This window comes from Mya arenaria, chromosome 10 (assembly GCF_026914265.1).
Source record: "Mya arenaria isolate MELC-2E11 chromosome 10, ASM2691426v1".
NCBI classification, from domain to species: Eukaryota; Metazoa; Mollusca; class Bivalvia; order Myida; family Myidae; genus Mya; species Mya arenaria.
In genome coordinates, this window is record NC_069131.1 from 66404074 (window position 1) to 66505359 (window position 101286).

Sequence of the window (101286 nt, forward strand, 5' to 3'; positions counted from 1 at the left end):
GTCTTAGAAAATATTCCAGCCAGAGATAGGGCCGCTGAAATCAACCTTGAAACTGGTTATTTGCCTAAAACTAAAGCTTTAGGTGTGTCCTGGATGGAGATACATACATGTTTTCATTCAGTGCAAAGAAAGAGGATACACTGTACAAGGTTACCAAGCGAAATTTGCTGAAAGCTGTTGCTAATCTCTTTGAACCTTTAGGTTTCATATCACCATATGTTGTAATAGGGAAAATTCTCAAGCAAAAATTATGGTTGTGCAACTGTAATTGGGATGATAAAGTAGTTCAAGTTTTAGAAAAAGAAATCATTGACTGGGTATCAAACACACACTATTTGAACAATATAGAAGTGCCAAGATGTCTATGTTTTACAGAGACTGAACAGTTCTTCACACATTTGTAGATGCATCTAAAGAAGCATATATTGCCGTGACTTATGTTCGTCATAAAATCGAAACGATGAAAGGATCACAGTAAGATTTGTGTGTAGTAAAACAAGTTGTGTGTATTAAAACAAGAGTCGCACCACTTGTTGCATTGTCCATTCCTAGACTTGAGTTAATGGCAGCTGTTCTTGGTGTAAGATTAGCTAAAACTGTTGGTTTGACGCTGCAAGTGACTTCCAGTAACATGATGTTTTGGTCTGACAGTGAAAATGTTCTCCACTTGATCACAGGACAAAGTAGACATTACAAACCATTTGTTGCAAACCGTATTGGCGAGATCCATGAAAACAGCATACCATGTAATTGGTATCATGTCCCAGGAGATAAGAACCCAGCAGATATTGGATCTCGAGGCTTATCAGCTGATAAGTTAGTTAACTGCAGCTTTTGGTGGCAAGGACCTGAACTTCTTCATGAACAGCCAGACCTGTGGCCTAAAGGATTTAAAGAAAACAACAGTGTGATGATACTGAGAAAAAGAAATATCAGGCTAAATCCACAGACTCATACCTGATACAAGATAAAAATCAAATAAATGATAGACTAGAGCCCAAACATTTCTCAAGTTGGACAAGAATGCTCAGAGTGTTTGCATGGGTGAATAGATTCATCACAAACTGTAGAACTAAGAAAATCTGAAAGTGATATACTGACATATGATAAACTGAACAGAGCTGAAAATAGATACAATTCTTTATGCACAGAAAGAAGCTTTCCCAAATGAGTACTCAGCATTACTTAGTGAAAAACCTGTACCAAGCAGAAGCAAAGTTGTGTCTCTAAATGCAGTGCTAGATGAAAATGGTTTGATAAGAAGTAACACTAGACTTCAATTTTCAAAGGAATTACCATTCAATACAATGTGTCCAGTTGTATTGCCAAGGAGGCACCCTGTGACAAAGTTAATTGTGAAGCACTTTCATGAACGAAATGGACATTGTGGTACAAATTAAACATTAGCTGCATTGTCAACGAAATACTGGTTGATCTCAGGGTGTGAGGAAATACGTGAAGTTGAAAAAGATTGCCGAAAATGCAGATTACTGAAATCAAGAACAAGTCAGCAAATTATGGCCCCATTGCCAAAACAAAGGACAGAAAAGACATTAAGAGCATTTGCATACACCTCCGTGGACTATGGTGGGCCATTCCTCACAAAAGAAGGTAGAGGGAAATCTATACCGAAGAGATATTTGTGTTTGTTCACGTTTATCAAGCCGAACAGTACACCTAGAAATGGCAACAAATTTGGACACTGATTCATTTCTGAATGCCTTTTGCCGATTCAAAAGTAGACGTGGAAAGATTTCTGATAATGGAACAAACTTTGTTGGTGCACGTCGTGAACTAAAAGAACTATATGGTCAAATAGACAAAGATAAAGTTAAAGCCAAGACAGCAGACCAAAGCATGCAGTTGCATTTCAACCCTCCGTCTGCATCCCACTTTGGAGGTATTCATGAAATTATGATTAAAAGTGCAAAAAGAGCAGTGTATAGAATCTTGAGTGGTGCAGATGTTACTGATGAAGAGTTGCAAACTGCATTTATCGTAGCTGAAGGATTGATTAACAGCTGTCCACTGTCTTATCAGAGTTCCAATCCACAGTCCTGACACCCAATCACTTCCTACATGGACAGTTAGGTGAGTTTGCACCTGAAGAAGCAGAGGACATCGTATATGATCACAAGAAAAGATGGCACCGAGTACAAGAAATAGTCAACCATTTCTGGAAACGATGGTTTAAAGAGATTCTTCCAGCCATTGGCAGCCGGAAGAAGTGGTTCCAAGAGAAAGACAACTTGTCAGTAGGAGACGATGTGTTAATCGTGGATCCTGATCAACCTCGTGGTTGTTGGCGTCTTGGTCGAGTCGGTGATACCTACCCCGAGGTCAATGGACGAGTTCGTGTGGCAAGTGTTCGAGTTGGAGAATCGATCAACGAGAGACCCATCACACCTTTGTGTCCCATAGAAAAATGTGCATAATACTTACAATGTTAGCACATATCTGTAATACATTTTGAGTGATGATTCTGAGAAAATTTTAGTGTAAATTAAGGGATAATTAAATGTATTCATATATGGTTGTTGTGTTAAGGGGCATAATAATCCCCAGAGCAACCATAATTCATCATTGTAATGTATATAAACTTTGCGGTTTAAAGGAAGAGATCCACCGATATTACATAAACATTTTAAGGTTTTAAGTCATTCATGTGGCTAACAGTGTTAAGGGGCATAATAAACCCTATGTTACCACCAAAGGCTCAGATAGAACTTTATTCATTAATTCACTCACTCAATTATCGACTAAGCAGGAAAAGATGGAACTCACAACATGGAAGCAACAAAACTACGTACTTTTAACTGCATTTGTAAACATTGTAAAATAGTTATGTGGGATAATATTGTTTGAATATTATTTTTGGTGCTGTAAGAAAATCTTGTTTTTAAAGTTCATCTTTAATGAATGAATCATTTTGAACCATATTTAGAAACATAATATTTTATAAAAGTAGTCTGAAATATTTTTTAAAATAATTGTTCATGATGTTTCCTATGGCAGATATTGATGTGTGATAATTGTTTTTCAAAAGGTTTGTAACTCTATTTGGAATGTTCATAAATTTGGTATTATCTAGTACCGGTATGTAAATTGCATTTCTTTCCATACATTATATTTTGGCATTAATGTCTGTGTTATTTTGAAAGAATTATATGTATAAAACATCAAGTGAGTTAAAAAACAATTGCATTCAATGATTGTTGTTTGTGTAGTCATTTAAACTGTATGATAAGGAAATCAGTGAACACCATTTATCATATTTTTTGTAACTCATATCATTGATTTACTTTGAATATATTGTGTAATATTGAAACAACATGTGTATGTTGTCTGATTTAAAAGTATTCTCAAGAATATATCAATGTAAATGTATCATAGTTTAGTGGTATAATTCATTGTCATTGATCACTAATATTGTCTTATTTTGTTAAACTGAAATTAATTTCATGTTGGCGAGAAGAGAATATATAGTCTATTTACTATGTGTTACAGTTAATTGAAGTATTCTATGTTCATAATGTGGGACAATTCAGTGGATAGAAAATTAGAATTTGTCTTTGTATGTCATATAATTAATTATATAACCATTTGAAAAATTGGGTTGTAAAAGGTTAAGTTACACATACATTGTAAAAAAGGAGGGATTTTTAAACTAAGGTTACTGCCTTTTTATAGTTTGTTTTGTTCACTCAACAACTAGAAATAAAATCATAAGTTTAATTGTTTTTACAATAATGAATGTTCAAACTGATTTATTCTTTAAACAAGCATTTTCAGTGAAAAGATATCCCCCGCCAACGATGGCTTGTTTGTGCTTGATGGCTTGTTTGTGCTTGAAGGTTAAAAAAAATCTCAGAAAGAATAAGATAAGCACATCGGTTTTACTAAGAAACGGCTGCAAACAATGATTTTTTAATAAATCAAGGGCAATAACTCTAGGGAAAATTGACCAATCCAAAAGAAAAAATAGACAGGCATCATCACAGTATGTTGGTTCTAATTTATTCTAAGTGTCATGACCAGCTACCAGCTAGTTGCATAGAAAAGGCTGCAAACATGGATCTTTTAATAAATCAAGGGCAAATAACTCATATAGAAATTACACATTCCAAAATATAAATAAACAGGCATCATCGCAGTATGTTGGTTCATATTTATTTCAAGTTTCAAGAATTTCTACCAACTAGTTACTGAGATATGCCTGTAAATGAGAGTTTTTCAAAAAATAAAGAGCAATAACTCCAAGTACAATTGACCAATCCAAAAAAAAAATATGAACAGGCATCATCCCAGTATAGTAATTCATATTTATTTTAAGTTTCATGAAATTCTGCCAGCTAGTGACTGAGAAATGGCTGTGAATGTGCATTTTTCAAAAAATCAAGGGCAATACATGTAACTCCAAGGACAATTGACCAATCAATTTTTTTTTGGACGGGCATCATTCTTGTATAGTGGTACATATTTATTTTTTAGTTTCATGAAATTATACCGCCTAGTTACTGAGAAAACGCAGGTGACGGAAGGAAGGACGGACGGAAGGAAAGACGGACGGACGGACGGACAACGCCATTTCAATATCCCCCTCCCTATTTCATAGGGGGGGGGGGATAATAATAGATTTTGTTGATTATAAAAGTATCCTTTATGACTTAATGATTCTTTAATTCAGAGAACTGATATGAAAATGTAATAATTATAGAATGTTATAATTATTTCAGAAGTTATAGATTTTACAAGTACTTGTCTTGTTTAAAATTATGGATTGTGTAGGGATTTGACTTGTCACTTGTTAAGAAATGATTACGAATATAGATTGTTGCGAGTTAACACTGTTTAAGATAGTTTGACAATTATTATGATAGGGGGTAATGTTCTGAAGAGTCATTGGTTCTATCAGAGGAAGAAACTTTTGTAATAATCGATTCACTTTTCTGAACTTTACCGTATAAGATCGAACTGTTGACTGCTATGCTTAAAAATGTGACTGAAATAAACAAAAAAAAAATAACAAAAAGTAGTCGTTTATAAGTTTAGTGAACGCTCCTTAAGCGTGCTTTAGTAGTTGAAACTCTCCACCATTGCTAGGTCCTACAATGCAATTTAAAACCAGTGTCATTTATATAAATCACATTTTCATACGCAACTCTAATGGAGAATGTACTCATTATTTATTTATTGTTATACAATACTAGATATTCAATTAAAATTAGCATAGCGTTTCTTGTATAACATAAAGACAATAACTGACTTGCACCGTAGAATCCGTTTCGAGTTGAACGACACTCTCCATGTCGAGTTATGTATCCAAATGAGATTTATAAACAGACAACGTTTTTATGTGTACCGTCACAACGGAAAATTGTTTATAAAACAATACAAATTTTCAAATACCGTTTACAGCATTTTATTCGTATATTATTTCGTACCAACACCAACTAAATGAGAGAGAAAAGACATGTATACAAGGTATATAAAAAATAATATGAAATCTGAATATGATAAAAACAAAACAACATGCAATTCAAAAATACACAACTATAGCAAACAACATAGAACACATTTTCAAGTCAGCAAAAGTCTATTTTCCAACAACATCAACTGAGTTATCATTTTTTTTTTCATTTCTGTTTTCCACTCTATCGTTTATGTCCGTGTCACGCCAATGTCGACAGTAAATGTTTAGTTAATATATATCAAGTTCTTTAGGAGTTATATCGACGACAGGCACCACATCGTTCCATTTGATCAAAATGTTAAGTTCATCCACTTCTTTGAGAACCGCCTCTAAGTATAAGTCCAGCTGTTGTTTTAAGTCTTGTTTACGAAGGTATGATACGTTTGTGATAAACTATCACCTTGACAACCGGGACACATTTTTGGAAAACTAATTTTTTTTAAAGAATTTTTTAAAAATTCAAAATAAGATCGCAATAATAGCATGCACTTCGGATCCATATCTTGAGTGTTCTACATGTATCATATCATTCTACCAGTCCTTGTACTGCATGTATAAAGCCGGATTACAATTACTACATTTCAAAAAAGACATTTGATTCAGGTGATCATCATTACATTGCGAGTCAATAAACATACCGCTGAGAAGGTCAAGCGGAAAGTCGCTCTGAGTATTGAATCCATCGAGGGTTCTTCGTTAATATATATAGGTTGATATGCCGGCGGTTGGACTGTTGCAGGAGGCTCTTCTTCCATTAAAACGCTTACAAAGTCCCAATCGCCGTCATTATTGGATGACCTGGCTGGTTTTGCGGAACATCGGGCCAATTGTCCTGACCTTGGGGAGTGCTGTGTAGCTGTAAACTGTTCGTAGGATGCGGCTTGGTTCGGTTCATAGGATTCAGTTTTGTCCCGATTATAATCATCCATTTTCTCATGCTCATTTCGTTGGCTGCAGTATATCAACGTTTCTCCCGTAAGTACAAAGGTGTCTTCATCTACTGTCTTTTTCTGAGTTTTAGGTTTCCTTTCAGAACAGTTCTTCAACCGTCCGAAACAATCGTAGGGTTGTATACGTCTTTGATTTAAAATGGCCTGTGGTATGCTTTTCCGATAACCATCTTTTACAAAAAGAGCAATAGATTCGTTTTTTTAGGGTTGTAACGTCTTCATGATGCAGTTTGTTATTCAACCGTTTTTATAATCCAGTTTATCATCCAAATGAAATGATCACGTATAGCCGACAAGTTCTAACAGTCTCGGAGCCAATCGTCGTCGGCTATGTTTCCATTTAGCGAAAAGCGATGGTAATTCCCTTTCTACTCTTTCACTATATACTACAATATATATATGAGAGTCCAACACATATGGTAATGGATGTGCATTACTTAACTATCTGTCCATGCATGTGTCCGATATTCATCTATCCAAAATGAATTAAACATACGACCATCACGGTCGTAATATTCGTTATGATATCCACGGAGATCACACATCGATGTAACAATGGAAAATAGATTAAAATCCGCCCCCGCGCAAGGGGTAAGACGGTTGAAACCGCCTGTCTTGCCGAGGTTTAGCCGCCTGGTCGGATAGGGGTGGATTTTGCACACCCAAGGATAACGTCATCAGACCCCCAGGAAAACACCTCTCGAACGGTTGATCTAATGCTGCCTGTTATTCCTTTAAAAATAAATAAAACAAGCAAATTCGTTGAATTGATAATAGAAAGGAGGTGGAAATATTAGGAGAAAAAAGCGGCGATGAAAGAAGAAATTAGCAAACTGAAAGCATTTACTGAACAAGAGTATATGCCATAATTGACGATCAAAGTTATAGGACATTAGCTACTCGAGAACTGTTTGATCAGTTGAATATTAATGGTCATGTTTCTTCATACACATTGTCTTCGTGTTCTGGGCGCACCACAAAGTATGGGCGACGATCAGATAATTTTTGTGTTCGATCTGTAGACGGTTCAACCGACATTCAGTTGCCCCTTGTTACTGAATGCAATGATATTCCAAACGAAATATCTGAAATTCCTACCCCAGAAGTTGCAAAGGCTTATGAGCATCTGAGTCAACTAGCCGACAAGATACCAGAAATTTGTGATAGCAAGATAGAGCTTTTAATCTGTAGAGACCTACCAGAAATTCATCACATCATCCAGGAACTAATGACTGGCAGTAAAGGCATGCCCTTCGCACAAAAGCTACCCCTTGGTTGGGTGATAGTTGGAGAAATCTGTTCAGGTCAAATGCATGTGCCAGACTTAGTATCTGTAAATAAGACATACGTGAAAGCTGAGGGACACACAACATGCATACAGCCTTGTCAATACAATTTGAATCTCAAGGAGTGTTTTAAAGGAGACTCGGTGTTAATGCGAACCGTGAATGATAATCAGGTTGGATCTTACATTGAAGACAAGCAATTTTTACAACTAATGGAAGAAGAGATGAGATTAGAATCTGATGGAATATGGTCAGCGCCACTTCCATTCAAAGCTGATAGGCAGCAACTGCTGAATAACAAAGCACAGGCATGGCGACGAGCTCAAATTTTAGATTCTAGTCTGAAAAAAGAAGCTTTAAAATGAGAACATTTTGTAAACATCATGAGCAGAGTAATAGACAGTGGTGCAGCTGAAGTTGCCCCCCTGTTGTAGGGAGTGAGTGTTGGTACTTACCTCTTTTCGGAGTTTACCACCGGAATAAGCCTGGCCAACTCAGAGGCGTCTTTGACTCTTCTGCTGTGTACCAAGGGATTTCCTTAAACAATGTTTTAATGTCTGGTCCAGACATGATAAACAGCTTACTAGAGATTCTAATGTGATTCCGCAAGGACGAAGTTGCTGTTTCTGCAGATGTAGAACAGATGTTCTACAGATTTAGGGTATTGCCAGAACATCGAGATTTTCTTAGGTTCTTTTGGTACAGGAACAATAATAAGAAGAAAATCTGATAGAGTACAAAATGTGTGTGCATGTTTTCGGCAATTGTGCGTCTCTGGCGGTCGCAACATATGGGTTACGGAAGTCTGTTCAGAATGCAGACAAAGAGGTACAAGACTTAAACAGAAATTTTTACGTGGATGATGCCCTGACATCCAAACCAAAAGCTGATCAAGCTATAGAGCTTATGAAAACAACCAAAACTGCATTGAGAGAAGGGGGAAACATTCGACTTCACAAAGTTGCTTCAAATAACTTAGAAGTATTGAAAGTCTTTCCTACTGAAGACTTAGGAGGTGATCTGAAGTCTCTCGATTTTAGAACAGACATCTTACCAACTCAAAGAAGCCTTGGAGTTGCTTGGGACCTAAAAAATGTTGAAGTTGAAAACAAACCATTCACTAGGAGAGGGGTACTTTCAATGTTGAATAGCATCTACGACCCCCTTGGATTCATCGCCCCGATTACCATTACTGGGAAGATACTGTTACGTGAAGCAACACCGCAAGGATGACCATTAAATGAAATGGCAAGAATGGAGAGAAAGTCTTCAGAATTTGGAGACCATAGTTATACCTCGAGCATTTACTTTGTTCTCATTCAGTCTGGCAAAAAAAGTATCTGTTTGGATCTTCTCAGATGCTTCAGAGAAAGCTATTGCGGCTGTATCGTATCTGAACTTATCACACTTCGATGGGCATTCATCATCAGGTTTCTTGCATGGAAAAGCAAAACTGGCTCCTTCGAAGGGACACAGCATTCCAAGGCTAGAATTATGTGCTGCTGTGTTAGCTACAGAAATTGCAGAAACTATCTCAATTCAATTAGACATTCCTTTGGATGCAATGACCTTCTTCACTGACAGCAAAGTTGCCTTAGGTTACGTATGCAACAAGACATGAAGATTCTACACGTATGTCAGCAATCGAGTGGAACGAATTCTGAACATATCTACACCCAAACAATGGAGATATATTCATACCGACGAAAACCCTGCTGACATATCCACCAGGTGTGCATTCATTTTGCCAGACATTAGCAACAGTATTTGGATTAAAGGAGGTCTATCTTCAGAGCATGGTTAGACAATACCAGATATTCAGAGTTCCAGTGAGACCTTTAACCTAGCTGTTAAACCCAGGTGAAGACTGCGAGATCCGACCAGACATCAAGGTGAAGAAAACTGTTGAAACGGAAAACATATCATCTAGGTTTGAGAAATTCTCTATATGGCAGTCATTGATTAGAGCCCTTACTGTCTTGAAAAGGGCATGCATCTCGCTCAAAAGTGACGACAACACTCCAATGAACGATGTTGCCTTTATCAGACTCATAGAAATTTTTGTGATCAGCACCATACAGAACGATGTGTATGGCACAGAAATGAAACTGCTTTCTAGAAATGAACCCATACCAGCAGGCAGTAGTATTTCTTCCCTGAGCCCGTTCATAGATGAGCATGCTATTCTTCGAGTTGGAGGGCGCATAGGTAAAGCAGAAATTTCAAGCAACATCAAACATCCAGCAATTATACCAAAAAAGTCACATGTAGCCTCATTGATAGTGAGATATTTTCACGAAAAAAAAACAACATCAAGGAAGGCTCATTACAGAAGCTACATTAAGAAACAACAGTTTCTGGGTCATCGGAACAAAGAGACTTGTCTCAAGTATAATTCATAAATGTGTTGTCTGCAGAAAACTTAGAGGAAAATTCCAAGGGCAAAGAATGGCTGAACTACCTTCGGACAGAGTAACCAGGGGCTCCTTTCACTGTAGTTGGCGTAGACGTGTTTGGGCCATGGAACATTGTGGCACGTAAGACGAGAGGCAGACTTGCAGAGAGCAAAAGATGGGCTATTCATCCGTTCAATCCAAACGCTATACACAAATAACTTCTTCTCCGCTCATGCAATGTAATTGATGAGGAAGACATTGACCTCTCGATCAGCTCGCAGAATCTCAATGCTAGAGAGTCGGTAGAATGCAACAACAGTACGACCTCTAACCCATTTCCAACTGAACCATTGGCATCATCAAGTCCGAAGCAGATAGGATTTCAGAATCATGATGACTATGAACCATGTCTAAGCGCTGAATCTAGCGGTATGCAATTTGATGACAATACTTTCATTGTAAAAAACCCACAAAAAACTGCCTTTAAACTTGATAGATTTTAGGATCGACATTAAATGTTTCTGAAAGTGACCACTCAGGGTCCATTTACGTTATAATCTTCCGAGAGTCGCTGAACTATGATTATTTTTGGGCAAATATCTATTATCGCTGAATGTTTTGTTTTGTATAACTAGAGCTATCACTGAAGGTAATTAATACCCCCGAACGCCGCCTTTCATTATGATGTATCATTGTTTGAAGTTTTATGAAATTCCATCTAGTAGTTTTCAAGTTACTATCAAAGTTTGACAAAAAAACAACAGAAAAAGGCAATAACTCTGTAATTTGCTAAAATAGTGTAATGATTCATGTACACTGAACTCCCTCTCATTATGATCTATCACTGTATGAAGTTTTATTCAATTCCATCCAATAGTTTTCATGTTATGCTCCGGACAAAAAAAAGTAACAAAGGACAGTTACTCAGTAATTAGCTGAAATAGAATTGCGGTTCCTGTACACTGCACTCCCTTTCATTATGATCTATCACTGTATGAAGTTTTATTAAATTCCATCCAATAGTTTTCGAGTTATGCTCCGGACAGGAAAAAAGTAACAAAGGACAATAACTCGGTAATTAGCTGAAATAATGTTATGGTTATTGTACATTGCACTTCCTCTCATTATGCTCTACCATTGTTTGAAGTTTAATCCATTTCCATCCAGTAGTTTTTAAGTTATGCTCCGGACAAGTTAAATTGCAACGGACCGACCGACCGACCATAATATAGTCGGGAGTCCATAAGGGGAAAAGTCGCTTATTTTTGACGGTACATGGCATCGGAGAGTAGAATTTGGCATGCATGCTATATCTTAACTATATGATATGTTAGCAATCTGAAACTGCCCCATGCCATCCGAGATTTGGCCCTATATGCTCAGAATTAGGTCAAAGGTCAACTGAGTGCACTTTATGTACATGGTAATTGAAAAAACATCATATCTTTGTCAGTTTTAGGTTTACAATAACCCAACTGGTATCAAAATGAAGCTTAGGCTTACTAAATTTTATATACCTAATTTGTATACTCATGAATATTAATGAGAATGTCCAAAAAAGGGTGATTTTTTAAAAAATATAATAATTTATGGCCAATAGTTTTGCAATATCTTCGTTATTTATGTTATTTATACAGCCAGACTTTACCAAAATAAGGATGAGATATTCCTCTATCAGTAAATATATACTTTTTAATATTTTGATGCATCATTTACATGCACAATTACTGCTTAAAGTGGGTGGGGTAACTTGACACCAAAATCTTGAAAAATCCAAATGTTGTAAAATTAAAAAATCCGATGTTGTTTTCTTTTACATATAGTTTATGTATATAATGTGTATTAATTACCAGTATTTGTACATGGATCAATAACAATTATATAGGTCAAAGGTCATTCAAGTGCAATAATAAGTCAATTCAAGTCAATGTGTTACGTCGGGAGACCATAAGCGGAAAAGTCGCTCATTTTTGACGGCCCATGGCATCATAGAGTATAACTGATTCAATTTCATAATCGTATTGCCCAATATCAGCTGTGTGTGACTCCACACAATGCCACTGACAAAATCGAATGTGAAGGTGAGAAACTAGGTCAAGGGTCAAGTAAGTGCAAAATTTATTGAAACTCTACCTGTCTTACTCGATGTCGTTTAACTTTAAAACGCTTATATTTATCAACTTATATTTTGTTCTATATTATCATTGTATATATAGCTTTCTAGTAAATTCTCCAACAATGTTTCCAAAAGGTAGGGTTAAGGTCATTTAAAGGTCAACAAGCGAAACATACTCGAAAATTTTAGTATACATAATATGTTTTCTTTTTATTTAGCTTTATGCATCTTTATATTGGTGTTTAAAGGTAATACAAAACAGCCCATTGTATAATCTTTGGTTTCAGCAAAATTGGGCACTAGAATGATGTCGGTTACTATGGTTACCAACAAAGCACAAAACATTGCCCAGGTTTGCTGATTCAATGACTTATGTTTTGCATATCTTATATCTGTTTTATTTAATAAATATGTTTTTTTATTAAAAATATATATCAGTTCTATGAACATATAGCTTTTGTGAGGCCAACTTTTAAAGTCAAATAAGGTCAAGGTCAATGTACTTTCGAGGTCAAACACGGAAATTAGCAAATAAAACAACATCTATGTGTTATCAAGAATTATTTGCCTTTGTTATGCTGTTTGGTACACACAAGTGTATTAGTGAGGATGGAAAAATCTGCAACTGTGAACGTTGCCATGGCAATAAAATAAACCAGAATAGAGATTACGCACATGCATAACTCATTGACGTCTCCTGGTATTATAAATGTTCACTATTTTATGTTGACAACAGCCTTATATTTTAAGTATATGTGTTTTTGCGAAAGGTTCATTCAAACAAGTATGAACATTTTTTTTTGGAGTTATCCCACCTTGTTATAATTCGCCTAGTTAAAACCAAGTTACTTCCCTTGTATAGAAGTTTGCCATTTAGCCTACATAAACATTGCAGTGACCTGATAGTCCCTTTCACTGTAAGTTACAGTCCTGGTTGATTATATACTTTATCCCTGGGTGTATTGCCTAATACACTATGTATCTGTTAAGTTCTCTATATAATTGAGCAACAGAAAAACTAATTTCAAGGGGGAATCGCTGTAGCTCAATTTTTTCGCAATTTGTGCGATTCGCACCATTAGTATTTCGCTCTTAATTACGATTACTATTTATTGTGATTCGCACCATTAGTATTTCGTTCTTTAATACGATTTATAAACACAATCTCAATGGAGTTGTTTTGGTATCAGTTTCTCATTGGACAGGTGTTTGTTGTGATAAGTAGTCAACTATAGTCTTTACATCTTGGTAATTACCTTTTTGTATATTTTCAGCTGTGAAGAGATCAGAAAACATGTCCAGTTACAGAACGCAAGTACGTTTATACAACTATTGAGGACTGCAGGTAAATAGTATACACAATAGCACTAGTTAAATGTTTATGATAATTAAAATATTAAAGTGTCAATCAAAAGCAAATAATTTATAAAAGGGAGAATTTGATATTGTATAGCTTTTAAAGGGTTTAAGAATGAATTTAATTTAAGGACGAAAATTGCATGCTATATTTACTGGCGAAATCTTTAATTGTTTGTGTCATAGTTTGTCTGTATGTGAACTTTAATATCCTGTATTTTATCATTTCAGAAAAATGGAGGTCAATCCAGTTGTGTCTATCAAGCGACGTTCATCGGGAACATCATTTGACCGTTGCATAATTTGCCAAGAGAAAGGGGGAGTGTTGCGTATCGGAACAGTGGATGGCAAAAAGCGGATCAGAGAAGTGTCCGAAATCAGAAAAAGCTTGCAGGACACTGACAACATAGAGGTAATAGACAGAACCACTGAACTTGACACAGACACATGGGCAGACCAAAATAAAATTAAGTGGCATAATAGTTGTTATAGCTCATATACCTCAAAGCAAAGGCTTAGTCGTTTGCAAAATAAGTTCAAACAGCCTGAAAGTAAGCAACCGGATGAACAATGTCATAGTACCCCTGAAACATGTACCCCTTCTACTTCTACAACCAGAGCCAAAGTACATGCTGTTGACTTTAATCGCTGTATGTTTTGTCAATCTGACAATGTTAAACAGTTGAACAGTGTTACTACATTCAAATTATCTGAAAATGTCCTTAAACTTTCGAAGAATGACAATGTTATGAGAGTTCGTCTTGCAGGTGTTAACGATTTAATAGCGTCTGAGGGCAAATATCACTTGAAATGTTTATCAAAATTCAGACGCAAATCTATAACGATAGACACTCTAGATGAACCTGAAGATGAAGTGATGAAAGAGCTCAAACATGTCCTGGAAGAAGGGTTTTCTCGTGGTCATGTTTATGATATGAATACAGTGTGGAGTAGTTATTGCCGAAGAAAACAGGAATCAGGCAAGAGTGTACCAAGTAAATATCAGACACGAAAGCAGTCATTCTATGAGGACGTGAAACGGACGATTGGTGAGAAGGGACAGTTGGTAAGACCGTTAGATAAACAATCTTCGCTGCTATTGTACCCTGCATGTGAAACGAACAAAGTCATTTCTCAGACACTGACAAAAGAATCAAGAAAACAGTTTGAAACATTTTTGTCTGATTCAGGCTCAGAGACAGACACCTCAGGTGATGATTCAGTCGTGCTTGAACTACCTTGCGAAAATACGATTCTGCAAGAAATAGTCCATGCGGCCCTGAAGATAAGAACCGACTTAAATGAAATGCCTGGACACGACTCAATTTGTTCAGGCTTTGATGATGAACACATTGAAAAGATCATTCCAGATAGTCTGTACATATTTCTTAGGTTGCTTTTTGGTGGTATGGCCCTGTTAGATGGAGATGATGATGCCATTAATGCATCTGCAAATCGAAAAGTTTGCAGTATTGCACAGGATATTATTTTTGGTGTTTCTAATGGAACCAAGCTTACACCAAAACATGTAGGCTTAGGTCTTGCCCTGCATCAAGCAACACGCTCAAAGGCGTTAGTTGAACTATTTCATGCTGCTAATCATACAGTTGGTATCACTACAATCAGACGGATTGATAATGCCATAGCTAACAATATTCTGGAAAAGTATATTCAAAATGGAGGAGTTTATATTCCAAGTAATATCGAGCGTGGGGTTTTTGTACATTGTTCATGTGACAATATAGATGTGTTGGAGTCTACATTGGATGGGCGAAACACGTTCCATAGTACGCAGATGGTTGTGTGGCAGCGACAAACCGCAGCAGAATTAGATCCATTACAAATCGCGGATGATGACAGCACACCTAGCTTAGAGAGAAGTTGTAACACAGACGCTTTGAAGAGTCTCCACGAGTTACACAGAGCAAAGATGCCGCATGGCAGTAGACCTCAACCAGTGCAAACCGCTGACGAAATAAATACGGACAGATGGTTCACTGAGATAGATGTCAAATGTGAACAGGCCCGTATAGAGGACACTGTGTGGCTTCTAAGAAGACAGACTGACACAGAAGAGCAGAAAGTTCCAGCATGGCGAGCATTTAATGAATCGACCAGTCAAGCAAGTCCACCGATGACTACCATTGGAATGCTTCCAATCCTGCAGGCCCCTGCAGATGACTTTGATACGCTGACTACGGTTATCGATAGATTTATAGCAATATCAAATCATGTAGGACAAACACATACTGTTATCACTGGTGACCAGCCTCTCTATGCCAAAGGAATAGAGCTAACATGGGCGAACCAAGAGAAGTATAAAAACGTCATATTCCGACTTGGTGGCCTCCATGTCTGCTTCAACTTTTTGAAAGCAATTGGACAACACATGGAATCAGCTGGTCTTGATGATGTGTGGGTTGATGCTGGGGTGTATCCTCCAAACGTAACTTCAAACATGATGGAAGGAAAGGCGTACTACAGAGCAGTACGTGCACATATCCTAACGTATGAGGCTTTGTGGCGGTTAAGGTGGACGATGTTTCGATCCTGGCTACATCAAAAGGCCGGTGGCACAAGTACAGATGTTGGAGAAATGGAAGCATCATCTACGGATCTGGTTAATATCTTCAAAACTTCAAAGATAACTGGATATGACCAAAACGTAATGGACCAGGCTGCGAAGTTACATGAAGTTATTCTGGATGTCAACTTGATCGGCCAGATGCAGGAGTTTGACTCTTTGTTCTTTGGCAACAAGCAGTATGTGTTCTGGAAGACCTATATGGATATGATTGAGATTTTGCTTCTGTTTATTCGTGCGGAAAGAGAAGGAAACTGGAAGTTGCACCTTGAAGCATTCGCCGCAATGTTACCGTGGCTGACAGCGTATGACCACCTAAACTATGCTCGATGGGGACCTGTGTATTTGGCCGAGATGAAAGACCTGGAGAACAGAGCACCAGAAGTTTACACTGAGTTCATGAATGGGAATTTCGTCGTCAAGAGAAGTAACAACCACTTCAGCCAGATTCCAACAGACCAAGCAACCGAGTGGATAAATAAACTCTGCAAGCTTAACAATGGAATCATAGGAATAACACGCAATGACTCAGCACGGGACAAGTTCTGTATAACTTGGGCATTTCGCTCAAACATCTCACAAAAGATGAGAGCTCTCTACACAGACACTAGTGGAGATGATGAAGATGAGTTCACATCTACAAGGGCCGACTTCCAGCGATCACGGGTAGATCTTGATGAAAGCCATGTTCAAGCGCTGCTTCAATACCTCGACATACGGGACGTGTTTTGTTGCAAAGGACTAGACTTACTGACAGAAGTAGACATTGAAACCGATAATGCTGATAATAACCTGGTGTTACCAGTAAGGGAGTGCTCAAAGTTAGTCTCAATTGCAACAAAAGATGTAGCCACTACCGAAATAACCAAGGACCTAGTTGAAGCAAGGGATCAAGGTGCAGCACGTGTACTACAAAATGCTCACGAGAGACTAGTTTCAAAGAAAAAACAATTCTTTGACCCAATGAAAAAAATGAAATTGAAAACCTTTGCCACGCTTTACCAAGTGCCAGTGAAAGCAAAGCAAACCACACAGATAATAAAAGCTGACAGAAGATTGATGCAACGACTCTTCAACGCGGCTAATGCTGGCAGAACTGTCGAAATAGCATCTGTATTAAAACATGAGTTGTCTCCAGTACCACTGTCACTTGCAAAAGTTGGCGGAATTATGAACCCAACAGCCAAATCTGATCTGCTTGCGGTCCTTACTACAGATAGTGCAGTCTTTGTCCAGGAAGAGCTTCCAGTGGCTACTTTGAAAACAGATATAGTGATTGATGGACATGCAATGATTCAGGCATTAGGTAAACCAGATGGCTGTGTTACATTTGGAGAGTATGCAGACGTGTTTGTGCAGTGTGTACTGAGGTATTTTAACACAACTACACACAGAATAGACGTGGCATTCGACAGATATATCGGAAAATCATCAATAAAGGCAAGTGCTAGGAGCAAGCGATCCGGCAACCGACGCCCAATTCGTAGAATGATTACTGGTCCAGATGTACCACTGCCGCAGTCATGGGATACCTTCCTAGCAATGGATGAGAACAAAGCAGATATTGCGAGGTTTCTTTCCGAGAATTTGGCAACAAGGGCAGACTCGTTACCGAGAGATCAAGAGCTTGTAACAGGAGGAGGTTACCAAAATGGAACAGGCACTTTATGTTAAAATGCATTTGAACAATAGAAAAAAACTACCACTCAAACAAGAAGGTACAATGTGTTTTTGGTTAAGTTGTAGGTTAAACCAATGTATTTCCTAAAGCTCGATTTTGAAGACAGCTGATATTGTGGATCATTCTTGAGCCCTTTTCCTGGGTAGAAACTGGGAATGCGAACGAATATTCGAATACTCGATCGAACGTTTGGTATTCAAATGTTTACTTTAATCTTTAATCGTATCATAATTGTACACTTTTTGACAATGCCTGCAAAAGAAAACAGACAAAACATAAATCTAAGTAACATGAAAAGCATGACATATTTCAAATATATATTACACATATTCAAATGTCAAATCGGTATTCGAATATTCGCTATTTTCTGCTGAATAAATACAATACACGTTTGTGCCTTGAAATGTATAGAATGAGGTTGTTGGATATATTTCATGCATTGCTGTTGACTTAATAGATATTTTTATTAAAGTCAAATTCTACTTTCATTTTCGTTTTGTTAATTTCTAGAAATCAATACTGTTGTCAATTTTGAGAGGCCATGAGAAAGTCAATCTTGGGGTCGGGAATCGAGCCCACTACATATGCATCTAAACCCGCATCCATATGACAGTCAAGTCTAGTTTTCAGTATTTTACTTATTCTGATATGATAATACATGCATGGATAAATGAGGAAATTTCAAATGAGAAATACAACACAGAGTAAATTATTAATAAGATAAGGTTATATTGCATCTTATTCTCTTACTATGAAAGTCAAGTCAAATTTTATATGAAATGAAAGGCCTCCGGTCCATAATACAACACTACAAAACATAAAGACTATAATGTTGTGTTTCCTTATTGACAGTAATTATTCATTATATTTTTGTTTCATGATTACATTTTACAAAGAATGCAATAGTTTTTATTTTGCCATCGTTTAGACTTTGCATAGATTAATGAAGTTTTGGAAGTCTTACCTAGCTGTGTACCACAGATAGATATACCATTGCCTTTCTTGTTTGAATTTGTTACATTGAAATAATACATGATATTCATCTTCTACACATCTTATATAAAAATTATTTAAGCAATATCTACACACTCAGGCTAGAAATCAGAATAGCGATGGATGGACTACCTTAAAGTGATATTTGTCTTGAACTGTCAGGCGAGAGGGGTCCCGGGATAGTTTGAACAGCAAATGAATTAATTGGTTAGTTTAATTTTACACATGCTTGTCACGCACGTGTAGCGTGTAGTCCGTGCATCTGTACGATTTGAAGAGTTTTAACGGGGTTATATCAGTTAATACGTTATTATTGCGACCACCAATCATGCTTCAAAATGGTTTCCTTTAAAGTTCTGTACATAAGACAAGAATACATTTATATTAGAGTTCACCCATCGCTGAGTGGCCACCCGCCCCGATCCCGACCCCCACTCTCCAGGCACCAACGTTTATCATTTGGCAAAACTAAAAAAAACACACACATATCAATAAACCAGGAATGGTCGACACCCGAGGCGAACGAACTTTTAATATTAATTCAAGTTTACAAAATGTTTTTCACGTAAATATAAGTCCTGTACATCCGCCTCATCTTTCTTTAAAATGCCCTCTGATAATATTTTATATGAATCGATTTCAAAAATATCAACGCTGCCGTAACCATTTTGTACACGGTCAATGGTTATAATGTTATTTTGTACATTTTGCAGTAGAGTACATTAATATATCCACACGATTTCAAACGAAATATTTGACCTCCAGACAGTTAGTTGATTGAACAGTAATATTTACTGACAATAATGGAAAATTAGCTTTAATTATATCGTTGGCTGAGTGGAGCATCTAAATTGATGACGTAATGGATGACGCGCGTGCAACTCACGTGCGAGTCACGTGGCACATCTGCGGAAGGAAAAGCAGACGACACAAAGACGAAAAATGAACAAAGGACGATTTAGATACATGCAACGTAGAAGGGAACACTGATAAAATAAACTATATATACAAGAGATAATTCAAAAACAAATACTTTGAATGTTTTATTTTTGATTGCATATTTTAAGTAATACAATTGTAAATTTAATTTATTTTTTGACATATCAATAGCTTCAGCTTTCAAAATTTGAAATACATTCATTGAATGTGTTATTTACGGTCGCAAAGAAGTGACACGCGCGTTTTTTTTTATCTCGTTAAAACGACCTACGTATCTTTCGCTTGCATATAATGATATTTGAATACCTCTAATAACAAAGCACACTTTTTGTTTAAGTTGCTTATATTAATATAACGTGACACCTATGTTGTTTAAACGAGATATTTACTGGTTTTAATGAGAACCGTTAGTCGTTTTAACAAGATACTTCAGTCGTTTTAAGGAGATACTAAGTCGATTTAACGAGATACTTAGTCGTTTTAACGAGAACGTAAGTCGTTTTGACGAGATTCTTAGTCGTTCCAATGGGAAACGTAAGTAGATTTAACGAGATACTTAGTCGTTTTAATGAGATATTTTAGTCATTTAACGAGATATTTAGTCGTTTAACGAGATTCTTAGTCGATTTAACAAGATACTAAGTCGTTTTAATGAGAAACGTGAGTAGATTTAACGAGATACTTAGTCGTTTTAATGAGGTACATAGTCGTTTTAATGAGGTACTTAATCGTTTTAACGAGATACTACGTCGATTTAACGAGATACTTAGTTGTTTTAATGGGAAACGTAAGTCGTTTTAACGAGATACTTAGTGTGTTAATGAGAAACGTTAGTCGATTGAACGATATACTTAGTCGTTTTAAGTTAGAAACGTAAGTCGTTTTAACGATATCTTTAGTCGTTTCAACAAGAAAAGAAAGTCGTTTTAATAAGAAACGTTAGTCGATTTTATGAGATACTTAGTCGTTTTAATGAGAAACGTTAATAGTTTTAATGAGATACTTAGTCGATTTAACAAGATACTTAGTTGTTTAAATGGAAAAGGTAAGTCGTTTTAACGAGATTCTTAGTCGTTTTAATGAGAAACTTAATCGTTTTAACGAGATACTTAGTCGATTTAACGAGATGCTTAGTTGTTTTAATAGAAAACGTAAGTAGTTTTAACGAGATGCTAAGTCGTTTTAATGAGAAACATTAGTCGATTAAATGAGAAACTTAATCGTTTTAACGAGATACTTAGTCGATTAAACGAGATACTTAGTTGTTTTAATGGGAAACGTAAGTCGTTTTAATGAGATACTTAGTCGTTTTAACGATATCGTTTGTCGAATTAACGAGAAACTTAGTTGTTTTAACGAGATACTTAGTCGTTTCAACAAGATACTTAGTTGTTTGAATGGAAACCGTAAGTCGTTTTATCGAGATACTTAGTCGTTTTAATGAGAAACGTAAGTCGATTTAATGAGATACTTAGTCGTTTAAATGAGAAACGTAAGTCGATTTAACAAGATACTTAGTCGTTTTAATGGGAAACGTAAGTCGTTTTAATGAGATTCTTAGTCGTTTGAATGACAACCGTAAGTCGTTTTAACGAGATACTTAGTCGTTTAAATGAGAAACGTAAGTCGATTTAACGAGATACTTAGTCGTTTGAATGAGAACCGTAAGTCGATTTAATGAGATTCTTAGTCGTTTTAACGATATCGTTTGTCGAATTAACGAGAAACTTAGTTGTTTTAACGAGATACTTAGTCGTTTCAACAAGATACTTAGTTGTTTTAATGGGAAACGTAAGTCGTTTTAACGAGATACTTAGTCGTTTAAATGAGAAACGTAAGTCGTTTTAACGAGATACTTAGTCGTTTAAATGAGAAACGTAAGTCGATTTAACAAGATACTTAGTCGTTTTAATGGGAAACGTAAGTCGTTTTAATGAGATACTTAGTCGTTTGAATGACAACCGTAAGTCGTTTTAACGAGATACTTAGTCGTTTAAATGAGAAACGTAAGTCGATTTAACGAGATACTTAGTCGTTTGAATGAGAACCGTAAGTCGATTTAATGAGATTCTTAGTCGTTTTAACGAGATACTTAGTTGTTTTAATGGGAAACGTAAGTCGTTTTAACGAGTTACTTAGTCGTTTGAATGAGAAACGTAAGTCGATTTAACGTTATACTTAGTCGTTTTTATGAGAAGCGTAAGTCGTTTTAACGTTATCCTCAGTCATTTTAACGAGAAAAGTAAGTCGTTTTAATGAGTAATGTAAGCCGTTTTGATGAGATACTTAGTCGTTTTAATGAGAAAGGTTAGACGTTTTAATGATAAACGTTAGTCGTTTTAACGAGATACTTAGTCGTTTTAATGAGAAACGTTAGTCGATTTAATGAGAAACTTAATCGTTTTAACCAGATACTTAGTCGATTTAACGAGATGCTTAGTTGTTTTAATGGGAAACGTAAGTATTTTTAACGAGATACTTAGTCGTTTTAATGAGAAACATTAGTCGATTTAATGAGAAACTTAATCGTTTTAACGAGATACTTAGTCGATTAAACGAGATACTTTGTTGTTTTAATGGGAAACCTAAGTCGTTTTAAAGAGATACTTAGTCGTTTTAACGATATCGTTTGTCGAATTAACGAGAAACTTAGTTGTTTTAACGAGATACTTAGTCGTTTCAACAAGATACTTAGTTGTTTAAATGGAAACCGTAAGTCGTTTTAACGAGATACTTAGTCGTTTTAATGAGAAACGTAAGTCGATTTAATGAGATACTTAGTCGTTTTAACGAGATACTTAGTCGATTTAACGAGATACTTAGTTGTTTTAATGGGAAACGTTAGTCGTTTTAACGAGATACTTAGTCGTTTAAATGAGAAACGTAAGTCGTTTTAACGAGGTACTTAGTCGTTTAAATGAGAAACGTAAGTCATTTTAACGAGATACTTAGTCGTTTAAATGAGAAACGTAAGTAGATTTAATGAATACTTAGTCGTTTGAATGAGAACCGTAAGTCGTTTTAATGAGATTCTTAGTCGTTTTAACGAGATATTTAGTTGTTTTAATGGGAAACGTAAGTCGTTTTAACGAGTTACTTAGTCGTTTGAATGAGAAACGTAAGTCGATTTAACGTTATACTTAGTCGTTTTTATGAGAAGCGTAAGTCGTTTTAACGTTATCCTCAGTCGTTTTAACGAGAACCGTAAGTCGTTTTAATGAGATTCTTAGTCGTTTTAACGAGATACTTAGTTGTTTTAATGGGAAACGTAAGTCGTTTTAACGAGTTACTTATTCTTTTGAATGAGAAACGTAAGTCGATTTAACGTTATACTTAGTCGTTTTTATGAGAAGCGTATGTCGTTTTGATGAGATACTTAGTCGTTTTAATGAGAAACGTAAGTCGTTTTAACGATATACTTAGTCGTTTTAACGAGAAAAGTAAGTCATTTTAATGAGAAACGTTAGTCGTTTTAATGAGATACTTAGTCGTTTTAACGAGACACGTAAGTCATTTTAATTAGATACGTTATTCATTTTAAAAACAAAACAAATATAAGTATGTCATCTCTATGCCATCGTAGTTTTTGTAAAGCAACATGCTTCCCCTATTTGACAACCTACGATAAATGTAAGAAATAGAAGTTGGTAGAGAAATATAGATCTCATATCAGAATTTGTCCTTAACAATAACTGATACACCGTTTTTCTCTATACAGTTTGCAACCGTACGGAGGATCGTAACCAGGCGTCTATCAAGCGCGCGCAGGTGCCCAGGAAGAAGCACGGGAGCCACAGGGTCGTCCGCAAGGGCTTGCTCCATGATGGAGCTGAGTGTTTCCGGTCCCAAGTAGAGTTTTAGGTATTTGAGAAACGTTGAATGCCGGATATGGCAGCACTGGCGGAGTGGCGCGAGGATGGACAGGGCGTCGTAGTCTTGCCGCCCGAACCTATGGACAGCATAGTGTACATGATTAGGTTATTAGTAGACACGCGTTTTTGTCCAGAGTAAGCAGTTCGTCTATGTACCAAGGATGCACGGGTATCAGAGTTCGCCTATGCACCAAGGATGCACGGGTATCAAAATTCGCCTATGCACCAAGGATGCATGGGTATCAGAGTTCGCATATATACCAAGGATGCGTGGGTATCAGAGTTCGCCTATGTACCAAGGATGCATGGGTATCAGAGTTCGCCTATGTTACAAGGATGCATGGGTATCAGAGTTCGCATATCCACCAAGGATGCACGGGTATCAGAGTTCGCCTTTGTACCAAGGATGCATGGGTATCAACGTTCGCCTATATACCAAGGATGCGTGGGTATCAGTGTTCGCCTATGTACCAAGGATACATGGGTATCAGAGTTCGCCAAAGTACCAAGGATACATGGATATCAGAGTTCGCCAATGTACCAAGGATACATGTGTATCAGAGTTCGCCAATGCACCAAGGATGCATGGTATCAGAGTTCGCCTATGTACCAAGGATGCACGGGTTTCAGAGTTCGCCTATGTTACAAGGATGCGCTTCCGTACCAAGGATGCGTGGGTATCAGTGTTCGCCTATATACCAAGGATGCGTGAGTATTAGAGTTCGCCTGTGCACCAAGGATGCATGGGTATCAGAGTTCGCCTATGTATCAAGGATGCGTGGGTATCAGAGTTCGCAACAAAGTTCGCCTATGTACCAAAGATGCATGGGTATCAAAGTTCGCCAATGCACCAAGGGTGCATGGATATCAGAGTTCGCCTATGTACCAAGGATACATGGGTATCAGAGTTTGCCTATGTACCAAGGATGCATGGGTATCAGAGTTCGCCTATGTTACAAGGATGCGTGAGTTCGCTTCAGTATCAAGGATGCAAGGTATCAGAGTTCGCCTATGTATCAAGGATGCGTGGGTATCAGAGTTCGCCAATGTACCAAGGATGCGTGGGTATCAGAGTTCGCCTATGTACCAAGGATGCATGGGTATCAGAGTTCGCCCATGTACCAAGGATGCGTGGGTATCAGAGTTCGCCTATGTACCAAGGATGCGTGGGTATCAGAGTTCCCCCTAGTACCAAGGATGCATGGTATCAGAGTTCGCCCATGTACCAAGGATGCATGGATATCAGAGTTCGCCTATATACCAAGGATGCATGGATATCAGAGTTCGCCTATATACCAAGGATGCGTGGGTATCAGAGTTCGCCAATGCACCAAGGATGCATGGACATCAGAGTTCGCCCATGAACCAAGGATGCATGGGTATCAGAGTTAGCCCATGTTCCAAGGATGCATAGGTTTAAGAGCTCGCCCATGTACCAAGGATGCTTGGATATCTGAGCTCGCCTATGTACCAAGGATGCACGGCAAACAGAGTTTGATACCCGTCCATCATTGGTATATATTCAGAGTTTGCGTATATACCAAGGATGCATGGGTATCAAAGTTCGCCTATGAACCAAGGATGCATGGGTATCAAAGTTCGCCTATGAACCAAGGATGCACGGGTATCAGAGTTCACCTATATACTAAAGGATGCACGCTTATCAGAGTTCGCTTAAGTACCAAGGATGCGTGGGTATCAGAGTTCGCCAATGATCCAAGGATGCGTGGTATCAGAGTTGGCCTTTGCACCAAGGATGCATGGGTACTAGTGTTCGCTTATGCACCAATAATGCTTGGTTATCAGAGTTCGCCTATGTACCAAGGATGCATGGGTATCAGAGTTCGCCTATGTACCAAGGATGCACAGGTATCAGAGTTCGCCTATGTACCAAGGATGCATGGGTATCAGAGTTCGCCTATGTACCAAGGATGCACAGGTATCAGAGTTCGCCTATGTACCAAGGATGCATGGGTATCAGAGTTCGCTTATGTACCAAGGATGCATGGGTATCAGAGTTCGTCTATGTACCAAGGATGCATGGGTATCAGAGTTAGTCTATGTACCAATGATGCATGGGTATCAGAGTTCGCCTATGTACCAAGGATGCATGGGTATCATAGTTCGCCTATGTACCAAGGATGCATGGGTATCAGAGTTAGTCTATGTACCAATGATGCATGGGTATCAGAGTTCGCCTATGTACCAAGGATGCATGGGTATCAGAGTTCGCTTATGTACCAAGGATGCACGGGTATCAGAGTTCGCTTATGTACCAAGGATGCATGGGTATCAGAGTTCGTCTATGTACCAAGGATGCGTGGGTATCAGAGTTAGTCTATGTACCAATGATGCATGGGTATCAGAGTTCGCCTATGTACCAAGGATGCATGGGTATCAGAGTTCGCTTATGTACCAAGGATGCACGGGTATCAGAGTTCGCTTATGTACCAAGGATACACGGGTATCAGAGTTAGTCTTTGTACCAAGGATGCATGGGTATCAGAGTTCGCCTATGTACCAATGATGCATGGGTATCAGAGTTCGCTTATGTACCAATGATGCATGGGTATCAGAGTTCGCTTATGTACCAATGATGCATGGGTATCAGAGTTCGCTTATGTACCAATGATGCATGGGTATCAGAGTTCGCTTATGTACCAATGATGCATGGGTATCAGAGTTCGCCTATGTACCAAGGATGCATGGGTATCAGAGTTCGCCTATGTACCAAGGATGCACGGGTATCAGAGTTCGCTTATGTACCAAGGATACACGGGTATCAGAGTTAGTCTTTGTACCAAGGATACACGGGTATCAGAGTTTGCTTATGTACCAAGGATACACGGGTATCAGAGTTCGCTTATGTACCAAGGATACACGGGTATCAGAGTTCGCTTATGTACCAAGGATACACGGGTATCAGAGTTCGCTTATGTACCAAGGATACACGGGTATCAGAGTTCGCTTATGTACCAAGGATACACGGGTTTCAGAGTTCGCTTATGTACCAATGATGCATGGGTATCAGAGTTAGTCTATGTACCAAGGATGCATGGGTATCAGAGTTAGTCTATGTACCAAGGATGCATGGGTATCAGAGTTCGCCTATGTACCAAGGATGCACGGGTATCAGAGTTAGTCTATGTACCAAGGATGCATGGGTATCAATTTCGCCTATGCACCTAGGATTCATTGGTACCAGAGTTCGCCTATGCACCAAGGATGCATGTGTATTAAGTATGCACCAAGGGTTTGTTGTTTTGGACACCTGAGCTCATTTTTATACCTTGCTAAATTAGTCTTAGTTTGAAATTGCATTTACGACCGAGCTGTGATGAACAATTAATTATACACGAATACAGATTGGGTTTATACAATTATCACTAGTTGTGGTACCTACCCTCGTCCGTTGTCATAAGAGAGCGGGAAGGTGTAGTTGCCCCATTCCCGGAACATAGCGATGTTGTGTCGGTCCTTGTTCCCTGAAAAGACGCATGTATAATAAGCAGAAGAATATTAATCGATTGAATGATTGGATGATTAATTGAGTGACTGAGTGAATAAAGCTTCCAGTAAACATTTCGTTTGAATATATATATATGCATTTATAGGTCGAAAATATGAACATAATTATCGATTACTAAGTAGAACTGTTAACATATTTACCGGTATGAAATTAAAAAGTATGAACATATTTACCGGTAGGAAAGTCGAAAGTGTGTACATATTTAGCGGTAAGAGATTCGAGAGTGTGAACATATTTACCAGTAAGAAAGTCGAACTGGGTGTGAACATATTTACCGGTAAGAAAGTCGAACCGAGTGTGAACACATTTACCTCAAAAGTGTGTACATATTTAGCGGTAAAAAAGTCGAGAGTGTGAACATATTAACCAGTAAGAAAGTCGAAAGTGTGAACATATTTACCGGTAAGAAAGTCGAACTGAGTGTGAACATATTTACCGGTAAGAAAGTCGAACTGAGTGTGAAAATATTTACCGGTTAGAAAGTCGAAAGTGTGAACATCTATGAGATCGAGGAGAAGTTTTCCGTTGTTATAGGGCGGCGTCTTTTTGACAGAGATGCATTTGAAGTCATTTAGCTCCCAGTCCGCCTTCCTGTTCCGCCTATAGAAAATAACGAACAAATAGGGCTGATAAAAACCATACTGACAATGTCTTGACTTTAAGGTATCCGACACAAATACAGGTACATGTATGTGGAATTTTGGAAGTCTGTTGACCCCCATATAGCTCTTGCATTATTTTATGTGAAGAAAAAGTTAATATATATATTAGATAGAAACTAATATGACAATTGCACTGTTTTTGGCCTGAAATTTAAGTCATTTCACGACCGATTCCAATAATAATTATTCAATAATGATAAATTTAAATTCAAAAAATGAGTAAAAATATACATGTTAAAAAACAAATGCACATTCTTTCATCAGCAAGCAATAAACCTTTCAAATGATATAAAAAACCGTAGAGTTACCAGGTCAACATTTAACAGTATGGTTAAAGGAGCTATCAGAAATCTGCGATTATATCGGACTTCAATCATGCCAATCTGTAGTAATACTTATGTGAAAACTGCAGAAACAAGCTCAGATGCAAACAGTTTAAACACAAACCTGGTTAAATGGGTAAACGCCAAAGACAAACAAGAAACATGGAAGAATAGCACAAAACTCTACCAACAGCACAGTGCATACATACTAAATATATATAGGTATGTTTATCAACGATTATTAGGTACCGGCTTGGAACGGTAAGTAAAATGTAAATTTACTGGGGGTTTAAACCAGTTTGTGTGCACAACCTCACACTCATCCCGATACTCCCGAATAAAGTAAAAACGTAAATGGTAAATCTTATCAAAGTATACATTAACTTTGGGAAACCTAAACCCCGTTTAATGGCGCAGGGTAAACGCCAAAGACATAGAACACAAAAACAAACAATCACAAACCAGACACATTGAACAACAGCACACCACTCCACAACTCAGTACACATATACTAAAATTTAATATAAAAAACTAAGTACCATCAATCGGACTCGCAGGGTTCAACGATGGCATCACGGTACCTCCCCTTCTCGGACATAATGCACCATTTAATTGTAACCACGGCCCCCTAGGTACGGGGAATAGCGGGGACTTTGACTTATGGTCCAGCCAAGCCCGGGCAGAATCCCCGTCATGTGGGGACGAACTGCTGGTAAACCCCCCGCCAAATGCCCCCGCACCCCAGGGACCCTAGGTAAGGTCCATTCCCCGCTATACTTGGCGCATAGACAAAACCACCGCATTCACCCGGCACTGCGGGGCCACCTGGAAGGTTAAAACACGGCCCATTTCCCCGGCTATCCTCGGTATACACCCAGTCCTGGCAGGGAGGGGGAGGGGGCGTGGTAACAATTGACTGGTGCATAATTACAGGTTTTACACAGCAGTTGAAAGTTGTTTATATTTCAATGTTAGTAGCTGATCCTAAAACTATATATACGTGCTATTATTTTATGTTCGTCGCTAAAAGAGCTGTAACCACCCAGCCAACCACCGTTTAATCTGCGAAAAAGTGGAGTCAGAAGAATAAAACCGCCTACTGGTAGGAGCGTTTCCAAGGCTGCTTCAGGGAGATGCGGTCCGCGTATTTCCGATCGGGGAAGAATGCCATCACGGACGCTTCGATGACGTCAGGGCTGCCACAGAACGGGTGCGCCGTGTTGCAGTAGTGACGTGGCTCACACGTCCCGAAAAAACACAGGTTACCCGCTGTGTAGAGAACATAAAATACAGCAGCTTTCTTGACGTAGCCAGGATGACGAGAACAGGAGATAAACACAATTGTACTAAAGAGACAAATTGTTAAAATAAACCCATCTTTGTTTTTAAATAATTGTTATAATATCATTGCTGTTGCAAGATATCAATTACCTTTCTCCATACCCTTTTAACAGATTTTTACTTTGGTGCAAGTGTAACAAAAATAACATTTCCCCATTCTCACTGCCTTTCCCTGCATTATCCTTTTCGCCCTTCCCCTAATTTCTTCCTTTCATTTTCGTATATTCTTTTCATCCTCCTTCCGCCCCAATCTTTCCCTGCATTTTCCTTTCGTCCCTCCCCATTCATCCTTTATTTCCTTCTCTTCTATTCTGTTCACCCCCCTTCCGCCCCAACCTTTCCCTGCATTCTCCCTTTCGTCCTTCCCCTAAATTTTTCATTTCCTTCTCTTCTATTCTGTTCATCCCCCTTCCGCCCCAACCTTTCCCTGCATTCTCCCTTTCGTCCTTCCCCTAAATTTTTCATTTCCTTCTCTTCTATTCTGTTCATCCCCTTTCCGCCCAAACCTTTCCCTGCATTCTCCCTTTCGTCCTTCCCCTAAATTGTTCATTTCCTTCTCTTCTATTCTGTTCACCCCTCTTCCGCCCAAACCTTTCCCTGCATCCTTACTCTCCCCTCAATTCTTCATCTTTTCTCCGCTGTTCGTCCCCTAACCATTCGCACACATCCTTCCATGAATTCTCCCTATCGCCCTTCCCCTCAATTCTTTATTTCCTTCAGTACTATTATCCCCCCCCCCCCGTCCACACCCCAACTTATCTCGCATTCTACCTCTCGCCGGTTCCCTTCCTTCTGCATTTCCTTATATACTCTTTTCTAATCACCCCCTCCCCCTTCCGCCCTCTTTCGCCCCAGCCTTTCCCTGCTTTCTTCCTCAAGCATTTCCCATATTCATCTCGTTATCTCTCATTCTCCACTGTCTCTCTAATCAAGTCAAAGTTTATACTTTATATATTTTTCTATAACAAGAACATCCACCAAACCGTAGCGCTTGTAACTCGCATAATGACGTCACGTTCAACGTACCTGGTGACCTATAGAACGTCTTGCGGAAATCCTTTTCGACATGAGGTAACAACTCTGACGTTATATTGAACTTTCGTCCTATCGTTGGTGGCATTCGATAAAATCCCAAAACTCTGGAAAAATTGATGAGCGGCTTGATAATTATGTTTACCTACTAGAGCTTAACTGATCCTTGTGAAATAAATGTTTGCTATAAGAATAATTGAAAAATAGCTGTTCCTCCTCGGAGAGCGAGGTATTACGCATGTTTCATTTATATACATGATATGAGGTAATTATCCATACTAGATTGGAATTACTCATTGAACATATATTAAAATCCATATTTATGAATATATTTAAACACTTCTACACAGTATACGAATACATATTACATGGTCATGCCACTCATTATTTTATTTTATATTACAGTTTAACCCCGTTAGCTCCAACTCGCTTAACTCGAATTCCTTGTTGACTCGAACAAGATGTAAAAATCGATTTAAACAATCCCGCTTGGCTCGATTTTTTCGAGGCTCGATGTACTTTTGCCGGTCCCTGAGAGTTCGGGCCATCGGAGTTCGACTGTGTTTGCTTCAATGTCACTAACATGCATACATAGAACACACACACTTATATAAGGACCTTCTAGATGTTTAAATATTTCACATAATGCCCATGGCTTACTTGTCCAGTTGGAAAGACGCTATCTCCGCCACGTGCCGCTCGATGACGTCAAACACGTACCGGTTTTCGTCCTCGTCGATCTCCCGTGGAAGTCTGTACGTGAACAAATTTTGTATCGAGTACGGTTTTATTTTAATTCCTATTCCTTAATATCAAGGGAGGCTAGTAGAATATTCGGTGGTAAATCATCTCTGACAAATTTCCCCCCTTTTGAAAGAAGAAAACGTTCAATTGAACTGAAAGGTTCGTTCAAAGCGCATCTGGAGATACAATAAATATTTTGTTATTTTAACGATAAATGTAATACTTTCATATATTTAACGGAAATTCATTGTGTATAGGTATCCGGACATGTAAGCACTTATTGACTTTTGTGTTCCATACGCATGGACATTGTGGAACGAATATGAATTCCAAGTAAAAACAACAACATAGCTAAATATAACTATGTGTGTAGAACGCAGCCCCTCTCCACCCCTGCCCTAATCCCCGCACACTTGCAGAGCTAATGCTTAATCATTTTATACTCGAATACTGCGTATAGTACTAGACTTAATTATTCAGACTTTTACATTTCGTGAATACGTCCGCATTCTGTCACTCATACGATACACATTCCCTGCGTCAGATTTTGCATTATCCATGTATCAGCCAATAACGTTGTATTCTAAATCCGTTAGAGGACCTGAAGTAATTTCTAAATGTTCAAGAAGGGCTCGTTCGCTACCCTCACTCCGCCCATTCTTATTCAATTTACTTCATGCCATCTGACTTTTACATGAAACACCCTAATGTCGCGTACCAAAGGTTGGTGATCAGCTAAACACCCAACCAGAAAAACAACAACAACAACAACAACAACAACAACAACAACAGCAACAGCAACAACAACAACAAATGCCATAAGGAACAGAAACATTTTTATAGAAGAAAAGAACGTTCAGTTGAAATGTTCGTTTTAAGCACATCTGGAGATTTATAAAATATTTCGTTAATTTAACGATAAATGTATTTATTTCACATCGTCAGAGTTTCTAACCACTGAACATCAGCTTAAATAAACTAACGAAGAAATTTAGCTAAAATTTAACAATTTTTGTTATTTAATGAACGGGTATTTCTTTCGTTATTTGTTTTACGACTGTACTTTAATATACGGGACTATATCTACCTCATGAATTTGACGATGGCCTGACCGCCGTCCTCGAACTCGAGGGCCATCTTGAACTGTGTGCCGCCGTTCTTTTCCTCTGGAATGGCACGAGAAAAAGGACATGGGTGCAAACATAGTTTGCCGTATCAGTCAGAAATAGTGGAACAATATTTTAGGGATGTTATTATATACATATCATATTCATCTTGTATATAATTACTTTATAAGAAATAAATTTAAGGTTACATAATCATAGCTTAGCATAAAAAATACGCGTACACATTGAAGCATATGATTTGCCGTAGTACAACTATACTGTGTCATGTAAAAGGGAAGATTTTACCTTCATCTTAAGTCAAGCCAGTCATGACGTGTGTTTGAGAAAAACACAAGGGTATCTGTGATGTATTTTCCGAAGCATGAGATATTCTAGTGTAAAAGTCTATACTAGTTTTGGAAATAAACTCTCGTTATTAGGAGATACTAAATCCTATTTAAGAGATACAATGTTCTAATTTGGAGATATTTGGTTCGGGTCTCATTATTTCGTTTTTGCGACAAAGAAAATCACATTATTTTTCACTTACAACTTATAATTAATTAAGTACATATACGCCCTCAATAAGAAATATCTCCTAACAAGAAAGTAGCGTATCATCATTATGAATTAGTAAATCATAATCAAGACTTATTATCTCATAATAAGGTCTTAGTATCTCCATTTTAGATCTAAGTATCTCCAAAATAGAATAAAAGTATCTCCTAATTACATGATTGTATCTCCTTATTATGAAATGTTTTAAATGACAGATATTGACACTTGAACATTTCCATACTACAGGAAAGCGGTTACGATAAGAGATAGGAAAATGGTAGCGAAATAATTAAATACATATTTAAACATTGAGAGATAATAATTATCAATTTCAGTTGTATTCGTCAGGTTTTGTGAAACAACGATCTCCATCAACTGTGTTCGCTTGACTCATACCTGCTTTTACCACCGGAAGTGTAGCAAGGTTGTGCATGAGACGGGCGACGGCCGGGTCGTCGGGGTCGTAGTATGAGAATTGTCGAATGTTCCAATGTACGCGCTTCCACGCCGGAAAGTCCGTCCCATTCTTCGGCTCCCTGATATACACTTCCGATATCATACAGTATTTAAAGCATTCGGAACTCCTCGGCCATTTTAATCAAAAACAACCTCAGATGTATATGGACGATTTACAATGTCAGAAATCGGTACACTTTAACTATGCTGAAAGTAGATCGCATAATAACTTCAATTAAGAATTTAAACTTAACTCATTGGAGTCAAATTATGTTAGCAATACTACACATCTCTTGCAATCAATTTAAACTAACATCTACAAAATCGAGCTAAAACACTACATTAAATTAATAATATAATTTAAAATTTTACGAACTCCGGCATACATCCGAGGTTGTTTTCGATTAAAATGGCCGAGAGTTCCAAATGCATTTAAAGTACTGTGAACAGTTATCCGGACCCCCCGAACTCAAATCACAATCTCCGACACTGTTTGAATTATATTTCTATGTGTATATGTATTTGAAATTCATCTACATAGACTGCTATCCTTAATCTCTTTCAACCTAGACTGCTACCCTCCTCTCGCAACTTAGACTGTTACCCTTATTCCTTTCTACATAGACTGTTACCCTTATTCTCTTTCAACATAGACTGCCACCCTTATTCTCTTTCCACATAGACTGTTACCCTTATTCCTTTTCTACATGGACTGCTACCCTAATTCTCTTTTTACATGGACTGTTACCCTTATTCCCATTCTACATGGACTGCTTCCCTTATTCTCTTTCTACATGGACTGCTATCCTAATCCCCTTATATATGGACTGCTACCCTAATTCTCTTTCTACATGGACTGCTATCCTAATTCCCTTTCTACATGGACTGCTATCCTAATTCCCTTTCTACATGGACTGCTACCCTAATTCTCTTTCTACATGGACTGCTACCCTAATTCTCTTTCCACATGGACTGCTACCCTAATTCTCTTTCTTCATGGACTGCTATCCTAATTCTCTTTCTACACGGACTGCTACCCTTATTCTCTTACTACATAGACTGCTACCCTAATTCTCTTTCTACATGGACTGCTACCCTAATTCTCTTTCTACGTAGACTGCTACCCTTATTCTCTTTCTACATAGACTGTTACCCTTATTTCCTTTCTACATGGACTGCTACCCTAATTCTCTTTCTACATGGACTGCTACCCTTATTCCATTTCTACATGGACTGCTACCCTTATTCTCTTTCTACATGGACTGCTATCCTAATTCTATTTCTACATGGACTGCTACCCTTATTCTCTTTCTACATGGACTGCTATCCTAATTCCCTTTCTACATGGACTGTTATCCTAATTCCATTTCTACATGGACTGCTACCCTAACTCTCTTTCTACATGGACTGCTACCCTAATTCTCTTTCTACATGGACTGCTATCCTAATTCTCTTTCTACATGGACTGCTACCCTTATTCTCTTTCTACATGGACTGCTACCCTAATTCTCTTTCTACATGGACTGCTACCCTAATTCTCTTTCTACATGAACTGCTACCCTTATTCTCTTCCTACATGGACTGCTATCCTAATTCCCTTTCTACATGGACTGCTACCCTAATTTTCTTTCTACATGGACTGCTACCATTATTCTCTTTCTAAATGAACTGCTACCCTTATTCTCGTTTTACATTGACTGTTACCCTTATTCTCTTTCTACATGGACTGCTACCCTAATTCTCTTTCTACATGAACTGCTACCCTTATTCTCTTCCTACATGGACTGCTATCCTAATTCCCTTTCTACATGGACTGCTACCCTAATTTTCTTTCTACATGGACTGCTATCATAATTCTCTTTCTACATGGACTGCTACCCTAATTCTCTTTCTACATAGACTGTTACCCTTATTCCCTTTCAACATATACTGCTACCCCTATTCCCCTTCTACATAGACTGTTACCCTTATTATCTTTCTACATAGACTGCTTCCCTTATTCCCTTTCAACATAGACTGTTACCCGTATTCCCTTTCTACAAAGACTGCTACCCTTATTCTCTTTCTACATGGACTGCTACCCTTAATCTCTTTATACATAGACTGCTACCCTTATTCTCTTTCTACATGGACTGCTACCCTTATTCTCTTTCTTCTACATAGATAGCTATCCTCATTCCCTTTATATAAAGACTTCTACCCTTATTCCCGTTATATATAGACTTATACCCTTATTTTCTTTCTACATGGACTGCCATCGTTATTCTCCTTCTACATGGACTGCTACTTGTATTCTCTTTCTACATTGACTGCTACCCTTATTCTCTTTCTGCATAGACTGCTACCCTAATTCTCTTTCTTCATAAACTTCTACCCTTATTCTTTTTCTACATAGAATGCTATCCTCATTCCCTTTTTATATAGACTTCTACCCTTATTCCCCTTATATATATATACTTATACCCTTATTTCCTTTATATATAGACTTCAACTGCTACCCTTATTCGCTTTCTACATAGACTGCTACCCTTATTCCCTTTCTACATGGACTGCCACCCTTATTCTCTTTCTACATTGACTGCCACCCTTATTCCCTTTCTACATAGACTGTTACCCTTATTCTCTTTCTACATAGACTGCTACCCTTATTCTCTTTCTACATGGACTGCTACCCTTATTCTCTTTCTACATGGACTGCTACCCTTATTCTCTTTCTACATGGACTGCTACCCTTATTCTCTTTCTACATAGACTGCTACCCTAATTCTCTTTCTACATGGACTGCTACCCTTATTCTCTTTCTACATAGACTGCTACCCTTATTCTCTTTCTACATGGACTGCTACCCTTATTCTCTTTCTACATGGACTGTTACCCTTATTCTCTTTCTACATAGACTGCTACCCTAATTCTCTTTCTACATGAACTGCTACCCTTATTCTCTTTCTACATGGACTGTTACCCTTATTCCCTTTCTACATGGACTGCTACCTTTATTCTCATTCAACATAGACTGCTACCCTTATTCTCTTTCTTCATAGACTGCTACCCTTATTCTTTTTCTACATAGAATGCTATCCTCATTCCCTTTATATATAGACGTCTACCCTTATTCCCATTATATATAGATTTCTACCCTTATTCCCATTATATATAGACTTCTACCCTTATTCCCTTTATATATAGACTTCAACTGCTACCCTTATTCTCTTTCTACATATACTGCTACCCTTATTCCCTTTCTACATGGACTGCCACCCTTATTCTCTCTCTAAATTGACTGCTACCCTTATTCCCTATCTACATAGACTGCTACCCTTATTCTCTTTCTACATAGACTGTAATTCTATTCTCTTTCTACATGGACTGCTACTCTAATTCTCTTTCTACATGGACTGCAACCCTTATTCCCTTTCTACATTGACTGCTACCCTAATTCTCTTTCTACATAGACTGCTACCCTTATTCTCTTTCTACACAGACTGCTACCCTTATTCTCTTTCTACATGGACTGCTACCCTTATTCTCTTTCTACATGGACTGCTACCATTATTCTCTTTCTACATGGACTGCTACCCTTATTCTCTTTTTACATGGACTGTTACCCTAATTCTCTTTCTACATGGACTTCTACCCTTATTCTCTTTCTACATGGACTGCTACCCTTATTCTCTTTCTACATGGACTGCTACAATTATTCTCTTTCTACATGGACTGCTACCCTTATTCTCTTTCTACAAAGACTGCTACCCTTATTCTCTTTCTACATGGACTGCTACCTTTATTCTCTTTCTACATGGACTGCTACCATTATTCTCTTTCTACATGGACTGCAACCCTTATTCTCTTTCTACATGGACTGCAACCCTTATTCTCTTTCTACATGAACTGCTACCCTGATTCTCTTTCTACATGGACTGCAACCCTTATTCTCTTTCTACATGGACTGCAACCCTTATTCTCTTTCTACATGAACTGCTACCCTGATTCTCTTTCTACATGGACTGCAACCCTTATTCTCTTTCTACATGGACTGCAACCCTTATTCTCTTTCTACATGGACTGCTACCATTATTCTCTTTCTACATGAACTGCTACCATTATTCTCTTTCTACATGAACTGCTACCCTGATTCTCTTTCTACATGGACTGCAACCCTTATTCTCTTTCTACATGGACTGTTACCCTTATTCTCTTTCTACATAGACTGCTACCTTTATTCTCATTAAATATGGACTGCTACCCTTATTCTCTTTCTACATTGACTGCTACCCTTATTCTCTTTCTACATGGACTGTTACCCTTATTCTCTTTCTACATGGACTGTTACCCTTATTCTCTTTCTACATAGACTGCTACCTTTATTCTCATTCAACATGGACTGCTACCCTTATTCTCTTTCTACATTGACTGCTACCCTTATTCTCTTTCTACATGGACTGCTACTCTTATTCTCTTTCTACATTGACTGCTACCCTAATTATCTTTCTTCATAGGCTGCTACCCTTATTCTCTTTCTACATGGACGGCTACCCTTATTCTTTTTCTACATAGAATGGTATCCTCATTCCCTTTGTATTATAGACTTCTACCCTTATTCCTTTTTTATATAGATTTCTATCCTTATTCCCTTTATGTATAGACTTCTACCCTTATTCCCTTTATATATAGACTTCAACTGCTACCCTTATTCTCTTTCTACATAGACTGCTACCCTTATTCCCTTTCTACATGGACTGCTACCCTTATTCTCTTTCTACATAGACTGCTACCCTTATTTCCTTTCTACATGGACTGCTACCCTTATTCTCTTTCTACATGGACTGCTACCCTAATTCTCTTTCTACATGGACTGCTACCATTATTCTCCTTCTACATGGACTGCTATCCTTTTTCTCTTTCTACATGGACTGCTACCCTTATTCTCTTTCAACATGGACTGCTACCATTATTCTCTTTCTACATGGACTGCTACCATTATTCTCTTTCTACATGGACTGCTACCATTATTCTCTTTCTACATGGACTGCTACCCTTATTCTCTTTCTACATGGACTGCTACCCTTATTCTCTTTCTACATGGACTGCTATCCTTATTCTCTTTCTACATGGACTGCTACCCTTATTCTCTTTCTACATGGACTGCTACCCTTATTCTCTTTCTACACAGACTGCTACCATTATTCTCTTTCTACATGGACTGCTACCCTTATTCTCTTTCTACATGGACTGCTACCCTTATTCTCTTTCTACATGGACTGCTATCCTTATTCTCTTTCTACATGGACTGCTACCATTATTCTCTTTCTACATGAACTGCTACCCTAATTCTCTTTCTACATGGACTGCTACCATTATTCTGTTTCTACATAGACTGCTACCCTTATTCCCTTTCTACATGGACTTCTACCCTTATTCTCTTTCTACATAGACTGCTACCCATATTCCCTTTCTACATGAGCTGCTACTCTTATTATCTTTCTACATGGACTTCCACCCTTATTCTCTTTCTACATAGACTGCTACCATTATTCTCTTTCTACATACACTGCTACCCTTATTCTCTTTCAACATGGACTGCTACCCTTATTCTCTTTCAACATGGGCTTCTATCATTATTCTCTTTCTACATGGACTGCTACCCTTATTCTCTTTCTACATAGACTGCTACCCTTATTCTCTTTCTACATGGACTGCTACCCTTATTCTCTTTCTACATGGACTGCTACCCTTATTCTCTTTCTACATGGACTGCTACCCTTATTCTCTTTCTACATGGACTGCTACCCTTATTCTCTTTTTACATGGACTGCCACCCTTATTCTCTTTCTACATGGACTGCTACCCTTATTCTCTTTCTACACAGACTGCTACCCTTATTCTCTTTCTACATGGACTGCTACCCTTATTCTCTTTCTACATGGACTGCTACCCTTATTCTCTTTCTACATAGACTGCTACCCTTATTCTCTTTCTACATAGACTGCTACCATTATTCTCTTTCTACATGGACTGCTACCCTTATTCTCTTTCAACATGGACTGCTACCCTTATTCTCTTTCATCATGGGCTTCTATCATTATTCTCTTTCTACATGGACTGCTACCCTTATTCTGTTTCTACATAGACTACTACCCTTATTCTCTTTCTACATGGACATTTACCCTTATTCTCTTTCTACATGGACTGCTACCATTATTCTCTTTCTACATGGACTGCTACCCTTATTCTCTTTCTACATGGACTGCTACCCTTATTCTCTTTCTACATGGACTGCTACCCTTATTCTCTTTCTACATGGACTGCTACCCTTATTCTCTTTCTACATGGACTGCTACCCTTATTCTCTTTCTACATAGACTGCTACCATTATTCTCTTTCTACATAGACTGCTACCCTTATTCTCTTTCAACATGGACTGCTACCCTTATTCTCTTTCTACATGGGCTGCTACCATTATTCTCTTTCTACATAGACTGCTACCCTTATTCTCTTTCAACATGGGCTTCTATCATTATTCTCTTTCTACATGGACTGCTACCCTTATTCTCTTTCTACATAGACTGCTACCCTTATTCTCTTTCTACATGGACTGCCACCCTTATTCTCTTTCTACATGGACTGCTACCCTTATTCTCTTTCTACATGGACTGCTACCCTTATTCTCTTTCTACATGGACTGCCACCCTTATTCTCTTTCTACATGGACTGCTACCCTTATTCTCTTTCTACATGGACTTCTATCCTTATTCTCTTTCTACATAGACTGCTACCCTTATTCTCTTTCTACATGGACTGCCACCCTTATTCTCTTTCTACATGGACTGCTACCCTTATTCTCTTTCTACATAGACTGCTACCCTTATTCTCTTTCTACATGGACTGCCACCCTTATTCTCTTTCTACATGGACTGCTACCCGTATTCCCTTTGGTCAAAGACTGCCACCACTATCCTCTGTCTGGTACATCTTCTTTTATAAATACTGACTTTAATTGTTCTTCCTTTCTTCATAAATTCACATATTCTCTGACTGCGTAAAGAGTTTAACTTCTTTGCTACAACCAGGTAACATATAAAGAAAAATAGTGTGTATACAAGTCTATGTGGAACTAACTGAATTGTTTATGGACACTTAAAGACTGTCCAGCAAACCGTTTTGATACTTAAAATTAGCATATATAATTTTGTAGAAGGATGATCTGATCATTATGCCTGCTCCCAACAGCTGCGGGCATGAACAATGAGTAAACAACTGTTATAACTAGTACAATATCATGACATTTAATAGCTTAACTTCTACAGTATATGAGAGTGTTGTTAATAGAACATGATTTTATTTACGTTTTCTCCCAACGGAACCACTCGAGTCTTGTGGCCTCATGGCGTGCCAAGGCGCCCAGCATCCGGGTTAGCTTTGCCATCGAAACAGGCCAAAAGTAGCCAGGTATAGCGTATTCAATCATTCCGTCATCGACGATCTTCTTTAGCATTTTGTTAACGATAGGGTCCGACAAGTTCCGGTTAGCCTCGCTTTCAAACCGTATGTAACGTGGTAAACCGACGTCTTTGACCAACACGGAATATGCTCTACTGGGTTCAGGTGTCTTGGAAAAAAGTCTTTGGTGATCATTGTATAAATAAAAGTTTATGAAAGCAATCCCAGCTAAACCTACAAAAAGTAATGTCTTCGTTTTTTTCCGCATTATTTATAAAACTATTTACCGCTCGATTAAAACAAAACACCGGTAATAATTATTTCTCTAAAATAACCGTAAGTCCATGCGGAAAACACACGAGTTTAACGTTTTTTTAAACATAACGTCGTAGGAATGGTTAAGGCAATGATGAAAGCCATAAGTTACTAGATCGATGAAATCCCAATTACCATCATGCAACACATGTGTTACTGTCGTGCAAGTCATGAATATTTAAAAAATAATGTCTCTTTAAACTATTGACGGTATTGTAGGTTTTAATCATGAAATCATTATTTAAAGTATAATCATTTTCAAATGTTTTTCAACGCAACTTTAAAATTCGATGCATAGTAAGTACATTGCAGTATGTTAGTAACCAAATATCGAATTTTGGTCTCTTTGGAATTGTTCGCTGGTAAAAAATATCATGAATCAAAATTCCAAAATGCATTTATAAAGCTGGATAGATTTTAAGATATTAACATAAAGGATCTGTAATTGAACGTGAAAAGTCATATCCACTTTTAAATATTTTTCTTATTTAATGTATATTTCCTCATAGACTGAGAAACAAGTTTTTACGATATTATTTTAATCTCTCTCGTTGGCACTCTGTGATGCATGGGGAAACCGGATTTCCCGGTGAAAATCCACGTTTCCGGCTTGGTGACAACAAACCAACAACACATACACGCCCAGGCCGGGAGTCGAACCTGTACTGCCTTGGTTAGAAGTGAGTGATCTAACCACTGCGCTAACCGCTTAACCCAACTATATTTTGATGCTACAATACGTTCGTTTAAAAGACTATGCCATCGTGTGTAGTAAGGGTCGTAACTTAAAATTTGACTGAATAGTTACTATCTACTTACGTCCCTTGGTCGAATGAGATTAAACTGAGGAGCGATGACATCCCCTTTTGCCTTCAGAACACCTCGGCATTTTCCCACCGAAAACAACCTCGAATAAATGCCGTTATATCAGTAGCAAAAGATAGTACAATTTTAAATAATAGTATTATTAAATAAGTGACTTCACTTTTATTATTTTATGTACTAAGTTTAAATTGATTGCCATTGAAGCGTAAATCTGCATAATCAAGATTCCCAAGGGTAAAGGCATTATGTTAAACAAATAAATTGAAATTACTAGGGGATCTACTTGCAGCGTAGTTAAAATGTAAAGATTAATGACATTATAAACCATCCATAAACAACCTGGGTTCTTTTCGATGGAAAATGGCCGAGGTGTTCCGATTGCCCCTTGATCCTGTACTCCGCTTCAAAGAGTGTGTCGAAGTTAGTCCGGAATGTAACATTCAAAATGTAAATGTTTTTTCGTCGTGATATTACCTCTCACAAAATCCTATATTTGTCAAATCCAGATATAAAAATACTTGATGAAACAGAATGAGATAGATCCGGATGCCATACCCTAGCTCTTTTCGAAAATACCTCTTGGTTAACGTATCTTTCATGGCCGCTCGTTTACGATAGGTTCACCCCAACCTATACGGTGTTCTGCGGAATGGGTTTCCGCAAAAAAAACCTGCACGAGGGTTGGATGAACTTATCTTACACGAGCGGCAATGAAAGATGCCTTGTCTCCTAACACAGTTAGACATAATATAGCAAAACTGTATTATGTTTCACTTTTTACATACGGGTACTTTTTAATCTTTGCCCGTGGGCAAGATATGGATTTCTAGCATGACCAAATATTTGATCTACTTTTCTCCCACCTCAGATAAGTAGATCTCTTCCGTTGATCTATCGCGGCTGTGCCTCGATCGCCAAAACCACGTTAGTGCACTTATATATTGCTTCTGTGTAGAGCACGTTCAGTTGAAGAAACCACACACATAAGCATGTTCTGGCAGCTCCATTAGACGAAATGTTAATGTCCCCATGTAATTTAAGTATCATTTGAAATACATGTTGTATATCGATTTCCTAATATTTAAAATCCGTTATCGATAAGGTTTTTTTGCTCTGTAACTCAACTGAAATCGGCCTTGGAGTGTCCTGTTTTTGCCATATTAAACGGCATAACAAACTGGTTTATTATTTCATTTTCGGTTCTTTTTGTACACATCGTTTTTCTACATGTAAAACCCTTTCAAATGAAAATGATATCAAATGCGTCATAAATTCACACATTCGTGTAACGAATACCGGTCTATCGGTAGCGATGGCCGAGTGGAGTGGTAAAGCTAATCGGACTCTGGGTCAGAGTGTCACGGGATCGATCCCCACTCGGAGCTTCTTCTATAATACTACTGGTTATAAAACAGGTCACTGGTGCTCTACCACACGTACATAGCAGATTTCAAAAACCGTCCAAGTGTTCGTCGCCAAAAAGATCTACAAAACTTATGTGACATGTTTATCTATGACCATTCCGACAGAAACTGAGCAAATGTTCGGCACACAAAAGCTCACAAGAGTTTATGTAACATATTTATCTTTCACCATGCCGACATAAAATGAAAATGTTAGTCGCTAAAAAAGTTTAAAGAGCCTATATATCATTATATTATCTTTGGTCATACCAACAGAAACTGAACAATGTTTGTCGCTAAACTGTTTTAAAGAGCTTACGTTTCGAATTTATCTATGATCACGACAAGTAAAATATCATACCTTTACATTAAATGATTTACAGTACATATATTTTTCATCGATTGTTATGTTAGAAACAAGTTATTATCACTTGTTAGCATGATGTTACGGGAAAGGGTGGTTTTGTATTGTGGGGAAACGCGGGAGCCCGGACCGGTTTCGTGACCAACAACCAAACTCGGAGGAGCTCAGGCCGGGAATCGACCCCGTCTGCCATGACACGCCTGGATGAGAGATCGAATGGGCTACCACTGTTCTAACCGGACAACCTTTTCTACATATACTTGGTTTCGATGACGACTCAAATAAATCATAAAATAATTTATTTCATTTTGCATGGTAGATGAAAATAGATGATTACTTTAGCACATACATGTTTATATATTACACGCACTTCAATGGCAGCTTTTAATATATGATAATGAAACAATGAAATATATGAAATGAGACAAATTATCTTTCACTCTCTCTTGCATTCGTACGCTATTTCGTCTCTCAAACTAATAACAAACGAGTATCGTACATGTACACGTGGACTACTTTTTGAGTACTTAGCCTTCGAGATATCTGTAAAATAGACACGCTGAAATACCTAGCCAAGGGTCATGGCATTCAATAAAATAACGGTTCCTAAAGCAAGTGCGCGTAGGCACGTATAAATTGACCACTTCGTGGCAATATCCAAATGTACTGAGGGGTAAGTCAGGGGTAAGGATCTCTGAGAGTAATTTGCGTCACCCTTCAAGTACACTCACAAATAAATATTTCGCATTTTAGACTATCTGTCACATATATGTAGTGTTCTCAACCCCGTAAACATTTCAAAGAAAGTATATATATGCCATTGTATTGCCTCTAATTTAACATGCATTTGGTGTCTATTGTTCAACATCTTACTATTTCATTATAATGTTTATATAACAAAATGCATTTAGATTGATAATGTTTTACGTTTTAACGCGTAAATGTGGGTTGATTTAAGTGCAATACGCCATCAAGGTACGTGTGCTTGTGGGCTGATTTTAATGCAATACGTCATCAAGATACGTGTGCGTCTGGGCTGATTCTAGTGCACTACGTCATCAAGATACGTGTGCGTCTGGGCTGATTCTAGTGCACTACGTCATCAATGTACGTGTGTGTCTGGGCTGATTCTAGTGCACTACGTCATCAAGGTACGTGTGTGTCTGGGCTGATTCTAGTGCACTACGTCATCAAGGTACGTGTGCGTCTGGGCTGATTCTAGTGCAGTACGTCATCAAGATACGTGTGTGTCTGGGCTGATTCTAGAGCACTAGATCATTAAGGTATGTGTGGGTTGATTTAGTACAATACGTCATCAAGGTTAACGTGCGTCTGGGCTGATTTTAGTGCAATGCGTTATCAAGGTACGTGTACATGTGGGTTGATTTTAGTGTAATACGTCAACACGGTACGTGTACGTTTTCTTCGTAAAAGTAGAAATATTCCTACGCTGGGAGTGATTTCCCTTGGACATGCAGAAATGTATTTACAACAAAGCGAAGTAATCGTAGCGTACAAGGTCTAGCTTTAATACTGTAAATGGTCATTTGATTTTTCGCAAAATTTGAATCATATCTGAAAGTGTTTTAGATAAAACGTGTTCGGAAGTAACCGATCATAACTATAGTTGTAGTGTACTAACACAATACACTAACAGCACACTGAAATGTAACAATGAAAAAGCATTATACATCACTGATAACTGAAAATTTCTAGATATGGATTAGAATATATGTTTACATTTTCTTCGTGTTATAACCGATTTAGAATTTGTTCAAGATGCAAATACTACACGACATCATTTAATTTTATTTCTTAAACTTGGCAATCTACGTGAAATAGGCGCTTTAATTTATTAGATATCTCGTCACCTGATTGGACAATAGTATAGAGCGACATTCAAATAACAATCAAAATGACTAGTTGGTATTAAATTGTAGCTTTTAGGATTTTTAGCCCAGATGGATTTCAGAGTACGAGTATCATTCGAATGCATCGATAGGCATGAAAGTATAGTTTTCGAGCAAATCGTTGTTTTAAACGCCGATAATTGCATATATTTTGGCATTCCATAAAACCCCAATGACAGTTAAACATTAAGCGCTGAACATTACCGCTGTAATATCACAAATAAGTTGTCCATTGCTGGTCACAAGGGCCAATCAGCAAATGAATTACCAACAATAAATATAAAATCGCCAATTTCATGCTGATTGCCAACTTTGCTGATGAAATTGGCAATCAGAATATGAAATTGAAAAACTGCCAATCTCAACCAGCATAGGAATTAGCATTCAGGATTAAACTGACAGCGGGCAAAAGAAATTGGGCATCACAATATGAAACAGGCAATATGAACAACAACATATGCAATTGGCAAATTGTCAACCTCAATCGGCATATGCAATTGAAAATCAGATCAGAAAATTGCCCATTTACAATTACCATTCAGCAAATGAAATTTGCAATAGGCATATAAAATTGCAAAGCAACATTTGAAATAATGAAATTGCCAATATCAATTGAAATATGGATTTCAAATAAGCATAAAAAAATTGGAACCGGCAAAAAAAATCAGCAAATGAAACAACCCCTCATCATTGCCAATTGCCAATAGACATAAGAAATAGGCAACTTGCCAATCTCAATCAGCGATCTAAATTCTGAATTGCAAATCAGTATATGGAATCGGCAATCAGCAAATGAAATTGCCAACTAGCAGAAGAAAATTTAATACTGATAAGCCAATTTGGCAACCAATTAACATAAGTACTAAAGAGAAAATCATAAAATACTGCATAACTTCATCAAAATTTGTCCGCAATAACAACTTCTTTAACACCCTTTTCCTCGACACATTTAGCAACAATTTGGAGGATCTTGATCAAGCGTCTGTCTAAAGCGTTTAGATGACCCTGAATGAGCACGGGGGCGACAGGATCCGGCCGGAGTGCCTCCTCCATTACTTCACTCAGACGCTCTGGTCCCTCGTACAACCGGATGTACTTAAGGAGAGTGGACTTCCGGATGAGACAGCACTGACGAAGCGGCGCCAGGATAGACATGGCATCGTACGTTTGCCGACCGAACCTGTAAACAGTCAGATGGGTACTGTGTAGATGTTTATTGTCGCAGTATGTGGTACAACCCATCTTTAAATGAACGTCTTTTGACATATATTAAATTTAATGGTACACATACGTTGCTGTCAGACAAACAGTATCTTTCAGTATAGCTTCCAGATGAGACAGAGCCTTAAGAGATTTGGATAGCCATACTACCTGAATATGCTGTCTTTAAACGTAACAAGTAGGCAGACGACACATAGTCAATTCTAGTGATTTATTCTCGTTAACTTAATTCGTATGTAAAGCATTCGATTTGATTGTAAATATCCAACATATTTTATATTTGACTTAATAAATGCTACAATTTGTTATACGTATTTTGGGCTGGTGGCCTTAAATTACAATACACATTATGTTATGTCATGTTAAAACTTAAAGTCAGAAATTTATTTCTTTAATTTCGTGTGAAATGTGAACAAAATGTTTGTAACAATGATACAATATCTACAAATTTGTCTTTGTTAATTATTCATGAAAATAGTGACATACGATGTTCTATTTTGCGGACAAGCGTAAGTAACGCTATTGAACATTTTAATCAATCAAGGCTTGGATTAAATCAATTATGTTAAAATGATTATCTTCCAGTTACTATTTGGTCTTTGATAGTAAAAGCAAGTAAAATAACCCAAATTCAACCACATGAAAATAATGTTGTCAACATGAATTCAATGAACAAGTTCCATTTCTTATTAGTCTGTATACGTACCCGCGGCCGTTATCATACATGATGGGGAAGGAGTAGTTTCCCCATTCCTTGAACGTCGAGAAGCTATGGCGGTCCTTGTTTCCTGAAACGCGCACATATACTATTTAACAAAATATTTTTGTAGGGGCGGGTCCAGGAATTGACATTTGAGGGGGCGAAACTTTGGGTCGCAACCATTAGACATGCGCCCTTTCCACAACCGAAAGTATATGGCATAAACTGTGCATGTGGATTTTGGGTTATGCTATCAATACAATTTTAACAAGTTATAGTCGGAAATGATGATTATGATCGTATTTTATTATTTTTTCTGCGATATTGACATTAAGAGTAAACTTGGACGACTTTAGAGGGGGCGCGCGCCAGGTCCGCCCCCCCTCCAAATCCGCTTGTGTATTGTGTGTGAATGTTGTCAAGTGACGTCCCCTAGTAACGCTTTAACCAAGAACATCTTTGTCACTTGTCCACCCGCAATGTTAAACATACTAATTATGGGCGAGGACGTTCAATTGTTCTACAGGTCGTTGGTTTGAGCAACTATTTGGGACGTTTTATTGGCATTTTACTGGCTGGAGTGCTCAAAACCTTTGATTTCCCGTTGTTACGCAGACATCGGACTCAAGAATACCACATTAATCAGTCAGATTTTATATTTTCTCTAGTCTGTTATCAGGTTTGTGGAACCGTTTTAGAACATTTCAAATTTAAACAATTCAGCCAATAAGTAAAATCTGTAAAAAAACGTTGGTATATACAGGTATGTCAGATCCGTGGTCACGTGTTAACACATTTGACCTTCAATTCAGGGATCGTAATTCGATATCCCGCCGCACTACTAACATACTAATTGCCATCCGGGTGGGGTGTGGGGGGGGGGGGGTCGGGGGCGTGTGAAAGTGCCATATACTGGTGCATGTTAAAGAACTGGTAGCTCTAACCAGTGTTACATTCTGTTTGTGCATTATGCCCCAAAAACCAAATACATGTATGACTAAAACTCTTATCGGAGCACTCGCCAAATGGACACTTGCCCAAGTGCGAGTATTAATGAACTCAAAACAACAATAGGTATGTCATTGTTCAAAGACTACTGCTAGGTCAGGTACGTATACTGGACGTCGGGTTTGCATTTTGGGGTGGGGGTACCTTGAAGGAAGTCGAAGGTGTGGGAGTCAATAACGTAAATGAGACTCCTGTCATTGTTGAAGGGTACCTCGTAGCTTAGACATAGAGGGGCGTACATGGGGAGAAGGGGTTGAGTGGGAATGGGGATGGTGTGTGTGTGTGTGTGGGGGGGGTACCTTGGAGGAAGTCGAAGGTGTGGGAGTCAATCATGTCCAGGAGAATCTTCCCATTGTTAAATGGTTCCTCGTAGCGCACAGTCTCACACAGATCGTCATGAAGCTCCCAATAGGCCTTCCGGAACTTGCTGCAGCAAAACATACACGTTATATTACACAGTAAATACCCTTGGTGATGTAAGGGCTTCATCTTCGGATTTGTTGTTTAACTACGGTGCCTTAAATTATTCATGTACATGACAATTTTTCTCTGTCAAATTTGGAAAAAGTGTTGGATTTCGAGCCGCTATGATGTTTTATGACTGTATCTACATTTTGACATTTGAACAGGGACATTTCCTGACGAATTGGAATATATGTGAAAAAAAAACGCCTAGTCTGCCTAGACAGATTTTTTTTTGTATAAGACCAAAATTAATTTTAGCATTTGAACAATTCCTGTGCGCGACCTCCAACTGCAACAAGAACATTACATGAGAAAAAAACAGCACTGTGCCTGGCTGAAACCAATATTTTTTTATGAATAACAACATGATACAGTCGGATAGTACAAAGCTTTGTATCAAGACTGAAAGTGAAATAAACAAGACATGCGAGAAAGGGGGAAATGTGAAATGGCAACAATTGAGCACAAAATCCCACATACCCTCGATCAAATATGACAAAAATGCAGATTTTTTTCTCCAAAATTGAATATTCAGTTATTGAGACACTTGGAAATATTTCTTGTCCTTTGGAAAACGTGTTAAAAAAAGTAAAAAAACCCATACCCCACATGCAGTGCGTTTGATAATAAAAACACGAGATTATTACAACTGTCTTATTATTTGTTATTATTTTTACTATCATCATAATTTGGAATTACAATCTCAGCGTTTGACCACTGATAAATTTAAGACAATTTCAAGTTGATTGTTGTTATTTGTTCAAAATGTCGTGTTTTTACATTTATATCAATTTTGAAAGCAGTTGCTAAGTTAAAGCCTGAAAATGTTAAAAAAAAAAAAAAAATAAGATGAAAACTTTACAAAACTTTTGTTACCGCGATAAACTCCAGGGTGAGGCGCTAGAATATACATTCAAATTGCTATGAACAATTGGTTTCTTTTCTGAGATATGAACTTTACTTGATTTCTTATTTTGAAATAATTTCAAAAACAACCTAACGAGCAAGACTAGTTCGTGTTTTTCCATGTAGCTTTGGAAACAGCCAAAACCATAGCAACCTTCTCGGCAATTTCCGTGTTGGTTTGGTAGGTAAAACCGATTGCGGCCGAAATCGATTTTCGACAAAGTCCGGATGCTGTCGGATATCATGAAGGTAACCGAAAGCATCCGATCCTGGCCGAAAACAAACCATGAATATTTTGAGTTAATGCTAAATGGAACAAGATATATGCAAATGTCTAAACAGGAGCGTATAATAGTTTCGCAAAGGACAAGAATAACAACCAAATAACTTATCAATTTTGATAAACTTCTTATTTTTAACATATCCTGCCGGAAGATGAAATGAAATGCCTAAAGATAATGACGCAACAACCGTGAAGCACTATGTGATATTTCAGAGACTTCAAAGATATCTCTATGAGTCTAAAACATATACTAAAAATGAAATATACGTTGACACTTTGGTCCAACTTAGAATGTCAGTGGGCGCTGTTATATCTGCCCATACGCAGTAAGTAAACAAAACTCAAAACTAAGCAATTTTTGCGCATGCGTGGTAACTAACCTGTAGGAGCGTCGCCACGGCTGATACCATGACTTGCGCAGTGCGATATTCCGAGAGGGAAGGTAACTCATTACTGACGCTTCGATCATTTCTGGGTTACCACAGAACGCATGCGCACTGTTGCAGTAATAGTCACATTTCCCGAAGAAACATTTGTTTCCGGCTGAAAAAAACAAAACAATGGTGGTGACAGTTACGATGGACAAATAAGCATACGTAAGTGACATGCCTTCTCGTATTGTGGTGATTGAAGTAACTTCGTGAGTTTGTGTTAACAAGGGCGGTTACTTCGACGTTTACCTATGCGTATACTTAAATAGTTGTCTTGGAAGGTTGTGTCTCTTCTTAAGCGTTTGTGTTGCCTTGTTCCTATAAGTTAAGTTTGTTTGGCCTAGTCCCTATAGGTTTAGTGTTTGTGTGGTATAATTCCTGTAGGTTTAGTGTTTGTTTGGCCTAGTTCCTGTTGGTTTAGTGTTTGTTTGGCTCAGTCCCTGTAGGTTTAGTGTTTGTTTTGCCCAGTTCCTGTAGGTTTAGTGTTTGTTTGGCCTTGTCCCTGTAGGTTTAGTGTTTGTTTGGCCTAGTCCCTGTAGGTTTAGTGTTTGTTTGGCCTTGTCCCTGTAGGTTTAGTGTTTGTTTGATCTAGTCCCTGTAGGTTTAGTGTTTGTTTGGCCTAGTCCCTGTAGGTTTAGTGTTTGTTTGGCTTAGTCCCTGTAGGTTTAGTGTTTGTTTGGCCTTGTCCCTGTAGGTTTAGTGTTTGTTTGGCCTAGTCCCTGTAGGTTTAGTGTTTGTTTGGCTCAGTCCCTGTAGGTTTAGTGTTTGTTTGATCTAGTCCCTGTAGGTTTAGTGTTTGTTTGGCTCAGTCCCTGTAGGTTTAGTGTTTGTTTGGCTCAGTCCCTGTAGGTTTAGTGTTTGTTTGGCCTTGTCCCTGTAGGTTTAGTGTTTGTTTGGCCTAGTCCCTGTAGGTTAAGTGTTTGTTTGGCTCAGTCCCTGTAGATTTAGTGTTTGTTTGGCTTAGTCCCTGTAGGTTATGTGTTTGTTTGGCGCAGTCCCTGTAGGTTTAGTGTTTGTTTGGCTCAGTCCCTGTAGGTTTAGTGTTTGTTTGATCTAGTCCCTGTAGGTAAAGTGTTTGTTTGGCTTAGTCCCTGTAGGTTTAGTGTTTGTTTGGCTCAGTCCCTGTAGGTTTAGTGTTTGTTTGGCTCAGTCCCTGTAGGTTTAGTGTTTGTTTGGCTTAGTCCCTGTAGGTTTAGTGTTTGTTTGGCTCAGTCCCTGTAGGTTAAGTGTTTGTTTGGCCTTGTCCCTGTAGGTTTAGTGTTTGTTTGGCTCAGTCCCTGTAGGTTTAGTGTTTGTTTGGCTTAGTCCCTGTAGGTTTAGTGTTTGTTTGGCTTAGTCCCTGTAGGTTTAGTGTTTGTTTGGCCTTGTCCCTGTAGGTTTAGTGTTTGTTTGGCTCAGTCCCTGTAGGTTTAGTGTTTGTTTGGCTTAGTCCCTGTAGTTTAAGTGTTTGTTTGGCTCAGTCCCTGTAGGTTTAGTGTTTGTTTGGCTCAGTCCCTGTAGGTTTAGTGTTTGTTTGGCTTAGTCTCTGGAGGTTTCGTGTTTGTTTGGCCTAGTCCCTGTAGGTTTAGTGTTTGTTTGGCCTAGTCCCTGTAGGTTTAGTGTTTGTTTGGCTCAGTCCCTGTAGGTTTAGTGTTTGTTTGGCTTAGTCCCTGTAGTTTAAGTGTTTGTTTGGCCTTGTCCCTGTAGGTTTAGTGTTTGTTTGACTCAGTCCCTGTAGGTTTAGTGTTTGTTTGGCTTAGTCCCTGGAGGTTTCGTGTTTGTTTGGCCTAGTCCCTGTAGGTTTAGTGTTTGCTTGGCCTAGTCCCTGTAGGTTAAGTGTTTGTTTGGCTTAGTCCCTGTAGGTTTAGTGTTTTTTTTTGGCCTTGTCCCTGTAGGTTAAGTGTTTGTTTGGCTCAGTCCCTGTAGGTTAAGTGTTTGTTTGGCTCAGTCCCTGTAGGTTTAGTGTTTGTTTGGCTTAGTCCCTGTAGGTTTAGTGTTTGTTTGGCCTAGTCCCTGTAGGTTTAGTGTTTGTTTGGCCTTGTCCCTGTAGGTTAAGTGTTTGTTTGGCTCAGTCCCTGTAGATTTAGTGTTTGTTTGGCTTAGTCCCTGTAGGTTTAGTGTTTGTTTGGCTTAGTCCCTGTAGGTTTAGTGTTTGTTTGGCTTAGTCCCTGTAGGTTAAGTGTTTGTTTGGCTCAGTCCCTGTAGGTTTAGTGTTTGTTTGGCTCAGTCCCTGTAGGTTAAGTGTTTGTTTGGCCTAGTCCCTGTAGGTTTAGTGTTTGTTTGGCCTAGTTCCTGTAGGTTTTGTGTTTGTTTGGCCTTGTCCCTGTAGGTTTAGTGTTTGTTTGACTTAGTCCCTGTAGGTTAAGTGTTTGTTTGGCTCAGTCCCTGTAGGTTTAGTGTTTGTTTGGCTTAGTCCCTGTAGGTTTAGTGTTTGTTTGGCTCAGTCCCTGTAGGTTAAGTGTTTGTTTTGCTTAGTCCCTGTAGGTTTAGTGTTTGTTTGGCTCAGTCCCTGTAGGTTTAGTGTTTGTTTGGCCTAGTCCCTGTAGGTTAAGTGTTTGTTTGGCCTAGTCCCTAAAGGTTTAGTGTTTGTTTGGCTTAGTCCCTAAAGGTTAAGTGTTTGTTTGGCTCAGTCCCTGTAGGTTTATTGTTTGTTTGGCTTAATCCCTGTAGGTTTAGTGTTTGTTTGGCCTAGTCCCTGTAGGTTTAGTGTTTGTTTGGCCTAGTCCCTAAAGGTTTAGTGTTTGTTTGGCTTAGTCCCTGTAGGTTTAGTGTTTGTTTGGCCTAGTCCCTGTAGGTTTTGTGTTTGTTTGGCTTAGTCCCTGTAGGTTTAGTGTTTGTTTGGCTTAATCCCTGTAGGTTTAGTGTTTGTTTGGCCTAGTCCCTGTAGGTTTAGTGTTTGTTTGGCCTAGTCCCTAAAGGTTTAGTGTTTGTTTGGCTTAGTCCCTGTAGGTTTAGTGTTTGTTTGGCCTAGTTCCTGTAGGTTTTGTGTTTGTTTGGCTTAGTCCCTGCAGGTTTATTGTTTGTTTGGCCTAGTTCCTGTAGGTTTAGTGTTTGTTTGATCTAGTCCCTGTAGGTTTAGTGTTTGTTTGATATAGTCCCTGAAGGTTTAGTGTTTGTTTTTGCCTAGTGCCTGTAGGTTTAGTGTTTGTTTGGCTCAGTCCCTGTAGGTTTAGTGTTTGTTTGGCCTTGTCCCTGTAGGTTTAGTGTTTGTTTGGCTTAGTCCCTGTAGGTTTAGTGTTTGTTTGGCCTAGTCCCTGTAGGTTTAGTGTTTGTTTGATCTAGTCCCTGTAGGTTTAGTGTTTGTTTGATCTAGTTCCTGTAGGTTAAGTTCTTGGTTGGTCTCGTCCCTGTAGGTTTAGTGTTTGTTTGGCTAAGTCCCTGTAGGTTTGGTGTTGTTTGGCTTAGTCCCTAAAGGTTTAGTGTTTGTTTGGCTCAGTCCCTGTAGGTTTAGTGTTTGTTTGATCTAGTTCCTGTAGGTTAAGTGTTTGGTTGGTCTCGTCCCTGTAGGTTTAGTGTTTGTTTGGCTAAGTCCCTGTAGGTTAAGTGTTTGTTTGGCTTAGTCCCTGTAGGTTAATTGTTTGTTTGGCTTAGTCCCTAAAGGTTCAGTGTTTGTTTGGCTTATTCCCTGTAGGTTAAGTGTTTGTTTGGCTCAGTTTCTGTAGGTTTAGTGTTTGTTTGGCCTAGTCCTTGTAGGTTTAGTGTTTGTTTGGCCTCGTCCCTAAAGGTTTAGTGTTTGTTTGGCTCAGTCCCTGTAGGTTAAGTGTTTGTTTGGCTAAGTCCCTGTAGGTTTAGTGTTTGTTTGGCTCAGTCCCTGTAGGTTTAGTGTTTTTGTGGCTTAGTCCCTGTAGGTTTAGTGTTTGTTTGATCTAGTCCCTGTAGGTTTAGTGTTTGTTTGGCCTAGTTCCTGTAGGTTTAGTGTTTGTTTGGCCTTGTCACTGTAGGTTTAGTGTTTGTTTGGCTCAGTCCCTTTAGGTTTAGTGTTTGTTTGGCCTAGTCCCTGTAGGTTTAGTGTTTGTTTGGCCTAGTCCCTGTAGGTTAAGTGTTTGTTTGGCTTAGTCCCTGTAGGTTTAGTGTTTGTTTGGCCTAGTCCCTGTAGGTTTAGTGTTTGTTTGATCTAGTCCCTGTAGGTTTAGTGTTTGTTTGATCTAGTCCCTGAAGGTTTAGTGTTTGTTTTTGCCTAGTCCCTGTAGGTTTAGTGTTTGTTTGGCTTAGTCCCTGTAGGTTTAGTGTTTGTTTGGCCTTGTCCCTGTAGGTTTAGTGTTTGTTTGGCTTAGTCCCTGTAGGTTTAGTGTTTGTTTGGCCTAGTCCCTGTAGGTTTAGTGTTTGTTTGATCTAGTCCCTGTAGGTTTAGTGTTTGTTTTATTTAGTCCCTGAAGGTTTAGTGTTTGTTTTTGCCTAGTCTCTGTAGGTTTAGTGTTTGTTTTGCTTAGTCCCTGTAGGTTTGGTGTTTGTTTGGCTTAGTCCCTGTAGGTTTAGTGTTTGTTTGGCTCAGTCCCTGTAGGTTTAGTGTTTGTTTGATCTAGTCCCTGTAGGTTTAGTGTTTGGTTGGTCTCGTCCCTGTAGGTTTAGTGTTTGTTTGGCTAAGTCACTGTAGGTTTGGTGTTGTTTGATCTAGTCCCTAAAGGTTTAGTGTTTGTTTGGCCTAGTCCTTGTAGGTTAAGTGTTTATTTTGCTTAGTCCCTGTAGGTTTAGTGTTTGTTTGGCTTAGTCCCTAAAGGTTTAGTGTTTGTTTGGCTCAGTCCCTGTAGGTTTAGTGTTTGTTTGATCTAGTCCCTGTAGGTTTAGTGTTTGTTTGGCTAAGTCCCTGTAGGTTTAGTGTTTGTTTGGCTCAGTCCCTGTAGGTTAATTGTTTGTTTGGCTTAGTCCCTAAAGGTTCAGTGTTTGTTTGACTTAGTCCCTGTAGGTTTAGTGTTTGTTTGGCTCAGTCCCTGTAGGTTTAGTGTTTGTTTGGCCTAGTCCCTGTAGGTTTAGTGTTTGTTTGGCCTCGTCCCTAAAGGTTTAGTGTTTGTTTGGCTCAGTCCCTGTAGGTTAAGTGTTTGTTTGGCTAAGTCCCTGTAGGTTTAGTGTTTGTTTGGCTCAGTCCCTGTAGGATTAGTGTTTTTGTGGCTTAGTCCCTGTAGGTTTAGTGTTTGTTTGGCCTAGTCCCTGTAGGTTTAGTGTTTGTTTGGCTCAGTCCCTGTAGGTTTAGTGTTTGTTTGGCTTAGTCCCTGTAGGTTAAGTGTTTGTTTGGCTCAGTCCCTGTAGGTTTAGTGTTTGTTTGGCCTAGTCCCTGTAGGTTAAGTGTTTGTTTGGCCTAGTCCCTGTAGGTTAAGTGTTTGTTTGGCCTAGTCCCTGTAGGTTAAGTGTTTGTTTGGCCTAGTCCCTGTAGGTTTAGTGTTTGTTTGGCCTAGTCCCTGTAGGTTAAGTGTTTGTTTGGCCTAGTCCCTGTAGGTTAAGTGTTTTTTGGCCTAGTCCCTGTAGGTTTAGTGTTTGTTTGGCCTAGTCCCTGTAGGTTTAGTGTTTGTTTGGCCTAGTCCCTGTAGGTTTAGTGTTTGTTTGGCCTAGTCCCTATCTGTTAAGTGTTTGTTTGATCTAGTCCCTGTAGTTTTACTGTTTACTTGGTCTAGTTGTTATAGTTTTTAATGGTTCATTATAATATTAACCCACACTAATGCCAGAATGATTTGAATGAACTCTGAGCGAAAAGCACCGATAAGTCACTCTATAGAAACATTCCCACATAAAGTTACCATATGTCACCTTGTAAACGTTATTATTTCCCACTCTAACCTCTCCTTTACTGGCTTAATCACACAGTTAATTAGTAATTACCTGTTTATTTGGTTAGATAACGACAACAGCTTGTATTGATTTCAGGATGCAGAGGTAACGATTTCATTCTGACACAAAGTAATTCCACCTATTTTTGCAAAGGCAATCAAAATGCCTATTCCTTTTTTTGCATATGAAGACAAAATACCCGTGCCAATTTATACATAGACAAACAAGATACGTTCACTGAGTTTTGCACAGGCGAAAAATGTACCCCCTCACCCACCCTGTTTGTATTTTTCTGGAAAAATGGGCTGCACCTAGCGCTTACCTTGAGATCAAGACATGGCTCCGTAGATGAAGTCATTGAAGATGATTTGTACCTAGCGATAAACTGGTGATCAGAACCTGATCACGAAGATGGAGTTCGGGTTGATGGGATCCACCTAGCGCTTACCTGGGTACCAGAACATGGTCCGGGAGAGAGAGTCTTGGGCGATGGGCTGGACCTAGCGCTTATCTGGTAACCAGAACATGGTCCGTCAGTGGGAGTCTCTGGCGATAAGCTGAAACTTGTGCTTACCTGGTGACAAGAACATGGTCCGGCAGAAGGAGTCAAGGGCGATGGGCTACAACATGTGCTTACCTGGTGACCGGACCATGGCACGTAGAGACGGACTCTAGGGGGATGGGCTGCAACCTGCGCTTACCTGGTGACCAGGCCATGGCACGGGAGACGGAGTCTAGGTCGATGGGCTGCAACCTGCGCTTACCTGGTGACCAGGCCATGGCACGGGAGACGGAGTCTAGGGCGATGGGCTGCAACTTGCGCTTACCTTGTGACCAGAACATGGCCCGGGAGAGGGAGTCTAGGGCGATGGGCTGCAACCTACTCTTACCTGGTGGCTAGAACATGGCCCGGGAGACGGAGTCTATGGCGATGGGCTGCAAGATGCGCTTACCTGGTGGCCAGAACATGGTCAGTTAGAGGGAGTCTAGGGTCATGAGCTGCAACATGCGCTTATCTGGTGGCTAGAACATGGTCAGGCAGAGGGAGTCTAGGGCCATGGGTGCAACATGCGCTTACCTGGTGACCAAAACATTGTCCTGAATAGGGAGTCCGGGGCGATGGGCTGTATTTCGGATGTGATGTTTAGCCGGCGGCCAACTGTTGGTGGCACACGGTAGAAACCTAGGACCCTGCGATAATAGATAGCGAGAACTACAGTGGCAGTATGTGTGTGGTTGGAGTAAGGGGGTCAAGATAAGATCAAAAGTGACAATTTATATTAAGTTATAAAATCAATATATTTTAATGTCCATAAGCAAAGGCAGTATTGTAGCTAAGGAGAATGTGGTAGGACTTAGAAATGACGGATAGGTAGGAACGGCTTTATTGCTTCGCTGGTTGGTGTCGATCTTGGCAAGCGTTTGACAGTTTCACGAAAGATCGGATTTTGGAGTTTGGATGGGACAACATAGGTAAAGTAGTGAGGGGTGGGTCGGCGAGGATTTGAAGGATGAATTACTTTTCTAGGATGAAGGGTCCTATCTTAGTCACGTGTCGTTCGATGGTGCACAAGATGTACTGTTATAGGAGTAAGAAAAGAAATTGGTGGGTTGGGGAGAAGCTAGAGGTTAGGTCAGCGTTGATAGAACGAATCTCCTGACGTAGCAGTTAGGTTGGAGCGGCGTAAGGCGTTCGTGGTGGGGCATGAGTGAAATTGGCTCGTCACTGAAACTCAACCACGTGTCGCTCAGTGTCGTAAACGATGTAGGTACTAAAAACGGGATCGGCGCTTGGTGAGAAAAATGATAAGCTCTGCGTTCGTTTTTATCTGTTGAGAATTAAACAAAATGTTTCTATATAATGTCTGAACTGAAAAAAGACGAGGCCGGAAGGAGTATAATTCATCAGGAAATAATGATAAGTGATTGTTATTGATTCAGCTGTAAATTTAGGACAAATTTCAATTCGGGAGTGACTACCCATTTGTAGCACATGGCAGTGAATTAAACAAAACACGTCGAAGATATCTCATACATGACTATACCATCTCAAACCATTAGCTACTTGCTAGATGCTTTAGGTTTTAAAGCTGACTGGTTTGTGATTTAATAACCGTGCTGAATATTCTGGATCTATTCGATCTACTTTTTGTTTACATTTTCACCGCATTGTTTGTACTCCAACACCAGATATGCTCACTTTATCGAATGCATAGTGGCTACGTTCAACCACTTCTTCTTGTTAAAAACGTTACTTGTTTTTAAACGTTGTTTAATTTTAAGTACACATGTTGAACTTTCTTCCCATGTGTGGTGTTGGGGTCGTGAAACACTAAACATCAGCGTGAAAATCAGTCAATCGATTATTAAATTTAAAGAAAACTATTTAGTGGGCTCTAACCTAAAAGGTTACGATTACATAATAAGAAGCAAATGAAATAAGGGGATGACTGTAAAACAAAGGCAGGATGGCGGCGGTTTAGCCTGTAGAAGCTGGTGATGGTGGTGGTTTGACGACGGGGCTGAGAGAACCTCTTATGGATGGCAGGGATAAACCAAACAACTTACTTGTCTAGTTGGAAGGCAGCAATCTCCGCCACGTGCCGCTCAGTGTCGTCAAATATGTAGTGATTCTCGCTCGCCTCTTTCTCACGCGGGTACCTGCACGTGCAAACAAAACCACAACTTACATAAGGATATTAAATGTGGGTCGTTGATGTGACATAATTGGGAAAATGGGCGATTGCGTCAATTAGATCATGCCTCCATAAATCTGATTTTTAAGAAAATCCCTTAACATTTCAAGGAGATGGCATTTGTAAATAGTACTCTAATCGTAATTTGTTAGTATTGAGACGATTGCTAAGAACTTTGTCAATGTTAGCAGCGTTGTTAACGTTATCGTTGTCAACTTTAAAATCTTTACTGCACTGGAAGTTTAAGAGATTCTCATTCGATCTACAGTATTTGAGACACATGTTAAGGTTGTAAGTGATTTACGCCTATGTATGAACACATCGTAAAATGTTTCACCTTTTAAAGTTAACAACGATGAGGTTAACAACGTTGTAAACTTTATCAAAGTTCTGACCAATCGGGTGGTTTCGTCGATTTGAGCTTGATGACCTTGTGATTTTTAAATAAAAAATAATTCTATTATACAGAAGAAAAACGAACGTCTCTCACATACTACAAAGCGATTCGTGACTCCGCATGTTACCAGTGAGTTTTATTAAGGAATGAATAGCGGGTATTGATGTCATTATCGGGATTATGAACGCAATTAGGCTGGTCAAAGCACGCGTGGAGTCCTTCAGACTACACACACTTTGACCATCCCACTTCATTACTGATATTTACACCAATAGATCATTATTTCATTCAATAATTGTTAAAAAAATACTTCATTTTATTTAAGAAAATTTGTCAGTAACCCTTTCTTACCCATTCTGTAAATAGAACGACCCGACTGTAACCGGAAGCATTTTTTCAAATGACGTCACAATAACGCGAGAAAAGATCAACCACTTGGAAATCACTTTTAAACGTAAAAAAATAACACTTTTTTAAATGTTGATATATATTTTTTTGGGATCTACTGACACAATTCATACAATAACAAGGTAAATATTTTTCATGTACATTGTTATGCAATGACTTGCGATCCGAACATATCCGAAGATGTTGCGTTCATCGATTGATAAACGCAACTGCCGAAAGGCAGTTCATTTAAGGAATGGAAGTTGAGGTGTAAATATATAACACGACTTATCCATAAAAACAATCATGTAAGCGTTCACAAATGTCTAAAGCGTAGCACACCAACGAGAACGTATCGATCAGTGTTGTATAGTATCGTATTATACAGTACCCGTAAATACGCTGCCCGCGCCTACTCATACTTTTGAAGTCTTAAAATTGCCAGGAAATCATATTCATTTTCGTTTTAATCGCATTTCGTATCCATATATCTGCATTCCGGATAGTTTGAATCGTGATTTCATTGTAATAAATTTGGAGCCGAGCAATTCGGAACTTCTCGGCCATTTTCTTCGAAAACAAGGTCGAATTACACCAATTCGGAAATGCCTACTCATTGTCACATTGCCTTATTTCTTTTAATTGACACATGACAGTGAGTCAAAGCATGGTTATACCACCTCCTACCATTGGCTACTTTCTATATTTATAGGGTTGAAGCTGTAGATCAGCGGATTAGGTCACTATCGAATACACAGTGGCTACGTTCAACTAATTTTATTTTTCTTATACGAAACGTAACTCTTTTCTTACGTTGTTTAAACTTTAGTACACATGTGTTATTAGTTCCCTATGGTGTTGGGATAGTGAGGCACTAAAATCAGTGTTATTTCGCGTGCGAATTTGTCAATTGGCTATAGAATGTATAGGAACTCTATTTTAATAGTAGTGTCTGACCTATACATCCGAGGTTGCGTTCGACAGAAAATTACCTATTTCAGAATGTGCACGTTACATAACAGAACAAGACTTTCCCAGGGGAGCATATCTTACACCCCCCCCCATACCACCACCACCATCCCCTGCCTACCTCATGAACTTCATGACAGCACGACCTCCATTTGAGAACCGGATGTTGAGCTTCAGCTGGGTTCCTCCGTCATTCTCGTCTGTAAATAATTGCATTATACTGTAGGGTATTCTTCTCTGAATGGTACAACCATATTCTTCAGGGTGTTGTGTTTATAATAAAATTTTGTAAAAGAGCCATCTCTGTTAGCAGCAAAGCAGCAATGTTTTTCAATCAACTTATGGATAAACTATGCATTTACTATACCCTCGCATAATGCTACACTATTTAGGCAATTAAATGCATAAAATTCTGGATAAAATCGTACTAAAAACATAATACTACAGTAGAGGCCACCTTGAAAAATCTTATTTAGCTGCTGTAAGAGCACTTTCGATTCCATCTGATCCCTAAATTCGGCTAACTGAACCCCGGAGAGAAAGAAAGACAGCGGACGAACCGATTTGACAGAACGAATGCAGGATGGATACACTCTGAAACGATTCCGTCCCCATGTCCAAGTGGTTAAGGCGTTCACTTACGGAGCGGGAGGTCGTGGATTTGATCCCTGACCGCGTCATACATTAAGACGTAAATAGTTGGTACAAGTAGCTCCCCTTCCTTGTGCTCGGCATTTAAAGGGGGCTCAGTACTGTTTTAACACAAGAAAGTTGTACCTCGTGCATCGGTGCTTTACACCGAGCACGATAAAAATCCAAGGGGTCTCTTTGAAAAGAGCTAGGGTATCGCACCCTGACTTCCTTGTATCCAACCACGGTCTATTGTGTGTGCTGTCCCTTCAGCATATACAAAGGACCCCGTTGGAAATAAGTCTTTGCACTTTTGTGGGTTACCCTTGACCGCAAGGATTAAAAAAAACGCATATGCACGTGGCATACCTGTCTCCTTAATTGGAAGCGTGGCCATGTCGTGCATGAGGGCGGCTAGATTAGGGTCGTCGGGATCGTAGAGCGAAAACTGACGGATGTTCCGGTGTACCTTCTTCCAGATCGGCAGCTCTGGGTCACCTGGCTTTCTGGAAATGACATAGATACATTTAACACTGAACTAAGCTTTGTTTGAGTGTCCAGGTAGATCGTAGAGCAGCTACGGCCGTTGGTGGCCTGAATTTGTGTAAGGTATTAACATCAAAATTTTAAAATTCAGTATACTTAAAAGTTGAAAAAGTGAGCCTTAACCGTAGCTTATATTAATCTGCTTATTGCCGAATTGTTTAATATTTTCCATTTTTCAATAGCCCTGCCAAACACTTCTTTAATCTTATTAAAGTACATTCTAAGACAATGTACCCACAAAAAAGTAGTTCAAACTTGGGTTACAATTATTCGATAGTTTATGTGGCCTAACCCGACCAATGCACAAAAATACCCGCGACCCGAACGTTCGCTAAGACTCTCCAATAATCAAGTTATGCATATATTTTTATTTTTTTTATTTTTAAGTAAGCCATTAAGGGACTAGGGAGTAAAGCAATACAGCCTAATTATCTCGGGTAGACCCAAACAAGATGGTTTTTGCCTTACACTGAAGTGTAGTTATATTTGTTATACTGGGCCCAATTTCTCGAAACTTTTTAAGCTTAACAGGCTTAAGCAGCTTATTTCAATTAGCCAAAATACATACTTAAATCGAGTTTGGATGAATGAATAATGGTGTATTGTGATAGTCATCAAGATTAATTCTATCAAGAGTATAAAAGCTCTTCAAGAAGTTAATTTTATGCAAATTATTGAAAAACAAAAAAAGTAAACTTAGCTTAATCCTATTATAAGGGACTTAAGAAGTTTCGAGAAATTGGGCCCTGCATAATCGACTTGCGAAAGACTACAGCGAAACAAGTTCTTGAGTAATGACTCAAACATAATAAATTGTATTTAAGTACAGTTTTTGCTTCAGAGTCATTTTTCCTCTGCACACTGACCAAATTGTTATTGTCAACATACCTTATGAGAGAATATCGTTTTAAAGAGTAAAAACATACAATTTTTAATCTCTTTGGATGTTATGTGGTAAAATTCTTTGAAATTGACTTGAGATTAAGTTTGAGATTTAGTTTAAACATATTTTATTCATCAGCGTATACACACATAACAAAAAGACAAACAGAAAACACATGTACAAGCTAGAAAAGGATTTGAACGAAAGATATTATATATCCTTAAAAGTTCTTCTCCAAAAGATTTGACTTATATTTTTATACTGGAGTCTGTACTCGCTATATATTCATTAAATTGATTGTGCAAGCTTTATTAGAAGATCATTTATGGTAAGACTGACCATACATGTGGCATATAGCATGTTTAACAATTATTGCACATTTTCATTCAAAAAATCTTCAATAAGGATCATTTATGACATTTAAGAATACTCTTGTCAAAGTGTATGGCCACGGTGTCCATTTCAATAAGATATCTATGTCGAAAATCTTACGCTGCTTAAGAATGCTCAGGTACACCCGCAAACTCATGGGCGGAATCTATGCGATGAGGTGGTGGTGTTAGTAGTTTATACTCCGGGTCCCGGCGTGAGCACATTGATGGGTCCCAGAGTGACAGTTCAAAGACCGCACACATTTCCTAGGCAAAACCAGTACTAGGTGCCTTCACCTCTGCAAGGAACTGACAACTTCTGTACATGCCAGGGGCAGTGGTACAGTGCGAATGGTCGCAGAAAGGATTTCATAACCTATCACAACAGAAGTAACCTGGTCCGCCCGGGAATCGAACCAGGGTGGTCCGATTCAGAGTCCAACGCTCTACCGATTGAACTAACCGGGCGTACTCTATGCGATGAATGTCATTAAGATACATTTATTGGAACGGAATTGCGCCCAAAACGGAGCTACGCTTAGGAAGTTAAGATCTTAAGCATGGTTTTCAAATGTCCAAATATGAAAACATTTCTTTCAGTAACAAATATTGTGGTGTGCATTATTTTCTTTTCAAACAAACAAAGTAATTAATGATGTTAATCTAGTCTTCTACGTATATTACGTCATCTGAACGAAAGAAAACCCTCAGTTTCACTGTAATCCGATCTTTTTAAATAACTGTAGACAGCTGTTTGAATATCATAATGGAAATCTTCGATTGAGCACTGACGTAAGTTTGATTTTAATGAACTGCTTGCGCAATAAATTATGCGAGCAAGTTTAGTTTAAAACGTTTTCATTTTATCGCGATTGTGGAAAACAAAATTAAAGCAAATCAGCATCCAAAGAAAGTTTTTTCGTTTACAATTGGAGATGCATCCCAGCTAAAGCAAAAGCACTTTATTTCAAACAGGCAACTATTATACAAAAATAATACGCTGCATAAAAAGAAATTTTACTTGTATAACAAATCGAGCATTTAGCGCAAGTCGCACATAAAGGACACACAGTAGGTTGATGCAGTATATATATATATATATATATATATATATATATATATATATATATATATATATATATATATATAAAATAATATATATATATTTATTTATTTTATTTCAATGCATTATTATGATTAAATCTTTTGACTTTCATTATCAAAACAATAGGCAAATGCTTTTCATTCAATTCAAAACAAATTGGCTGTTATATATTTGTTTGAGATCATGGCTACGTGGCCATAAATTACCAAGTTAAAAAACGCCAAATATCGCCTAGATGTTTTTATATGTACACAAGTCATAATAACTTTTTCGTTTTGATCATTACAGTCGGATGGGTTAAACATGATAATGCATAAAAAGTGTTCTGTATCAACCTATTGTGTGCCCCTCCCACTCATAAGGTGATGTCTTTTTTTGTATGAAATACACGCGTTGAGACTGGCAGCGGCGGCACACCATCTGAGAATAGTATTTTACTGTATAATGCGATTAAACGTATGATCTTTTAGATGAGTAAAATTAAAATATATTTATGTTTAATACTATGTCAAGATCATTCTAAAACCTGAAAATAGCGACGTTTTAGTGAATTATTTGACGTTGACTTAACATTAATGCGCGTGTTGACGTTGACGTCAATGACCAACTAAACTGGCGCTTTGTTGTGAATGTTTAAACTCAGCATTAACAACGTCAATTTTACTGAAATTAATGTTAAGATTCGTCGAAAAAAGTATGATTCACGTGCATACGGAGCGGATCGAAAAGTCCGACACATGGGGACGCTGAATGTCTGACAAGCCTCGTTACGGCTGCCGCTTGGGTACAATACTTAGATCCGCTCCACATACCCGTGAAAAAGTACTTAGTATGGTCTGACGTTGAGACCTTGAAATGCATGCGTGCTTATTTACCAGTATGGAACAACATGTGTGATTGCAAGAAAAACATAATGAACAGATGCATGATATGCATATACGTACATAATCTTTAACGTTAATTAACTTACGGTTTGAGTTCCTCGTAGCCTTCGAGCGTCGGCGCGTTCCTGCGGGTCATGCCTCCCAACCGCCGTACGAGGTTGCTGAACGTGATGTTGGAGTAGTAGGAAGGGAAGAATGGCGTCAGTTTCGGCGTTCGCAGCTTGGCAAGCATCGCGTCGATGCCGTCATCTTGCATCACGACTCGGCCCGGGTTCCTTACTCTCTTGTACCGTAACGCATCTGGGTCTCCATCTCCGGATTTCCTCTCCCCATTTCCAGAAATCTTCTTTACCTCGTCGTCCGTTTTGTCGCCGCCTTCTCTTAAGACGGGGAGCGGGGGCTGGCGGACGGCATCGGAGCTGGAGGTTCCGTCGCTCGCACCTCCCTTGTGGTAAACCTTTTCCCGCAGAATCAACGTAGTATCATGTGCACCAAACCTCGATAGCACGAGCACGTTTATGCACGTGAACAGCAGGATCACGGGGACGGCGATGGCCGTGATCACCTTGGCGTAACGCGTCAGCTTCTTGTACATACTTCCGGTGGAGGAGACCAACGACAGCGGCAGGCTTACAGGTCCACTGTAGGCGTCAGCTATGGAGGCAATGGTGTTATCGAATGAAACAATGATTGGACGTTTTTAAAATTCACTCCAGATAAAAACACAATTTACGCGAATCTTATGTCCGAAGACAAATGTCTTTTGAAAAAAAAATGTAGATTCAAATTTGCCTCTATATCGTCACGTGTCTTCTACTTAAAATAACAATAAGTTTGTTTAACGTATACAGATTTAGTTACATAATTCAAATTTCTATCTAATAATATATCCCCTGTATTTAATGTGCGTCATTCAAACATCTTTGATATTTTCTCGAATACGTTATAATCCTGATTTCTCGCTATCGATCCCATAGTGCAACAGATGGACGGACACGAATACAATTCTTTCAATTGTATCGATATATTATAGAGTCACTACTATTCATGTTTAATATTGTTATGAATTTGTAATTTTGCTGTAAATATCGATCCATATGAACAGAGAAATCATTATTTAAGACAAGATTTTAATGAGACCTGTGATCTGTTTTACGTGAAGAAACTATTTTGCTTCCGTTTTTTTTATTGCCTGGAGAATAAAGTCATTGTACATAATATTTGTTCAACATTAGGCATTCAAAATCATAAGAATTAAATTGCTTTCGTTTAAATGAATAGAAGAAATGTCAAAAGGATAAGGGCTAGTTCAAATACCGATAACAATACTGTCTTATATATTTTTTCTGCTTAAGAACGATAAACTCAGTGTCATTTGGTCTTTGGTGATAATGATTCTGCTGCCGCAAATGTTAATAAAAATAATGCTGTAAAGAAAACGACAACGACGATGAGATGTTGTTGATGATAATGGTTGTGGTTGCGGCAGCAGCGGCGGCGATGATGATAATGATAATGATGATGATGATGATGATACTGCTACTGCTGCGGCTGATGTAACTGCTGCTGCTGCTGCTGCTGCTGCTGAGGCTGCTCTGACGCCGCCACCAACGACGATGATGATGATGATGATGATGATGACGACGACGATGACGACGACGATGATGATGATGATGATGATGATGATGATGATGATGATGATGATGATGATGATGATGATGATGATGATGATGATGATGATGATGATGAAGAAGATGATGATGATGATGATGATGATGATGATGATGATGAAGACAATGATGAAGACAATGATGAATGTGAAGATTAACATCGGCTGGACATCTTTATTTCTTTATGAAAGGGATTTTTCTTCAATATCGACGATAGTTTTCTCACCAATAATAAATTTGAAGTCTGATCCGTGTAGCGCGTACATGCAGTCATGTTCGCTGTCACACGTTAGCTTGTCCGACTGGCTAATGGTCACAAATTATCAAAAGTACAAGACTTCATGTGAAAGAAGATACCAAACCCAGTTTTAAAGCGCTATTTAAACACAGACCTCTGTTTCAGGTTAGTTGTTTTAAGATTGGCAGCTCTCCCTTTTGCCCAGAAAAAAATGTACTTAAACGTTTATTTAGATATATTTTAGTTGTTTACGTCCTCGTTAAAGTTAATCACCGTGTAAATTGATGAGCATTTTGTGTTTGTGTAAGGTATTCATATTTTGCAATTGACCAAATCCATATTAGCAAGCCCGCAGAAAGTTGAGGCAGGTGGTAATGGGCGCGCGGGTTTCCGGTGGGAAAGTGCACAGGCGTCTCCGGTACCCTCATTAAGATGGACATTGATAGCATCGACCACCGGCATTCTTCCAGAGGGTTAAAGTACAAGCTCAGCGCAATTTCATACCATAGGTGGCAGTATCAGTCAGTAAATGGGAATATTTTTTGTTATTTTATTAAATACACCAAACCCCGTTGGATTGAACTCCTGGTGACCGGCGAAAATACATCGAGCCTTGGAAACTTCGAGCCAAGCGTGAGTAATTAGCAATTAGTAATTAGTATAAAGAAATGGGTCCTTAATATCCAGTTCGAGCCAATGAGGAATTCGTGCTAAACGAGTTCGAGCCAACGAGGAATTCGAGTCAGACGAGTTCGAGCTAACGAGGAACTCGAGCGAAACGATTTCGAGCCAAGGATGAAATCGAGCCAAACGAGTTCGAGCCAACGAGAAATTCGAGTCAAACGAGTTCTAGCCAACAAGGAATTCGATCCAAACGAGTTCGAGCCAACGAGAAATTCGAGTCAGACGAGTTCGAGCCAACGAGAAATTCGAGTCAAACGAGTTCGAGCCAACAAGGAATTCGATCCAAACGAGTTCGAGCCAACAAGGATTTCGATCCAAACGAGTTCGAGCCAACGGGGTTTCAACCGTTAAAGGCCATCGCATCAACACACTTATCTTCCGATCGCATTTTGAAATAATATATTGAAGTTACTAAGAACATTTTTGGTCAGTAAAGGGTAAACGTATTTTGCAAGTTTAGTTTTCAATTTCATTTGCAATAGCTAATGCAGGGAAGGGGCACCTGGCGCGCGCCCCTCCCCCGTAAAAATGTCCACGTTTACTCTTAACTTCAATAAAGGAGAAAAAAGGAATAACTAAGCTCAAAATGCCACATTTCGGACTAGAAATGGTTTAAACCTACTTGAAAGAATACCCCTAAACCAAACCACTAAAATTCCGGTTCTGAGAGAGGGGAGCGGGTCAAAAGGTTACCTAAGTTACGCCCCCTCTAACGTAAAATTCCTAATACTCCCCTGATTTGTGACACCCAGTAAATGATGTGATTGATATTCTTGACATTACGATATTTTGTCGTAAAGTCGTTGAGCTGATGGTCCCAATCAAATAACGTTGATAATACTGTTTGTACAGGTACCAACAATTGGTTTTCAACCTCTCTGACTTGTATTGTTACTGTATGGATTAAACTTCTTCCTTGCTAACGCTTCAAAGACTGACAATTTGATATTTTTTTCAACGAATATGAAAACATTAGCTGTTTAGCTGGTAAAACGAAGATATTATTCGCTTACGTTACAAACAATAGTGACGATATACCGGCTTGGACACCTTAATAATCGATTTTTGTTAACTGGAATATCTAATCATATTCCGATGTTTCACCGCTAACCCTCACCAGGATTGCAGAAATTTTCTTGAACCTCTCAACAAAAGAACTTAGCTTTTGCCTCTATTCTCTTGAAATATGCCTTACATAACGTAAGCCTATGAAACCAAAGGTCTATTGAGGGGGTTAAAGATAACCATACACAAATACTTTTCAAGCGTATACCCATACTTCAGCTGTTTAGGCACCAATACAAATTGAAGACATCAGCAAATAGAGACATACATATTTAATTATAAAAAAATATATGAACTATAACCTATATGTATACTTTAAATTATTGTCTTATCTGCCTGCAGAGTTGCACCATAATTAAATATCTTCGTATATTTGTTTTCGCTATTATCAAAATAAGTGGCGCTCGATGTGCTCCTTGGAGGTTTTGATTTAAATATAATCTTTTTCATTAAGCTCTTTATGGGTATGTGCAGTAAATCTTGAATATGTACACACCTCTTATCTTATTGACAAACTACATGCACCTTATATCATCGACAAATTTAATTAATAATTTAGCCCGTGGCATTGTCTTCATATATCAGTTAAATTATTTTATGGAAGCGTATACCGAATATACTGATGATTTGAAAATGTAGCCTTGTCGATAAGTTTTATGTGTTTCTTATAACAAAACAGGGTGCCAATGATATACGAAGACTTATTAAGATAATATCAGTGGACATGACGACTTATTAAGTGGATATAAGTGGACATGACGACTTATTAAGTGGATATAAGTGGACATGACGACTTATTATTTAAGGGGATATAAGTGGACATGACGACTTATAAGTGGAAATGACGACTTATTTAGGGGATATAAGTGGAATTGACGACTTATTTAGGGGATATAAGTGGAATTGACGACTTATTTAGGGGATATAAGTGGAAATGACGACTTATTTAGGGGATATAAGTGGAAATGACGAATTATTATTTAAGGGGATATAAGTGGAAATGACGACTTATTTAGGGGATATAAGTGGAAATGACGACTTATTTAGGAGATATAAGTGGAATTGACGACTTATTTAGTGGATATGAGTGGACATGACGACTTATTTAGTGGATATGAGTGGACATGACGACTTATAAAGTGGATATCAGTGGACATGACGACTTATTAAGTGGATGTCAGATGTAAGAGGACATGAGGACATATTAAGTGGATGTAAGTGGATATGGCGACTTATTAAGTTGATATCAGTGGATATGGCGACTTGTGAAGGGGATATCAGTAGATATGGCGACTTATTAAATGGATACCAGTGTACATGACGACTTAATTTAAGCGACAAAACTAGTGTTATCATTATATACGGTATACGCTTCCATAACAAACCGACTTAAACTACATGACCACATCATCAGTGTATACGGTATACGCTTCCATATGTAATATATCGCCAAGTTGATGTGACTACTATATTATATACGAATAAAGATATATGCTCCAGTAACATCAGCTCCATCGGTAGCATGTTTTGTACAGTATACACTGTTTCGTTAGTCATATTTGATAATGCCTTTAAATATTGTAATATTTTTCAAAATTCTTACAAGCTTGAAATTATTCGTTGGTATTTTTGATGAAACTTAAATGTTAAAAATCGTCAAATTACTGCTTTGACATCTTCATCGACAGAACTGCATAATAAACTGTTTTGCCGCATCCAACTATTTACGATTGATATGAGTTAGGTGAAAAAACATTTCAAAGAAAAAAATAGATTCAACAGAGATACCTTTTACACATGTAAATCACTGTACTATGGGTTTCAAGTTTGTGAAGACCGATTAACATAACAATTATATTAACATTATTACATTTAACATATCTTAAGTACCGATCTATACAAGCACCATGTATTTAGTATAAGTGTATTATATATAATGTTACTGTGCGTTGATTTCATTGACATAAAGAAAGTCGACTTGTTTTTCGTCGACGTGCGAATAATAACATGACTTGTCGCAATATTTATGAGGACATGTACGCTTATTAGCTAGATAAGTCGTGTAATTAAATCATAATACCAATGCTTTATATATCAATCAATTGACTTATGGAAGCGTATATCGTATATAGATGATGTGATACTATAGTAATGTCGACTGTATTATGTCGACTTTCATCAAAAAAACATCACATGTCGCTAAAACACCATGTGTCGAAATAATAACGTCTAGTTAGAAAGTGAACATGTCGAAATATTGATTGCCACATGACGTAGTATAACTCGCCAATCGACATTAAACAAATCGACACGACTACATGATCACACCATCTGTTTTACGGTATACTCTTCCATACTCTTCAATAATTGACTACCCGCATGTAATTTGAGAAATCAACCAATTTGTGTGTGTGTGTGTTTTAACAATAATGATGAAGCATTGTATGTTTTACAACATTCGCTATTAAATTGAGTTTTTTTTTATACATTTACGTATATTCAGATTTTATAATGTACAGGACCCATGATTGGAAAGAAAACTGTATCTTATTTCATCTTATTTAATCTCATGTAACAGTATCTCACCTGGCTTGAACAAACATCATTTACATCTTTTAACAGGCACCAGATGTGACAATTGTCTCCGAAATCAATTTGGTTCACTGTCATAGAATGGTCACTCCGGATGGATTATGGAACAACTCTGTATTGATCTGAGTTTAATCCACATTAACACTTTTTTTATGACAACGATTCCCTTGCACGATTTAAGACACTGTTTTATGGAATGGTTAACTCATCTCTTGAAAATCATCCCATTTTAATGCAGCCCGTCGAATTAAAATTTAATTTCTAAATTAAAATGTCTTAACACTGGTCACTCAAAACTTGTATATAATAGTCGAAAATAAAAATAAAATAAAAATAATCTTAAGTTAATTGATTTTAATCCTCTTCAGCTCTTTAAATTCGTTATAGAAGTGAAGATTAAAATACGCGTATATCTTAGATTAAGTAACAAAAAGTATAATCCACAATAATACGTTTAAAGCAATATGAGTCGTGTCTACAGATGTCGTACACTCTTGTTACATGTGTGGGTATCACCCTAATATCAAATTTCCTCTATGCCTCATTTCTGCACCGAAATAACACTTATAGCCACAGTAAGTTATAACCACCCCGTTCATTTATATTCTATAGTATAACCTCCATTCACTTGATGTTTAACAAATGAAGGTATTCCGTTTGAAATTTCCAATTTATTGAACGCAAATAAATTATACAATGTCGGGTTTATTTCTAAAGAAGCACTTGTATTGCTTAAAGTTAAATATTAAAACGACTGAAGTAAAGCGGAACGGTTATATAAATAGTCAATGTTTGTCGGCCTTTTTTGAACATGCGATGTACTGTGACTAAATATACCCATTCAATGGTAATATTCGCTATAGCCAATGTTAAAACCTCGTTTATATTAAATGATTTTAAACTTTGATTATTGGTGTCTTGCAACCTTTGCAAGGCAAGTCAATATCGGTGTACTCTCTGCCGATTATATAAGAAATCTGTCGGATTTATATAAATAATGAAATATAATTTATAAGATTTATAAGAAATCAAACCGCCCACTAAGCTGATAGCTGACTGTCCCTTTTCATAAATATAGTTCAATAAACAAACTCTATCTTCAACTTTATCTGTCTTGTAAATCAATTGTATTAATTGCTTTCATCAAAAGAGGCGTTTAAATTATGAGTCCTTTATAGGCAGATTAGATTCATATTCAAAACAGTCGAATATAAACCATTTGGATAAGTTTTAAAGACATATACATGTGAAACTGTTATAAAAAGTGATTAGATATTTAAGTATAAAGATAAAACAGAAAGTTAAATAACAAACAAACAACAACAACTCACAGACTTGTGCCATCGTCTTCGACAATTTCCGGAATAGCCATCGAACCAACTCATTGTAAACCAATCAATTGCAGGTGCGCGTAAATTTTCCGGAAATTAAGTGGTTAAATTAAACTAAATTATTTCGTCAAACAAGAAATGGAGCTTCTATGAAAAAGGAATTTAAAACAAGAAAACAAAAATTGGTACTTGAACATGCAGTGCGGTAAAAAGTAAACATATTTTTTTGAATTTAATGCTACGTGGCCACAAATTCTCAAGCCAAAAAAGCGCCAAAACATCGCTAATATATAATAAAATAAAACGAATTGATGATAATATTAAGTTGTCAATAATTCAAAGAAAACTGATTCAAGAGCAATCATTGTACTTGAGTGCCTGAGAATGAGATTTGACTTAAGTATTTTCGTGATATTAGGGCCTGGCAAGGGAGCTACTGTTACCAATAAATCGTTACATAATTCGGAATGACGCGCAAGGGGTTTGAAAGCGGGACTTGCTGCACCCGAGGTTGACGCTCTACCAAGAAGCTATCGGGATTTAGCGTTGTAAACATTTTAATAATTAAAATTGGATATTTCAAAGCACACATTTCTTTAAGGTATAAATATATTTTACGAATTGAAAACTCTCGGCAAACATAAGATATTTAATAACAATTTACCCCTCCGGCCATTCGTTATACGCCGGTTAATGTGTCGATCCAGGGTATACATGTGGACAAGGCCACAATTTAGATGTTGTTTGTTTGCGGTTGTCCTTCTTACATTTTTTATGTTGAAGTGACCCACCCCTCTGGAATTATGCGCGATTTGGCTACTAACGCCCTTCTAGAAAATAGACCGAACAAACGACGGTCATTTGTGTTTGTTTTAGACGGGCCGATTTAACTGAATCGGTCGGGTAACCGCGAAGAAAGCTTGTATTAAACATGGCCAGGTGCGTAGCCAGCGTAACGCACTAACGTGTGTACGTAACATCAATTTGAAAATGAAAAAAAATAAATATGACTAAAAAATGGCATCTTAGTCGAGGGTTAAGCTAAATATTGATATCAGAATAAAGAGAAGATCAGCTATAGTAGTAAGCATTGTTTCTCTGTGCTAGATAGCTTACTGAGCCTAAATCAATCACTTGGTAACTACAAAGTCGGCGGCTTCGAACCTATAAATCCCGCCAAATACAAATCAGTGCTCAACATGTTAGTTCCATTTTACAATTTTTTCCCTGGTGAGCCCTCCCCCCCCCCCCCGAACCCCCCTACGGCTACAGGGATATTCCCCCTCCCACATCCTCCCCCTTTCGTGCGTATCATTTAGTAAAGCCTGGCTACGCCCCTGATGGCCTTATTGAAGAAAGTATCGTTATTGCGGGTTAAAATTATGTCAAGGAAATCACATCTTTAACAGAAGACTGTGCCTAGTATGTTGTTAATTTATAAACTAAAGTAATAATATTACATACTTTTTTATTAAGTATTGAGTTGTGTATTTTTATTCATCATTTTTTTTTATAAGACGTCTTTGTAATATATGTAGAATTAATTATATTACTTAATACATTTATATCCGTAAAGAAACTAAAATATAGACCCAAGAACACACGCTACCAATGAAGAGAGAATAATTATTAAAACGTGTTAATAAAAAAAGTGTCAATAAAAAATACACAGAAGCATTCGAAACTCCTCGGTCATTGTCCATCGAAACCAACATCGGATGTATGCCGGTTCACCAGCAGAAGTAGTTCGTGAAATTTTAAATAATAGTCTTAGTTCACTGTAGTGTTTTAACGTGTATTTTGTATATCTAAGTTTAAAATGATTGCTAGTGAAGTGTATTATTGCATAGATAATTAAGATTCCGAAGAGTATAGTAATTAAGTTTACTGCTAAATTGAAATTACTACGCGATCTTCTTGTAGCGTAGTTAGACGTACAGGTTTCTGAAATTGTAAACCGTCCATACACATTCGAGATTGTTTTCGATGGAAAATAACCGAGGAGTTCCGAAGAAGATTGCTATGTAACGATGTAGCATGCTCGCCGAATTGCTCTTACTCCATGACGAGGGTAAACATTAGTGGATGAGAGTGTTCTAGTGGTATAGGTGTCCGCTTAACATCCAGAAGGTTCGATCCACACCAGGTGTAAATTCTCATGGTCACAAAAGTGACACAGTACTGTGATTTTAATAGCTTTCAGCTTTCATCACGATCGAGCGTACTTTCTTTGTCTTCACCGTCGCCCCTTCTGTTCTTAGCTCCTTCGCGTGAGGGCAAAGACGCGATGGCCGTAAGGAACACCGTTGAATATTGATGTATGCCTTGTAATATGTTTCACATACAATAAATGCACATTGACAACCAGACCCGTTCATGCTTTGGAAATGTAGAACAAATAATCCTTTCCACTACTGTCGTTGAAGATAGTAGTTGTTTTTATTATGGTTTTCAAAATTTTAAAGAGAGTAATCATGATGGTATGAAGGATACATTTTGTAAATTATTCACAAGCTCTTTTATTTTTATTTTCAAACGATATATCGAGATACGTAACAGTAAACTGAAATACCGCGTGATGTACGCGTTCTACTCCTACCCGGCTCATTCCGCTGGTCTGAGTCGAGGGTCCGTCGGCTGCAAACAATACAGGTATGTCTTCATCCCAGGGTGTTCAGTGCCATCATTAAGCGGGTCGAAGAAGTGATGTATTTTTCGGGGGGGGGGGGGGAGAGCGGGAGAGCGGGGGGGGGGGGGCGACGGCATGCTAATTAAGTTTAGTTTATAATTTGTTTATTTTAGCTAGTACGAAGGTGAAGGGGCGAAGGCACAATGGCGAAGGTGAGAAAGTACGAAAGTGTCGAAAGTACACCTTCGTGTCTCCACACCTTTGCCTTGGTACTTGATACTATCGCTCCTTAGTCACTCCGCCTTCCATATCTTTAAAATTATTTAAAAACAAAATTACCAATCTTATTTGCTACGAAAACAATGCACTATTGATGTAAGGGAAATGACTCGGTCTACAGTTGCACAACTATGAGTACGAATGGTCTTTCTTGCACACGCGGATCGTATATCTTACCTCACGCTTTTTACGATACTATAATACAAATATTACTTAATACATTTTCTTAATTATTTTTATTGTCTTCCGCCAGGTTTTTATTTAACTGATTTATTGAAAATTAGTATTATAAGAGGTAATAAATTGACATGTAGCAGGACTAGAAAGATGCATGTACACAATAGAGTTATTAACTACAGGTACTACAGACCATGTTATATTTGCATGTTATTTAATACTAATTAGTTTTGGTTCGAAGTTTGTTCAGTATGCACATTAATTCAAAATAAACTTTGTGTTTGCAGGGGGAGGAAGGTGATGGACGGATTGGAGTGGTGGAATTATTTAGCCATTTTTAATGTGAAATGGTGCATTTTGGTGTATTTGTATAATGGTCTTTTTTAAATACATTGTTTGTAATTTATTGATATGCCCAAACTTCCCTTGTCAGCCAACTTGGTGGGGGTGGGATAATGTGTGTGTGTGTGTGTGTGTGTGTGTGTGTGCGTGTGCGTGTGCTTGCGCGCGTGCGTGTGTGTGTGTGCCTTGTGTTGTCAGGAAAATTGTTCTATAAAACGACAGCAAAGGTGACTCTCAGATCTTAACCTTAGCTCGGTCCGTAGATCTCGAGATTAAACATGGACTGATATCCTTATTCTCTTTCTACATGAAGTCGGGTTCAGTTTAATCTGAAAGCGAAAGCGTATTTACATGACATTTGTCACACATTTTAAATTAAACAATACTGGATAACCGACATATAATCCCAACGTGGGCTTTTACCATTGGTCTGATTACCTGAGTTGTTTATGCTGTATGCTTAACATGTTGTGAATTTTGCTTTACCCTCCAGAAAAGCAGTTTTTGTTGAACATGTAACGTACAATAAAAATAGAGCATATAAACAGGCGAACGGACGGGTAACCTGTACTTTTTGTAATGTTTGTTGCATACGTTCACTTCGAAGTTTATTGTTGAAACTTCCAGGATTTGTTTATATTAGATAAAGCTATCAGCTGATGAAGTTTTAAATGCATCCTATGAGTGGTTTTCTTTTTGAATTCAGTCTCGAAACTTTCGAGACCCTCGTATATGTTTGATTCAAGTGGAAAAGCTGCCAGTCGCTTGCATTGAAACTGAGGAAAGCACTGCTTAAGGAGCCCAGGTTGATCCTGTATGGATTGCCAGCGCCTTTAAATGACCAAAGCTGTTGATAGGGCATATAACTAACTTTGCAGAAAATGAAGTGTTCAGCAGAAAATGAATCTTCATACTATTCAGATATGAATATTAGTATACGGTTAAACTAAAAGTAAGATATATATTTAGAACGCATGTGCAAATTTTGAGCGAATTTTACGGTTTCAAAACGAATTGTACTGCTTTTAAACACATATTAAAGGTATCGTGTGTATACTGGTTTGATAGAACGTCTGACGATTATAATCAATAGTTTCTATCATTTAAAGTTAACAATTAGCAGAAATGTCATGTTAAAACTTACCTTTTGTATGCATATCTCGATGTTAACGTCTCACTAGGGCTACTATATCCGGTGAACGGTGCATGAATATTGCCATATCGCGTTGTTAACATCTCGCTATGGCTACTATATCAGGTGTACGGTGCATGAATATTGCCATATCGCGTTGTTTACCGCTCGCTAGGGCTACTGTTTCCGGTGTACGATGCATGAATATTGCCATATCGCGTTGTTTACGTCTCGCCAGGGCTACTATATCCGGTGTATGGTGCATGAATATTGCCATATCGCGTTGGTTACGGCCCGCTAGGGCTACTTTATCCGGTGTACGGTGATCCACCGTGTGGGTGAAATTTTGCGAAATCAAATAAGAGTCGTAGACGCATAGCAACATCGCAGCATAAACGTGTTATTTTTCGTTTATGCGGTGATTTTTAACGCATTAACAGTGCGACCACGTTTATGCGGCGACGCTCAACGCATAACGCAGAAATTGCTTATATGGGGCGCAACTGTGCCTTTTTGCCACATAAAGAGGATTTACTTAACCATTTATTTTAAAGCTAAAAAATAGAGTTCTAATATTTTAACAAAAACTATGATGATGACGTTGATGATATTTATGATGATGCTGGCGTTGGAAAGGATGATGATGATGGTGTGGTTGTGATTGTGGAGATGATGGTGATGGTTGTGATGATGTTGTTGATTATGATGATGATGATTAAGATTAGGGCGTAGCATATTACTGTCATTTTGAAAAAAATATGGGAAATGTAGGCAGGCAAATTGGTCAAATTTAAGGTAATATTTTAAAGCTGAGCCAAAATTGAAAGTTGAAAATAAATTATTACTCCCCTTTGAGTGTTCACATCTACATTTTCTAGGTTACAAAGGAATAGTGCATAAAAACACAATCAATGAAAGAAAGACGTCCATGATGACCCTATATCAGTCATCTGAGTCCTCTTGTTCAAGTGCCCAAAACTAATGTTGTGTTGAATTTTTTGGAAACAAGATAATTTTTCCTTTCGTTGCCCTTGTAACCAGAGATATACGCTGAAGACCTAGATGTGAAAAAATTTCATAATCGCACAATTACCAGTGGTTCTTGACAAGGAAATAATTCTAAGCTCATCTGAGCACAAAGAGCACATGTGGAGCTGTGAGGATTGATGGATTTCTGTTTGACTTTTCTAGAAACGTTTGAAATGACGTTGAAAGTGCGCATTGACAAGTGTACATGACCGTCACTCTGTAAATCGGCGAGAATATATGTTACGTCATACGACGATTCAATTTTCTGATTGTCCCAAATGAAGGTGTTGTGCGTTGTCGTAACATATATTCCCGCCTTAAGACGGGCCAAACGTCATTTCAAACGTTTTCGCAGGAATATCAATTGGTTTGGTTCACATTTAAACCGATCTTACTAAATCTTTGTCAGAATTTACGTCTCTAAAGTCTAGTTCAAAGCTTGGTTAAGTGGACACAAAAAACTAAGTCCGATCTTGATGAAACTCACTATTGTACTAGTATGTGTTTTAATTGTTTGTTTTTATGCGGGGAAAGTGTGCCTTTTTGTCACATAGAAAGTTCTGTTGATGCGTTGAAAATCACCGCATAAATGTGGTCGATTTCGTTTACGCGGCGATGCTGTTATGCGGCGTTACAACTCGATAGTGTTTTCGAGAAATTAAGACCTTTGTTAACGGCACTTGAATGTACTGATTTATATTTGGTAACCATGGAAATGGATAAGGGTTTCTTTAATCTAACGTAGTTATATAGAAAGATAATCATAATGCGAGACTTTCTATGCTGCATTTGACATTGGCTCATCTATGTTTGATTTATAACAAGCAGAACAACTGTAAGGGTGTTAATACAGTTTTCATACATTTTAGGTTCTTACGAGGACAATCAATTGACTATCGACATCGGTAACACTCAGGGTGTATGGTGCAGAGAAAATACCTAAACAGGATCTTTAGCGAACATTGTGAATATCAGCTATGTTAAGTCGGAGTCTTGGAGATATTAGCGAAATATAAGTTTTAGTCGTTTTTTTGCACATTAAACCATCCCTGTAGCAGACCAAACCGGACTTTTATGATACAATGGAGGCCAAATGAGCAAATCTGGTTAATAGTTATTAAAGTATTCGTATATATCCAGCATGAAAGCACATGTCGTTTACACTGTTGATGGGATCACGTGATTTTGTCGACTAGTGTTAGACTGAGTTGTGGATTTATATCACACCAAGTTATCAAAATAAGTCGACTTTTGTGGAGTTTTTGCTGTTCTTCTATGTTTCTTGTTTGTAATTTTATGCTCTATGTCTTTGGCGTTAACCCAGTGCCACTAAACCGGGTTTATGTTTACTTTATGTAACTTTTTGCTACTGAGCTTGTTTCTGTAGGTTTTTGCATATATATTGTTCATTTTAAGTGGAAACACTGATACAAATAATGTCGACAGAACGTGTTTAACTAGATTTGACGACACAAAAAGTCAACATATTCTGACATCATATTAACTCATCAGAATTCATGATAAACGCTTATTTGCATTTAAGACCAAATCCACGATGATATATCTGATCTATTCTTAAAACCGTGCATAAGTATTAATTATATAGCCTTATTACGTAATTTAAAATGTCACATCACCAACAAGATCTTTTGGAGACAATGCTAAAAAACGAACACATATTTTCCTTCATGCAACACACGATTACAACCATAAATGCCCCAGCTATGAGCAAATACCGAATATCGAAGGCCATGAAGTTCGGTGTTGATCCATTGCCCAATTCTACTTTTTTGTAATGCACTGGCTCAGCACCGGCCCGTTTGTTTGTATTTACCGATCTGGTTGAACTGCAACAGAGAAGAAGAAGACATTCATTTTAAATACAGGTTCAATAATAATGGTCCGTGAGAAAAAAATACACAACTAAAATACAAATAGAAAAGCTAGTGGGGCAGGTGGGGAATGTTTAGATACGAGCATTATGAATTTGTTAATTTTTGCGGAAGCTTTTACAGGTAAGGAAGGAAGGATTTGTTGAAAGACAATTGGAAAATTTCAAGGTAAAAGGTAACATAATAGACCCACAGGGTGTTGCTAAACCTACACATACATACAGTGCAAACATTGTGCAACAGTGTAATGTGAGTAAAGTGAACTTATTACACATTATACTTTACACATTTTAAAGACAAACCTATTATAATATCTAAACAACAACTATTCACGCAGCTTTAATATACTAACCACGGGGAAAAACTGTGCCTACTGTTTAAATATCGACTGTCGATGCTACCATGATGTTTACCTCACGGAGAAACAGTGGATCCAGCTCTTTTAGGAGCTGTATATAAAAAAGAGCCAATGACACTTCCGAGCTAGAGCAAAAGAGCGGAGATCATTATGAAAAAACTAAAGCAGGGGCAGATCCAAGATTCGACGTTAGAGGGGGCGTAATGTTAAGTTAAGAATGACTCGTTATTTAACCAAATATCACGAATATGAGGGCTTATTAAAGACATCAAGGAAATACAGTCGCATAATGTATGTTTAATCTTCCCGCGCATTTTGGTTACTTGTAAACATACTGTTTATGGGGTAATAGGAACGATTCTCTCATCAAACACATACGAAAGTAAAACAATTGCATCAATTTAAGCTGAATTTTACTTAAGAATCTGACATTAAGATAAAACCAGTAAAATCGAGTGTTTTTTGTCGGGAATGAATAAGACCGTATATTTCCCAGAAGAAGCATGTTTATACTCCTGTTCTGGGTTGAGAGTGGAGGCTGAGCCAATACGCTGTATAATACTGCACGTTTGGACGACAGGGGGCTCAAAGTAAATTATTTCTGCGGAATCTTAAGTGAGAGACCCTATAGTTTTCCATATTGGGTCACCAAATATATAGTACCAAAATGGCGTCTATTTTCCGATACCGATTAATATTTCGATGAATAAATTATAAAAATGTAAACAGGTTGTCGACGTGATATATACGTTACGGGATAAGTATGTGACCCGATATGATTTCCTTTGCCCCGTATATCCCATATCGGGTCATCTACTAACCCCGTAACTTATAATACTATTCTAGCTCTTTATATATGTGCTCATTAAATTATTACTTTCTATATCATTGTAGGGACCCTTGATGCAATAGAACGTCTAACATTTCGAGAACATATATAAAACAAGAAACATACAACATAATTATATAGATGTTGTGAAAGTTTTATTTAGCCCCATGAACATTTCTGAGATTGCTGCGCCCATTATGAGATGAATTGCAGTAAATACTGATATATGTATGGCTAGTTCAAATAATACAACACCATCTTTATACAAGTTATAAATACAGAACTTCAAGTAATCCAAATATGCCGCGTTGAGTGCGATACTATACAGCGTGATATTTGAAACCGTACAATTGGGGGTGAAATGTTGACGCAACGCACGACATATGGTTTAACAATGTTCTGTTGAAGCTTTGACTGACATTACCTTTCGCAATTTACTATACGGTCATACTGCCCTGATGCAGTACACCACTTTATTCAAATGTCAAACAGATTTGATAGCCCGTGATCAGCCACAGCCAACTACTTTTAACTACCCCACCATGAGTTGTGTAATAAATTATGAATACAATTTTGCTGAAGTTTGGAGCATAACATATTGGCTCAGCCTCCACGCTTTGGTTCAAACTCCCTGACCTTTGGCTCCAGATCAACCCAGAGTGGTATAAGGGTATAAACATGCTTATTCCTGTAAATAGGTGGAGTTATTAATTTTCAACAAAATAAATGCATTCTATAATGCTGGTTTTATCTTAAATGTAATATAAGCTTCGTAAGTGAAAATCAGCTGAACATTGATGACTCTTTTGTTCTTACTATCCCATAAACAGTATATTAACGAAATAGCCGAGATACGTGTGAAGATTAAACTTATCGATATGGCGCTGTATTCCCCAGTTTCTCAAATCAGCCCTAAAAATTGTGATATAAGGTAAAATAAGGACCCATACCATCTTTTTATAATGCCCGCTCTTTTTCTCTACCTCGGAAGAGTCCGTGGCTCTTTTTATATACAGCTCATTCCAGAGCTGGAACCACTGTTTCGTACGCGTGAAATACAGTCTCAAGCCATGTGAAAATGTTCAGAATAATTAGGAAAAAAATAACAATTTCGGGGGCTATTACACATCTGGCATATTATTGCATGCACAGTTCGAAATATAGTTTCATGGCGCGTGTGCGTGCGTGCGTGCGTGTGTGTGTGTGTGTGTGTGTGTGGCTAGGTTCAGGGTTGTTTATAATATTACCACGGATCAGAGACATAAACAGTATTTTGTGTTTCAGTCCGTTTTCTTACCAACACTTTTCTTCATTCGGGCAGCAGTATGTGCCGTCGGGGCAGTACGACACTGTGTCATATTTGATAACCTTACAGAGTTCCGAGGCTTCCGCTGAAAAAAAAAACAAAACCCAAAACGTTTTATGACAACCGGTAGGCATTCTAGCCATTCTTAATTGTCATGCAAATGACAATCACATTTTTATTTGTTAGATAGTTTAATTTGCTGTATAAAATGTAGAAATGTTTGTTGGACTGTTAAAGAAACAATTTAAGACACTTCCGGTTGGATATGCTCAAAACTATGATTTGGTAAATGACGATTCATAGAATTTCACGATCATTTAAAATAGATATATTGTTCCGGATGGATGAATCACGCTCAGGTTTAAAAATGACTTTAGCACCTTATGGGAAAATTAAACTTTCGATTTCAGCATGTTGTGTATTCGACTTTTTTCATCAATAGTTTTGAAACATTTATCTGTTTGACGTGTATATATATATGTAATAAAAATGCTATCGAATTTATCTGAAAATATATATGCATTTGTTCATACAGTCTCAAGCCATGTATACTAAAGCACATTTGTATTGTGTCAGCAGGCCCCGTAAAATATAAGTCAACATTTTAGAAAGTGCTAAGTAATTATATTTTAAACGTCTTGTTGCCAAAAGTGTTTCAATTTTACGTTTAAAAGTGATTTCAAGTGGTTGATCTTTTCCCGCGTTATTGTGACGTCATTTGAAAAAAAATGTTTCCGGTAACAGTCGGGTCGTCCTATTTACAGAATGGGTAAGAAAGGATTACTGAAAGGTAATCCAAAATGAATTGAATTATTTTTATAACGTTTCTTGAATAAAATAATGAACTATTGGTGTAAATATAAGGAATGAATTGCGGGGTTGATGTAATTATCGGGGATATGAACGCAATTGGGCTGGGCAAAGTACGCGTGGAGTCCTTCGGACTCCACACACTTAGACCTGCCCAATTGCGTTCATACCCCGATAATGACATCAACCCCGCAATTCATTCCTTAAATATTTACATCTCAGTTTCCATTCCTTAAATGAACTGCATTGCGGCAATTGCGTTCATCAATCGATGAACGCAACATCTTTGGATATGTTCGGATCGTAATTCATTGCATAACAATATACATGAAAGCTATTGATCTTGTTATTGGTTGTATTGTGTCAGCAGGTTCCGTAAAATATAGATCAACATTTTAGAAACTGTTAGTTTATTATATTTTAAATATATTGGTGCCAGAAGTATTTCAATTTTTACGTTTTAAAGTGATTTCAAGTGGTTGATCTTTTCCCGCGTTATTGTGACATCATTTGAAAAAAATGTTTCCGGTTATAGTCGGGTCGTTCTATTTACAAAATGGGTAAGAACGGATTACTGAAAGGTTTTCTTAAATGAAATGAAGTAGTTTTTTAACAATTCTTGAATGAAATAATGAACTATTGGTGTAAATATAAGGAATGAACTGCGGGGTTGATGTCATTATCGGGGATATGAACGCAATTGGGTTGTCAAAGTACGCGTGGAGTCCTTCGGACTCCACACACATTGACCAACCCAATTGCGTTCATACCCCGATAATGACATCAACCCCGCAATTCATTCCTTAATTACATCAATCTCGCGAAATAGCTCAGAATAAGCTTCCGGATATGTATTTGACTTTTTTGGTATTCGACCAAGCACTCCCTATCATTCAGTGTGCGCTGGGTACTAGCAATATGACACGCGAAGTAGTTGGTACCCGTCGTGTGCTGAATAATATAAGACTTTTATATAAATGATTAATGTCAACACTTTGATGGTTCAGATAACAAAACTTGGCATTTATATCTTTAAATATTTTTAAGCCCTACAACAAAACTATGTTATATTTTTGTGTGCTATTTTATGAATGTGTTTTGTAAATGGATGATGGAATAATTTCATCGAAATTATCACTATTGTAAAATTAAAAACAGCAACACCGAAAATGACATAGCTTTAAGACACGGTGTTTCCTATCTACATGAATAACACCGATTTAAGCTACATTTTATGTGAATAAAACTAATATAATATTCAAATTACCCGTTGGGAAGCATGTGACGATAATACAAACCAAAACGCTTATCAGCAATGCCATTTTAAACGCACCTGTAAAATAATAATCAAACAGTATTTATTTATTTATTTATTTATGCGTTCGTTCCTTCCTCCCTTCGTTCGTTCCTTCCTCCCTTCGTTCGTTCCTTCCTCCCTTCGTTCGTTCGTTCGTTCCTTCCTTCGTTCGTTCGTTCCTTCGTTCGTTCGTTCGTTCCTTCTTTCCTTCCTTCCTTCCTTCGTTCGTTCGTTCGTTCGTTCGTTCGTTCCCTCCCTCCCTCCCTCCCTCCCTCCTATTTCTATTATTATTATTATTATTATTATTATTTTTAATATCATTATTATTATTATTATTATTATTATTATGATTATGATTATGATTATGATTATGATTATTATTATTATTATTATTATTATTATTATTATTATTGTTATTATTATTGTTATTTTCAAACTTACTTATTTAACACCCTCCTATTCCGCACAAGTTTCTTTTTCTGTCTATCAATTGAACGGACAATTTATAATTGACCGGTTATCAGGAAACAATGGCATTTATCAGGCGCTTAATGCAGTCATGTTCCAAAATACGAACCCATCTTATCAATATATGTATTTTTTGTTAGCTTTTTCAATTCAATAATATACTCAATTTATTTTGTGACACCTACTCGGTACTTCACTTGAATTCTTTATCTTTCATCTGTGTGTCGTAACTCTTTGCAAAGTTGATTAATAACAGACCTACATCAGGCCTTATTTGCTCGAGATCAGTAAGTAAATGTCCCATATATTATGTAGTGAATTGACAGATTTGCACGCGAAATAACACTTATTTCAACTCCTATATGCCCCAAACACAATAAATGAAAAGAATGTTTGACTTGTGTATTAAACATTAAACAACGTTAGAAAAAAAGTTAAAAGAAAATATGTAAAAATAACATGAATTACTGAGTTGTCCCCTCCAAATTGGTGTTATTTGCCCTATACATCAAGAAACCACTATCGGTCAATTACATCCAACCTCCGTCAGGACAAAATTTAATCAAAATGCTTTAAGCACTGATGAACTTGGGCTACATTTAGGAGCAAGTTGACAACTCTATAATAAACATTGATAACAACATCATAAATGACTTACACTACAAGAGAGTACTTTTGAATGCAGTGGTTTGAACAGGAGAACCATAATTAGCAGAAGCGCAGAAAAAAAGCGTGCGAGGTGCTTTGTAAATGGTAAAAGCCTCGTAAAGAGGGAGGGGCGGGTGGTACCAGTTCGAATTTCTTTACGCTGTAATTGAAGACTTATACCAATTATTTTACACGTCTGACGTCTGATATCTAAAGACAAGTTGTAAAATTAAAGTATGTACGTTATTGCTAGCTCATTAGTTTTAAAAACTCAAAACACATTCACATATTAAAGCAATGAGAGTGCTGAATGCAACAATGCCTTCATTATACCGGCGGTCGATGGTTTGTTGAATAAAAGGAAAACATATTGTGTTTAAACTAATCTCATCTATAGGTTGACAAAGACAAAGACGTTTCTAGACTAAATCATTGGTTGCTATGGGTGAAGGAAGTTTGGTTATGTGTCAAGGTTGCAGAGGAAGTCTTTGGTTGTTAAGAAAGTTAGTTGTTGCTATGGAAGTGATTGGTTAGTATGAATGAATGTAGTTGCTAAGGTTGTCATTTGCAATTAAGGAAGTCATAGGTTGCTAAGAAAGTCGTGGTTGATCAGGTAGTCATTGGTTACTATGAATGTAAGTTGCCACTAGGGAAGTTAGTGGTTGCTAAGGAATTCATTGGTTGCTAACGAAGATATTGTTTGCTAAACGGGTCGCTTAGTATGACAATGATTGCCATGTGGGCCATTGCTTCCAAAGAAGTAAGTCATTGGTTGCTATGGATGTAATTAGTTGCTAAGAAAGTAAATAATTGCTTAAGAAATAATTGGTTGCTGAAGAAGTAATAAGTGTCCGATTAGCGCAGTGGTTAGTGTACTCACTTCTCACCTAGGCCACCCGGGTTCGATTCCCAAAGTTTTTGTCGAGTACGTCAGGGAAAATATCTTTCTCCGATTCTATTTTCTATTGAAACATAGTGGCATATGTTGGCTTTATATTTGTGTAATTAATTAATTGATTTAGATAGTGAAATTAGATAGCAACAACTTTCATGCATGCTTTATTTGATTTTATTTTATTCGGGCGCAAGCGAGTTTGGTTTTTGGTCACCAAGTTGGACAAGTGGGTTTCCTCCGGGTACTCTGGTTTCCCCCACAACACAAGACCATACTCTCGCGCAACATCGTGCCAACTAGAGTGATAAATATAGGTTGCAAAAGCTTTTTTCACAATCGTTATAAAAATAAATAAGTTTAAATATAAAAAAGAGAGTAATAAATGATTTAGTAAGTCAATGATTGCCAAGTAAGTCATTAGTTGCTAAGAGGTTAGTGGTTAGAAAGGAAGACATTGGTTGCTAAAAAGGTCATTAGTTGCTAAGAAAGATCATAGCTGCAGAGGAAGTCATTGAAAAGTAATCATTGGTTGCCTAGTGAGTAAGTGGTTGATAAGGAGGTTGCTAGGGAAGAAAGTTGTTGCTAAAGAAGTACAACATTGCTAAAGAAGTCACTGGTTTCTATGTATGTTACAAACTAACTACTAGGCGGCATATTACATACCTAGGATTTGGGGACAGCACTGGCGATTTCTTTGAAGATTGTCAAAGATCTTTCTAAAATAGTACACTGTCACAGACAATCAGAGAACCCCAAGAAAGGGGCCAGTTTGATCCAAGGGAGTTAATTTGAATACTATTGGTGAAGGATTACAACTTGAAGCTACATTCTAAACATTAATCGTAGGCGCCTTGCGGTATCAGTGAAGAATATTTTCAAAAAAAATACTTTATCAATATTAAAAAACTCGAGAACACACGAGGACAGGATTTAAACAATTTCAGTAAATAGCCACTGCATGGACATAACATTTATCAAAAGTCTTGGCCTTGTGGTTTGAAGAAGAATATTTATATTCAGCGCAAATTATTATACCTGCGATCATATTTTTACATTGCATTTACTTATAAGTAAGCTAAGAGCCAAGAAAAAGAACCGGTTTTGCTCATAAATTGATTTTTCGGCCGCTTTTGACTCAGTCTGGCGATCTTGTTTGTGGCATAAGCTTATTCAATCTGGTTTACAGGGTAAGATTCTTACAGGCATAAAATCATGTACAATGATATAAAAGCATGCGTTTCTATCAAATGACAACTGTCTCCCATGTTCCCAAATTTTTGTGGAGTCCGTCAGGGAAAACATATTTCTCCGATTCTATTTTCTATTATTACATAGCGGCTGGGTTTTAATGTGATTTTCTATGAAGTATTAGCAATATAAGTCAATGACATAAATGTTTACATTTGGCACTTATTGAAAACATAAGTCTAAAATGATAAGGACAGAGTTTTTGATGTACAACGTGACTTCTTAAATAAACACCACATGTTTAGTTTTGAAGAGTTGACAGGTTATTTTGGAACTGTGGGTACTTATTGATGTCACTCTCAGAGTACATTATACTAAATAACTGTAAATTAAAAAAAGGAACCTGTCATTTTGTACAAACAAAGTTAAAAGCTGAAACATCTGTCGTCCCAGCTGAGATGTCGGCTGACAAGGAGTTGAAATGCATTGTATACCACATTAAAAAGTATTATTTCTATAAAAAGTACAAATCCTGGACTTGTAGTTTTGGTATTGCGCATTTAAGTTCACCCCGTTACACTATTTACCTTAACGATTTAGACGAATTCCTTAATAGAACATGTTCAGGTGTTTCTATAGACGTAGATGCAAATGAGACAATGTTGTACCTTCAATGATTTATCCTCCTATATGCTGACACTGTACTCTTTGCAGACAATAAACGTGATTTACAACATAATTTGCAAAAAGCTACAGCTCAGTAGCAAAAAGTTTAAACATAAACCCGGTTTAATGGCACTGGGTAAACGTCAAAGACATAGAACATCAAATCACAAACAAGAAACATGGAAGAAAGTATGAATTGTTTTCAAGATTACTGTATACAATGGAAATTAAATATAAACCTCTCACAGACTTAAATAATTGTTTTTGGTATCAGACATCTAAAGAAATTTAACTTTAGCTTTGACAACCAATTAAAAGAGATAAGGAATACAAATACATAGGTGTCTGTTTCTCGTCCACTGGAAGCGTTTCATCCTGCCGTATATATCTAACAAGCCAGGCTTACAAAGCAATGCATGTTCTATATATTAGAATGAATAACCTAGTCTTGCCATTGGACATACAACTGAAGTTTTTTTCATGCTACCATTGTTCCCATTCTAACGTACGGATGTGAAGTATGTGGCTTTGAAAACGTTGATCAGTTGGAACAACTTCATCGCATTCTTTTATTGATACATTTTAAACCTGTTGTGAAGCCATCATTAATCCACCTCTTTATTCTTGTGTTCACATATATTAATATTGAGTTTTCTCATGCTTTTTTTTAACATGCAAACCGTGATATAATAAAATAATATTGAGTTGAGTTGAGTTGAGCTGAATATAAGTATTAACTATTTAGTATGTAGACAACCTGGGACCCGGGAGCGGAGTACAACCCCATGCTTATGATTTAAACAATCTTGGTAAAGGGCCACTAACTGAGACTATACACCAAATATGAAAGATTTGAGATTTGCGGTTTCAGAGAAGACGATGTTATCATATAATATAGAAAAAACCTGGCACCCATAGCGCAGGGCCATTCTAGACAAAAGGGTCATACTTTGAACACTCTTGGTAAAGGGCCACACCATCAGACTGCATACAAAATTCGAGGAGCAGTGGTAAGGGAACAGTTTTGAAAAGTCTATTATTTTCACCGTCTTAATTTTTATTCACCGGAAAGATAAATAAATACAAAGGCTTGGCCATTCTTTCATTGTCTTCTGTAACGTCATACAGTTGCGTAAGGTCGCAAGTGTCATACCAAAAGAAGACGATGACAATTGATACCAGTACCTGGCACTCGGAATTAAATGGTACCTGCTTGAGTGCTTTAAATTTGTTTAAAACCCAGGACACGTGTAGCTCGTGTGTCGATTCTTTGCATCGGATACAAGGCACGACTCTATAGAAAGAGCTCGGGTTTCGCAACATTTATTTCTTGTATCTTACTAGAACAGTGTTTCACAAATTCTGATATTGTGATGTGTCTGGAAACGTTGCAACTGTAAACTCAATGTTTATATCAAAAACACTACAGAAACAAGCTCAGTAGCAAAAAGTTTAAACATAAAAGTCTTCATGGTGTATTAGCTGGTTAAGCCATACTACAGTACTTGGATGTGGGGATTGCTTCATTTACTTTTAATAAACAAACGGTTCTTACATTCGAAATTACAATGTATAGCATGCAATTGTCCTGCCAAATCAATCAACGCCACTGGTCTTTGGTTTAAATGGGATCACGTGTTATATGAATGCTATAACTATAAATTATGTTTCATTTTGTGCATAAATTTATTTGAGTTTTGTTTCTCGATACAATAAATCAAAACACGAACATTTTCTGTAATCATTAATACCTTATGATATAAACCATTGCTTTATAAATTAATTATTTGTGAATCAGTGAAATTAGATGTCCTAAATGTTATTGCTTTTACAGGCGTCATACTGTCTCGAAATTAAAATCAGATGGACACACGATAAAAGAAATGTTAAAATTGGGCTCTGGTCGTAAAACAATCGGGCTATTTGTAAGGGCACCTGAACCCTTCGTATGACCACCGATGGAGTTTCTCAAGCTCCGGCAGCAACATTTTAAGCGGTTGCAAAATCTTTGGCATGCCAAATAATTGCTGAAAGACCTTCCGAAGGTTCATTTTCGTGTTGAAAACAAGTGTCTATTTTGCCCTTCGTAAGGCTATCGTGAGGCCATCTCGTCAAATCGTAGCACCTTCGTCATTACTTCGTGTAGTGATCAGTGTCATCGGGCAATTTGCCACACGAACGAATACACAACAAAGGAAACAAGAAGCTGCCCAATTGTTTAAGGAAGGCAACACGATGACTTGATGCCCTGACAATGCTGTCGCGTAGCCATCATGTAACCATCGTGTGTCCTTCATATAGTTACTTAATAAAAATATCAGGTCTTCGTGTTCCTTCGATTGTGACTCGGGTGCCATCGTATAACCTTCTGTAGGCATTGTACTTGCTTCGGCTGTTGATTGGCTGTTGATCAAGTTTGAGCCTAATTTTGCACGAAATTCAAAATTCCATATTCGAATGGCCATATTTATGCTAAAAGCTACAGAAACAAGCTCAGTAGCAAAAAGTTAAACATAAACCCGGTTTAATGGCACTGGGCAAACGCCAAAGACATATAACACAAAATCACAAACAAGAAACATAGAAGAACAGCACAAAACTCCACAAACAGCACAGTGCATACATACTATATATATATATATAAAAATAGGTATGTTTATCAAGAAATGTTAGGTACCGCCTTGGAACGGTCAGTAAAATGTAAATTTACTGGGGGTTTAAACCAGTTTATGTGCACAAACCTTACTGTTATCCCAACAATCCTTAATAAAGATAAAACGCAAAAGGTAAATCTTATCAAAGTATGCATTAACTTGAGGTAACCTATCAATAAAACAAATAATAATAAACGTATAGGTAAAGCCCAAGTACTTCTATGATTAGATATCCCAACTCTATCTGCAGACGGAGGGATACAATTCAGAGCATCTAATGCAAAATCTTTTCAAAGATACGATGCAGTCATTGTTTGAAACTATAAACATCCCACACAGTCTGCCTTATAAAATAAAAGGTTTAAAACTTTGTGATCATAGAGTTTCATAATAAAAAGCATCATTGTACTAAAACTGGGAACAAATAAAGAAAACATTATTAAAAATAAAAGCGACATGTATTCGCTAATCTTTCCTTCCAAATGATTTGAAAATGTAAAATATTTGAAGAAAATGAAGTCACATGCCAAAACACTCCGAATCAGCCAAAAATGTGTTCGCATCTTTTGTACATTTCAGGACAATGTGACGCCTGTATTAGAGTCGACGTAAACATTTTTAAGAGCTCAACAAGTCGTCCAGTAGCTTTGAAAATCTACTTTAACTGACCTAAACTGAACAAGACCAAAGTATAAAACTTATTAAACCACACAAAAAGAGTTATATCGCATACAACGTTATACATACAATAACTATCCCATGTTTACCCCATATTTCAGTCAACATATTAATAACATTAATTTAACAATGCTTATTGTGCAATAACATATCACTTAAGTATGATTCTTGCTTGTAGGTTAAGATATGAGATTTCAACACTTCTTTTACGTACAATCAAGAATTTATTATTAAAACAAGCAATCTAAACACATTTCGAATTATTTTATTGTTTCACATACCGGAAAAAAGTTTGTATTCATTTGAAGTGTAGCGTTCGTGTCAAACTTGCATTGCTCGCGTTGTTTTATTTCATTTTACATTTTTTAAGTTCGTAAACATAAATGAAAGTTGTAATGAAGAAATAATCATGATAATTAAGCAATAAGTATAACTTCATTGCTAATTGACATCACAAGGTCTGCCAGTCAAACCAGCCGATTAATACCCGACTGACTTTATTTTTTAGTATTTTATGAATACAAAAGTTTACCATCCAAACGTATTAATCATTTCATGTTACCATACATAGTATAACTATAATGTTCAATATACTTTGAATAGGAAATATCATTAATAGTAAATAGTTCACCTAACACTGGCCATACAAACAATTGTTATTCAGTGACACATCTTGCACTAAATCTGCTGAGTTCCCAGAAATAGAACCGTTCTATAGTGTCTGGATCACTTCTTGCCATTCCTTTATTCACATTGTAACACACATGTGACATTTTCTAACACTTGGCGATAACAGTGTTACATATGAAGAAATTAAAACGGCAATAGATTTATTCACATTGTAATCCACATGTGACATTTTCTTACACTTGGCGATAACATTGTTACATATGAAGAAATTAAAACGGCAATAGATTTATTCACATTATAATCCACATGTGACAATATCTAACACTTGGCTATAACAGTGTATCATATGAAGAAATTTAAACGGAAATTGCTTTATTCACATTGTAATCCACATGTGACATTTTCTTACACTTGGCGATAACATTGTTACATATGAAGAAATTTAAACGGAAATTACTTTATTCACATTGTAACCCACATGTGACATTTTCTTACACTTGACGATATCATTGTTACATATGGAGAAATTTAAACGGAAATAGCGTTGCTTATTCATACCAATGACTTAATGGTGACGTTAATCTTTCGGGCATCCGATTTACACGTAAGGTCGTCATTTTATTATCGGAAATGTCCCTGTTGAAATTGTGTCAAAGCCTAAAAATGAGCGCGCTGACGCATGATTTGGATACAAGAGCGGGCTGACTTCTAGACAATGTTTGATTGAAGAAGCGTTCTGTCAAATAATTCGTTACTTTTTAAAGATGAGTTTTTAAATGAGCACCTTCAGATAATAGCCTACTGTTTGAAAGTGAGTTTTGAAAAGTACAGCCCTAAGCTGATTGAAGATTTTTTTAATTGTACCACCTCAGTTAACTACCTACTGGTTGAATATGTTTTTTTTATTGTACCCCCTCAAACAATTACCTACTGGTTGAAGATGGGCTTTCTAATTGTACCCTCTCAGACAATTACCTACTGGTTGAAGAAGGGTTTTCTGATTGTACCCCCTCTGACAATTACCTACTGGCTGAAGATGGGTTTTCTAATTGTACCCCCTCAGACAATTGCCTACTGGCTGAAGATGGGGTTTCTAATTGTACCCCCTCAGACAATTACCTACTGGTTGAAGATGGGTTTTCTAATTGTACCCTCTCAGACAATTACCTACTGGCTGAAGATGGGTTTTCTAATTGTATCCCCTCTGACAATTACCTACTGGTTGAAGATGGGTTTTCTTATTGTATTCCCTCAGACAATTACCTACTGGCTGAAGATGGGTTTCTAATTGTATCCCCTCAGACAATTACCTACTGGTTGAAGATGGGTTTTCTAATTGTACCCCCTCAGACAATTACCTACTGGCTGAAGATTGGTTTTCTAATTGTATCCCCTCAGACAATTACCTACTGGCTGAAGATTGGTTTTCTAATTGTATCCCCTCAGACAATTACCTACTGGTTGAAGATGGGTTTCTAATTGTACCCCCTCAGACAATTACCTACTGGTTGAAGATGGGTTTTCTAATTGTACCCCCTCAGACAATTACCTGCTGGCTGAAGATTGGTTTTCTAATTGTATCCCCTCGGACAATTACCTACTGGTTGAATATGGGTTTTCTAATTGTATCCCCTCAGACAATTACCTACTGGTTGAAGGTGGGTTTCTTATTGTACCCCCTCTGAAAATTACCTACTGGTTGAAGATGGTTTTCTAATTGGACCCTCTCAGACAATTACCTACTGGTTGAAGATGGGTTTTCTAATTGTATCCCTTCAGACAATTACCTACTGGTTGAAGATGGGTTTTCTAATTGTATCCCCTCTGACAATTACCTACTGGCTGAAGATGGGTTTTCTAATTGTATCCCCTCTGACAATTACCTACTGGCTGAAGAAGGGTTTTCTAATTGTTCCCCCTCAGACAATTACCTACTGGCTGAAGATGGGGTTTCTAATTGCACCCCCTCAGACAATTACCTACTGGTTGAAGATGGGTTTTCTAATTGTACCCTCTCAGACAATTACCTACTGGCTGAAGATGGGTTTTCTAATTGTATCCCCTCTGACAATTACCTACTGGTTGAAGGTGGGTTTTCTAATTGTATCCCCTCAGACAATTACCTACTGGCTGAAGATGGGTTTTCTAATTGTATTCCCTCAGACAATTACCTACTGGCTGAAGATGGGTTTTCTAATTGTATCCCCTCTGACAATTACCTACTGGTTGAAGATGGGGTTTCTAATTGTATCCCCTCAGACAATTACCTACTGGCTGAAGATTGGTTTTCTAATTGTATCCCCTCAGACAATTACCTACTGGCTGAAGATGGGTTTCTAATTGTACCCCCTCAGACAATTACTTACTGGTTGAAGATGGGTTTTCTAATTGTACCCCCTCAGACATTTACCTACTGGCTGATGATTGTTGTCCTAATTGTATCCCCTCTGACAATTACCTACTGGTTGAAGATGGGTTTTCTAATTGTATCCCCTCAGACAATTACTTAGCGGTTGAAGATGGGTTTTCTAATTGTATCCCCTCTGACAATTACCTACTGGTTGAAGATGGTTTTCTAATTGTACCCCCTCAGACAATTACCTACTGGTTGAAGATGGGTTTTCTAACTGTATCCCCTCAGACAATTACCTACTGGCTGATGATTGGTTTCCTAATTGTATCCCCTCTGACAATTACCTACTGGTTGAAGATGGGTTTTCTAATTGTATCCCCTCAGACAATTACTTACCGGTTGAAGATGGGTTTTCTAATTGTATCCCCTCTGACAATTACCTACTGGTTGAAGATGGTTTTCTAATTGTACCACCTCAGACAATTACCTACTGGTTGAAGATGGGTTTTCTAATTGTATCCCCTCAGACAATTACCTACTGGCTGAAGATGGGTTTTCTAACTGTATCCCCTCAAACAATAAGCTACTGCTAAACATGGGTTTTCTAATTGTACCCCCTCAGACAATTGCCTACTGGTTGAAGATGGGTTTTCTAATTGTAACCCCTCAGTTGATTAGCTACTGGTTGAAGATGGGTTTTCTAATTGTACCCCCTCAGACAATTACCTACTGGTTGAAGATGGGTTTTCTAATTGTATCCCCTCTGACAATTACCTACTGGTTGAAGATGGGTTTTCTAATTGTATCCCCTCTGACAATTACCTACTGGTTGAAGGTGGGTTTTCTAATAATACCCCCTCTGTATATTAGCTACTGGTTGAAGATGGGTTTTTTAATTGTACCCCCTCAGTTTATTAGCTACTGGTTCAAGATGGGTTTTCTAATTGTACCCCCTCAGACAATTACCTACTGGTTGAAGATGGGTTTTCTAATTGTATCCCCTCAGACAATTACCTACTGGCTGAAGATTGGTTTTCTAATTGTATCCCCTCAGACAATTACCTACTGGCTGAAGATTGGTTTCTAATTGTACCCTCTCAGACAATTACTTACTGGTTGAAGATGGGTTTTCTAATTGTACCCCCTCAGACAATTACCTGCTGGCTGAAGATTGGTTTTCTTATTGTATTCCCTCAGACAATTACCTACTGGCTGAAGATTGGTTTCCTAATTGTATCCCCTCTGACAATTACCTACTGGTTGAAGATGGCTTTTCTAATTGTATCCCCTCAGACAATTACTTACCGGTTGAAGATGGGTTTTCTAATTGTATCCCCTCAGACAATTACCTACTGGTTGAGGATGGTTTTCTAATTGTACCCCCTCAGACATTTACCTACTGGCTGATGATTGGTGTCCTAATTGTATCCCCTCTGACAATTACCTACTGGTTGAAGATGGGTTTTCTAATTGTATCCCCTCAGACAATTACTTAGCGGTTGAAGATGGGTTTTCTAATTGTATCCCCTCTGACAATTACCTACTGGTTGAAGATGGTTTTCTAATTGTACCCCCTCAGACAATTACCTACTGGTTGAAGATGGGTTTTCTAACTGTATCCCCTCAGACAATTACCTACTGGCTGATGATTGGTTTCCTAATTGTATCCCCTCTGACAATTACCTACTGGTTGAAGATGGGTTTTCTAATTGTATCCCCTCAGACAATTACTTACCGGTTGAAGATGGGTTTTCTAATTGTATCCCCTCTGACAATTACCTACTGGTTGAAGATGGTTTTCTAATTGTACCACCTCAGACAATTACCTACTGGTTGAAGAAGGGTTTTCTTATTGTACCCCCTCAGACAATTACCTACTGGCTGAAGATGGGTTTTCTAACTGTATCCCCTCAAACAATAAGCTACTGCTAAACATGGGTTTTCTAATTGTACCCCCTCAGACAATTGCCTACTGGTTGAAGATGGGTTTTCTAATTGTAACCCCTCAGTTGATTAGCTACTGGTTGAAGATGGGTTTTCTAATTGTACCCCCTCAGACAATTACCTACTGGTTGAAGATGTGTTATTTAATTGTATCCCCTCTGACAATTACCTACTGGTTGAAGATGGGTTTTCTAATTGTATCCCCTCTGACAATTACCTACTGGTTGAAGGTGGGTTTTCTAATAATACCCCCTCTGTATATTAGCTACTGGTTGAAGATGGGTTTTTTAATTGTACCCCCTCAGTTTATTAGCTACTGGTTCAAGATGGGTTTTCTAATTGTACCCCCTCAGACAATTACCAACTGGTTGAAGATGGGTTTTCTAATTGTATCCCCTCAGACAATTACCTACTGGCTGAAGATTGGTTTTCTAATTGTATCCCCTCAGACAATTACCTACTGGCTGAAGATTGGTTTCTAATTGTACCCTCTCAGACAATTACTTACTGGTTGAAGATGGGTTTTCTAATTGTACCCCCTCAGACAATTACCTGCTGGCTGAAGATTGGTTTTCTTATTGTATTCCCTCAGACAATTACCTACTGGCTGAAGATTGGTTTCCTAATTGTATCCCCTCTGACAATTACCTACTGGTTGAAGATGGGTTTTCTAATTGTATCCCCTCAGACAATTACTTACCGGTTGAAGATGGGTTTTCTAATTGTATCCCCTCAGACAATTACCTACTGGTTGAAGATGGGTTTTCTAATTGTATCCCCTCAGACAATTACCTACTGGTTGAAGATGGTTTTCTAATTGTACCCCGTCAGTTAATTACCTACTGGTTGAAGAAGGGTTTTCTTATTGTACCCCCTCAGACAATTACCTACTGGCTGAAGATGGGTTTTCTAACTGTATCCCCTCAAACAATAAGCTACTGTTAAACATGGGTTTTCTAATTGTATCCCCTCAGACAATTGCCTACTGGTTGAAGATGGGTTTCCTAATTGTAACACCTCAGTTGATTAGCTACTGGTTGAAGATGGGTTTTCTAATTGTATCCCCTCAGACAATTACCTACTGGTTGAAGATGGGTTTTTTAATTGTACCCCCTCAGACAATTACCTACTGGTTGAAGATGGGTTTTCTAATTGTATCCCCTCTGACAATTACCTACTGGTTGAAGGTGGGTTTTCTAATAATACCCCTCAGTTTATTAGCTACTGGTTGAAGATGGGTTTTTTAATTGTACCCCCTCAGTTTATTAGCTACTGGTTCAAGATGGGTTTTCTAATTGTACCCCCTCAGACAATTACCTACTGGTTGAAGAAGGGTTTTCTTATTGTACCCCCTCAGACAATTACCTACTGGCTGAAGATGGGTTTTCTAACTGTATCCCCTCAAACAATAAGCTACTGTTAAACATGGGTTTTCTAATTGTACCCCCTCAGACAATTGCCTACTGCTTGGATATGTTTTTTTAATTGTATCCCCTCAGTTAATTTCTAACTGGTTGAATGTGCATTTTAAATTGACAAATGACAGTACATATTGTCAACCTGCGGTAAGTAATGTCAACCGTGGCAAGGGCAATACGCACTGTCAATCTCAAGGCAGTCAATATTTATGTTATAACTAAATAAATAATTATAATAATTTCATAAGACTCTCTATTTTTTATACATAAAGTCAGATGGTAGCAGTGCGGCAGAGGGTGATAGTGCGGGCTGATAATCAGAAATGATGCCCAAGTCATTTTTTCTATACATTCTACGGAAGGGAGGTAAAAATATATTCGTAATGTCTCATGTGATTAGTTTTAATACTAGTCAAGTGCAATCTTAAATTGGTTTCTTGCTTTCTCAAGTGCCTGGGCGCAATATACTTTCGAAAATTCGTGGAAGGAGACACAAAATCTTGTACTAGAAATTTAAATAAACCGGAAACAGGTCATCATATGACGACATAATTACGCTTGAAAAATAATAACTTTATTGTAGTTTGTAGCTATTTGAAACACCTCTGCAATAATCCAACATTTATGACAGAGGAAAAAATACGGTACTTCCCGAAGCTTGCCCATGATGGCAAAGTTGTTTCGACTGAGTTAATGCCTTGTTCAATCATCATCACACTTGCAGACGTTACCGGTGTAAACAATATTTCTTCGGTATAATTAAATTAATATCAGATGTCTTTGAGGGTAATAACATATAATGTAATCACCTTGGTAAAAGTTAATTTTTACGGGTTATCATTAAATGTATGCTCACCCTTCATGGCATCTGATATTTATATATTACCTTGCTCTGTCTGCCTATGTATCATTGTACTGGTATTGTTATATTCTACACCCAATATCTAAGGTTCGCCCTGACAACGTATGGAATGAACACATATATAATAGATGTAACTATCATAAGTCTGGCTTGTCATGTGGAAATCCATGTGCGGTTATTTGTGTGTGGATATATTTACTTTAGGAGTAAAGAAACACTAATCATCAAATGTATATTGAGGCACAATACTTTTAAGCATGTAAACAATTTGAATAGTTTGAGGAAACTGCTAGGACATTAAAGTACTTGAGTGATAGATAATTGGTATAAACAATTGAATTTAAATGGCTTAATTGAGCTAATTTTCGTTCATATCACGATATCTAATTCAAGGTAAGGTTATTTTTTTATTTCATTAAATTGCATTTAAAAAAATACAAAGTAGATTTAGGATTATAGTTTATTTCTGTCATCTCTGTGTACAATGTAATACAGAGAAGATACGTGTTTGTTTTAGTGTAAGATCGCGATATATTTCACTTAGTGAGCATCGAAAGCTATATTTCACGAGTGACGCAGCCATGTAGTCATCCAATAGCTATCTGACCTGACGTGTTTTTATCATTTACAGACGCAATGAATTCCAGACCCAACTCCACGGTTTCTGAAAATGACACAACAGGGTTTTCAGTGACCATCAAAGACAATGTACACAGCTCCCTTGTGATAATTGCCTGGTTTGTAATATTATCTGTAGTCTTAACTAACCTTGTCATAGTGGTTACCTTTTTGTGCAAAATAAGGACAAGGTGGCCTCCCTTTACGTGGTTCGTCTTCAGCTTATCCATCTGTGACTTCACAGTTGGAACTGCCTGCGTACCCATTCTCATGGCGGAATCGTTTGAGGTTTTTTAATGACTATTTCACGTGCATGCCGTTTTTCTTTGTATTTTTTCTCGCGCAGTTAGCTTCTCTTTACCACGTAATGGGAATCTGCTTTCATCGATCGTGGAAAATAAAATTTGTATTGATTCAAAATAGAAATCAGAGTAAACGGTTCCCTCTGATATTATCTACTGTGTCCTGGTCGCTCAGTTGTGTGATTTGTTTTATTCCATTTTACGTATGGAGAAACGAGAACAAGCCTTTGAAGGCATGTGTGGTCGATGAACTGTTTACAAAAGAACAACGAGCGTTAGGATTTCTTGCTATATTTTAAGTGATACCACAACTATTAACAGACATTTTCTACACGGTGGCTGTTGTCCGATTTCGATCGGAGTTGCGCCATGTGTTACCTTTAGGACCCGACACAAACACTGTATCGGTCGTCGATCCGGAGTCAACCAATGCGCCATCCTCTAGCGTTAATCGCCAAGCTAGGACACAGCGGCTTGCTCAGGGTACTATTGGATTCATAATGTTGCTTTTTAACATGTTCACTTTACCCATAGCGGTTGTCATGGTTGTGGAACACTCAACAGGGAATCGGGAACGGAACCTAAGGTATATCGTGAGCGTGATGTTTGTTCTCAATTCGGCTGTCAACCCTTTAGTGTACGCCTTCAAGATTGGGTGGCTGCGAAAAATACACACTTTAACATAGGTTTGCCTTCATCATTTTAAGATCACGTTACTAACAATATTACCATTGAATGTATTACTCGATATACTATTTCAAAACTGCGGAAATTTCATACTCGTGTAATAAATTGTCTTGGAATTACTAAATCCAATATCATATTCAACGATACAGGTCTGGGGAAATTGAATATTCTCAAAAGACTGTAAATCATTTAGTACGTATTTCATATAAACCTTTAAGTATATGTTTGGTAAGGCGTATTTATATTTCTTCCATTAATTCAAAATATGAACAATAACACTTACAGTTTGACCAATTTTGTCACGTACGCAATTGAGTTTGGTCTTGTAGACCGCATAAAGGAA

At 37.8% G+C, this 101286-nt stretch overlaps 4 protein-coding genes across 6 annotated transcripts; 1 reads left to right on the forward strand and 3 right to left on the reverse strand.

The window, feature by feature from the left end:
• Window positions 1-8450: 8450 nt before the first annotated feature.
• LOC128204936 (uncharacterized) lies at window positions 8451-8942 on the forward strand. The gene has a single exon (XM_052906337.1). It carries the CDS (start codon window positions 8451-8453, stop codon window positions 8940-8942), a length of 492 nt encoding a protein of 163 aa, XP_052762297.1.
• Window positions 8943-19865: 10923 nt separating this feature from the next.
• On the reverse strand, window positions 19866-41261 carry LOC128205423 (extracellular serine/threonine protein kinase FAM20C-like). Its single transcript, XM_052907028.1, has 9 exons — window positions 40741-41261; window positions 33338-33477; window positions 32365-32443; window positions 31194-31286; window positions 30528-30640; window positions 29261-29429; window positions 27648-27775; window positions 27050-27131; window positions 19866-23723 (listed from the first exon to the last, which is right to left on the reverse strand). Exons 1-9 carry the CDS (start codon window positions 41100-41102, stop codon window positions 23444-23446), a joined length of 1446 nt encoding a protein of 481 aa, XP_052762988.1. The 5' UTR covers window positions 41103-41261; the 3' UTR covers window positions 19866-23443.
• Window positions 41262-44025: 2764 nt separating this feature from the next.
• On the reverse strand, window positions 44026-72916 carry LOC128206861 (extracellular serine/threonine protein CG31145-like). Of its 3 annotated transcripts, XM_052909561.1 has the most exons (11): window positions 71516-72257; window positions 65359-65926; window positions 61853-61989; window positions 60975-61053; window positions 58973-59065; window positions 57483-57595; window positions 50615-50777; window positions 49922-49945; window positions 48880-49007; window positions 47579-47660; window positions 44026-46831 (listed from the first exon to the last, which is right to left on the reverse strand). In XM_052909561.1, exons 2-11 carry the CDS (start codon window positions 65865-65867, stop codon window positions 46549-46551), a joined length of 1611 nt encoding a protein of 536 aa, XP_052765521.1. In that variant the 5' UTR covers window positions 65868-65926; window positions 71516-72257; the 3' UTR covers window positions 44026-46548. The 3 variants fall into 3 exon arrangements, with proteins under 3 accessions (XP_052765521.1, XP_052765520.1, XP_052765522.1); XM_052909560.1 differs by lacking the exons at window positions 49922-49945; window positions 71516-72257 and adding an exon at window positions 72853-72916; XM_052909562.1 differs by lacking the exon at window positions 71516-72257 and having other exon boundaries at window positions 65359-66234.
• Window positions 72917-79995: 7079 nt separating this feature from the next.
• On the reverse strand, window positions 79996-85412 carry LOC128205247 (uncharacterized). Its single transcript, XM_052906759.1, has 4 exons — window positions 85374-85412; window positions 84903-84968; window positions 82817-82910; window positions 79996-80287 (listed from the first exon to the last, which is right to left on the reverse strand). The coding sequence occupies exons 2-4, from the start codon at window positions 84955-84957 to the stop codon at window positions 80074-80076; spliced, it is 363 nt and encodes a 120-aa protein (XP_052762719.1). The 5' UTR covers window positions 84958-84968; window positions 85374-85412; the 3' UTR covers window positions 79996-80073.
• Window positions 85413-101286: the final 15874 nt, after the last annotated feature.

Coding starts and splice junctions, on each gene's coding strand:
- LOC128204936 (XM_052906337.1), top strand. CDS start 8,451: ATGTGTGTGCATGTTTTCGGCAATTGTGCGTCTCTGGCGGTCGCAACA.
- LOC128205423 (XM_052907028.1), bottom strand. CDS start 41,102: ATGCGGAAAAAAACGAAGACATTACTTTTTGTAGGTTTAGCTGGGATT. Junction 33,478..40,740: donor TGGTTCCGTTGGGAGAAAAC/GTAAATAAAATC, acceptor AGTGTATATCAG/GGAGCCGAAGAATGGGACGG. Junction 27,132..27,647: donor CACTTTCGACTTTCTAACCG/GTAAATATTTTC, acceptor GCGTCTTTTCAG/GGAACAAGGACCGACACAAC.
- LOC128206861 (XM_052909560.1), bottom strand. Junction 57,596..58,972: donor GCTGCCTTCCAACTAGACAA/GTAAGTTGTTTG, acceptor CTATTATCGCAG/GGTCCTAGGTTTCTACCGTG. Junction 49,008..50,614: donor CCGTGGCGACGCTCCTACAG/GTTAGTTACCAC, acceptor GTTTTGCTGCAG/CAAGTTCCGGAAGGCCTATT.
- LOC128205247 (XM_052906759.1), bottom strand. CDS start 84,957: ATGGCATTGCTGATAAGCGTTTTGGTTTGTATTATCGTCACATGCTTC. Junction 82,911..84,902: donor CGTCACATGCTTCCCAACGG/GTAATTTGAATA, acceptor TTTTTTTTTCAG/CGGAAGCCTCGGAACTCTGT. Junction 80,288..82,816: donor CCGAATGAAGAAAAGTGTTG/GTAAGAAAACGG, acceptor TCTCTGTTGCAG/TTCAACCAGATCGGTAAATA.